The sequence below is a fragment of the Anticarsia gemmatalis genome, chromosome Z, assembly GCF_050436995.1.
Source record: "Anticarsia gemmatalis isolate Benzon Research Colony breed Stoneville strain chromosome Z, ilAntGemm2 primary, whole genome shotgun sequence".
Lineage (NCBI taxonomy): Eukaryota > Metazoa > Arthropoda > Insecta > Lepidoptera > Erebidae > Anticarsia > Anticarsia gemmatalis.
Window position 1 is genome coordinate 14,629,568 of NC_134776.1, and position 144,179 is coordinate 14,773,746.

General features: G+C 36.3%; 3 protein-coding genes across 9 annotated transcripts in view; 2 read left to right on the forward strand and 1 right to left on the reverse strand.

Moving 5' to 3' along the window:
* Nucleotides 1–7,116: 7,116 nt before the first annotated feature.
* Nucleotides 7,117–25,390, forward strand: Neurl4 (neuralized E3 ubiquitin protein ligase 4). Its single transcript, XM_076134601.1, has 31 exons — nt 7,117–7,593; nt 7,835–7,936; nt 9,910–10,023; nt 10,110–10,271; nt 10,593–10,728; nt 10,809–10,875; nt 11,340–11,472; nt 11,760–11,915; nt 12,288–12,428; nt 12,597–12,684; nt 12,854–12,956; nt 13,044–13,220; nt 13,428–13,518; nt 13,645–13,762; nt 13,894–14,002; nt 14,322–14,515; nt 15,074–15,259; nt 15,645–15,769; nt 16,020–16,132; nt 16,510–16,642; nt 17,342–17,483; nt 17,776–17,954; nt 18,431–18,530; nt 18,909–19,490; nt 19,574–19,656; nt 20,766–20,918; nt 21,327–21,512; nt 21,598–22,591; nt 22,702–22,873; nt 23,138–23,197; nt 23,279–25,390. The coding sequence occupies exons 1-31, from the start codon at nt 7,441–7,443 to the stop codon at nt 23,379–23,381; spliced, it is 5,355 nt and encodes a 1,784-aa protein (XP_075990716.1). The 5' UTR covers nt 7,117–7,440; the 3' UTR covers nt 23,382–25,390.
* A 1,455-nt stretch (nt 25,391–26,845) lies between these two features.
* On the reverse strand, nt 26,846–61,552 carry Nep2 (M13 family metallopeptidase neprilysin 2). Of its 3 annotated transcripts, none has more exons than XM_076134604.1 (17): nt 61,467–61,552; nt 51,209–51,259; nt 40,394–40,530; nt 36,190–36,309; nt 35,499–35,744; nt 33,590–33,801; nt 33,146–33,322; nt 32,515–32,600; nt 32,138–32,243; nt 31,511–31,695; nt 31,023–31,112; nt 29,907–30,057; nt 29,221–29,389; nt 28,701–28,819; nt 28,361–28,492; nt 28,128–28,268; nt 26,846–27,904 (listed from the first exon to the last, which is right to left on the reverse strand). In XM_076134604.1, exons 2-17 carry the CDS (start codon nt 51,223–51,225, stop codon nt 27,704–27,706), a joined length of 2,289 nt encoding a protein of 762 aa, XP_075990719.1. In that variant the 5' UTR covers nt 51,226–51,259; nt 61,467–61,552; the 3' UTR covers nt 26,846–27,703. The 3 variants fall into 3 exon arrangements, with proteins under 3 accessions (XP_075990719.1, XP_075990718.1, XP_075990717.1); XM_076134603.1 differs by having other exon boundaries at nt 61,185–61,532; XM_076134602.1 differs by lacking the exon at nt 61,467–61,552 and adding an exon at nt 51,412–51,530.
* Nucleotides 61,553–92,718: 31,166 nt separating this feature from the next.
* The window catches only part of pico (ras-associated and pleckstrin homology domains-containing protein pico), a 58,156-nt gene continuing 6,695 nt past the window's right edge, over nt 92,719–144,179 (forward strand). Inside the window, exons 1-10 of one of the 5 annotated variants that reach the window (XM_076134341.1) lie at nt 92,719–92,978; nt 121,285–121,331; nt 138,925–139,020; nt 142,304–142,493; nt 142,576–142,718; nt 142,802–142,891; nt 142,974–143,208; nt 143,298–143,447; nt 143,763–143,954; nt 144,094–144,179. The exon at nt 144,094–144,179 is cut by the window's right edge and continues 162 nt beyond it. In XM_076134341.1, the coding sequence (XP_075990456.1) occupies nt 138,925–139,020; nt 142,304–142,493; nt 142,576–142,718; nt 142,802–142,891; nt 142,974–143,208; nt 143,298–143,447; nt 143,763–143,954; nt 144,094–144,179 (1,182 nt within the window). In that variant the 5' untranslated portion in view covers nt 92,719–92,978; nt 121,285–121,331. Of the gene's footprint in view, nt 92,979–121,284; nt 121,332–132,965; nt 133,271–138,924; nt 139,021–140,638; nt 141,711–142,303; nt 142,494–142,575; nt 142,719–142,801; nt 142,892–142,973; nt 143,209–143,297; nt 143,448–143,762; nt 143,955–144,093 lie in introns of those variants that run through there. The other 4 variants (XM_076134343.1, XM_076134342.1, XM_076134344.1 and 1 more) reach the window with 4 other exon arrangements.

Below are 144,179 nucleotides of genomic sequence, written 5' to 3' on the forward strand. Positions count from 1 at the left end.
TGATAAAAATACACATAGTCACATTTATTGTAAAATTAAACGGAAGAAGTAACAAAAGGTTCGTATGTGTACGTATATAGGTATATACATGTGCTGCCGTCATCTTTAATGATTTTCGAAACATTAACGACAACAACTTCAAGGTAAATCTGCTACTTATACATACAAGAAGCACTTGAAAAGTATCAAAAGAACGCCACGTATTTTAATAAATTCAGTATCAATAAAAATTCCTTTCATCTCTGCAACGTTTATATCAGACTATCGGAAAACAGCTTATGGCGAACTTATTACACCTTCAAGTATCATTCAGGTAATACTTATTATATTTTATTTTCCACGAGTATTTCGTTAAATAACGTTGGTCTAGTTACATTTTAATTAGTGTCGTGAAATTATAGTTTATACGTTCTCGCTTTACAAGACTTGGTTTTTTAACATGTTGGTATAACTCTGTGTGAGATTAGATACGTACGAATTTGTTTATAAAAAGAGACGGTAGATATTTTCCGAACAGTGCCACATGAATTGTAAATGAAACAAAACAAATTCGGCAGGCGGCAGATATACTGGGATCGGCACGAGCGAAACCTTTGACTTTTGTAGATACAAATGTTTCCTTAGAATACAACGGATACTAATACGTAAGTACAACACAATAAATAAGGTATCCTAACCTTTAATTTTCAATCGCGTTTAAGACCTGTTGCATTATAATATTATGTGTACAAGTCGTGAGAGTTTAAAAAAAAATACTCAGTAAGTAAGTATGTTTTGAAGACCTTTATTTCCTATGTTTGCGAACAGTTACCGCTAGAATGAAAGATACATAGGTACATAAAATCACGCCTTATCCCCAAAGGAGTTTATCGAGAGCGAGACTAATGAACAGAATTGCTAAGAATCCTGCAAACGTCTTAAAAATTACGAGAGGCAATGAAAAAATATAATACTTAAGATACTTTTCAAATATAGTTGTAAGCATTCGTGCATTGGCCTGTTATGGATTTGGAAATAAAACTATAATTATCAAAATACGCAGTTTTTTTCGACACGCTCCCATGTGTCTCGCTTATGTAATGTGTAAAAATCATCAACAAAATCACTTCGTACAGTTGATTGGCGTATGATGACAGGTAATGATTGAATTTCGGCCACTGGGTGACTGGGCGTCCTATTGTAGTTCCAATTATAAGTACATATACGACCTCGTTGGGACAAGCGAAAGTTGTTGCCTGAAGTGTAATTGAGTTTTTGTTCGTACACCTCAAACCTAGGAACGGAATCAGTACTCAGTAGGTTTATTTTAGGTACAGTGTAGAATTGAAAAGATACAGAATAAACAAGGGGGTGGACTTAAAGGTCTATCTTTACCTTATTTAAAAAAAACTAGTGAAAAACTGTTTCTAAATGGTTGCTCAGCAATAATTGCTACTTAAGTCTTGTATTTTTTTATTACTTTTACATGTGTTACTAACAGAATTCGGTAAAAGGCAGGTTTCCCATCAAACTAGCCAAAATAAAAATAAACCGTGTACCTTACTAGTGTGGCATACAAATTCTACACTGTTTGTTTTCGACAAAGAAATAAAGGATTCTGTAAACGATTAAAAAAATTTAACCATGTACCTATTTACCTAAATTAGTTAAAAGTCAGACGTTAACACGAGAAATAAAAGTAATGAAAGCTAATTATGATAGAGTGCATCTTATGTAGTTAGAGCGTCTATAGACTCTATAGCGACGTCCAGTATCACATTATAGCTTCGATTGCAAAGCGACTAGTTTTCAATATAAAAACGATGAGAAACTCCCTTTGTGCTTCGAAACAAAGCGAATAGATGAGATTATTTCCCGCAGTATTTATTAAAGAAAAGAAGGTATTTCAGTAGTGTAAATACTGGGCTGTTGTCGACTTCACTCGCGTGGAACATTTATATACCACAGTGCGCCCTCGGGATGTGCTCGCGTTATTCGAGATGAGAAATATGTGCATTGTGTTGACAAATCTAGGACATCCGAATCAGTCCAGCTGACAAAGTTACTATGAAAAACGTTGCATGTTTTATTAGTTGTCATATGGCTGTAGGTGAGCACTACTTATAAGTTTACTTGCATAATATCTCGCCTTTTTATTTTTTTAAGTTTACCTAATGGTACAAAATAATTCATGTGTTTTGAGGTACATATGAAATTAGGTCACGAATTAAAACGGTGGCCTATATACCAAAATCACAGATTTGTTGATATAGTACGGGCCGAAAATTAAGCACTCAACAATGTAGCGCGTCATTCACTAAAACTACACGGCGTCCATTTTCGCTAAAAGCGTTGTATAATTACGTTATACAAATTCAAACATCAGGAGTAAACATTTTTGATATCGGTGTAGAAAAAATGAAATCATATATCAAAAGAATACATCGAATGTGTATGATTATGGTTCAGAAATAACCGAAACGGTCTGATTACATATGGCAGTTTCGCGAAAATGAAACAAAACACTCAATGAAACTACTAGTTTGTTTTCCTATGACGCCAACAAACTAACGACTAGCTGTCATAACTGAATGCATATTTTAGCACGTAATTTGTACCTTTGCACCGCAAAGAATGGCAGGCGTAGGCGCCGGCGACGGTGACGTAGCAAAGGCGTAGCACCGTCTACGACGTTCACTTGATGATTGTTTATTCATTGATCTACTGTTTATTCGAAAAGTTCTGAAAATATCACAATGACCTTAGTTCTTTTGTAAACACTATTAGGATATAAATACCGCGGTGCACCCTTTGTTACTTTTTTTTTGTAAGAAGAAGCCAATGATTGTTTCGTATAATAAAGTTTTAAGTATAACTATCGAGTATATTCGAGAAATTGGACAGCTCGAATTTGGGGTACATCTTTTAGGTGTAGCCAGTACTTAAATTATATTTTTTTATAATAAGCAGCCCATCGTTTGCTTGATCAGATTTCTGTCAAACAAATAAAAAACCTGTTTCTAACTACTGGACGTTAATGGGTTACAAATGTGGATTAACTACTTTGAAAATAATGATTTGCTGCATGATTGGTGCATTGGAAAGGTGCAGGTATCCCCAAGCTGATCAAATATTAGTGTGACCCAATAAAACCGGAGCCGCCCTGTACCTTGGTTTCTGCTACGTAAATAGTATTATGTGTAACAATATATAATTGAAATAATAACCGATGTTTGAACTGATTGAGCGTGGCTGTGCTAATGCATTGTACATTAACAAAGTACCTATTCTATCATAATTATGTGGTTTTCTGTGGCGTGCCATTAATTTTGTTATTTTAAAACATGATTGCTTTTTATATGGGTTAAATATATGGTGACATAAATAGAAAGTATGTAGTTTGATTTGATTTGAGAATGGCGCATAATTTTCGTTTTTTCCTGTCTATCCGCATTCTTTTATACATACACCTATGAACTTTTATTATAACAAATTATTGCAACCAATACTATATAATTGCAAATAACAATTTATCTGAAAATATTAAAGAAAAAGCCATTGCATGGGTTTGCACACTCGTTAAGATGTAATTTAAGTCGAGACCAAAATGATATTTTGTTCTTAACTAAATGAAGTTGTGGTTTGTAGAAAAATATGTAGATCATAATTAATTATACTAGCTGACATGAAATGCTCTGCAATAATAGAGATAGATAAAGCTTTTGAGTGAAGCCGCGGTGCGCCGAATACACCTCAGTCTACATAGGTCTCTTGACATCACAAAGACTTTAATTGTGTTCTGCGTTTTCATTTTATATTTCCAGCTGTTTCTTGCCTTTTATTTCTGCAGGAAGTTTAATTACGGACCTCCTGCCGGGTGTGCCATCTCTGACTATAAATCTGCATATTAAGAATAAGTACCTATACGTATTCTTCATCTGTTAGTGTGTTATATTACTTTTGCCTTAGTAATTATCTATACTAATATTATAAAGCTGAAGAGTTTGTTTGTTTGTTTGTTTGAACGCGCTAATCTCAGGAACTACTGGTCCGATTTGAAAAATTCTTTCAGTGTTAGATAGCCTATTTATCGAGGAATGCTATAGGCTTAAGGCTATATAACATCACGCTACAGTCATTAGGAGTGGAGTAGCAACGAAAATTGTTACAAAAACGGGGAAAATTTTGACCCATTCTCTTAAGTGACGCAAGCGAAGTTGCGCGGGTCAGCTAGTTTGTGATAAGCGTTATATGGGCTAAGCAGGGGCAGTTGTATACCTCCTACCCCGAAATACTTTTACTCTTGTTTAAGAGTGCTGCATCTGAGATGCTAAAAGTAATCTCGTGTCCGCAAAATATATTGATGCTTATGGCTGGACAAGTAAATAATCAACAAGAGTAGTGAACACATTGCACGTGTCTATCTTTTTTCTGGCGTACGTATAATGGGGCGTCGCGTCGTATAATAATAACAAAAAAATGGGGTTTAGTTTACTCAGGAGGCAAGCAGTTTCATTTTTAGCGAAGTTCAGTAGTCTTCCTAGCTCATATTTAACTTTTGTTTGTCTTACGTTATTTTTAACTGTAGGTAGGTACTTTTTTTGTTCATATTAGGTCGGGGAAAGTCTTTTCGCATTATAGTATGTATGAACTTGTAATAAAATCTCTTTGGCTTCAAGAATCACAAATGAGTACACGGTTCATTAGGTTTCTTTCAGTGAGCTCGTGAGGTACCAAAATATCGAGCTTTTTTGTGTAGAGAAAATATTTTATTACAAGTTCATACAAACTATAATGCGAAAAGACTTTTTCCCGACCTAATATGATAGTTATGAAAATAATAATAGTGTAGTTTGGTAGCACAGCTACTAAAAAAAGCAACGTTTGGTAAGTATGGATGATTTTACGTACAGATTTAAGATATGAGGGTAAAAGCGACTTTGTCCGCGTGAAAAGATTTCCCGTGAAAAAGAGTATCAAAGTGTACCAAAAAGTATCAAGAGTAACAAACATACATACATCCGTCGTCACAAATTTTCGCATTTATGATATTTGTACGAAGAAGGATTAGAAGGGTATAATATACTTATTTTGAATTCTCTCTTTACGTCTTACTTGACCGCTAGGTTATTCTCAAGAAAATTTTAACCGGACTTACGTATCCTGTATATGACTCATGAAACGTCTCTCAGTCTTTACTTTAAACTGTTATGTTTGCACTTTTCCGTCGACACATTTTTGTTTTTAGATTATAATGCCTGTAACAGATAAAAAAAGATGCAGAAAGGCAGAAGTCATTTGTTTTGTAACATTATGCAGAACATTACGGTAACTTTGAAACTATACCTACCAGAGCACTACATGCGTGCAAAGGGAAAGGTGGGAACCATATTCTGTTTTCCATGGCGGGAACTGCTGAAAAGCTAACTAATTCGGATGTAGATACCAAGACTATTTTTATTGTATTAGTTGAATAAGATTCATAAAGGAAAATACACTAGTGAAGATTTTTTTAAACACATAATTGCACGAGTTTTGTCTTAAACTAATCGACTAGTAAGTTAATATATGAGGTCCTCTTTGTTTTCAAACCACGTCGTCTCAGGTTATTTATCGATAAACCAAAAGATTTAGTAAATCGTCCACCTTTTCCTAGCCTTGTTCCCAACTAGGTGAAGGCCGACATCTAGACTAACCGGATTAAGCTAAATATCAGGTTTTACCGAAGTTACTGCAATTAGAGCTTTGGAGAGGTAAAACGATTATTAGGGGCTCGTTTTTTTCGTTGTAAAAATCTTTATGCAAGAAATTATTTTGAGTCTTTTCCTGATGATGTGCGGAAAGTTAAATACGATTTGCTACAACTCTTTTTTATTTACCTACTTAATAAATAAATTTAACCCATTAATGTCCCATTGCTGGGCAAGGGTCTCCTCCCGTAATGAGGGAGGGGTTAGGCCTTGAATCCACCACGCTGGCCAAGTGCGGGTTGGGGACTTTGCCTGCCCTCAATAAATGTTTTAAACAAATTTTAGGCATGCAAGGTTTCCTCACGATGTTTTCCTTCACCGTTGGAGCATGTGATAATTATTTCTAATACACACATAACTTCGAAAAGTCATTGGTGTGGTGCCTCGCGTTCGAACCTGCGACCACGTGCGTGGGAGGTGTGAACTTATACCACTCGGTTATCACGGCTATTTACCTACTTATTAAAGGAAAATTCGCATAAAATGTGTTGTTTACGCTTCAAATTAAGCGTTCAAACGGCAGGTTTGTTCGTACACAATTATCATCTACAGGGTGGGACAAATAATTTTGAAATCACCTCAAAAATACCTAAGTATTGTATAGGAATCCATAACAGTAGATGCCATGTACCTACTTTGTTTTAATATCTATGTATAACCTTCCATCAAGCCATCATATGGGGACAACCACTTTACTAACTAAACGATTCAAAATTTCAAAAGCATACGGGGTTCGACTCAGGTCCTAGGACTATCTCGTACTTAGTTAAAATTATGTTCAAGCAAGACTTGAGTTCTTATAGATTTAATTCTACTCATCTACTGACAAAGAAATGGCATTCTTACTAGATAATAAATTATATAGGTAGGTATTATATTATTTTTTTCCTGTGATGAGTATTTGACATAATATTTATTTAGGCCTGAATAATTTTTTTAGATATTCGCCAGATATCGTGTGTAGCTACAGCCAAGTCTGCAAAGTGGCCTAAGTTCGATGAATTCAGTTCACGTTGCCGCGCCGTCGAAAACTTTCAATTGCTAACAAAGTTCCAGTAATGTACAGTCAGAGCCATCTATGAATCTCTTGGGTAAAATTTGCAATCTATCAGCTGCAGTCAGCTGTCACTTTTAAACTGTCACAACTGTCGTACTTAAGTTCGTTCTGAAATGAACTAAGGGGTAACCAAAAATTATCAGTCGTAGTTTTTGTTAATGCAATGTCTAATTTTAAATAAAAAGATTTTTAATAAAAATATGTGGAGGCTGTTTTTGAAGACATAATTTTAGTTATGAAAATATATTTAACAAATATCTTACCTTATCCCAAAACACTGGTGTTCAGATTGGGTTTTAAAAAATCGTACCATGCCGAGCAAGCGAAAATCAATGATATTTGTATTGTTACTTTTCCCGTACTGCTGATTATGTTTTCCACCTAACTGTAATAATGAGTGAGATGCAAAGTATTTTTCGTTTTAAAAATATAATTTCAATATGTAGTGCGGCTGAGTGTATATGTGTGAACGAACAGTCATCAAACTAATTAAACGCCTAATGGGTGCTAAATTTTTCGTAATATTCGTGTTAATAATGTGAATAATATGTAGGCACGAAAGAGCAGGATTTTAAAACATGAAATGATGTTTAAAAGGATTGTAAATTTTATTTTATGCTGTGCGTGTAGTTATAGTAGAGACATTTGCAAACAATGAGGTTTCATAGAAGGTGCGGCGACCGGGTCACATTGTTGAATGAAAACTCTACAGCTGTAAGAAATTTCGTAGAATTCAACCACGGCTTAATCCTAAGCTGCGAGCCTTTGAAGGATGATGTTATATTTGAGGTGTGCATAGATAGGAAGGTGAGACAAAGACATGGCAAAAATCAATACATTTTGTAGGGTTTATTGAACTCTGTACAGTCAAATATTTCATATTTTATAATTATTAATATATACCTATGTAAATAATAAAGCAATTAAGATTAATAATTTAAGTAATTAGTTATAAATAGAACAAAATACTATAATAAGAGAACAAAGAAAATATTAAATAAAGCAATATTACCTGTATGTGCTATAAAGAAAAAAAAATTATGTATAGGTCAACGTTTGGAATGGCAGTCTGGAGATTGGTGTTACAACCTTAGATCCTGAATTTGTGGAGCTTCCCGCGACAGCTACTAAGCTTCGGAATACAGCATGGGTTAGTGTATTGTACAATTCTGTTTAAGCTAAGGCCCTAAGTAGATACAATGTTTATTAGTGTTTTGGCATCATGATGTATATGTTGAATGCTGAAATAGTTTCCGAACAAAACTTGTTATGTGTATCAATCTTTAGATATCGTAATAGGTCTACGAGTTGACTTATTGGTAACCACTACTTTTAATAATGTAATAAGACTCATGGTTAAAAGTGTGAACGCTGCAAGTGTTGGATATAACTTTCAGCATTGTAAACATTGAAATGTGAAATCAAAGTAGGGCGGGAGATGGGTGAGCATAACTTATAATATTCAGTTCTACTATGAATTTTAGTAACAACAGATCAGCCAATTGGAATATGCCTTTCATTTTTTCAAAAAAATTAAATGAACATTTATACTAACCACACCCATTTATCTGGCATTATATTGCATTGCAAATAACTCAGTATTGAAAAAGCTTTGGAAAAGCAGAGACTTAGAAAAGCTTTGCAGTAATCTACACCACACTAAATCAAACACCATACAAACATACATACAAAAATCATAGCTTTCTCCTCTATAGGGGGGAGGCAGAAACAAAAGAAACATAAATTTTGTCTCCTGTTATCAATAAACACAAGTGCAATGTCTATACAATGCCATTTGTTTCACTGGGAGTGTATTTCAAGCAGTATGTAACAAGTATGTAAACAGTATGTAATTGTGACAAGATTATAAATACTTTGACTGGTCAGTTTGGACTTAGTGCTTAAAGATGCTGATGATTGTAATTCATCACAATCTACTGAAGTGCAGTTTGGACAAAGTGTGCTAAGTGTGACATTAATAGGGAGTTCCTAGTGGCAGCAAAGTGTTTATGTGAATGGAAATGAAAAAAAAACTCAAAGAAAAGAAAGACATTACCTACCTAGCTACTTAAATTGTATCTTCTAATTAGAATGATCAATTTGAGTATTGCTGTAGTAATAAGTGCATCATAAAGTTTCCGTGGTCCCCAAACTAGGCAAGTCTGTAAAGTTCGGTCAAAAACAGTTTATTCTATGGGATACCTCCAACACTACAAGATCAGGAAGACTACTACTTACTATGGTCACTAAACCTTTGGGATATCAAATCTATTTTTAAATACTACTCGTTATGCCAATGCAATTGAAAAAATAAGATTTTAAGTGATAAGGAGCAATATTACATGGGACTAACATTGTAAATGGTACATACATTCATGAAATCACAGCTTTTTGTCATAAGAATAGGCAGAGAAGAAGGAAAAGCAAATAATAATAGTGATTATAAATGAGTGATTGGTGGTTTTGATTAACTAAAAAGTAGGAGATAATGTGCTCGTAATGTATTATGGCATAGCCATCCTGCTTCATCACAAGCGAAGAAGCAAGCCAGTAACTTAAAATTTGTGAAATTAAAACTAAAAACTTAGTAATTGCTATTGGGCTTAAAATTTTGTTATTTTTACGTTGTAGGGCTATTGCATTCAAAATTAGCCAAGTTAGTATCTAAATCAGACTAAAATTGGCTCTATCTGCTATCTGTTAATTTGACCACACTATCCAGTTTAAGAACCTTAGTGTGATAGTGAAAGTGACAGTGCAATTACCACAGTTCAAGAACCTTAGTGTTTTAGTGAATACCATAGTGCAATCACCCAGTTCTTATTTCACAACTCTCTGCATTCAACTATCTTCATAAAGTGTCAGTCACATGTTAGGCCACCCTTAGATACATTATTGTATTGCACATTTCTATGCACAAAGGAATTAATCATCATTTAGTATCTTAACTGTCAAAAATATTAAACAATACTAAAATTAGTCAGCAAAATGACATATTGTGCATTAATTACAATTTATAATCTAGGAGTGGCCTTTTCTTTCTTTTCTTTTCTTTTTTAGTAATCTTTATTTCTTGCATTAAGTTTTTGGGGGGTAAAATTCTTAAGCATATAAACCTTACAGATTATGTCAGGGAGCTCGATTGTGAAAGATGGGGTCACTCTGGTCAACTCTTACGGACCAGAGCTGGATACCCTGCGGGAAGGCGACTGCGTCGGTGTGATGAGAACCAGCAAGGTATGACTGAAGTGCACTTATAGTGTAATTTGAAGATTATATTCAAAGAAATTGCTGTATTCAATATAATTTTGTCTTTTTAACAGGGAGAGCTTATGTTCTATGTGAACAGTCGATGTCTCGGTATCGCAGCGAGGGATATGCCTCCGAGATTATTTGCAGTGATAGATTTGTACGGACAATGTGTCCAGGTTTCTATTATGCGTTCAACTGAAATGCGACCAATCATGGAAACCAGTTTGGATCAGGTTATTTGTTAACTAATACTAGTTGTTATACCATTGCCTGCTAGTAATTGAGAATGCATTATACAAAATTAATGCAAATTACTGAAATTACAATGCTTGTAGCCAGTTTCATTTCATTTAAAACAGGCCAAGTTGGCTTATTGGCAGGATTTTGGCACGTAGCAAAATACACTTAATTCTAACACAACAGCTGTAACTAACAATCAGATAAGCTGATCAGCGTTTATTATTAATTGGTGGAAACGAGCTGTTGCTATTCAGATTATATTTGCATTTATTTTGGGTCATGGACATTCTTAATGATGATATTGTACATTGTAGATCGAAGAAGATCCAAATAATGATGATACTCTAACATCAAGCGAGATGGAAGTAGCTGGGCTTCCACCTGAGCCTTATCCAAAAGATACCAGAAACGTTTACATTCCAATGACTTCAGAGGGAGCTTGCGCACTAGGTAATACATTTTTGGCCATTTTAAGTATGACAAGGTGTTTACATAGGAATAGTTGACTAAAACATATGTTTTCCTCACAGTTGTACAAGACCGTCTGCGATTCCATCCGAGATGTGGAATCTTGGTGAAGCTGTCTGCTAATAACAAGTGAGTAGATTGAAAACCTGAATGTCTTTGTGTCTAGGGCATTGTCCTATAAGTGCATCGAACGCGACGTGATACGACAAATGCTATCAAATATAGAAACGTCTAGCCTTGTATATTTGCGTTCTTTTAGCGTGGAGACGTGAAGGCTCTTTGCATTTTTAAATGAGTTCATAAAAAGGTGGTGTTTACTATGTTAAATTTAATTCAGATTTGATTAGAAGTTTTGAGATATCCCAAAAATGCGTAACTTTGTAAATTGATCATATAAACATGGTCATCTTTGTGTCGTGGTTCTATTAAAAGTGACATTTTGCTTTTAAGCCGGAATTTTCTATAAAAAAATAATGATTAGGTACGTCGCGTTGAACTAGTCAAACATTTTAGTTGATTGGCGATGCGATACTTGACTGAGATTAAGATTAGGGCACACAAGCATTTTACAATGTGCGTAATTTTGGGTGCAGATCAGCCGAAAGGGCTCGTCCGTTAGACGATTATAACAACGGGGTGGTGATGACCCATCGTCCGCTTTACGACAACGAGCTCTTCGAGATACGAATCGACAGACTTGTCGACAAATGGAGCGGCAGTATAGAGGTAATACTGACACTAGTGTTATAGCTTAGTTTTATTTTGTCTACAGCAGGGTTTCTGGTAGTTTATGAAGTTCTACTCAATGAAAAATGTATTCGTTACAACATAAGAATTTAGAGGAGCAGCACAACATAATATACTTTTCTAATTTCGGTTTCTTATTTTGCAAATATTGGATTACAATTTATTCAGCTTTCAAGCATTACAAATTAGCTTTCGTGTCATTTCATGAACACAAGTTAATAATGCTTTTAAAAAATCAACTCGAATCTCTGAATGTTGTAAAACAGGTGGGTGTGACAACACACAATCCAGCCAACATTCGATTCCCCTCAACCATGACCAACATGGACTCTGGCACTATCATGATGTCTGGATGCAAAGTGCTCCTCAACGGGCACGGCACTTGCATGGAGTACGGCAACTTCAATCTAGACGAGCTCAGAGTAAGTCTTCATGAATCATTGTTGACTGTTTTCAATTCTAGAATAAGTATTAAGAATTCAAGTTAGGTGCAATTTATTTTGACATTTACCTATTATTATTCATAGTATGTGATGTGTCCTCACAGAATGTTAGGGTTTAGGGAGAACTTGGAGATAAATGGCAATGAACAGGGTTGATTGGTATAAACGCTGCAAGTTTACGCTTACTATTGTGTATAAATATACTGCTAATGATAATGATTATGTAATTTTTTCTCCTAAACAAGTAAATATTTGATCAATTCTGCGGACTTTATTTATCCCTTCTTAGATATGAATGCCTTTTATTATGTTAACAAAAAAAATGGTATTACAACCTAGCTGTATTTTTAGGAGGGTGATACGGTCGGCATGATGAGGAAAAGTAACGGCAAGTTACACTACTTCATCAACGGGGTCGACCAGGGTGTGGCTACAGATAAGGTGGATCAGCAGGTCTGGGGGGTCGTCGACCTCTACGGCATGACTGTCAAAGTACGTCATTGAAAAAACAACTGACATTTACGCAAAAGAAAAAAATATGACACTTGTGTTATATTTTGTTCAAGTTTCTTCTTCAGGACAAAAGGCTTTATAAATATTATTGCTGTTCTTTAAAGTGGCTTGTTATATTATTTTGTGGTAATGTGGCTGTGTTTGCAGGTGTCAATAGTAGATCCTTGCGAGGACATTGACAGCAACATCAACAATCCACCACTGCTGGTAGCCTCACCCGAAGTACCAGCAACTAGTAAGATTTCATTATTTACACAATCAATTAATTTAAATTCATGCTATTGTATTATTGCTGTGTTCTAATCAATTTTCTTCCATTTAAGGTTGAATTAACAGGTGATGTAATTAGTTATAAATAACTTACTTGTTTTCTGAATTCCAAATTAATTTGTGAATATTTCCAGGGAGATGTATACCAAGAATAGATGAAGATAGCCTTTTATTTCATACGCTGCGTGATTCGAATGTTATTATTATTAATGATGGTAAGACTGCTCATAGGCCTAAGTGAGTACTTACTTTATTTCAGAGGTCAAACTGTGATAAAGTTTGTATTTCACTATCACCGGAAGGGAAATTCTTTTAATTTTCCAGTGCTTTCAAATACTTCAACAACGGGATCGTAATGACCAACCGCACTCTAAAGACCAACGAATTGTTCCAAGTGCGACTCGATCTCGTTATTCCGAAGTGGGCTGGAAGCATTGAAATTGGGGTCACGCAGCATTCTTCTAATGATATACAATTTCCATTCAAAATGAGCAATGCAAAGTAAGTATACTGATGATCTACTTCTTTAATTTATACTTGTCTATACGCACCAAATTCTTGTTAAAGACATGTCCAAAAATGTCCTCCACTTGTGTATTTAATCTGCTTAAAGTGCCTATTAATGAAATGAGAATAATTTATTTACTTATAGTTTTTTTTTAATCTTGTATTAATCAAACTTATTCATTCTTTTCTGTTTGTAAACAGATCCGGTACCTGGGCCGTTACCGGAGAAGACGTTATTCGGGATGGTACCATCGTCATCCCGCAATATGTGAGAAACTTAAATCGACTTGTGGTAAGCTCCACTCCATTATATATGTACTTCTAAATGTGCTCACTTATTAAGTACTGCTGGTGCAAATATACATATAAATCTTGTTTTTTATGTTATATTTATGTGTTGTATGCTATTGTTTCGTAGGAAGGAGACACCGTGGGAGTGATGCGCAAAGATCTCGGCATTCTGCATTTTTTTGTGAATGGCGCGGATCAGGGGCCAGCGGCATTCAATGTGCCTGAACATGTGTTCGGAATCATTGGTACATAATCCATTTTCACACAAGCTTTTTATACTTTTGGACTTTCAAAATGAGACAATATTTTAATATAATTGCTAGCTTTTGAATTGAGTCTTGTTTTGTCGTTATGTAATTAATCGTAATTTGAACAGATTTATACGGACGAGCCGCACAAGCAACTATCGTGGATACATATACACCACCGCCTCTGTATTCGCCGGAATCGCCACTCTCTACTGAATCAAATGCCACGATATTTCCGTAAGTAACCCCTACATTTGTTCGTAAAATAAGCCCATGTCTTTCTTCTTTTTTTTAAAGGGCCCCGCTGAAAACCAGCGTCAAGCAATTATTGTGCTTGACATTAGCTGGTATAGGTACCTTTTTGGTACAGCCGTGAGACACATCTTCAACCATTTTATATCGTGTTGTAGTTACTATGTATCTTTCTTGTGTGTCTCTGTGCTGTTTTTACGAAATAAACTTTCTTTTTTTAAGTGTTTTCCGTTGTTTATTTGATAAATAATAAAGTTAAAACAAGTTATGTTGTGGGTTGATAAATGAGTTGTTGTTTTTTTAGTGAGATGTGTTTTCATCGCGTGCACGGTCGCAACGCACGTCTGAGTCGCAACAGACTGACCGCTTGGCGCGCCACTGTTTACTCAGAATTCAACGACGCAGTACTCTTCAGCTCTCGACCACTGCGAGAATGCGACATGTTTGAACTCAGAATTGACAAAATGGTCGACTGCTGGATCGGCAGCCTCGAGATCGGTATTTATTTGAAATACTTTACTAATCATGATATCATTCATATTTCATTCATTTTTAGGAGTACCTGTCCAACGTTAAGGAAAGAAAATAAAAATTAAACGTTCTAATTACTATAATGGTTAATTTTGTAATATGTTCACGAGTATAAAGTAGAAGAGAAGGTCCCTTGTATAAAACTTTACAATAATCAGTGCACTTTTGTCGTCCAGACCTTTTGTGAAGTTGTTAGTCTTGTGCCGTCCTTCCCGTTGCAGTCGTCAAACGTAAAACTTTAAAAGCTCGTACACTATCGAGTTCAAGTTATTGCAGACACTTAAATGAAACCGTTATAGAAAATATCTACCTGTTTAATACCCTAAGTATCTTAAATGAAATATAAACTAAATATCATATAAATATCAATAAAATAAATGCTAAATAAACTTAAAATTCTTTAGAATCACAGAATAAATGTTGTATCTAGGTACTCACATCATTTCATGTTGCATGTTTTATCTTATACGAAACTTGTTAGTTTTTCAAATCAGTATGGGAAATAATTGTTTATTTTAATACCAGGGGTGACTGCCATACGACCAGATGATTTAGAAGCCAGTGGGGGCGTGGGTGCTATAGCAGGCACCGCTACGGATCTGAATTGGGACACTTATATACTAAGTGGGGCTGCTATGATGAAAGATGGGGAGTGCGTGAGGAGCGGATACCCTTTGGATTTAGACACGCTTACTGTTGGCAGCCGAGTTGGTAAGTAAAGATAACAGAACTTTAACTTAATCAGCCAAAAATTGCGGGCGACGACGTCAAATACTTCAAATTATTTTATTATTCACTTTAGTAGGGAAGTTACTGTAAATATTCTTCTTGTCTTACTAATAAACGTCATGTACACTCGTCCCTTTCAAACAATTTTGAAATTGTATATGACAAAATACAACTAGTCAGAGCTTACGCTACGTTTATTAGTAAAACAGTTCAGGTTTTGAGTGCCGAGAAAGAAAAAACTAACTGCAATTTTTTTTACTATATCGTAAAATAATATGATCATAAAAAATTGGCATAGGATATATTATTGTATTTATGCTTATGTTTTTAGTTATTCCCTTTGTGACTATAAATGTGTGTTCAATAGGTATGATGTGGCACGCGGACCGTAGTCTGCACTATTATCTGGATGGAATGGACATGGGCAAGGCTTGGTATGTGCCCCATCTCAACATTTACGCCGTTGTGGACTTGTACGGACAATGTACACAGGTAATGTTTGTTCTTACTAAATATATCTACTAGTACAGTCTTAATACAAGTGTAAGCTCTGATTAGGTACACAGTTTCAAAATGAATTGAAAGTGACAAAACACTACATATCCAAGCTTATACGATTTTCATAACTAATTCGGACGATGTTTACTTTCGCCTTTTTTTCAAATTTTAATAAATAATTTCGCCATATTATGACAAATTTTATGATGTGTGAAGGAAAACTTATCATATACTTTTGTTTTAGGTAACAATCCTGCAAAACGAGGAGAGAGCTTTCAATTACAATGGTTGCACAAATTCTGATAACTCAATGTTGAGTAACTCAAGGGCTCTGTCATCGCCACCTCCACCATATTGGTAATTACATGTTTTTACACATACATACTTAACATCATGCCTATCATACCTGAAAGAATAGTCAGAGGTGTATTATCCACACTTTGCCATTCGCAATGTAAGTCCCATGAATTAATCCCAAATGATACTGGGCTACTATCTAAAAATATGAGCCAAGTAACAAAGGCAGTCAGTTTTTATCGTAGACTAGCCTCCCGAGCGGCTCAGCCGGTGTGGTATTTAACCTGCTTCGAGGTTATTCCAAAATATATAGTGCTCCTATACACTTCTTAAGGGATCTTCATAACAAATTTCACCTTTCTACGCTCAGTAGTTTCGGCTATGGGTTAGTTATGTTTATCAGTCTTCAGTTTTTATCGTATATTTGTATATTGTAGGAGTTTTTCTGAATACTGTGGCGACAACATCTGCCTGATGCATGAGTACTCGGTCGCTAAACGACTGACGACTGATCCTATGGCCAGTCTTGTATTCAGCTCAGCTCACCTCGCGATTGGAGAGATATTTGAGGTATGTACTCTACTTTTATACAATATAAATAAAGAATTTAAAAGTAAAATGTGTGTCTTATTATTTACACTTTTTAGCAAGCGTCCAGACTAGATGTATTGTTCGGTTTTATAGGTTATTAACGTTCAACTGCTTTTCGGAATCTGAAATACGTGTTTATATATTTCAAGCGAAAATCTAAAATTTGAAGTTTCATGTTTCTAGCTCATAAAATGACGAACTTCTATCCCCTAGTTTACCCCATTAGATGAAGATTACCAAAAAACACTTTCTTAGAAGATACCTACACCGCAAAAGGCAACGCTTGTCAAAATTTCATGATTCTAACTTCTATAGTTTAGACTGCAATGATTTTCTGTCAGTAAATCAGTCAACCAGGACAAATCATTTTATCCTACCTACCTATTGGTATTAACAATTAAACGTATCCGTTTATTGTTGTTGAACGAATCTAGCTTTAAAATGTATGAATAACGAAATCTTGCGTTATTATGTTATTAAAATTGGTAAATATTGCATAACTCATAGTTTTCATTTACGCGAATGACAACGTGTCAGTGTGTGTTAATTCCACGAAAAATAATAATAAAACTGTAGTGTAACTACAGTATAATAATAATAAAACAAGTGTAATGATTGTTTTTGTTTAACAAATCAAGTTCTCTAACTATAAGGTTTATGGAAATACAACGTTTTCAGGTGAAAATAACGGAGTGTAAATCAGGCTATGCTGGTACATTTCGTATGGGCATTACAGACATCAATATATTAAACGCTCATGTTAATCGAAGTCTGCCGCCCTCAGTATCGTGTCTTCCACACTTCACAGCATATATTGATGGTAACAAATATACTTTTATTCATTAATTTCGTCGTAAACAAAGTCTAACGTAGGGAACAATTGATATTTCTTTCGATGTCCAATGCTTGTATTTTCTTGCTTGAAGTATGACGTTTTCACAACGGCCATTTTTACGTCGCGTATTTTTTAGCATTACTACAGTAGTAGTACAGTAGACAGAATTTTTCTATGTAGTCTTGTGTTGCAATGGTGTATCGAAAACAAAAAACGGCCGTTGTGTTACCGCTCTTTATCGTTCGGTAAAATATTTACGATTGTTATTATATTTTAGGGAGGTTCATGAAATATTCGCAACCCGGTACTCGTGAACAAGAGATACTATCATTCGTACCGTCGTTAGAGTGGCTTCGGCCTGGAGACCGCGTTGGTTTGAAAAAGACAACAGATTCACGAGTACTCGTCTACTACAACTCGGAACAATTGGAAGTTGCTTTCGAGAACGTACCAGATGTAAGTGAACATAATTTTTCTACTAAGATTGCTCTACAGCCTTAAATTCTTCTTCTTATCGGATAGTTAGTGGTTAACCTAGTGTCAAAGTGCCTTTGACGTATCTTAACGAATGTTGTCTTAATAAACAACAACCGGTACCGACATTTTACGTGCCCTCCGAAGCACGGAGACGCCCAGTTCAAATACTACAAATCGGGCACCCATCTATGGAATGACCGCACCAAGATTTGCTTAATTTTTTGTATATAAAAAGTGGACATTGACAATCTTAAACAAAATTTACTAATAAAGTGGAGGCTTGTTTTACAACAAAAGCTGTAGTTACTAACACATTTAATGCCACTTTGTCTTTGTTATTCTACAACCAAACTACGAAAGATATGTCAACATTTTGAAAAACGTCCTAATTTTTAGGCGCTGTAGGCTCGGAGAAAGTTTACTTATACCTAAATTGGTTAAATTTATTATTTCAGAAAGTGTACGTAGTCATGGAGATGTACGGCAACGTGACTAAAATACAAGCTGTGAATCAAGGCAACACAGCCGCTTCAGCGGGCTTCTTGCAACAGACGAGTTAGTATATTTACTTATCTTTTCTTGCAAAATTAATCTAAAATTATACGAATACTACTATACTATTTTATGTTTTGGTGACAATTTTAGAGCTTTAGATTCCATAAAATTTGCAATTAATTGATTAATGAATTGTTGAATCATTGTAATCCACGGTTGACTAATTGTTAAAATACTTAGTTTAAATTGAATTATCATTCGCAATTTCTTACTTAGGTATTTAATGTACCTAAATAAGAAGTAAGCCTACAAAAACAGTTTAAAATAGTTATGCTGCAACCATTTAGTCATCAATGTCATATGTAAATTAGCTTTGAAAATCTTTCGTCATCACAGATGTATATCTAAACTTAAGTCTATTCCATTAACTTGTTTCAGTTCCAAATGGTGGTTACACGAAGGGCCTCCAGCCGAACAACGTGTACCATGAGAACATAGACGGTTTATTTGAAGCAAACTTGGCTAACTTGGCTAATTTGTACGCTATTAGTGGTGAGTCGGTCGACGGGAGTATCGACGGCTTAGCTCCAGAACGCTCGATCGAGCCGAGTGCGGAGTCGAGTGTGGACCCGAGTGACGGGCCGAGTGCTGCACCCAGTGCTGAGCCGAGCGCTGCTCCTAGTGCTGAACCTGGGGACCGGAGTGTACCGAGTTCTTCTCCCAGTCCTACATCTAGTCCGGTGCCGAGCGCAGACCCTAGCGCGCCTCCCACCGCTCCACCTAGCGCACCACCAAGCGCTCCTCCCAGCGCACCTCCTAGTGCACCGCCTAGCGCAGAGCCTCCAATGGAGCCAGGCGAGGAACCCACTCGAGGGACTGACGCCGCAAAGAACGGCGAGGGCAGTGCCACAGAAAAGGTAGAAGGCGGCGAGTCTGCCGTTGAAATTCGTCGCCGTCGTAATAACCTTCCGTATACTTTCTACTACATACACGGCGATAATATACGTCTGTGCAGTTCAGGTAAGGATTACCCCAACTTATTGGCTTATTGTTCTGACTAATTTTGACTTGAGTATTGTATTATTTTCTTGTAATTGTTTTAGATACGGTCGCTGTACGCTACAGAGGTTATAAAGAAGGATTAGCAGTCCTGAGTCAACCAGTTCGCCGAGGACATAACTTTCGGGTAGGTGATATTTATATGCTCAGCGTTTATTAATCAAAACTTAGTTATTTATCGGCTGGCGTTAACTTATATCGTTGGTTTCTTTAAAAGAAAGAAATATACATAAACGGTACTTTATTGTACTAATTTGTTTTTATCTGTGCTGTGCTTTTATACTTGCTGGCGGTCTAAGATTGCAACGCGATAGTCTTGTTTATAGCAATAGTTATATTGATTGTGAGCTGGCGTAAAATACCGAAATGTAATAATAGTTTCATAATGATCTCTATCCATTTCAAAATTATGTTTAATCGACTTAAAACCGGGAGGTTGGTATATAATAAACCTTATAAATTGATTTTGAAAGAATTAATTTAACTTTCACTATAATTTATTTTAAAAATCCTATGTGCCAAAATTGTGGACATTAAATTTAATCAAAATAAAACGCTGTGCTGTCACGTTGATGCGCCAAAGCCATATTATGCAAACAAGCAATTTAAATATCATATTATCAGGTTTATGCGAATGTACGTTTGTTATTCACTTACAATAGACTATGTACAGCATACATTGTTATTCACATCATAGAGTTTTTCACATTTTTATCACAATAGTCTATCTGAAATCTAAGACTGAAAAATCTACATAATGTTGACATTGTACAATGTCAACATTATGTAGATTTTTCAGTATTCAAACCGACCTTTTAATCTCTTTATTTGTGAAAAAGAAAACATGTTTTCAAATAGCTAACATTACATTTGAATAGTATAAAAGTTAGGTACAACCTCGCCTATTTTTCTTTACCATAACAATGGGATTATATATTACATACATAAAGGCACGCCTTTTTCCCATAGAAGTAGGTAAAGACTAAAAACGCCATCAGTATATATATATTATTATAATTACGTAACAACAAAAAAATAAAATATCACCTCTGCGCGGATTTGAACAATTTTTTTGTTGACTAACATTTTATTAGGATATCTTCAAAAACGTATGCTGAAATATTTTCCTGATTGTCACAAATAGAATTAAGGTTCCATTGCTATTGAATTTATTGCAAAAAGTAAAAAGAAAATAAAAATTCCAATTTATTCAATATGGATATTTGTTTGTTACAGTTCCGTGTGGACAAACTGGACTACGATTGGTGCGGCACGGCCGGCATCGGCGCCGTCGGCGTGCTGCCCGTAGAGCTGCCGATGAGCGGCATACATCTCGACCCGCCCTGCTGGATACTAACCAGCGATCTACTCAACGATAATGGAGTTTTTGTGAGTAATTTCTACTTTATGTACCCTCTTATTCATTATAATATATGCAGTTATGAAAGACTTATAAAGTGTTTTGTTTCTTTCACTTCTTAGCGAAATGAAACAGAGAAAACATATTATAGTAGCTTTTTGACTAAAATAGGTTTATAGTGTGTTTATGAATAAGAGGGTTTGAGTTAATAAAACGCTCTCAAATAAAAAGTCTTCTCGAATTACGTTCTTTAAATTACTTCTTTTAAGTTGTAGAACTACAAAAATATCGTATAGTTTTGTATATAAAAAATGGTGACTATGATATGGGCCGTTATGCTATGGTTTTTCGGGAGCGTTTCGTTTACATCACCTGCATAAATAAAATGTTTTTACTTTGTTTTATGTCTAGTTATTAAGTCACTTTGTATTTTGCAGACGATCTCCAATTTGGGTTTGGCTCTGGACGAGCTGCAGGAGCAATCAGTCCTCACTATTCACTTTCGCTTCAATAGTGAACTAGTGCTGGAAATAGATGGCAAGATCGTCGGCGCCATTGCCGTCGTGCCGCGACGATACAGCCATATCTTCCCTACCATTGATCTTTACGGCAGGATCGCTCAAGTACGTCATTTCCCTGGAGTATTATTACCCATATTAAATGATAGCGTTTTATCTTTGTCACTAACGACCTATGCTATAATTTTAGGTATCAGTATTATTGCACCCCCACGTCGTTACCAGCGGAGCTTCACTTGATCTACCGATAATCACCGAAAATCTTTGTGAAGACGAGCTCGCTGAACAAGAGCACTTCGACGTCGACACCGTCCCCGGACCGAGCGTCGAGGACCCTCACCCCGTGCTCGAACTCAATCGCCCCAAGAAAAAACCAAAGGCTTATAGCCAGGATAATCTCATCGAGGAGCATCTACCTCCAATTATCATCGAAGCCGGCCCTAGCACCCAGCCTGATCCAATACCAGTACCAATAGCAGTGCCAGAAACTAGCGGCACCAGTGCAAATGAGGGCAAAAATAAAGATATCAAGTGCCGCAAAGTATATCCAAGCCGCACTTCACTGCACCATAGTCTTATATTGTCCGATAACAACTTGCCAGCCGATAATAACGAAATGGTTAATCGATGCATTCAGAAGAGCCATTCCACTCACAGCTTCTGTCAGGTGTCTGATGACAACGAGCCGAAAGGAATGCGTCACACGTTCAGCGTGGGCTCGCGGGTCGGTGACGACTGCGACGGCGCTGTGCACGAGCAGTTTTGTGACACCAACATCCGTCACAATGACCGCTACCCTGAGGCTAATGACGTCGATAACCTAGATAATGAGCTGATGGACGGCTTGACTATGGAGCCCGGCAACTTGCCCGATTTGACTGAAGAGCAGTCGTCCTCGATCGATGAATCTACTCGGCGAGATGACTTTTGGTCAGATTCTCTGTCAGTTGAAAATTTGCATTACTTAAACCGTATTCTATGCTTGGATCAGGAGGGCTTCGAAGGACAGAGCCTGGAGTCAGAGTGGGAGGCTTCAGGGGAAGGCTGCGAGCACTTGCACTTGGTGCTTAAGTATTGGCATTTTTTAGTGCAGCCGTACCCGGAGCTGAGGCAGGCGGTGTCGTGGGGCCAAGTGCGCTGCTACTGCACTAATTGTCAGCCTGATGCCGTACCACCTCTAGCGGGTGAGTAAAGTTTAAACGACTAATATTTACTTCAAATGATAATATCAAAATATTGTGTTTAATTTCATATTTGATGACATTATATGATAAATTGAATTGTTTTTGTTCAGGGTGGGTGCGTATAGAGCGCATAGACGGCGTGGGTGCGGCTCAGCGCGCGTTCTGGCACGTGGTGCGCTCGACGCTGGGCTCGGCGCAGGTGGCGGGCGGCGAGCGCGGCACCGCACGCCGTCCTCGCTCGCTCACCGGAGCGCCCTGCACATCGCCCACACTTGCTGACATGTACGTATCCATACATATAATTACGCGTTTTCAAGTACGAAATATGATTGAAAAACATTCTTATAAATTTTATGAAATTGCCCGATTATGTATTATTTACTCGTGATATTTTCCACACAAAGTCAGCCTAATAACGCAAACGTAATGATATTATAAAATCATATGTTACATACTCGTACATTACGTCAAATCTCGTAAAATTATTAAACGGAATACAGAGTTTGTTGTTTGATTGTTATCATTACAATATCCTTTTTATTTCAGATGGTTTGATGAGGAGGGTAAGCCGCACCACACCGTGCTGGCTATTGAGATCGATGTCGAGTATGTATTCACAATTAACGATCTTTTTTTATTTCACTTACATTCGATAGTATATATTAATACATTGTATTTCTTTTACAGGGGCTCCGAGGCCGAGAACGACCGTCTTCTAGCATTCCTGATTTACTTGAAACAACACGTGAGTTTCGCCGACGAAGATCACCCACCAAGTCTTGATGAATAAACTTAAAATTTAAAATTTTATCTTTCGGAGCACCGCGAATGTATTTATTATAGATAAAACATAAAGTATCAAGACAGGTATATATTCCGCGGTGCTGAAACTGTGTATCGATACTATTTCTCTATCGAATAGTGACACAGGTTGGTTGTCTTTAAGTATTAATATTATATTAGCAATTATGTATAGTATACAATGATAGTAACAAAACTGTAAGTTACGCAGGTCATGGTGCAGTGTGTTTTGATCTCCAAGTCCAGTATTGTCTCGTTTGTATTGATTTTTATACATTGATCGAGTAAAAGTTTAATATTAGAGTGCTGACTGAGTGTTATATGATTGAAAGAGAAATCCTGACTCGAGATCAAATAGGAGCGGGATTGACTCTGGTGCTTGTATGTGGTGTGTAGCCGCCGTCACTGTAGGATAGAAACCTTTCATCTACACGATATGACTGTCGGTATGAACGTCTCACTCGGCGACCGTGCCTTTGAGAAATTTGTAAACGAACAAAATTTTATAATTTGCTTATATTAGATACTTGAAAAATCCTGAGGACAAGGTCCTCAGTGTTATTTGGAAGTTGTGACAATAAATCAATTTATAAAGTTGGTTGTGGTGAACCGAGACACTGGATGTCTCGACTATATTTAAAGACCTTCCCATTGATCATGAATTCCATTGTTATCGAAGTAACGTAACGAACTGCGTATTGTGCAGTTAGGCTTTATTGTAAATAAGGCGCGGTATTACGCGGTAAAAAAATATTAAGTAAAGAATATTGATATTATTAGATTTTGGCCAAATCGAGCCCTCGTGGTGTGTGGATCAGGACGCACTTGTCACTTTGAGATCAGAACACACTGCACCGCCTTTACTAGTCACTTAAAACTAATTTAATGCGTCATCAGATTAATCCTCCACAGGCTATGTAAAGTATAAGTTTTTGAAGTCTTAAGCACATTTATTTCGTGATCTCAAATATTATGCGTACTCTTTATTTATTGACATTTTGCGATTCAGTAGTATTAAATAATAATTTGATATAGTATATATTACGGCTAGGCGGAAGTAAGGATCCGGGTGGTTCCACTGGTGTGTGATGAGGAGTGAGCCGTTAGATGGTGGGCTTTAGTAAGGATGTATTCACAGTAGTGTTGCGCAATGTCGGGAACAGAGTAGCTTTCGGGTGCTGTTTAATTATACGTATATGAGACGGTAGTTAGGTTCACATTAGGAAAGAGCACGCGGACGCTGTGAATGGGCCCTTATTATTTTATACTGTGACAATGTTTCAAGATTTATATTTGCATGATTTCATTAACCACGTTTTAGTAGATGAAGGATGCATTTACGGTATATTCCCAGTTTAAACAAAAAAATATTATAAAATTAATCGATTGTTGTATTATGGTGTAAAATCGGTGTCAGTAGAAACTCTACATTATTTTTTGTTCGTTTTCCTGTATCATATCTTGATGCAACTACAGTATTTTCTGTTCGTTTTCCTCAATCTTACCTCGATGCAACTATCACTATTTTTTTATTAATTTGTCTTTTGGTTATTTCTCGTGGTGTGTAGTCACCTCGGACTATACAAGTTTCCTTCATGTCTGATGTTCCTTTTCATGAAATCTTCCAAAACGAAATACCTCTATGTACACGATGCAGCTATTTATACTAAGTTTATTGTCTACAACCATTTATTTTCCTAGCTATAATAAGATTCATGTTATTAATAGGTAGCTGGCGACAATGATCGCACAACTGTTGAAATAATAGTTAATAAATATTTACTTGGAATGTTGTCAAATATTATATTGCTTAATCAATAGAATTAGGAAATGTGTCCGACCCTTCGATGCTTTGACCATCAGACCATCGACTGGGCTCAGTATTCCACTTTAAAGATTCATATTTATGTCATTTAGTTTTACGTGTCAACAATCAATGCATGTGTAGTTTATTGTATGAATTATTTTCTGGACAAATAAACGATCGTCATAAACAAATCCTTTGTTTATTTTCAAGTAGACAAATATTAGAATTGTACTGCCCGTTTTACCACTTATTTGACTATCCTGAAGATAAACTATAACAATAAATGTATATATGAACTTACCTATTACTAACGACTATGTATGCAGAAGCGGTAAAACTGGCCGGTAGTATGCCTTTATATTATAGACACATACACACCATAAGTAGCTACATAAAACGACCTTTATCATTGTAGTATACAGTACTATACAGTATGTTCCCTCATGGTCGTGCCATTTAGAGGTCACTTGGGGGCCACGAGTCAGTCCTCGTAATTTGACTCAAAGCATAGTTTAATTTTTTTACCATTTGAGAGCTAATTGTTATGACCGCCTTTGCAAGGAACACCACATGTGTTCATCCTAAGGGCTTGTACACACTGAGCCGGCAGGAACATGGCTTGCCGGCGTCATTTGTTTCTTGCGTTCAAGCGGTAATGCTGTGTATCCACAGCGTTGTGCGGCTTATGCCGGGCGCATTGCCGCCGGCTCGTGTGTTGTAGCCATAAGACTTTAAATTGGATGTCAGCTAAATTAGGGCGGCGGCAATTGCAGCACGATGAACAATCAGAACCTAATCAGGACTTTGTGTCTACAAATCTGTAGGAATTGAAATTACAAGTGTCGCCGCCGCATAGCTGTCTGTCACCCAGTTTAAGGTCTAAAGCCAGGGATACATTAGAGGGCAAATGCCTCGCGACAAGTATCGCAAGCAGTATCGAGTAAGGCGGTGCGACGTTGTCGGACTACGGACACGCTTACTTTTGCTCGCAGACATAATTTACTATGACGAATTACGTGATCAGTAGCGCGAATGTTTACATTTGGTACGAGTCGGTCGAGTATCGAATTTTTGACATTAAGAATGCACTGCCAAAATAGTCCGTACGACGCCCGTCAGAGGCGCTGATCAGATTTTCATACAAAATTTCTCGATGACAGGTCGGTTGTAGTAGAGAATCGAGCTACAGATTATGTCGCGCGGCTTCTTTTGACATGTCGTAGGTGCAATCTCGCGTGACATTTCTTCCAACAATGTATCCGTGGCGTAATATATTAGGTACTTACTACTCATGATATATCTCAACATTTTACAAAAACATACTCATGCCAATAACAGTTTCTATTTTATTGCATGATGTTGCGTAATTACATTAACATTCTTTAACAATCTTCCGTTATTTAGCCAGGAAACAATTCAATTGAATTCTGATACTTTTAACTTTCATTAGATGTTTCTGTGATTGAAGAGTTACGATATAACTATAACTACTGTAATCAATTGCAACGCAGTAATAACAAGGTAGTCGTGTGACAATAGTGAATTATGTCGATTATAGGATGAGCATACCTTGTACTCTAGTATCACAATAATATGTTAGTACATCAACCATCTACTCATGAATACACTTAAATGAAAAGCAGCCATTGATAAAAATGATCTTATATTGGTGTTTTCAATGATTTACAACAATACGATTGTATCCAAAAATGTTACTAACTAGGTACTTAAATTAAATTATCACTGTTCGTTTCATAGTCACGTCAAGTGAGATTCGATACAGTATTAGTACATTTAATACACTAGTAGCCGCAGTGACAGTTCCTACTCTTAATATAATAATACAATCAAACAATTCTAAATACTTATTAATAATATAAATTGGGTGGTTTCGGGGAGGTGCCCTGTGACTGCGGCTTTGAATAAATATGAAAGACTAATTGTAACAATTCAACCCTTAAGTTTAATTGCAGACTTTATGTGAAGATCAAAAAATGTGTCTATTCCGACTTATAACGTGTATATATTATATAGAACTAATACATATTTTACCCGTCAAAAAACTAATTTTCTCGTGCTCAGTCTAAAATCTCACCAAAATATTTGAGTATAGCGTGTGATTGAAAAGTATAAAATTATCTATAAACTTAATTCAGCTATTCTATTTACAAGTTAACAACATCGAAATATCAGGTGACATCTAAACATTCAACATAACACCCACAATGTTGCACGAACCGCAGGTGCGTCGACTGCTCCCGCCGAGCTACACTATCGTGAACCAAATCGATTAGATAAATTGCGATAAACACTTCTAATACGCCATTACAACGTCACTAAGTACAAAAGTGTTACATTAATACTGAGGGGCATAAACGTGTACGGTGCGGGTAGTTGTAGGGTAGCTTCGTCAGGAAGGGGTGGTAGACTAGTCGGTGCGACGACCGTGCACCGACGAGTACATCGTCTTAGCGTTCCGGAAATAGGCAAAAAAGTAGTTCGCACTACCAAACTTTGCACTTGTTGACGGGGTTCATGGGCGAGCCGACCGGGCACTTGAAGTCGGCCGCGAACTCCTCCATGTTGGACATGGGGCCGATGACGCGGAAGCGGCCGGGAGCGTGGAAGCCGGTCGTGATGCGCAGCTTGATCGCCTCGTTGCGGTACACCGCGCACCATGTGTTCGCCGCGCTCAACCAGAACAGCTGCGAACCGATCACATATTGTTATTATCCAATCGACGCTTTGCTTTCTAACTTAACTTACCGCGTAGTTCTGAGGTAATGTTACCCAATACTTATGTAAATAAGTTGGCAATCCTGCGGAAACACACGTAATAAAGGTAATTGGTTACTACCTGTATTTAAGTTTTAAGCCGGTTTATATCAACTTGATCGTGTTCAACAGAATGTTTATATAAAATCTTACCTGTTTGGGTGTGTACTTCTCGAGTCCGGGCAGGCGTGCCTCTTCACCGTGTCTGTTCGTCCAGGCCTGGTAGGCATAGTAAGCCTCCTTGATTCCACCGTTGTCAGCAATATTCTCACCCTGGGTGTTTACTCCATTCAGCTGTAAGAAACATATTACATTTAGATAATACTGTTCAGTGTTCATAAGAAGAAAATATTATTTGATCATAGGTATATTAGAGTCAATCCTACCTTCAGGCCCACTTCGTTGACAGTGTAGTTCGAGTATTGGTCGATGATACACTTAGCCTTCTCAAGGTACTTCTGTTTGGTTGTCTCCTGCCACCAGTCGACCAAGTTGCCGTTCCTGTCGAATTGGCGACCCTGCAAAATAGTACAGCGTGAATAAAGAGTGGCAAACAACAAGTCAAGGATGGAAGTAAAGTCTCTTCTCGAATAAAACCCAATTATTTCAATGTTGTTGGTCAGTAGGATGAGGTCGAAGCGAATGAAGCTTATTTGTCTACTAATTCACTTACTGAACAAATACATGAGAAAATGAGAAAAAGTTTAAATTGGAATAAGATATTACCTGGTCATCAAAACCGTGTGTGATTTCGTGGCCGATGACGAATCCGATGGCACCGTAGTTCATGTACGCGGGACGTTTAGCGGAGAAGAATGCACCTTGCAGGATACCGGCCGGGAACTCTGATTGGCGACAAGTAAAAACATTAGATCCATAAGTAAAATAAAAGTACTTGAATATAAAAAATACTAGTAATCCGCCTTTTTTACTTAAGTTAACATTTACAGACTATTTATTTACATAAAGCTGTAATAACTTTTAAACTTTCGCGTTGCATGATTAATATTCTTGTTTATCTTGAGTCAGCTCGCGATAACGGCGAGTGCAACCTACGCCGAAACGTTAATTATTTCAAGTTAAAACGCGTATTCGTTAAATTCCCATATCCTATTATAAGTAGAGTTGTGTTAGCATAAAAACAAATAATCATAAAGCTATTATCCCAAATCAGTAATCCGCTCAAAAAATACAAGTAAACATTCATAGCAATGGGTGTCGTAAAATCCGTTTAAAGTAAACTTACGAATGCTGTTTTCGATAGACGAGTAGAAAGCGTTGACGATGGCGGGACGTCCGTGTGTGACCCAGTCGGTCTTGTTGACGGGCTCCCTCAGCTTGCCGAACAGGTACTCAGTGCCGAACAGCGTCAGGTTCAATACTGACTCCATCAGTTTGTCCGATGACATCTCCAACTATACACGAATATTGTTCATTAGATATGTGTATTTTGAATAAATATAATTTAGTAAGTCCCCTCTCTAACTAAAAATATATTTCATTAGCTACTCAGATATGCTTATCTTGAATATACATAATTTAGCTAAGTAAAGTCCCCAACCCGCACTTGGCCAGCGTGGTAGCCTAATCTCTCCTTCGTTTGGGAGGAGACCCTTGTCCTGCAGTGGACCAGTAAGGGGTTAAAGAAAAAACAGTACTACACAAATACTATCTAACTTAAAGGTACTTTTTGCTATTTCGAATTATCAAAGCACGATTCCTTTATTTATTCGTTTCGTGGTCATCTCAATCATGATTTTTTAAGCACGTTAAAATTTAATATTACACTTACTATAAAACCTACACTACACAATTTAGAAGAGTGTGCTAATGAACTTTATAACAATGTTTTTTTATACTTTTGGAAGTATATTATGGCTTATAATAAAATGAACTGCAAAGAGAATGATCTTTTATTGTTCCTAAACTCACCCCAGAGTAGAAGTTCGTCAGTTTGTCGTTGTCAAGCATTTCGCTGGGGTAAGCAATGTGTGACGCCATGGAGTCGGCCTTCTCGAGAGCTGCTTGGCGGGTCTTCTCGTCCATCCAGTCTACCTCCGTCAAAGTGTTGCGGAACTGATGTCTAAGGAACAACACTGGTATTAAAACTATATCGGAATAGGTACTACCTTTAGAATGAGTATTACTTAGATATTAAATTTTTCTATGGTTATAGCGTAGATAGACACTGTCATACTTATAATCGTCGTGTAAGATCCAATTAGTTATACGGTGTAGGTATTATTTTCACTCTTATGTAGTTTCAAAATTAATTAAAAGTGACAAAAGAGCACAGGCAAAACTAATCAGAGATACAGAAAGTACACAGCTACTCATTACATATTGTATAAGACATCGTAAAGTCAGTTCAATGGTGTCTTGTTTCTCTTACAACGAAAGTTACTATAAACTATTGTTGCTATCAAAGTTATTTAGTAACAGGGAAAACAAATCAACTATGAATATAATAGACTATTGTGTACGTGTTACCGTAAAATTGAAAGATTTGTTAGAACAAGATTACGAATAAAAACTTAAGTGTGACGTATTTGAGAATATTGGACACCGTTTTTGTTGTAAATGGAAGTTATAACTAAAAAATATTTTTATGTACCTACTAAGACGGATTAAGAGAACATAAACATCGATAAAAAATTAAACGATTTTTCATCGATAATGTTTGACTTGGACAAACAACTATCTGAAGGATTGGCGTGAGACAGCCAATAGCTGCCTTTATTACACACACTCAATCGCGCATGAAACAACAATCGCGCGTGAAAGAGTGCGCGTTTTAAGGGTATGCAAGAGGAATGGAAAGACCACGCGATGCGCTGATCAGTCGTGCGTGCGAAGAGACCACAGGCTTTCCCACGCGAATTCCTGTAGGCTCCTAAGAGCGCGATAGAGTGTGTGTGTAAATCTGGCTAGACAGAAACCGGTGGAAGATTTTGGGAGAGATCTTTGCCCAACAATAAATCAGTACAAGTTAATAAAAAAATGCTTATTATAACTTTTAGAAGTATAGTTAGTTTGTCGTGGTTATACCTGATGTCGTTGACCATTTCCAACGCATTGGCTTTGGAGTTCTCGTTGAAATATTTCCTGATGTAAAGGGCTCCGACCGCGATCGACATACTGCAACAAAAATATGCGTTATAGTTTATTCTTCTTATCTAAGACAAAAGTGTACAGTCTACAGTCACTATATTTATACGAAGGACTTTACAAATACAGAATTTATTTGCACAGAGATCACACTAACATCTGAAATGGGAAATCCGTGAAGCAGTCAATCCTGCCTATTCATAATTTGTGTTATTAACCTATAGTCACATCGAGTTTCCAGCAGGGAAGTACCTCTTTTATTTGGTCTTAAAGAAAACTACTGGCTCTTCCCCACTTGCTTCTTTAGCTTCAACCACATTTATAAATGTCGCCACGTAGTCAGTCAAGTTATATTTAAATGTAGTTCAGTATTCATTTTCAGTATATTTAAATGTTTTAGGTAAGGTTGCAGGTTGGTATGTAGTTACCTAACACTGGTGGTGTCAGCGCACTCCTTCCACCTGCTCTCCCGCTCAGTCTTGCCGGAGAGTGCGGTGACGTAAGCCAGCTGGCGGCGCCTGAGGTTGTCGGTCAGGTACGACACGGACGCTCCAGCAACGCGCCACATCACGTAGTTAGCTTGAACGCGTTTCGGTGTAGTCTCTAACAAGTTCTATACGAAATACAAGGTTACGTTAAAGGTTTTTATTACTGTTTTATTAAGGTATAAACTATTAGTAAGTGAGATAACTATATTTTTTGTATTTGGTTTTTGAGCATATGTTCTATTCAGCAAGTCTGACATTCGAGTGATGTACAAAAATCGTATCGTAAGTGAATCTAGAAGTTTTTAGATATTAAGATCGCTGTAAATTAATAATATGATATTCTATGCTATGGTTCTAATAAAAGAAGAAAGAAATAGATATAATTTCTACTGAATTACCTATTATAGAAGTTATGTCTACTATATTTATCGTAAAAAAAGCCACGATCAATCAGATTTATGAAAATCGCAGCTTAGATCAACAACACACATTGAAACTATGGACCGCGATTATTAAGGCTCTAGATTTTCACATTAAAATAAGAACCTAGTGTTAATCAGAACTCACCTCAAGATCCGTGATGTATTTAGGTACGCTTACGATAGCAACTTCATCTTCTCCAACAGTTATATGAGGAGCGAGCAGTCGGTTGATGTAGACCAACCACGGGATCCTGTTGCAAAACGCGTCATTACGTTGAGAAATAAATAAACATAAATATTACGACCATCAATCAAACAACACAAACCACATAAGCTGTTTTGCGGTCTGCCACGTGAATCGTAATTACTTATTAAATTGTTCATCAAAATTACCCAGATTACGGTTTTTTCATAGCATAATTGTATTTAAATCTTGTAAAAAACCAGTCTTGTAAAAAATACTTATTCTAGTGATTTTACTCGTCGTTAGCAAGGTATGAAGTTACGAAGCCCAATACTCACTTGGGGAACTTCTGTTGCAGCTCAGCGATTGTCATCGGGTTGTAGAGGCTGGTGGCGTTACGACGTTTTTCAAGTGGCAAGGAAATCTGTTACAATACGTCACATGTTAATGTTAAAATAAATACTGTTTATTTTGGAGGCGACAGTCATGACTCATAACTTTTTTGTTAATTTCAGTACGACCCTATTGAAATTAACGCTAATGTTGACTGAAATGTCTCCGACGCTTTTCGATTGACATGTTCAACCAAGGCGCCAACTCAATTAGGTCAAATACGACAAATATCTTAGGCCTTGGACGACACTTTTAATGGTCGAAGGGACAATCTACATAAAATCGTTCATAGAACATAATTGTTTCTTTTAACAAAGTAAACGAAGCTCGTAAAAATCTCTTCTATACGGCCTCATAAAGCTTCTATTGTTTTACCGTTCATTCTTTATGAATGGCCCTCATTGTAAAGCAAAACAATTCAATTGACTATAAGTAAACGTTTGGTGCAATTTGAAAGTACTAGATAGCTACATTACCTACTGCAAGTCTAATCAATTCGTAATATCCTAGAAGCAAAAAAACGTGACCGTAATAGCTATAACTTCTATTACGAAATCATTTCGTATCAGTACTTACATTGGCAAGTTTCATTTCAAACTGCAGAGATTCCTTCAGTTCAGTCTCAGCGCGCGTGCGGTCAGCTCCGAGCAGGACGGCGATGTCAACCATGTACTCATAGTAGGCTTGCACCAGTTTATCACTAAAGCCACGGTTCAGGTACTCTCGGCTCAAACCTAACGACGCCTGGTCCAGCTGTTAGAAAACATTTACTTAGCGCATACGTCTTTGTAACAACCATTTGTACATTCGCACGATAAAGAGCTTTTCGCAGAGCCAATAATTCGCAGTAAGAAGGTAAGTAACTTTAAGTATAAGCACATGAGTGCTTCCACGGAGTGGTTAACGAGCTATAATAAGAAATAAATCTATGTTACTGTGAGGTCGGCCGACCGAATCGATACATAATACCCTAACATTAAAGACCTAAGTAGTTAGCTAGCTGAAGCTTAAAGTTCTTACATCGATGATGCGCTTTGTGGAGTTTTTGACGTCAACGCTGATGGAGAAATCGAGGAAGTAGTCGACAGAGTAGCCGGCGGCGCGGAACTTGTACACGGACTGTTCCCAGGAGAAGGACTTCTCGTCCCAGGAGTCACCGTCGAGGACCGGCCAGCCGCCCAGGCGACGCAACATGTCCAGCAGGGGCTGAGTGCCGCGGGCCTCTATCGCACCTGCTCACACAATTAATATGATTAGTATTAAGTTTAATTTTCAGCGTGGTTACGTATAAGACCCGGAGCTAGTGTTCGGCTTGCCCGAACACTAGCTCCGGGTCGTTAATATTTATGTAGCGCCTTGCCTTCTACTTTTGGTATTACGTGCAGGACAGGCTGTAGGATTAAAATTATGTTTTTCCTGTTTATATTCATATCAGATCCATTCAAAGAATGAAAAGTGTAGAACGTAACTAATAGGTAAATTTCCAATAATTTAAATCGATTCAAAGATTCGACCAATTTTAATAAAACGACCGTTAAAATGTTATAAAAAGGGGCCTACTTATTTTATGACATAACAACACAGAACCGAATTAAAAACAGTTCTACTTAGTGTGATTTACGTAACGGCTACTTAAAATTTTGGGTGATCCTGCGTTGATTATTACGTTTTAAGTTCGAAACGTCGACTTTCAGTCTGTTCATCAATCACTTACGTCATTACGTCACTCAGATTGTGTAAATAGCGGATGCAACATAGCTTAGTTCGCTTTCACTCACATTTTGACGTTACAACAGGTTTCAGCAGTAGTTAAATAATAATTGTCGTAATTAGTCTTATCGCCCTGTACCTAATAGGTGGCACTTTACACGCTATGCTGTAATAAAAACTATTCTGTTTGTCTCCAAGCAATGATTAACTTTTTTCAACCCAGTAAAAGCTACATTCTGACATGTGATTATAAGGCAAAGTATTTCGCTACTAAAGTGTAGCCAGTCCTCAAAATTATGACTCTACGAAAAATCATACTCACATCCTAAAATGCCTATTGGTCAAGAAAAACATAAAGATGTGACATTGAATTGTCTGAGACATCTTCAAATTGTTCTTGAAGGTATGCCAATCCTACAACCTTCAGCTGGCTGTAGTGGGCTTAATAAGGTTTAACAAATCTCAATCAGCTACAATTAGTAAGTTATCTGTGTTCATCAATTTAAAAATTCTGGCATCCTTCGTGAATTTCATGTCGTGGAAAATTACAGGGAAGTTTGTTACTGTAAATAGGCAGTAAAGGTTCGTACGTAGATTACTGGGTAATATAATTGCAGTAAGCGTGGATCAAATTGCTTTTTACTATCCGGTTTTATACGCAGGGTAACCCGTTATTACTCTATAGAAAGCCATTAGAACAAGATCAAAACATAAACAAATAATCATAAAGAACCGTAATCTTTTTTATCAAGAACATATTTTACTAAGATGGAGGCATTATGTACAAAAATGAAAAAACAATCGCCTAACTCACCAACTGTTTACCGAGAGTGAATTAAGTTTGTTTATTTTACCTCCCAATTTGCGGCTATCTCGCTGGGACTTACCCAAAGTCTGTTGTTTTTATGCGAAAGAAGTTTGATCAAGTTGGAAATTATTTTGAAATAAATTTGCGGAAGTTTTAAGTGAAACCATACAGAATAACTAGTTATGGCGAGTGCGAGTGATATGAGGTGATCGACGTCGCATAATATATCATTAAAAGTTGACTGCAACAGTGCCGACGTGTTGTCTGTTGTTTGCGCGTCAAAATGAACGTGTTGTGTATTCACCTGATCTATAACATCATTTACGTATTCATGAATTTACTTTTTTACGGTAATTTAGGTTATGTATATGTGTATGTGTATCCGCTTTGAACATATTTTAAATTACTTACTTCGGTTCATGCAGGCTTGGTACAAGGTCTTGGCGAGGACAAACGGTTTCGGCTCATTGTCAACTATGGGTTCGTCCAGCAAAGCACGAATTTGTTCCTGAAGCTGGTCCGTGATGATGGAGAAAGTGTTGACTGATGTCTTGTCATCAGGTATGCGAGTGCTCTTCACGAATGAACCGCAAGCGAAGTCATAAAAGTCATCGCACGGATCCACCTTCTCATCCATGTTTAGAAGAAGTTTTGACGCTACAATATTAACAAACAACTTAGTTAAGGGTGCTTCCCGATATGCCGCGTGGCCACAGCGCTGCAGGTGCGCGACAGCCACGCGGCATATTTGAAGGCGTAAATCCTAATTAAATAAGTAGGTACTCCTGTGAGATCGATGGGTAGCAAACTATCTATGTCAATTCTGCCGTACACTTTGGGGCTGGTATGTGCAGAATATAGACACACGGCCTTCGGGCCCCGACTTATTGATTAGGTCTGTATTTGTAGTGATCGTAAAAATACTTATTTCAAATAATAAATGACCTTGTGTTTGTGCTCACGATCGTTTTCAGGTTAATTGGCTCAATTGATACTGACCACAATAATATGAATTAAATATTTACAGCTACAATTCAAGGTAGTATTATTAATACTAGTGAAAACGTGTTGAAAGTGTAGAGTAGTATATAATAGTATATACCTGTGTGGATACATCCGGGTGAGTTGCACATGTCCACGGTAGAGTCCCCGGCGTCTCCTCGGGCCACGACTGCCGGCGGCATGGATGAAGAAAGTCTCAGTTCACTAGTCTGTGGCATGTCTAAAACGCAGATACAACACAAATGCTGAATGAATGAATGACCGTGAAAATAATGATGCAAATGAAAAAACACAAAAGGCTTTATGAATAAATCATTACTGTAAAGCAGATAGGATAGTATATATTAAATAGATGAGCCCCAATGACTTGTTGTATTGGAACAAACAGGATATGCAATTATCGTACTGTCAACAATAATAGCTAATGCTGAGAATGCACTCAAATTGTAAATTACATCGTCGCGTGCTGCGATAGATATTATGATTGGGGTATCGATCGATCATAGTGCAAACTCATATAGGTAATATTATCAAACTACTCATACACTACATTGTAGACAGTCCTGGATTCATATTTAAGTTGATAATTGGCAACATTTTGCACTGTAAAGGAGCTGCCGTCGACCTCATAAATATCAAATGATCAAGTATTAACTAAATTGGTGCCATTAGTTCATAAGTTCAGGGAACGCTGGGACAAACGAACTGTAATATTAAATCAATTATAGGCCAAGCAATTATATCGATTCACATAATGTCTGCTTAAAAATGTATGTGTTTCCGTTCGTAATGTCCGCTGCATTGTGTGATTGCATTATAAGATAACGGCAAGCTTTTAGCATAAAATATATGTGTATTTCTACGTAACCAGAGATTAAGATACTCTTATTTTATAATCATAAGTCATCTAAGCACTTCATAAAACAAAATGTGTTAATAACGTAACAGTAATTTTCCTAACCATTAATTTCTATTATGCTCTTATGCAGCTTACGATTTGACGTCAAGATTAATTGCAAGAAGAACAAACTATTAGCGATGTTTATCTCACAGTAACCGCAGTTATATTATTTTGATAGCACCTGCTTGTGTTGTTTGCCGTCGTGTTTTATTCACTTTTTATATTATTACTGGACTTTGTATTTCGGAGTCTAGTTATTCAATACTTGCTTAACATAAGACACTGCACACGGATGCGATAATTTAAATTCAAATCTTTAATCTCTAGTAAGAAAATGATATGTTTTATTGGAAAGACTCGTAGCCAGATTAATGGATGAAATTTTATTGAAACGGTCATGGAGTTGGAAACACGTCTAAAAATACCAACGTTTACAGTCTTATTTGAAATGTTTACGGCTGAATAATACTACTACTACTAATTGTTACTACTTTACCACAATTTTCTTTGGTCGTATTTCATAGAAAACTTTAATAGAAAATGTTTCTCGCCTTCATAGATTTCTGTTCGAATACAGGTGTATTCTGTGAAATGAGTGACATCCCGTGATTTCGGTTCGATTAACCGTGTTTCCGGTGAATAGCGCATGTCTTTGTCAGAACTCAATAAAGTAGGAATTATTGGAAAAATATTTCTCGCCTTTTTACTGTGTTTAGCCGGACAACACATAAAACGATTTTTGCAATCACACTTACGTATGTAAGTTGTTATGAGATTTCGTGTAACATAAACATTTCTGATATGACCTGCTGTTATTGACCTAGTTTTATATTTTGAACTTGGCCTCATTGCCTTATTTTTCAGTTTCTCGAGAAAATAAAAAATACCTAATAAATTGACTGACTAATATCCTCGTGACACGAGAACCTGGAATTCACTGGCACCGCCGCCAACGCCTAATGTATGATAACTGTTAATGCAATTGTAACGGAACCTGGAAAATACACGCGTCCATTCAAAATTCGTCTCATTGTTTTGATGTTATCATATTAGTTTTAATACTCGCGGAGGAGGAACGTTTCAGATTTTTCCTTCACAGACAACTACGTGATCTGATTAACTTATTATTTGTGTGGAGAGGTTTTTTGAGAAGCGTTTTCCGCTTCAAATAGCTGAATCATATTTCCTTCGAATTCACAATCGAGATTAATAACAGGTAAATTCTAAGTATGTTATTAGTTGATTACGCATGTTATCTATGTAGTATGTACTATCCTTATTCTCTATAAATATTTGTAGAATACGGTAATTGATTGAGAAGTATATAAATCGACTCGATTTTATCGATCATTAAGAAAAAATATGAACACATAAATACGCTTTATGTAAGCACTTAAAAATAAATACCGCTAACTTGACAAAGTAGCAATAATGAAATGGAGATACGGCAAGGATAAAGTTTATTGCTCCGCTCAGAGTTGCAAATTGTAGCAAAAAACGCGTAGATCGATATTTGTCATTATAAGCTTCTATTGTTGGTCTTTCTCAATCGCGCTTACCCAATTTTGTGTGAAAACTGACCTCTGTCAGCAATGTATTGTAATTTTGTTATTATTTGGTGTAATGTCAAGCTGGGTGAGTGCGTGCGTCGGAGCGTGGCCCGCGCTGTGCTGCCGCTGTGCCGTGCGTTTCAACACACGGCGACGTGATCTAATGTTTTGTAATTGTTACAGACACCGGCAGCGGCTATTTACTACTAAATACTAGCTTACTCAGTTTACAAAATGTCCTTCTTATTTAGTCGCTATGCGTAAAGATTTCTGATATTTTGAATGATTTGCGGAGTGACGTGAATCGATATTGTCGTCCGACTGACCATTCCGCCTGATTGAGAACTGACTGAAATATATTGAGATTAGAATAAAACTAAGTACATAATTAATAAGGCATGTCCGGCGGTCACGAGACTAATACATTCACTTGTGTTGCCATGGAGCCCGGGTCCCGACCTCCCTTCAAACCGGTCGGCTGGTCTTCAACAATGTGTTTTATGCTTTTTCTTTATTTTTACTTTTTTAACTTATAAAAAGTAATCGATGATGACCAAACTAACAATTTATTCTAAAAAGCAGTATCAAATCTTAGTATCAATTTGTTGAGAAATAAAAAGTCACTTATTTCACGTGACAGATGAGTATATTGCGGTTTTTATTGTAAGTACCTAGCTACTAAAGTTTTTTTTAGGTTTGCTCCATCAAATATTATTGGTATTCGATCGTAAAACTTCAAATAATCTGTAGGTATATTCGATCATTGTTTGGCCGTACTATTCACACACGAAGTAAGTTAAAGAAAGCATCGAAGCAAAGTGACGGTGGCGCCGTGATGCAGTAAGACGGAACTTGACGGGAGGCGCCTGTTCCGTTTCATCTAATGCCGGAAATTTGAGTGAAACGACCGAGAAATAACACAGAACAACTCACCGCGGTGAACATCTAACGTAGCGGCCGAATAAATACACGTTATGACTTTTATACACCACCTTAATGGAACGAGAAAAGACCAACAACTCCCGAGAAACAATTACATATAAACACGATTTACTCACTCTGCAAGATACCTCGCATAACGTCAAACAGTAATAAAATTTTCTGACATTCGTAAACAATTTGTAATAAAGACTGTATGAAATATACCCCGCATATTGTAACAACAATAATATGTTGTTGTGTGCCTCTGCTTACATCATTCGCATTGTGCCTGCAACCACATTTTATAAAGAACAAAGACTGAATTTTCTCTAATTACATATTCCATCGACATCGTCACTTGAATTGCGAATGTAAACATTTCGTTTATGTTGGCCCACCGATGATTGCTTCACATAAACACGGATTTCTATATAACGTTATGGTAGTAATCTCGTTACAGGGTTGTCACTAGTTGTCTGATTTCCTATGTCAGAGATTAGGTCATGAACAAAACAACTCTACGAATTCTTAAAGTTTGAAACAAACACGAAAAAACACCTCAATAAGTTATTCGCTCGTCGTAAATTATACTACGTGTCCTGAATGCCGTTGTGTGACCTCCTTAAACCCCTAAAACTAGGACACCTGACAACAATAGAGCCTTCTGAGCACGTGCATATCTAATAAAAAGTCATCCCTGATTACGTTCCCTTTGCACTATGCACAAACAGACTGACTAATTAACTCCACTAACATTGTGAAGTTCGAGGAAACTCCTTCCTAGTACATGTTACGATGTTACGAGTAGAATAACTAATAATGTGAACGAGTAATTTTCTATGAAAGAAAAGAGGAGAAATGTTAATAGCTGTAAAATAAAATAAAAGATGAATGGAGTGGATGCGGGTGTTAGTAGCGGGATGAAGGTTTACCGGTGACGTCGGCGGAGGTCTTGAGCAGGAGCGTGGACACGAAGGCGGCCAGGAAGGCGATGGCCAACACCGAGGCCACGCCGGCCGCCAGCATCAACCGCTTCTCCAGCTTCGTCCGCTGCCCCCAGAACGAAGGTCTGAAACAACATTCATATTAGTACATCTGATACTCTACTAGTCTAAACTTCAATTGTTTTTTATATATTTATACATTTATATTTTCTTCTTTATTACATTCAGTTCGAATATAATCCAAATCGAAAGACAATAATGTTACGAGTACCTACATATCTTTTTTTGGACAGCACATGCCATATATTCTGACGCACTGTTATACGAAATGTTACATTTGTAGCGAAATAAACGTTAACGTAATATTATGCAGTTTTATAGTAGATATATAATATAAAGTATTATACAATATTTATGACTCATACAAGTTGTGAAAGTAAAAAAGCATAAAATGTTTTATCCTAGAAATGTTGAAATGCTTATTGTATACGCTGAATTCTTTGTATTTTTTTTCCTTAAAATACGTTAATATAAAATAAATGTGCATGTATGTATCGTCGTAAATATATTCCTGGTTTCAATTTACTTAGAATAATATGAGAGCTTCATTGTTGCTGGCTATAAAACATAAATTATGTGTAAAATATTTTATTACCTAAATTAACCAGAGCTAAGTCAAAAATGAAAATAAAAAATGAGAGTGGTTGTTCTTTGAGGGAGAAAATTGCCTCCAAATTTTCAATTTGTTTTGGTAACCCAATTTTCGTGTAACCGTAATTTTCCTTGGTGCTAAACGAAAAGAAGTCGCGAGGGATCCCTACTTGATTCTCTCTTGTGATCTTATGGGGATTTAAAGAAAACTCCTTCAAACTTTTGTCCGTAAAACGACTTAAAATTGTTTAGAAGGAAAACGTCTTTCTGTAACAAGTTTTGTTATTTTTTCTTTTAGTCGTTGTTCTGACATTGATACTCCCGAGAAACGACTAGAAATAAACATTGAGAATTTGTCTGCAAAAAGTATAATTAACGTACCTGCACAATACAATGTGTATGTTACCTACTTTGATTTTTACAGACATTCAAAATATGTATTTGGTTGTAAAACTTTTAAAATTTCTAGAGCGTAGAGTGGTGGTCAGTGATCTTAATAAGAGTATGTGGTGCGTTGTTGGTCGTGTGTGGAAAAGTTAAGTGACACCAACTAATGTACGGGGCGGGGACGTCCTGTGTTTAATTATATTATTGAAAATGCATATCTTCATGCTACATTTTTTTTTGTTTGCTAGTAAAGTGAATCAAATTTCAACTCAAGAGACGCGTTTCGTTTCTTTTTCATGATTTGGCCTTCGACGATTCACTTAAAAAATACACAATTTAGAATGCAGTGGAAAACGTTAACAGACTTTTACTTAGTACCTACATTTATTAATTACGAATCGATTTAATTAACTTATAAATTGGCATATTTAAATCTAGAAGTCGGAGTAATTTCTACATTGATTGTGCCACATATCGATTTGAATAACTTACAGATTCTTTCAATTTATTTTGTAAAAAAGTGAATTAGTGTAAAAGCCTAAGCGCTAACAAGAGCTTACTCGACGTTTATTAGTTACACAGTAATTGTTTAAGATCGACTGTGCCGTCGCATTGAATAGTGACTGAGGTAGATGGAGAGCAGGTGCGATTCTGCTGAAACTAGGAAGTGTTAGATCAATTACCTCTTCAGACAATAAATCAATGCCAATCAGAAAATACGTGCTATTCACGAGTTCCTGGTAACATTTACATGAAAAACTTTCTTTCTTAATACCTTCTGCCCACTCCGTCAGTATGGAAAGACTTTCCGAGATCTGTTGTTTGTTTTTTGAATAACAAGAGCCCGACCAGGAACAGTGTAGTTTTAAACAGAGGTATATGAATCAATTGGCTATATCAAAGACTTTAAGTTGTCCATATTTGTATAAAAATGATACATTTAGAATCTTACGAGTTCCATTTATTAGTTAGAATGAAATTGTATTTAGTTAGTGGCTATTATAACAATGGCATAAAGCATGCCTTTTTAATACTTCTGATACGAAATTCATTTTAAAGATATACAACCTTGGCCAGCTCAGTAGCATACAATGCCACTTAAATAACTAGGATGCTCTATATTTATTAATGCAATTTTGTCAGACATAACATGGTAATTTATCTCGAAATTTCATAATAACGTTGGACGGAATCAGTATGAAGCTAGACAGTTTTCCTGGAAAATTGTGTTTGTATATTATGAGCTGATTATATAAACTGAATGTCATGAAGTAATAATCTGGAAAAACTATATTTATCAATATATTAAACAAAAAATTGTCCCAAACATGTTATAAGGCCAGTTACGTGGGAAACACGCGTGCAGTCACTTTTTAAATTCTAGTTTTGGTATAAAATAATAAATGATTATGAGTAATTGCCGTAAGTAAGTAGTAAATAGGTACAACGTGGTTGTAAAATTACCTTAAATTTACAAACAGTCGTTATTTATTTTCATTGATAGAAACTCGCAAAATGTTTAGTGTGTACCTATTTGTGCTTTCTGTCTTCAAAATTATTGGTTTCGTTATTTTGCGGCTAGTATGATGTCAATTGTTTTCTTTCTCTGGGATATCCCCTTTTCTCGCGTGCATCTTACATACTTCGATAACGAGTTCAATGCACTGAAATAATTTATATTATTAATTTATACATTTAAATATAGAATTTAATCGATGTTATTGTGCAAGAGACTACCTCATATTTAATCTTTTACAAACGTGATAACTAATTGAGAAATATCTCTCACTCACTGATATTTTTTAGAATAATTTTTTTTAATCGCTTCCTTTTGCTCCAGTCTCATAAAGTTATACTGAGACGGACCCCAATAGAGTAACGAAAAGAAAAAACAAAATATAAGCATGTCAGTATTGTCAGTTTTAATCGTTATAATGGTGTTGCGTAGCGAAATTTCCACTTGATTTAGCTTGTTTTAAATATTATCAAGTTCGTGTGACCGAACTGTGGGACAATAACGTTCGATGAGTAGGCTTCACTGACCGTTTTGTCCACGTGAAGTCCATCGATGGTTCTTTGTGACGTGTCGATAACATCTAGATTGATTTAGTGACGGCATCCAACGTACGTGCCGTAAAGACACGCTTCTCTACATTTTAAGATTGAGATTAAGAAAAACAATGACTTATCTGGATATTACTAATGAGCATTTTTAATTGCCACAAGGTATATGTTTGCACGTGTCCAATTAATAAACCCGACTTAACGTATCCAATATAAAATTTGAGGTACCTATTTAACTTATTATCTTTGATTATGCTCGCTATTACTATAATTATATTCGTAAATATACCTACAATAACAATACGGTGATGTCATAAGTGCTTCTTCTTCATGGATTGTTTCCTTAAATAATGACCAACAGAATAGGTTCAAAAAATAACTTGTAACAATCGCTTTTATACGAAGTAATTTCCAGTAACCTAAATTTTATTTTTGTAGTTTTACTTTTAAGTAACAAGCCATTTTTTCAGCTGAGCGAATTTCAGATAAAAACTTTTTGTATTAAACTTTTTAATGCTCAACTGTATCACCCAAATAGTTAATTGGAAATAATGTCGACATCTCTTGAGTAACCTGCGGTCTGTTCAATAACAGTTTGTGCCCACCGGTGGTTAGCTGTTTCCTTTACGTAAACTTGAGTGTATTTAAGTAATATTACCATGAATATCTCGCGGTCGTTTTGAGCTATTAATTATGTTTATTTGCGACTATGGGTAAATATAATAATGAAGATGTTTCATAATGGGTTTTACGCGTTCCTTTATATACCACAGAATTGGTATTAGGTATTATGAATTCGTGACCATTAGACCAATGGTGTAAACAATTATTTTAATATTGTTTTGTCCGGCGCGAAGCACCGAAAAATGTCTTTGGATGACATCCAAATCTCAGTGGCAAACAATTTGTTAGCTATAAAATAAGAATTTTAAAGATCGCAGATATGCGCATTACATAGTTTGTGGGTAGGTAGGTATGGAACAATGTTTATCTACAGTTTAAATCTGCGGCCCTAATATGCGCACAATACAGACGGTTTTTATCGAGGTCGTTAGAAGAAACGTAAATTAACAGTATAAATAACCTTTAGATGCCGGTAAAAACCGACAACGGTGCCCCCGCCTTACTTCATTAGCCAATAAAGTGAATTATATCACTCCGAGTCTTTTCGCGCTGCCTTCTCTCACCAGAGTTGGAAAAAACATCGCTGAAATGTATCTGTAATTTTGTACATTTGTTTCTAATCGAGGCTGTTTCTAATAATTTCCTATTGTTTGTATGTTACAATAATGTGAGTACAGTTTACCCACACAATGATTAGAGATCGATTAAAGCACGTGGATTATTACTGTAATGACGAGTAGACACAGTTATTAGTTCTCAGTGTAATTGTTATTAAAAAAGCAACACTAGTAAATAATTTAACCGTATGTTGGACTATATTCTCATCTATTGTGGAGTCACTCGGTTATTATCTAGTTACGTGTGGAATTGAGAACAGCTTGTTGCTACCACTTGACACGAAAATTGTTGAAAAGAGTCCTTTTGTGGCAAGAAAAAATGAGGTACTGTCTATAAATTACATTGTATATGTTTCTAGTACTTATTTCTAGTATTAATTGTTTATGTGCACACATATAAAATTTCCTGATCGTAATGTTAGTACCAATAGAAAATTTTTCATCATCATCATTGGCCTGCGTACATCTACTGCAGATGATTAAATTGGCGTCAGGTAGAATTAGTGCACTTTCGTTCGTGGCTCAGAAAGCCTAAGATAAGCTTTAAGAAGGTACCAATACAAGAAAACGTTCGTCGTATTGTATCGAAAGATTATATTTTGATTACGCTGAAATCCACTACATTCATAACGACATCACAGCCAAACTTAAAAATAAAACGAATACAGCCAGAACTACGTATAACTTTATAACTACACTCGTATGAAAAGTATTTCAAAGTCAGTATCGTAAAACCTGAGCTCACCTACATGAGGTGTTCAATACAATAAAGAGTGAGAATGTGGTACAAACTCTTTTGTTACTTACGTAGGTAGAGGCTGGCAAGGCCAGAATATTTATTTAGATCAAAGCTTAAAAACAATCTTAATATATTTTTTTTTTTCTTAAAAAAGACAACTCCCGCACTAAGAATTGCTCTTGTGTCGCGGGGACTTTTACAAACATACAAACAACGGACACAAAGCACAACCAGACCCGAAACAATTATTTGTGGATCGCACAAATAATTGTCCCGTGTGGGAATCGAACCCACGACCTCCCGTTGCAGTGGTTTCGGCGTGGCGACCTAAACCACTGCGCCGGAGGCAGTCAAATAATAAAAAATATTATTTATTTTATTCATTACTGTCTCACTGCAGGAGATGCGTCTCCTCCCAGAACGAGAGAGGGCTTTATTAGGCTTATGTAAACCACGCTACCCAAGTGCGAGTTGAGGACTATGCATGCTTTCAAGAAATGTGTTAAAGAACAAGGCGTGCAAGTTTATATCCCGATATTTTACTGTACAAATTAGTTTAAATAAAATGCAGTATGCAGTAACATAATTTGTTATTGTATGTGTTCAAAATAAGAAGAAAACAATCGCAAGTTTACGATTCATAAAAGCGCGTTTTAAAAATCTCCCCACAAATAAACTAACAAGATTAGCACGATAAGACTGAATCGTTAAAACGTTGAGATAATTACTTTAGATGATTATTTGACATATTACCTTTTATTTTTGAGAAAACTGGATACCACGTAAGGGTAATTAATAAGAAGGGGCAAAAACATCATTGAGTCCAAGCTTTACTTAAGGGTAACGCACAAATTGGTCACTACATAATACATATTTGAACATTCCTTATAAGTCTGAGCCACTGATTTCATTTTCTTAAATAAATTATTAAGACTAAATGTGTCTGCTACAGATTTTCAACTATGTCCATTCCATCAAAATCGGTTTAGTATTTTAGTGCCAAAAGCATAACTGACAGCACCTACCTAAGATAGATTGAGTACTCAATTCATGTAATTTGTAGGGATTTGTCTGACTAAGCGATGAGAACGAAAAAGACTCTTTGTCATGATAAAATAATAATCTATGCTTAATATTTTGTTTTTCTTATTCTATTAGCATATTACGAAATTAAAATATAGGAAATATGACATAATATATCCTTTATTCTATGTATTATTAATAGCTTAACTAAGTTAGTTGCCCACAATGGAGAATGAAAAATAAAAATGGTGTGCAGCATACACCTCGCTCTTTTCCTGAGTGGCTCGAGTTCAGTAGGTCACTCTCGGGTAAGAGGAGTTCTTTATAATCATATTATGTGTCCGTCCCGTGTAAACATCATGGCAATTAGCCATAACACGAGGGAGTAGGAACTGGCCGCTGCCGCCACCGCCCTCTGTCGGGACTAACATGGATGATCTAATTATACCGGTAATAAGTTAATTACGTAAACTCTTCATCCCCGATATTGCTAATACGTTATCCTGGCCGGCGTGCCCGTGACATTGGGATTACCGCGCGCCCGTGAAAGTTCGTTAAGCTAGAATCTACTTTATATTGCCACTGTTTACTTTACTAAAGGCGATCGGGAATTCAACTAACGTAGAGTCTTCTATGTAGTACGTAGTAGTAATAACAGGTAGTTCCCAATGTTGATAAATCATTATACACGAAACATTGTTCATGTACGTCGTGATGACTGAAGGCTACATCGTCAATTATTGCAAAGGACTTGAGAAAATCTTCGTATGGGAACATAAACATGTTTCATTGTCTCGCTATCAATACAATTATTGCCCATAAATATTTCCCTGCGCCTCGCTCCGTGTTTAATCTGTCATTACACGACAACAAATAATTGAAATGTAAACAACACTCGAAGTATCGGGGTTTTTTCCCATAATTGAGCATAAAATGCTTAGAGAACGACTCGAGGAAATTAAACAGAGAGACAATTAATTACCTGACTGTAGGACTATCTATACTTATAGATTAAGTAGACAGGTTAATTGCCACAGTTTCGTCGTCGGTAATAATTTACGTTGACTCCTCACTCACCAAATAAAATATGGTTGTTGTTTGTTCAGAAGAAATGATTAGTTTTATTGGAAGTTATAAGAGCGCGAGCGGTGCGAATGTATCGGACAAGTATCGGAGGTATTAGCCGTAGGATGCGTGCCTCGGCCTCGGCTATCTACAGCGGGAGTAACAACCTGTGTTGCACCTCTCATCAGACTGTCATCCGCCATAGTTGTTATGCAACTAACAGCCTCCGACTCATTGGATACTATTGAATTTTTTCTGCGACTCGTAGACCGGTTTGACAAGTTCATTGTCATCGATGAGGTCAACAAACCTTTTTGACCGTCTTAATAGAAGCGAAACTGGGCTTCTGTCAAGGTAAATTAATGCGATCACTCTTACTTTTAGTTACAGACGGCAACATTGAAGGTTTTCGTTTCAATACAGTGTCGTTTGTTCAGAGTGCAACAATACGAATGACACCATAAAGCACGTGACGCGCAATGGAACCGCTTTCTCGGTGGCATTCATTGCGCGAAACTAATTCAACATTAACACAATAACTTGAAGTGAAAGGACTAAACAAATAAATGATAGTGACATGTGATCATGTGAGCATACACGAGCGTAACGGTGCCGGCAGGAGCGGCTCGAGCGGTGCCGGGCCCAGGACGATTGTATGGAGATCGACCGTTACTTGCCGATGCATGAGTTCAACAGTTGAATGAACTACAAGATTGATTTGAGGATAGGCGCTGTAAATGTTACGCAGCGTAATTGTCTTCAAGTTTATATTAGCCATTTATAATAATTATGGGCAGGTGGTAGTCAAGGTGAAACGAGCATCGTGAGACTTTGCATACGCATTACTTAATATAAAAACAACTCACTATGAATAAGTGTTTCCCATTTATCTCTACATATCCGCTAACTTAAGTGTTTAAGTTAGGAATTATCGTTTATTTACAAGTACCTAACTGAAGAGTAACAACCTGCTAAATTTTATACTATTTGACATTGAAACTAACTCAAATCCCTTAAATAAAGTATAAATAATTATTTTATACAGGAAACTCGTAATCACTGTTGTTGTTGTTATCATACTAGGAGAATTGTTATCTGTCTATTTTTGATAAAATATGCATGACAAAAGATTTTTACCTAAACAATAACAGCTTAAGTAAAATATATGAATGACTAAGTGAAAAAGGAATCAAACCTAGCGATATCCATACTTATGGCAATAAGAGACTCGATACCATCACTATGTCACAAACTGGTGGACAGTGAAATTTAATTCCTTCATAAATTTCATTTTGTCGATAAAATAAAAGTACCTTTTATTAATTATTCAACAGATCAAATAAGAAACATTTTCACGAGTTTAAATGGATGTTTTCACATAGCTACCTGCTCATATATTTTATACGCACAGATACAAATGATGGCCGTATTGTCTGATTTTCCTCCCAAACAATGAGTCGATATGATCATAAATATATAAATTCCGTCATCTCTTTATTAATCTGCATTTATACGTACAGGCTTTGTTCAAGTGTGAATAAAACTGCAAGCGAGCGAACAAAATTGTTTAAACGCTCGTTTCAGTGATGCGAGCCTGTTACATAACTACGCTTCCTGTCAGACCGGTTCCAACGACGAGCTTTACTTGCTGGCCGCTGCTATCTCTCGTTCTTTCACCTTCAGTATAATTGTTTATTTGATTATTTTCTAAAATATCAAAGGAAAACTACCGCAGGTGAGTTTCGTGACGCAAATCGTGTTTAATTTTCTCATATTGTCCATTATCGTGGCTGACATTGCGCGGAGGAGTCCGTAGACTCATTGTACACATGCACGTTCACATGGCAGGCTGTGTGTTTACATGCAAGGCCGTGACGATGCTACCACTGCAATTGCCCTTTTACGGTTACAACGAACAATACTGATACTCTAATAATAGGATTATTACTCAATAGCCTTGTTTTCGTTTACTCGTTGCCATTAAACGCCGAACCTATTTTATTTGGCATTGGAAAACGTACAGGTACTAAATATGTATAAGATTACTTCATAGTACTTTCTACTCTAGACATAGTTGCCAATTATGAAACAAGATGCTTTGAATGCCTCGGTACAGAAAACAGGACTACTTACGAACCAAAGGCTGTTGAGAGTAAAATGTACAACATATTATAACGGAGAACTTCTAAAGGCGCAAGATGAATGAAAGCGTCTCAGTTTGGAAACAGGAAACGTTTTCGCGCTACAAAAATTTCAATTACCAGAGCTACGTGAATTTTATTAATAAGTATTGAAATTAGGTGCCGAACATGGAGTTCATAAATGGCAATAACAATGACGTAAAGACACTCAAGTTTGTCAGCACTTGGAATAAATAGGTGCTAATGATTTTGTCATGAAGCTTTAAATCAATAGCGCTGTACGAATTGATGCGGGAGACTAGATAAAGTTAAAATCGCATACAATCAGCGAACTTCGTAACTGTTCGTTGGTAAATTAGTAGGTGATGTGCAGCCATGTTATCGTTGTCTTGTAATTATCATTACGTTGTTACTGTGTGAATACTCGGCTAAATTAGTTAAATACTACACGATAGTGAATAATGCGGCTCCGAACTGAGTTAATGAGTCTAATCTTATTACGACACAACTCGTAATGGATGTGGACTTTGTTTAAGATCAAGCCAGTTTGTTTACCTTGTTTCAATGCACATTGTTACTCCCCATATTATTTAAATATTATCTATTTCCTGCTCCGAGTATTATGTCTTCTTTGAACTGATAAACGTTTATAAATATATTATGGCATTTTAGTACTTCGCAGGACCCTGGGTTTGGTTGTTCTCAAAGAGTTTATCAATAGTTATACTTAATTATATTGACAATTAGAACTGCAAAAGGTTTAGACACGCCAAATAGAAGCCGGCTATCACTTGATGTAATCAACGTCTAACACAGCACACTGTTTAACTACGAAAAATATTTGGAAGTTTTGTCATGTCATTTAGGTAGGTATGAAAATACACAGAGTGAGAGGAGCCGCGGGCACGTCTATTAAATGTATAAATTGTGGGAATTCTAAGATAAGTGGTGAGTTCTCGTAAGACAGCAATATTTAATAGCTAATTTACATATTATTATCATGTTGTACCGTAGTTTTAAGACAGGATTAAACATCTATAATTTATAATGCGGCACGCAGCGACGTGCTTCCACGAGACGTGGAAAATAATCACTGTACACGCACTCACCTACTAACTTTAAAACTGATAATAGAAAATAAACAAAGAAAATATGAAGTCTGAAACGTGCTCTCAGAAATGTTCTTTTAATTCTTTGTAGCGTCTGATTAATCCAACGTCTTATTAAATAGTAGCAGTGTAATTTCCGGGTAATGCAGGCGATACCTATTCATTTTGGCGCCACGTGCCTCGCTCAGAACATTTTAATGATCACTGCTGTAGATGAGTGCGTGTAGGAGATTAACTGCTAATTTATGAACACCAGTGTTGTTCCACTTTATTACGCAATAGCAATCTTGTTTTACGTTAGAACCGATTACTAACATTTTCAAAGTTACCTTCGTTATAAGTTACGAATAAACAGTTACAAGTATAAAGTTGCGGGTACTTACTTGACGTTGTTCCTCATGTCGTAGTTTGTTGTGATGTATCCTGCGTCCCCACTGAAATAGAAAACAATTCTATTTATCTGTTTCAGTTATTTGATAAACATCTAACACTGATAAGCGCTAATGTTCTCAACACAAGTAAATAAAATATTGTGAAAGCGTATCTATGGATAATAAATGAAGTCGGTAGGGTAGTGAGTACGAACAGTGTATCATTGTAAGAGTCATGTTTCTCGGTCATTGTCGGCGGCAATCAGGGTGCGATATCCACTAATTATTTTATTTGAGACAATAGTGGCGCGGAACACGTTAGACACGCCGCGGCGGCCGTCGTGTCACTACTGTCGCTTGGCTATTAATGTTGTTCTGGAACAGGTGTTCCTAACCTTCGCCGTCGATTCATTTCGTGAACGAAAAATATATTTTATCAATAGCGCATGTCTTTTTCGAAGTGAGAGAAATCCTCAGAGCGGGGGGCGCGAACACTCGACTGTCGTAAGGAAATGCGACGACTGAGTACATAAAACATGATGAGCCGGTGACAATGTTTAATATCAGTATTAAGGTGATACTAAATGAGATGTTTCCTACTTTACTTGGTAACACGTAGCGGTGTGATGTGTAACGTCAACGGTTATAATTTATAAAGTGTGGATAGATAGTGAGTGGACAAGGTGCAGCCAGTCCTGCACCGTTTCTCTCACGCGATCCACTTGCTAAGTGTAGTGACACAATTATCAGACTATGTTACGATAATGCTCGATAGATCGGAAACGTTTGCAACTGGGTTGAAAAGTAGATCAGGATAATCAACTCTATTTATGTATTCTGTCTTGTAAGTGGAGTCTGGAAATTATGTTAGAAATACCAAGGGGTTGACGACCCATGTGGTGAAGGGGTGTTTTTTGTAATGTAGCATCAATGTCGCTCGATTTCCTATTATCAGGTTCTAGAAAGACAAATTCAGAACATTACTAGCTGACCCGGCAAACGTTGCATTGCCATATAAATTTAAAAAAAAGTGTCACTGAGGGGTGAAAAATAGATGTTGGCCGATTCTCATAAATACCGGATAAGCACAAAAAATTTCATCAAAATCGGTCAAGCCGTTTCGGAGGAGTATGGCAACGAAAACTGTGACGCGAGAATTTTATATATTAGAACTGTTACTGCACCGGCAACCGTTAACAGATACAAATAATGTATTACTTATCTTAGTTTTTATTGTGTCATTAAAGTAAATAAAATTACATTACTATAGTTTGAAATGAACAGAGTTAGCATTAAGAAATTAAGAGCTAAATTAAAAGCAAAAGCACTAAAACAATTGTAAACCCGTGCATAGCTATTAGCAAAAGGTCATGTCAGATCGTTATATTCAACTTACAGTTAGAAACTAGTTAAATAAAATAGTAATTTATGAACATAGCCAGTCATAAACACGCTGACATGTAAGCACATACTATCTACTGAACGCTTTAACATTTATGCAAAGTAAACTCCATTATGGCCGACAGTTTTCTCCCACTATGTTACTTATCGATTCATAATGCATTAAGATTTTCCTAGCGATATTATGCCACTCGTATGAAAGGTGTTTATGATCAGAAGCGACGGTGTTTATACCTGCCACTGAGGTTTTGTGTCAATGTAATGATATCTAGTTTACAACCTAGATAAACAGTGGGTAGAAACATCATTCCTGACGAAACCGATGAGTAAGCCAGTAATAAAACTACAAGTAAATTAGTTTCACCCTCCATCGGGTAGGATGCGCACAATTTGGTAGAGAAACATCGTCGGCACACCACTCGACACCTCCTGAATTAGGCAAATCAGCGAGTTTCATCAAATCAAAACTTGCTAACTAACAACATAAGTTATTAACGCTGGGTGTACACAGTTGCTTACTTGATAATTAACTTGACTAAGCTCACTTGTGCAAGTGTGTATAGTGTGTACAGTGGTCTACAATTTACGAGTACGTTTATAACAAATTACGCGTAACATGTTTTTGTAGAAGAAGCAACGTTATTGTTGTTAACTGACCGAGATGTGTGTGATAAATGATGGGCAATTACTCTAGAAATGCTCTACTATGTCGTTGTAAAAACAGCCGCTGAGAAATTACTATAATGTAGGAACATTTATAAACAAATCTGCGGGAGACAATACTGTGGAAACTGTGTAAACAAGGTGTTTAGTGGACAATTATACGTGCTCCGTGGTAATCTAATGTGTGTTAGCTAAAGTTCTTATCACCCAGACGTCATCAGGTTACGTCGTAAAAAATAAATAGAAACTGTCAATACGAGAGTAGTTTGTAGTTGTAGCGGGCGATAAGATCGCGATTTCGCTGCATCCAGTACTAGTCGCTGTAGTCTGTACTACATGAACTAGTGATGACGACGAGGTAACTTTATAACTTTCCCGTCGCTATTTGATTGTAACATATCAATATCAGATAGACCGAGAACTTTTGCACCGACGGAAAAGTTTTGAGCTTCATAACACCCGGATTTAATATGGTAAACTATCCTAGATCCGAAATGTGCGCTGTATCTACATTCGTACAACAACTCATTAAAACTAATTAATTTACAGCATATTTGGACAGTAGATATTACGTTTCATGTTCATGACTGAAATAATTATACGAATAAAATATGTACGAGAAGGAGAGATCTCGCTAAACGTTATGCTTGATTAACTAATGTCACTATGATGAAGGATAATTGCTTAGCGACATATTGTCAGGTGCACACAAGTGAAACTTATAATATAAGAATATTAAATGTACGACAAAAATTGAGCTGTAGAATACTTTGTTCACTAAATATACTCGAAAACGATTATGAATACAATGTACTATAAAGTTATAGTGAAATACATACTACTATATAAAAACTTCGATTTATAACGGATATGTAACATTGTCAAAAGAACAAATGCGTCAAACAAATAATAGGAAATTCCCAAACACAACAATTTTTTGTCGATTCGTCGGTAGATAGTCGTATTTCGTCGAAGTCTTGCCTATATATTAAAAGTCTACTTTGTTAATAATCATGTAGCAGCTATTATAATTCAAGCTAAAAGTAAAGTTAACATTTTCCCAAAAAAATGTAATCAACGCTACCTAATTATCCTTTGGTTTCTACATTACCGACATTTGTATATAAAATATTGTAAAAACTAATATGCTATAAAAAGAAAACGGTTTTAAATGACATTATTTTCGCTGTAAATTACCTAACACGTGTTGAGTTGATCACTATTGTATGGATTGAATTTTAAATCCTCATTGAAATGAAAACCTAGATCGGTCTTATGTATGTCTTGAATCAGAAGTGCGTAAATCAATAGATCATATGTAATATCGTTCAATTGGACCAGATGGCCGCAATCTGAATTGTGAGTGACGTATTCAAACAATCGACCGACCAACAACTACCTTTCGGTAATACTATTGAAGGCATTTAGATTGTTTAGCGAAAGAAAATTGCTTATTGTTTTACCACTTTACTAGTACGTGTTAAATTGTTAAATGTTTCACGTGTAAAGTTGCGGTGAAATTAATTGCATTGTTTTCCAGTTCAAGAACAGCGCAATTAATATCATGAACGTTTAGAAGGAGACTTCTTATAGTAAATCGTTTAGTGCATGACACACCAGGTCGGTTCGTCTGCATGATTTTATTACATCATACAGTTTCTCTTTCCTAAACCCGAGATCGTTACGAGCTCTCTCTTTAGTGGTCTGGTAACACGCAAAACGGCAATAAGATCGAACCTGGGCTTACGTGGATGCAGTGTATGATAGCATTATGCGCCATGCGTAATATAAGTAAGTAAGTATCTAAGTACGTAAGCACCGGCCAGTACTGCGCATCATAACTTGCACTAATAGACCAGACATGTGGCATAATTGTTTATATTAATGGGATTAACGTTTTAATTCAAATCACTATCTATTAAATAGTCGATTAAAGGAAATTATTAATAATATTATGCAAGCCTAAGGTACTATTGCATAGGGTCTAACTGCGACGTGCAACTATAGTTGCATACAAATTCCATGTATTATATTATTTATATTTTACGCATATTCTATAAAGCATGCAGTTACTCGTCTAGGGTTGATTTTGGCCTTAAGGCGTAGCGTAGCTATTATGTGCTTTAAACGGTATAGCAGGAACGTTCGTGGTTGTCGAGAAAAAACCATATAAGCATAATTACGACAAAAGCCTTGTCGTTGTGGTCACAAGGCAAATATTTACAAAAAATGTTAAATTAAATATTCGGTATTGAGGTGGTTCGGAATCAAGATAAAAGTCGCATACATAACCTTAAAATGAATGGAAATTAAGTCAGTGTTTTTATCGGAATATTTCTTAGCTATTGAGGCGTAATGTATAAAAGTTTTGAAGTATTTTGAGGTCAAATAAAAAAGAAATGGGAAATTCGGAATTTATTTCACAAGTTGCGTAGCTAATTCAACTTTATAAAAGTGTAGTAAGTAGGTGCGCAAAGGGAGAGATGGCAGTCGGCTTCGGGCGGCTTCGGGCGGCTCTGGGAGCGCGGTACCCGTGAAAACAACAAGTCGCCCGCCCCCAGGACCCCCGCTAATTCACTGCTCCTCGTCGTTATGTCCATACAAACGTCCTATACATCTCTGAAACGCGTACAGCGTATAATGCATTCCGAAGGTGATGCTTTATAGGACACGGATGCTTTTACTACCGGCGTCAAATTTACGATGCCGGGATGGATTACTACTCTCTGAAAATATTGACATTTTACGAGATATTAGTCCAAGTTAGCGATGACGAAGACGATTTAAGAGATACATGTAGTCATTTATTATTCATATATACAAGGACGCGTTTTACTCTCCTCAAGTGGCGAAATATAATAAACGTCAATAATATTTTATAGCTATCGGTGCCAACATCGCATCTAATTTTGCCTTGAGATTATTATTATTCAATTGTTGATATTTGAAAGCTTCGTAGCATTCAAATATCTACAATGGAAGCTACGAACTGCGTAGGGTTACAATAAAATTGTAATAAACGGTTACCATTTAACACGTGTTAGGCAACTGGACTAATTATTGTTGAATAATAGCTATAGTGGAAAACAGGAAACGCACTATAGTTTCCCGCGAACATTTAACAAGAATATTCCCCACATGAATATTTATTCAGGTAAGGAATGCTTAATGTAATTTCGGTCTGCTACTGTCAAATTATCACTTTGCAGTATGCAAGCATTCTGCTTTAAATAATTAATATGCTTCCTTTAGATTGTTCATCTTTGATATAAAAGCCTATGATTTATTTAAAATTTTAAAGTTCACGTGACCGGTGCGATCGCTTACATTGCGTATAACTTTAAAATTCCAAACTTCGATATGAAAAATGCCAAGAGCTAAGATATTTGTAAAATATTTTATCATAATATTACATAACGAGATAGTTTCGAGGTTACATGATGGACCTTCTTTTTAGGGTTCCTTGGTTCTCAATTTTGTTTCAACATTTCGGTTTGTATGTCAAAGGTATTTTACGCAGATTGTTGGTAGATAGTAAATAATTAAACTCCGCGCTATTGTGAATATATTTACATACGAAAATATATAATTCCTACAATTATATAAAATAACATCTACATATTCAACGATTATGTTTTTTATTCGCGCTCTTTCGCGGGTTATTGTAAACAGCTCTTTGGCTTCGAAAAACATTGGACTGGGTTTTTAATTATTATTTCGGTATAACGAACAGTAGTTTTAAGGTCTACAAATAGGTCAATGACCACATATTGTGTGCTGTTTTCATGAATAATCAGATGGTTTTCATATGAACGTTTAGTTAATATAACGGAACCACTGCCTTCCCCTTATTTTCACACGCACTCAGAGTCTGTTTTTTTTTAATATTCAAGTTCATGCTTCTAAGAGTTCTTAATTAAATAAAAGAGCGTACATTTTTCTTTTTGATGTTTAATTAACACATTTCTAAAGCTTTTTTAAACTGATAAATTATGGATAACTGCGTTGCATCTTTGTTAGAGAATAAAAATGTTTCTTTTCAAGCGTCTATGCCCGCATAGACTTTTTTGTAGCCTAGATAGATATTTCCTCAAAATATATACCTATTTTATTTACTAACGTACCGAATTTTATGAGAATTGTCTTATACATTATGGTGCGAAATTAAATAGACAGTTACTTTTGAATTTATACTATTATCAGGAAATACAAATTTAACACCGTTGGTCTCTTTTGGTTTTCCTCGACTGTGTTGGTTTAATGTAACCAATATTATATAAACATATCATGTAATATATTTTTGGTTCCTTATTACTACGTTTGTCATTATGGTCGGATTATTAACAAATTAAAGCGCCAGAAATGAATTAAATTTATATTTTTTAACAATTATGTAGTATGTTATTCAAAGACTGTAAGTAATCACCGAAGAATCGGTACAAAAAGTTTCAATAATAATATAAATAACATTTTATAAGTAGTATTACTAGTATTACTTGTGTGTTATTTGATATCAAGCTAATATTCGACATTATTATACCTCATAACCGAAACTTGAGTTAGCCAGTCGAACTTCCTTCATAGGTCAAGCCTGAACATTACAAAGTGAACTAACTTCATCAGATAGGTAAGGCTAAGTCGACGGATTTACATTGTATGCACAACTATCTCTTAGACGGGGCTCCGAACCACTTTTGACTGTGAGACTCTGTTAAGAACCAATAGTTAGCCAGCGAGTCGCTATCGACTTCGGTTGGCTATCGGCTGATCTATCGGCTGGCAACAAAATCATATCTTTCAAAAAACTTGTAAAGGATTTACCTATGTCACCAAGATTCTTTGCTCCTACCATATTAATTTATTTTAATCCATAGATTGTTGCTAAGTCGCAGTTCTTTGATATTCTCCTTATTTAAAGCGCGATTCTGTGCAATCAGTCCCATTGAGTATCGTGAGTTTGCCATTTATAACATACTGAAAAAATAGTTAATAGGCGCCGATCACAGTCTGTCACAAAATATATCGATAGGTAGCCAGCTATCCATAGTCGATAGTGGTAGAGAACTGCGCTACTGAAGCTATAGTATGTAAACTATGTAAAGCTTAAGAGAAAAAATATTATATTGTATTCAAACATCCAGTATTGTACAAGCGATAACTATCTATCTTTAGTTTGTAATCGCGCACAGTATATTGAACTTGTCACAGAAATAAGTCGGTTTATATTACCATAATAAAGTGACCGCTATTGTAACAGTACCTGTGTGAATCATAATATTATTTAATGAAATTGTATGTGCAGACAATTAGACTCGTCGCCCCACTAATAAAACATTATCATACTAATTAATACACTGATATACTTGTCAAGCTGTTATATTTGCTATAAAATAACCGTATAATAATATATTATGTTATTTATGTAACGTTGCTTGATAAAAAAGGATAGATTTAATATTAAATCATAAAGTTAGTTGTGAAAGGCATATAGAACAGATTATCATAATTTTAATCACTGTAATAGTTAGGTCAACGACCTATGTACTAACAACCTTCATTATACGCAGTAGCAACAAACTAATTAAAATATAATCAAAATAAATATTAGGCTACTGTGCAAGAATTGCTAAATGTAATCGTCTAAACTTACTTAATACGAAATATTACTGCTTCTAATTGTGTCTTAAATCTAGACTCGACTCTACATCAATATGTGAATTTTTTTTACAAGAATGTGGCAATTATAATCACTAATCAATTTGCTATCTACTTGAAAAAAGAAAGATTTAACAACGAAAATATTATGAAGTATAACCAAACCTTCAAACAGTCTACACGCAGGCACAGCTAAAGGCGACACATTCGTATCTCAAGTTGGTAATCATACTACTGAAGTGGGATCTCGCGCTAAACTCAGTTACGCTTTGAATGAACTCGTCAGATCAGTTAACCGTATTTAAGACGGCTTAACCCACAAGGCTTAGCACTAATAGAGTGCTGTCTGAGTCTTACTGTTCTACCAGTTGATGCCAAAACAACGCTGCGAGAATTACAGAGCCCGCTTCAGACTTAAGTGCATAATACAGTTATGAGTGTTCCCGTCACTCACTGTCCGAACTCTCGTAAAACAATCATACATATTAATTTCCAGTTTTACCTACTACCTCACAATGACGCCCACCCACACAGCGCTCATGAAAGCAATTTCTACGTGTTCAATTCACTAATGATCTGCCAAAAATCATATCGATTTGCGGGTATTTAAATTATTAATCGGTTAAGCACCTCCCTACGTACTTTTAAATTTATGTATGTATAATATTGTAGATAGGTACTCAAAATGAATCGATGTTACAACAATTTAACACTATAGTCCAATGTTCGAATACCGTGAAGGACGATATATAATTGTCCATTTAATGATTAAAATATTAATGTGCGGATATGCCTTGTTGCTGTAATGTCCACGATGCTCTTATTAACATTCATATTTTGTAATCTGCGTGTTAATGACGAGCGAATAACTGGAATTACGGATAAAAGCTTCGTGATGTGAAAAACACAGAAAATTTAAATACGAACAAAAAGTAAAGTCTACAATATCTGACAATGGAGAGTAACTCGTTGTTCATAAAATGTTTTAAATATTCACTTATCCATTCTCTGACCAAAATAATGAAATTAAATTCTGTTCGGACAACGATTTATTTTTAAAAACCTGAAAGAGGATGAATAAATAGATAGTGAATTTGCGAATAAAATCTCAAATCGAAAAAATCGCACCGTTTATAAATATTCTCATAACTATTAAAACAAGTAATACGTAAACAAAAGTATCGTAAAACAATCCAAAACCATAATGGGTTCACGCGTTCATTAAAACTTTAATCGTAAATTAATAATAAATATGTACTTTCCATTTTAATAACAACAGTTTCAATTAAAATAAACTGAAATGAACTAACGGAGAACAATTCGTTTTTGTAGATAGCCTACCCACTTTTAAAACCCATTGAACCAACTCGATTGATATTGCAAATTATTTTGGTTGGAAAAGCTATTATATTATTAAAACTTCGCGTGTAAAAGTTACCGTGGTGCAAAATAAAAAAATAATAAAACAATAATTATGACAAGTCACAAAACTACAGCTGACGCGAAAGATGAAAAACTAAATATAAGATATTTTATTGTCACCATGCATTAAATAAAGAACTGTGGGTATCACCTCAAATTAATACCTATCTATAAAACAAGCATACCAGAATAATATTTTAATAAATTTGCATCGTATTTGATTACATTTCTTTGGTCATTTCACTTGTGTAAAGTTGATAACCTTCCTGGAATTCAAAATTCTGAACACCAAAGAAAAATAATTAGTTATTGGACTTTTCAAGTGAATCTATTGTTTCACTTGACGAGTATTTTTAACTTCACGGTCTGAATTATATCAGTTAAGTATATAAGAGAAACGTCACAATGCTGTATTGTATCATGAATTATTACAAGTAACACATATTGTCATTCTATATATCCATTTTGTCACAAAATAATACAATGAAATATGGAAGAAATCTATCAAGTAACCACAAAACACTTGTTGCGGAACAGTAACAAGAACGTTTACTTATTAGTTATTTGATTTCATACACATTGTCACATCGGCTTATCAAAATTTACGTTCACCAATTGTTTTCTTGTGAAGACGTAACACTAGCAACATTAATTGATGAATTTAAGTGGTTTTAAACTCGTCTATTTTGTAACTATCCGTTCACGGAGGCACCGGAGCAATTATACGATTAATTTGAGGTGTTGTTATAAATGAAATAAAATCGCATATCGCAAAGCACAAACACAACATGAGCGACAAAACTAGGAGACGAAGAAGGTATTTAGAAGTATTTAGTGTGAGACTCACCTCATTGAACCGGGTTAACGTTGTTGTGTTGTGGTTGCGATAAGTTACGCGGGCTGCATGCGGCGACGACGGCAATGTTAGTTAGGAGCGTGGGCGCGAGCGCGGCCGTTGCGAGCGACGGACAGACGAAGAGTCGCGGCCGGCGGCGTGAGCGTATGCCCTCCGTGTCGTGAGTGTTGTGACTGCGCGTCAGCCAGGAACACCACCGCTAATTAGGAAGGCGCTTTACGGCTCGCGTCTTCGACGAGTACTCGGTTTAGGAGGTCGTTTACGGGCGCTCACCTGAGTCGTCGTGAGATCTGTGCTCGAGTCGGCCGCTGCTGCGCTGTCGACCGCGGTGCGACTGAGTCGCGCGCCCACCACACATTCACTTTATATATTACCCCTTCTCAGAGGACTCGCTAATATTTTTCTTTTCTGTGAAATACCTGCGGGTCCTGGATACCGTTGACCCGTGACGACCACGCCATGCGCAGCGCCATCCGGGTGCTAAAACATTGTCTTCGAATTCACAGGTCAAGTTCTCTCACCGTGCTAAATAAGTTTTGTACCTATTGTACTGTGGAAAAGAATACACGTACTATTTGTAAATACTGCGGTTAGTGTCTATAAATTAATTATTTATTCAAGGGCTATTCAGACAAGTTAAGGTAAAACAAACTAAGTAAGTAAGTTATTTCCTCGACGGGCTGAGCAGAATCCCAAACCGTGTTAACATAACTCTTCACAAAGGTATACTCGATGCATAATTTAAATGTGATCTGTTGTAGGCTGAGTGTGGAACTTTTTTGCTTATCCTCCTCTTACTAAAAATATTCAAATCTACGAGTCCTCGATACGACATAACTACACGTTTCTTTGAAATACATATATTTGTTACAGATATGTGCCGAAATCAACAAAAATGCATATTTACTGGTAAATATGCGAAGTTTCGAAACGGGGAATATTTTATCGTGTTGCTAGTTAGTGAGAGTTTTTCTGAAATTCCATAATTTATTTTGTAAACAGATGGAACGAAGGTTCGCATTGAGTGGTTGTCCGATGACGCATGTGGTGCATACAAGGGTTTTTGTGGTCGCCCCTCGACGTCCCCGCGACTGCCATTGAACTGAACGTTGCAGGTTCGATTTTCAAACAGAAAAATATGTTATATACTTAAAATACGTAGTTTATGGTATGGTTGTACATTCCAGTTATGATTTCATTATACAAACGTGTCTTTAAGTTATAAATAAGGCTTCCCAGGCTGATCTTAACTGCTCAATAACTACCAAATAGTATAATGCTTGAACTTAAGCATTTACTACGATAGAAGCAATTTATTTTACTACATTATACTTAACAGATTTTAGTAAAAACCTATTTCACTAAAATTTATTATATTCGCAATATTATGCAGCTTGTAAAATTTTGGTAGCAGCAATATTATCAGATAACTTGAATTCTTCCTCAATTCAATATTGAGCAGTGACATCCAAATATCTTTAAAAACGTTCATGTCACCGGCTTTTATTTATGATGTAAGCCCTTGTTCGCTGCACATTCACCTTGAGATGCATTATATAAGGATTTAATATCACATGTGTTCGTGCAAGCATTTTAAAATATAATAATAATGCTTTCCTTTAACTTTGTTATTAAATAACTGGCTTCTCACAGCGGCTTTGTCCGTCTGAAAAGACATCAAAGATATGAGATTCTTTGTATTAAAGGTATCCTTCGTTAGATGGGTTGTTAATTATCTGTAGTGCAATTCTCTACTACTGTCGACTATCGACAACCGTCTAGCTATAGAGAAATTTTTCGTTTTTGTATTAAAATCTGATCAGCGCCTCTAGCCGGCGTCATACTTAGCAGGAACAATTTTCAGTCCATTTTAAGTGTCAGACTCTCGATACTCGGTAAACCAAATAACATCAAAATTAGCTCAGTATTTTGAGAGCGATTATTTAACAAAAAAATATCAAGATTTTCACACTTATAATATACCAGTCTACATGTACGATAAGGCATAGATTCGAAGATTTACTTAACAAAGGGGACCTAAAATGTGTAGCACAAAAGTGCGGTTTCCTACCACTATTGGCTATCGACAACCGAGCAGCTATTGAAGAATTGTGTATGAAAAACCGATCGGCACTCATAGCGTATACCGCAAAAACTATTTTTGCTGCAGTAAAATTAAATAGTGCTTCAAAATATAAGTATTTGTGTGATAGTACCCAATATATCGCTACAGCCGAAACTATACCTTGATAAGTGTTATTATTAACTATTGTTTTCAGTCCCGTTAGTAAATAAGAACACGATGACGCCCCTATCATCAAAAATGTTATAAAGCAGTATCGCAGTATCTCATTAGCACTCCAAGTGACTATTTGCAACTCGCAAATTACGGAAAATCAGCGTTTAGTTAAGCTTTATAAATGTCTTCATTTCCATAAACAATTTTGTGAAACAAGGCCATTAGGGGGATTTTTACTACGGGCCACCTTAATTCTTCTTAATAAGCACTTTACAGGGTATACAATTATTCCTCCGAATATAAATTTATAATAAATGCTTTCTCATGTTTATCACGAAAAGTAACATTATAGTACAAAATTTTTTAAATACGATTTGAAAAATCAAAATCCGTTTCTTAGTTCAAAGCCTATTTCGACGTTTTCGACAGTCTCCATACATCATGTGTCAAAAACGTCAAAATTTTTCTTCGTCTAAAGTCTGTGTTTGGAAAAGTTAGCCCCAAGTATTTTAAAACAATACGAGTTCTATTCGACGTCTCCAAAATTAGTAAAACAGATTTCTCACAAAATATTTTCGTTTACAAATAAATTTGCCAATGAGAGAGGCAAATATCAATACGTATCAGGTTTCAATAACTCAATTAAATAGAACTGTTTCGGTTTCGGAGTATCAAAAGATATCTGTTACTAAAATTGGATAACACTGCTTGAATGAAATTAAATTTGAAATCAGTACGCAATAAGTAAAATAAATGAGATAAGTTATATTAACTCTAACACATTTCAAATACTGTAACAGAATATCTATTACACTATGTTGTGTAAACCCTTCGTGTAGTTGAATAATGAGTACGGCGCTCGTAGTACAATGGTACCTACGTTCATAGAAATCTACTTTTATTACGAAAGTACGTAAACTTTGTTAGCATGCAGAGGCAATCTCTGGAACAAATCTGATTCTAAAAAATCTTTTAGTAATAAAAGGCATTGCTGAAAAAGGAGAACGTTTGTTTCTGGAATCGTCTGACATTCCCTGAAAAATCATTTCTTGCAGTACTAAATAAAAGTTGGCTTAATTGATAACCTGTAAAAGTATTTGTTGTTTGTTCTGAGAGCAATCAAAGAAAGAAATAAAAAAACGGATTAGCAAACCATGTTTACTATTAAGAGAGCGAGATATAATCCAAACACGTGATTTATATAAAATAAACGAATTTAAAACTTGAGAACTGTTTACAAATATGGACATTGGTCTGGCCTAGAATGGTAGGAATCTGTAGCATTGAGTTAGTTTATATTTATATTTGTTTAAGACTCCGAGAAGCGGAGTGAAAGTGTTCGTATTACTCGTCACATACGTTTGCCAGCTGAATTGACATAGTGTGGTGAGAATCCAATTAAATGTCGCCTTCGCACTTGTTGTCCAATCTCAGAATCATTCAGACCTACTAAACCAGATATCTCTATTGTAGTTTTATTCCTTACGTGGCAGTTGTTCGGCTTATTATAACATTTCTGTTACATAATATGTGTCTTTTTTTCTTTTGTGGTTTGTGATCAAAATAAAGACTACACACAGACTGTTTACGAGGATCTTGTAAGTGTAAAGATTTTTGAAGCCTCTTGAGATAGTTGTTAAAATATTTAAAGCAGTAAGTTGAAGTAAACAGCTGCTATGTTGTACCATGGAGGTAGATAGGTCTTCACTGTGGTCCAAAGTACCATTGCTATGTAAATACCAATTATGATTGTCGTCATTAAAATACACCATAATCATGGTTATTGATGGTAGTTTTTCTAAGAAATCTTAGTAAAGAAGGAAATAGGTGAGGTGAGGAAAAAGGAGTTCTCTTAATCTTTGTGACGTCGCGTTAGAATTGGAAACGTGTATCCGTTTTGTGATTGGGTATTAAGCAACGCCCACGCCGACTAAGATGTCGGAAATGGGATGCAAGGATGCAACCGTTATCGGAATAATATTGCGCACAACACTTTCTACTGCTGCTGTATTGCTGTTGATACAATTTAATATTTCAATCGAATCCTTTCGTATTTCCTCCTTGTTTATTTTCAACTATGGCTCCGGCGCCGAGATATTGATAAATATCTGATGCTTTTCTGCCATATTTTTAAGAAAAAATAGACCATTGTCCGTGTACCATTTTCGTTACTCCATTTTTTTCATATTACAGATACTGGCAAATGTGTTCTAGCAAAATTAACATTTGTCTAGTACCACAAGTCCAGCTTCAGGTTCGGTTTTATATAGGTATGTACAACCACTGCATGCGATTTTTTACGTGCCCTCCGAGCACAAAGACGTTTAGCTGAAGTACCCTGGCACGTACTGTACCTTGTCTAATTAAACCGGTTGTCGAGCTTAGATTAATCATAAATGTATAACTAAAATATTATTTCCTATTATTTTATAATTTTCCCGTCAAATCATTTTAGAGTCATATTTCTAAGTAATGCCAAATATCCTTGACATTTACTAAAAACACGTAAATCCACAATTTATTTCATGTGACTGTTACCTTTGATTTCTAAAATAATTATTGATCTATGTTTTCGTGTGTTTGAGGTCCATCGTGAGAGAACACAAGAATTACTGACTCAATTACCAGTGGGCTTATCACCTATCTCAGTTGACAATTAGTGTACGTCAAATTGACGGTCACTATTCAGTACATTGCTGCTTTGACAAACGTGTTAATTACTATATTCTACGGGAGAAAACAATGTACAGAAATGGCTTTCAAATAGTTGTCGACTGAGATACGTGATAGCTACTCAGGACCGAAGCAACGTCACTAGCCCTTGATACAAGACACCAAAGAATATTGGCTTCCACCAAAACTAATAGTCACTCGTGCACTAAAGTTTGGTATTTAAGGGCACAAATAGATAAAAATCTAAATATTTCAACAAGTTAGTTTCAAGTCACGGTACCTCGTTGAATCAATAACCCCATAACTCATAACATGCATCTGCAATTTAATAGAAACGACTCCACATCTTAGTTCTGTTACTCACTGTAGCGAAGACAATTGCATGTGACACACAGCTCCTTCACACTGCACTTGCGTTTTACAAGCGTTGACGTTTTATCGACGTTTTTCCAGCGTGGTGACTGCCAGGATAGCTGGTTACTACTTGGCTTTGTCATCATTCCGATATACTTATAGAAAGTTGCCGTACTAACAGCATAGTAAAGAGCCTTAGATAATGGTCAAGGTTCGCGGCTGGCGCAGGTATAAAAAACCAAAATTTTACAAATGATTGTTTCGCAGGCTTATCCAGCCGATGGTGATTGATACAGTTACTTTAATTTAGATTTAAGAAGTATTAATAATTTATAATTGAGATAAAACTTATTCTACACTTTTGAACCAATTGCTATAATACTACGATATTGCGATGCCCTGATAAACCAATCATAAATAACAAAACTATAAATACAATTAGACTTTCCTCGTTTAATAATAATACTAACACCCAACTATTTATATACAAATATGTATCTACCTACGCAGTTACTGAAATATCTGAAAATTGCTATATACGTTTCAGAGTTCCACATTCTATTTTAGCAGCCGGAAATGGTCGAGAATTACTAAAATCCTACAGATGCCATGCCGTTCATAGGTATTTTGTGTTTATTATCTACACTAGAGCCTGCCTGCGACTCTGGCCTTGTGAAAAACCTCTCCATACTTATCTTGGGAATACCAGGATAAAAATTAGCATATTATGCGTCATTATAGGTCTTCAGCTACCTACGTACCAAATTTCATCGTAATCGGTTTTTAGTATTTGCGAAAGAGTAACAAACATCCATACATACTTACTCACAAACTTTCGCATTTTTAACAAGCAGGGTTAGTTTGGGGGCTTTTGGACATAACACAAACATGTAAGTCTCATCATACCATTAACACTATCAACTATGATCTATACCTACTTCGTATTCATATTAACCTAACATACATACCTTAAAAAGTTATAAAAATCAAGCAAAAAATCAAGGCAAATTGTAACTACGTCATTCAAAAAAGCAATTTATTATTGCAATGACGTAGACACGTGCATTTTCCTCTTCCAAATTGAAGATGACTTAGTGAAGACGTATTAAGGATTTAAGGCTGATGACGTCAGAAGTAAGTATATAATGTAAATAACCGTGACGTCATGTGACGTATCATTGAGTCACGATTGGCCATTTATGTAAAGAAATACATGTCCTATATTTTAAAATTATCTACCATACAGACTTTAAAGGAAGGGACATAAACCCCAAAGAAAAGCAATCATAAGGAATATGTGCTACTGTTTATACTTCAAAGTAATTTTACAATCACTGCGTTTTGTTTGTTGACCAATAGTAGAAATTGAATTGATATTTTTATATAAAAAGGATGATTGAAAATGCGACAGTGTAGAGCGCAATTCTGTATAATCCGTACTGTCGAGTATCGAAAATTTGACATTTAGAATGTACTGCCAAAGTTGTTCCTACGACGCCTGTTAGATGCGCTGATCAGATTTTCATACAAAATTTCTCGATGACAAGCCGGTAGTCGTTAGCAGTAAAGAATCGAGCCAATAGAATGTCATCATTATTTCTAAAATTGAGTGTACGAGGGATCCCAAAAGCTTTCGATCCAAAATCATAAAAATCTACTTAGTTTTGTGGTCTGTATACCTAAGGTTTATTCGGCAATTTCTCTTTATATAACCGCATGCTATTAACATGTTGTTATTTAACTCAGTGTGTCACGTTTACTCTAGATTTTTAATTACTTTCTATGTAAAAAATTAGTTTAGATTGATTTATTCGTACGGTCATTTCAATATACATGAATGTGTTTCTCAATATCAAACATTTTAAATGTTTTATTGTTTTTATAGACGGCTATTCTAGCTAAATTGAAAATGTAAAATGTAAATGGTCAAAGTATAATCATTAAACAAGAATTAATCAAATGCATGTTATAATTCCACTATTGCGAACTGAAATAAACGATTAGATGAGCCTCAAAGGCTAGTTTGAATATCAGGATTAAGAATTTAAGATATAATGATTTATTAACTAGGCATTTCTATCAATATTTATATCATTTAACGGCTAGTGGTCAACCTAGTGGCAACGTTGTTCAAGCCGCTAAAAAGACCTTTTAATATGTCCTACCGACTGTTATCATAATTGAAAACGACCGGGAACAATTTTTAACGTATTTCCCGAAGCACGAAAGGCACAGTTTAAACAATAATATTATTAATAATTCCATAGCCTTTACAAGCAACAGGTGCCGTTAAAAACGACAAGGATTATATCCATTAGAACAGCAAAAAAATTGCACTAAAACCACTTTAACCTTCCCTATTTCGTTTCGCTGCAGTGACGCGCACTGGACCAGCTCGATCAGGTTGACTGAACAACAGTTTACACACGACAACTAAACTAGAAAACTGTATAAAACACTTTAGGCTTAGTTCATATTTTGCTTCACAAAGTTCAAATGACGATCGCTCCAGCTGCTACTCAATTAATCAGCTAACTATAGTCCGACAACTGCATAGATTAGAGGGCCTTGAAACCATACAAGATTTAGAATTTACATAGTCTTTCACCTGCAGACTTATGCAGCTTTTCAGTTTGTTACGTCTACCTTTTTGTACTGAAACTTATGCCTCAATTATTTTTTTTATTAGCCTGTACTGTCCCATTCTTGGCCATAGGTCTCCAAAATCCTTCAACGGTTTCTGTCATTGGTCAATCTTAATTATACTATAGATAAATGCATTCTTAGGCTCTCTACTAAGTTGTTGGAGTACAGTTCAAATAGTTAATTACGAGACCGATTCAATCAATCGACTGCTGATTCAACAGCACTTCGGTGAATTTTCCTCGACTGCCGCCACGTTTTGATTAGCTATCTTGTTATAAGACGCCCTACTGTTGCCTCGCTAATCATATAAGTATATAAATAACCAAAAGAAACAGTAGCGCGATTCTTTACCACCTATCGGCTGGCTATCACAAAATGTTGTATGACAATCGATTCAGCGCCTCTAGTGGGCGTTGTAGAAACTATTTTGTCAGCACATTTTAAATGTCAAACTCTCGATACTCGATGGTTCCAATTTTAAAGAATCGTGCTACAGGTTAACGAACGGTTTTCTTACATCTGCGGAGGTCAAAAAACTTGTTCAAAGACAACAAAAGCTGTTCTTCCGGTTCGTTCAGTAGCTCCTAATTGAATATTACAGGGACCGTTACATATACTCTATGTCCCAAACTCGATACCACTAGACAAACATATGGAGGAGAAAAGTTTTAAAACTTTTTAGTAAGGTGAGATAAAATACTTACTGCCTTATTAATAACCGTCATGTTAAAACTGTAATCAGTGTGATAAAGACAAAACACTATAGATTACTATTAAAGTGTTTTGTCTTTATCACTCATATATACAATTTTAAAATAAAAAAAGTGACAAAATACTGTATAACTAATCAGCTTATACGACGCGTATTAGTAAGGCACTTAGCATTTATTGTTTTCCAGTGAACTATGACCAAACATTGTATCAGTTGGCGTTTTCAATAAACTACCTCCAGTAATCTGAATAATTAATCCCTCTAATAAATAAAAGTGTTTGTTGCAATCCCATACAGAAACGGCTGTAAGTAATTAGTTATAGCGTAATCACTTAGCTATGCAATAATGTGCAAGGACTCACGAGAGTCTCTTGATACCAAGTTGTTATTGAACTAATGTGCCACGTGCTACATACCCCTAAGGGCCGATATTTCCATCGCCAGATAAATTTATTCCGACACGTTTGTGTTCTGACATATAATGTAGAAAAAACTGGCAAATAGACTTATTTATTAGTCGAATGCAGATATGAGTAAGGCAGCGGGAAAATAATATCAAAAGTACAAATATCATTAACGGGTATGAACTAAACTATTAATGATTATCAAATACTAGCTGACCCGCGCAACTTCGCTTGCGTCACATAAGAGAGAATGGGTCAACATTTTCCCCGTTTTTTAATCACTTTTTATTGCTACTCTGCTCCTATTGGTCGTAGCGTAATGATATGTAGCCTATATCCTTCATCGATAAATGGACTATCTAACACTGAAAGAATTTTTCAAATCGGACCAGTAGTTCCTGAGATTAGCGCGTTCAAACAAACAAACAAACAAACAAACTCTTCAGCTTTATAATATTAGTATAGATTATACAAACTTATCAGTAGCGCGATTCTGTACAACTGTCGACGATCGACAACCGGCTAGCTATCGAGAAATTTTATATGTAGATCTCATCAACGCCTTTAGCGGGCACCGTAGGAGCTATTTTGCAGTATATCCTAAATGTCAATCGCTCGATACTCGATACTACGGATTGTTGAGAATCGCGCGACAGTTCTATTTTCAGCTTTCGCTTCTGCCACATTACTTTTCGATAGAAGTTGCAGATGTTAATTTATCTGGTCAAGCAAGCCACTAATGCGTCTGTCTATTAATTAATATGTAAATAAACAACATCAGCATATAATATAGAGCGTGCCTCGATAATGATCCTTGATTTATGGTTATAATGTGACTCCGTCTACCTATAAACACGGTTCAGTTCCGGTTTTAGAAAGTGTATTTATTTTTTAAAACAACCTTATTTTTGTATATTTATAAAATAAACAAGTTGAAACGCAAAAGTAATAATGAAAGTTAATATAACCTGTTTTACAAATATCAGAGCAAAATAAATGTAGATTTTTAAATCTACTTAATTATTTTTTAGGTTATTTTTATAATTCTTAAGTGACAGCCGAGTGGTATAAACACGTGAGATAATAAAAGCACGTTTAAGTATTCGCCTCCCACGCATATGGCTCAAAACCTGAAGGCCTACTGTTTCTTTGACCCGTAGTTTTACTACAATTTTTATGTTTGATAACTATGTTGGGTCTGTATTCCCGTCAATTACATTTTTTGTTAAAGATTTAGATGACACACAAACTTATTCGAACTACGCTTGGTAATAAACTAAATCATGGTATGAATAATAATATAATCCATGATTGTGTAGTTCCGTTTTATGGAGTTATAGAAGGCCTCCCGAGATACACCATTCCGTCACTTTTCCAAGTTGTTGTGGTTATTAGAAAATACTATCACTTGCTAAAGCATTGAAAGGAAACCGTGGAAGCTATCTAAGGAGTTCAAGGATTAGGTACAAAGTCCTTGGTCCGCTCTTGCCCGGCTTGGTGGAATCAAAGCCTAAAATTCTCTCTATCAGCATGAGTCCCATTCGCGGCTGTGGTACAGTAACGACCAAAATATTATAATTGGTTATTTTGCAAGAAAGATTTTTGAACGTACTACGGTCGCACAATAGATTCGCAATAGAAACAGAATTACGCAATATTTGCAATACAATTACCTATACGAGTATTCTTATGTTAGGCAAGGTTACGCATTGTTAAAACGACACTTTCTTTTTTATTAATTTATTAACCTTTCATATGAAAAGGTACATTAAATTATGTCCTCTATAAATGAAGTTACTATTGTGCAACATAAACCTAGCTTAAACTAACTTATTATTTAAGTCTTTTTTTTAAACTCGTTAGTGTCCTACTGACGGCCAAGGGTCTCCTTCTGAATGAGGGAGGAGCTAGGCCTTGAGTACACCACGCTGGCCAAGTACGAGTTGCGGACTTTCCACGTTATATTATTTGTAATAATTATTTGTTAACCACTTTAAATAATTACTTACATATTTGACTTAACAATACCCATAGAGCTCCGATAACTAATAGGTTCCTTTGAACTGATTATAACATAATAATATAAACAATTTGGTATCGGTAGACAAAAGTCGTAAGTTTGATGGGACATTTGTCCTCGAACAAATGTATTTACTAGATAGTAGTAACCTATCTATTATGAGTATACAACAGACTAGACTTACAATTTATATCGTAAGTATCTGACAGCAAAACTTGACTACTATCTATCTACAATAACGATAAATCTGACATGTGTAAGGACTAGTTTTACAGCCTGTGGATAAGTCTCGGTTAATCTATCCCATAAAGAGAGTAGCAGCACTGTCATTATTCCAAAAACTATCATAATTCTCTTTGATTATCTAACTGATATTTATTCAGAAGTAGATGAAACCGAATTCTTTAAGAACAGCCAGTCATTTATACATAGAATAGTGACCCATTTTCCGAGATAAAACGATGAAATAGGTACTTTTTTCTCGTATCGAATATCCACAGCTGTCACACCGGACCCCTTAATAAGATGAAAATAACTTTTTCCTTAATAAATCAGTGCGCAGTCAACAAGGCATTATCCTTACAGTTGATTATTTATTAACTATTATTTTCCTGTTGCTACGTCTATTGTTTCGTCTATATTTGTACAATTAGATATGTATTACATTTCATTAACGTAATTGCTGAATAGACTGTCGGTTACTGAAGGATTATTACTTATGCACCTTACCTATACACAAATTGTAACGAATACGTTTTCCATTTTAATCTCTTTCTCATCTTAAACGTAACGTTACACCTTTTCCTAAACCTTGATAACTCGTCTAATTTATTTATTATTTTACTAGCTGACCCGTGCGGCTCTGCTCGCGTGAATTTCGTACTGTTGCTTATTCGTTTGAGCACACGAATTGCGAAGCACTACCTACACACCTACACATAAAAATGCTAACAACTCTTTTGTCATCTAATGGTTATTTACGAAAGGGACCCGAAGAGCACACAATGTGACACAGGCTCAGGCAGGCCTGATTTCCTGTGGTTACCTTCTTTTCCGCTCTCGTCTGTATCCGTACCAGTTTACAGTGTAAAATATAATACCTTATTATAGACTGACCATTGCTTACCCGTCTGGATTCAGAATATTATTATAGGTACAGACAGACCTATCTGTGCCGCAGCTCTTCACACGCGTAATAATGTAGGTATACTTGCGTTGATACGTCCGAAACCGCGTAACCCGTAATTATTTTTTATATATCATCCGTCGTTTATTTTTTAAAACTTACCACATAGTCTGTTTCATAGCTATCCAATTTATTTCCTTAATGCAACCAATTAATTTGGTTACGTGTTACGAACTACAACGTCATCTGTTAGTTGCGGCGAACAACGACAACAAACGAAATTACTCGGTTTGCCATCTAGGATATCCCGACCGCACCGGAACCACGTAAACCAACATTTTTGTGTAATATATCATACAACATTTATGTTTGAAAATCTTATAAATGTATAGCCTGTTTTAAAGGTATTTTTTTTTACTATAAAGCAATCAAAATAAATTAATTAGGAAAAACATGCTGTGTTGCTGACCATAACGCCATCTATTGGTTGGTGCTAACAACAGGTATCGATACGGCAGGCACCGCGTTAAGGCCCAGCGCAGACAGACCGGAATAATCCTCGCGCGGTCTCGAGCATTTTCTTTACGGCTCGCGGATGCTCGAGCATGCTCGCGACTGCTCGAGCCTGCGCGAGGAAAACTTTCTAGGTTACCATTCTACATTAAACAGCCAGTTTTTCGTGAAAGTTCGTCAACAATAGTGGACTGGGCCATGATTATAATTGCTCGTTTGGCTGGAGAAGAATAAAAATGACGTTTTCCCTCTTTAAACTCAGTAACAACATTGAAATTTTTCGTACGATGCCGGCGGCGACGCGTGGCCGCGCGGGGATAACCGCGCATCCTCGAGGACGCGCGAGCATTTTTTGTCAGGTTCAAGCAATTATGCACTTTATAGTAATAATTTTAAAATTGATTTTCAAGTGCGTTAAAAAAATCCTCTCCGCTGCGCTCCTCTCGGTCTGCGCTGACCCTTAACCATATATATGCGAATGTTGTGAAATGAATTGCAATGCCATCTATGGTCTCTTTAGGGAAACGCAGGTTCAAACGATTTCTGAGCATTTCTCAAAATATTTGACCATACTCTCAAAAATAGTCTAAAAATAAAATTCATATATATTGGACATATTACGCTAAATATAGGTAGCTTAAACTATTCAAATTCTGAATTTGTGATTGATTTTCTGTTTTAGAGATGTTTTATATAAAAAAACTGTAAAATATTAGTTAAGGGTAAAATAAAAGTTCTTTTTTTGTTACTTGGAAATCAGTGTAGAATCATAAAAACTCACTCAAATTGTTTTATGTTTTTATATATTTCTATGTAGATTATAACATTATAACATGTTGAGAAAAGAAAAATTGTGAATAATGTAATACAATATTTTTTATTGGCACTACATCTGCTTTTTTGTTACCATTAACACTTTCTACTCACAAAGTTTTGTTTTTCTATTAAACTGAAAAGGAAGAATGCTATATTTCTTATTTATTATAAAATATCTGTCATAAAGTTAATTTTAAACCATTACTTATTGTCTTTATATTTAAAATAATAACAATATTTAACATAATTATCAGCTTTATTTAGGGACAGTAACAAAAACAGAAGCTTCGGTAACAAAATTGGAAATGTTAGGCTTAGCATACACATACTTGACATTATCATAAAATGGAAATGAAAAGTAGTAAAAATCAATACAAAATTAAAAAAAAAATTACGAATGTTTTAAACATTCCAAAAATAAAAGGTTCATCAAATGAACTAAAGGAAACAAATAAAAACTTGTGCCTACTTATTTATCACCTTATTTTTAACAATACATTACAATCAATTAAAAATCCATTCGAAAAATAAAGTAGGTACTTTAGTGCTACGGTCAGCCGATTCTACCCAGCAACCGTTTTTATTTTGTAATATTTATATAGATATATATATTACATATTAGTACAATACATTTATTGTAGTAGTATGTAATCGGCATTATCAAGTTTGGTGCTCGTTTGAAAATGATGCCCTATTCATGTTAGATCCTATGTAACAATTTTCAAATTAAGCAATATCATTGTAACTTTAGAAAGAGAAAGCAATATTATGCTATAGGAGTTAAAAATAAACCTACAACAAAATTTTTATGAGATGTGTACTTGGCTTTATAAAATCCTTTTTTGTTACCCCGCGTTCCGATTATACGTTACCACGCGAAAGTAACAAACACAGAAGTAACGAAATGAAGGTTTTAGATATTCAAAAAATAAAATTTCCGTTAAATTCTAACAGTTGAAACAAGTATTTTGCATCAAAATGTAGTGCATAAAACTAACTGTTAACCAATTTTAACAAAATATTAAATCACTATGAACTTACCTTGACACAACGTAACAAATCCTGGAAAGAATTTGTGGCAGTGCAGTGTGAAGTGTCTGGTCGCGGTTGTTGTTGACTCCAAAATGTAATTTCAACAATATCGCGAAGTTAAATATCATCTAAGGTGTTGCCACGAGTAAAAACACTAAATAATTTAACACCTTTTGAAAAAAATCGATACGATAATCGGTAACAAAATCTGAATTTTGTTTCGGAACTTTTTATGGGACAATATTAGTTTTGAAATAAAATAAACAAGTATAGCATGTTTTACAATAAACTCAATATTACATGAATTTTAATACATTAATCAGTGTTTTAGGATTAAAATATATATCTAGGTTCTTAGAATTTTATGAAATTATATGAATTCGAAATCACTGCGGTCACCATGGGACAAACTGTTTTCCATACTACGAGAATTTTGATATTTTAGATTATTACATTTTAAAATTAACTAATCAATTTGTACGCTATTTTGATATTTTGTCTGATAATTTAATAATATTGATGAAGTAATGACAATCGAATATATTAGTTGTAATATCATATTAAAAAAATAATCAAAAACAAAAACATGGGACATTGTGATAGTGGATGTGGTCAAAAAAATTGAGAATTGCTCATCTACGTATTTTATTAAATTTTCTAAAAAACTATGAAATTTTATGCGATAAAAAGTATCCCAATACTTATTCTATGCATATAACAAATGTCAGTGCATTCTATCCGGTAGTTTTTACGTGATAGCGTAACATACAGACGGAGGACAGACAGACAGACAGACAGACAGACAGACAGAAAAGAAAATTATAAATTGCAGATTCGGTATCAGTATCCGTTACTAAACATCCCCCATTGGTTTTTTTTAAATATATTCAATGTACAGAATTGACCTCTCTACAGATTTATTATAAGTATAGATGGACATAATTATTATTCCCTTAGTTTTTGCTTGAAAAGATCCTATTTCAACATCTTGCATAAAAGGTGTATCTATAATACACTTTATTATCAATTCATTTCCTCTATTCACAATTTCGTCAACGTTAGTCTTTCGTTTTTTTATTATATTCTCAACTCATGAGTATCCTACTGCTGGGTATATTGGTCTCTTACCGAACGAAGGAGAGAGGAGTTAAGCCTTGAGACCACCACTTTGGCCAACTGCGTACTGGCGACTATTATTACATTATTATTGAAAGAAAAACTGAATTACAAAGTAAAATCAGCTTATAAAGTTATGTAAAATAACAATAACTTGAACTTGAACAGGATCAAAACATGAGGAACACGTTGAACTGAATAGAAAACACGTCGCGATATTTTCCCTAGAATCAGATGTAAACGATAATAGCTTGGTGCTATAAAAGTATCTTTTCAAGGGCATTTCATACATTTTCCTCGAGTTTCTTTCATAACGGCAAAGCTTAGTGCATAGGTGTGTCCTTGTGTAGTAAAAGTGTGTATTTTATATGCAATTTGTTATTATTGTCATATGTTTTCGCCGAACTGTGTTATTTTTTGCTCTTTTGATGTGCTTCTTTCAGTGCATAGTTTAAATTGGATGTATCTTTTCATTTGGTTTGTTTGGTCTTTAGACGACCGACCATGACTAAGTCCCAAAAAGCAAAACCTTACTAAGCTTTTTTGATATTTATTGTAGACTGTTTTATCGCTATAGCAAGTGAAATCTCTAATCTCTGTCTCTTTTTATAATTATAAAACAACGTCACCGTCGCTTCAAAAAACACAGAACGGTATTTCATGCGAATTTCACTAATAACCGTCATTCAATAGGATGATTCATTGAGGTTTTGGGTAAATTAGGTAAAATACGATGCTATGTCGCTAAAGACCACGTACAAACAAATATAGTGACGTCGGATTCGAACCTGAACTAATGCTATGAGTAATCCAACTCTTTGACAGGTTTTGGAGTACGTATGTTCCACGTAAAATTAATGTGAATCTATACTAATATTATAGAGCTGAAGAGCTTGTTTGTCAGTTTGATTGTTTGTTTGTTTGAACGCGCTAATCTCAGGAACTACTAGTCCGATTTGAAAAATTCTTTCAGTGTTAGATAGACCATTTATCGAGGAAGGCTATAGGTTATAAATCATCACGCTACAACCAATAGGAGCAGAGTACCAGTAAAAAGTGTTACGAAAACGGGGAAAATTTTGACCCATTCACTCTTATGTGACGCAAGCGAAGTTGCGCGGGTCAGCTAGTATAGAATATTTTTTACGTATTTATTGCGCATGATCGATTGACGCGGTTGGGATTGTACATAATGTACATATTTCTAAAACGTCACGTCATTTTGTGACGCCAACACACTTCCTTCCCTGAAATATTTTTGTGTTAGCGTTAGGTAATTCCTCAACCTATGACTGACTCACATTATTTAATAATACGTATTTATATACATTGCTTGTTATCTATTACCCAATAAATAACTTTAAAAGCAAACAGGGCAAAGCGGGATTCTAATAAGTTTTTTATTCAAATAATATTAATCTGAAGGAGAAACATGTGTTTGTTATGACCTAGGACCAGTGTTGGGCAAAATTTAGTTTGATTGATGATTGATGATTAAGATTAAATTATTTAATCATGACTAATGAATAATGACTAAAAAAATTCAATCATGAGTCGTGATTGATGATTAATTAGTGTTAGTGTTAGTTATTCAATCATGACTAAAATTTTAATGACTAAAAATAATAGTTAAATAAAACTAAGCTTTTCAAGTCTACGTTCCATGACTGTTGATTTGTTAATCACAGGTTTTTAATTAAAGCTAGTTTTACAACAGAATCAGTTATTTTTTTTTTAATTTACACAGGTACACATTTGCAAAAATAAGTTCGGGCTAATTTAGTTTAAAATAATTTTAATTGCTTTTTAAAACTACGCGTTTTTAAAATCAAATTTTATAAATAATGGAATTATCTTCTTTCAGTCAACTTAAGGTGGTGATCAGTTATAGTTTTATAGATGTGTTCAATTAAACTAAAATTATGTCACCTGAATTATTTTTTTTAGTTTAATCATCATACAAAAATACAATAAATTAGTCATCAGTCATTTAATCATTAAATGATTGATGACTAATTTATTTAATCATGATTATGATTATTATTTTTACTCATGATTAATTCAATCATGACTAAATAATTCATGACTAAATTAGTCATGACTAATCAATTGATTGAAAAAATTAGTTGATTGACCCAACACTGCCTAGGACATAATAATATTAGACGAAATTATATTGTGTCTTTCATTTCTATTTTCTTTCTATGGTATTTTTTTTCAAGTAATATATTAATAAATTTCCTCGAAGGTAAGGTCAGATAAACAGTATTTGTAAACGCAAAATGTTTCAAATTTACGTTTTGTGACTTCTCAAACCGCCCAACGAGAACATGTGGGTACCATTATTAGACCGACAATAGATAGAACACTATAATCTTAAATAGTACTTACAGCTTTCTATAAATGAAAGTCAAGACTATTCATAGTTTTAGAAATCTAGTCCCTTGAAACAATCAAAATCATTTAGCAATACTTCCGTCGCCCGGTCGTCTGCTACACTTTCACGTTTCAGCTGCTGACTTGATTATATACATTAATACTGCCGAAAAAGACGTCTTTTTCAGAGCTCAAGTGGAGCCGGAGTATAAATCAAGAAAAAAATATCCTGCCAATATTATAAATGCGGCAGTTCGTAAGTATTGATGTATATTATTTGTTACTCTCGAAAAAAATATGGATCAAATTTTAATGGAATTTGGTACACTGATATTAGACTATAACCTGAATTGGACACATAGGACTTTTTACCTTTGAAATATAAAATAATACTGCACTGGAATTTATCCGAGGCTCTTCTGTGAAAAAGAATTAGTCTGTTCCCGCTAAGCTCTTTTAGCGAGTTCCGACAAAGTTTAATAAAATCATCCAGATAAAATGACTGTCGCAACAAAGGTTTTTCAGTTAGTTTTACCGTGAACGTTAGAGCGAGAGAGAGTTATGTTATTTAAGGTATCTATTAGAACAACTAATATAATTAAGACTGGCGGGTTTTATTAAACTACTAGCTTCTGCGCGCAACTTCGTCTGCGTGAAAGCATTTCCCGAGGAAAAAGGGTCCTATGGGCCAATTCAGCGGGCTTATCACGTATTTCAGTTGACAACTATTGTGCGTTCAGTTAATGGTCTCTTTTCAGTACATTGCTGTTTTGACGTAACGTGTTAATGACTATAATCTGAGAGAGAAACTAATCTACAAATTGTTTTAGGTTATAAATTAAATAAATATGTATTATGTATTGTTTGTGTAAAAGAGCAACAAACATACATACATCCATCCATCTATACTTGCAAACTTTTGCATTTATAATATTGTAGTAGGGTTAGTGGGATATTCTTAGCATCAAATTAATCGAGAGATAATGTAGGAAATGAAGAGTAATTGCAAGCTTCGAAGTTTGCATTGTATATTAGAGGAATAAGTCGCTGAGAAAAATATCTACCCTACAAAGTTTTCTTACGTATAGCTGTCTCCAGACGACTTGAACACAAATATTTGTTGATGAAAGCAAAATAAACGCAGACATAGGGTTAAGACTATCGGTTGACTCTTCTACCAATCTGGAGATCGAAGCGCAATAGGTCACGCCTTCACTATCTTTTTTGTCTCTATTTCGTTGCTAACACCTGCATCTGCCCATACCCATGTATTAAGCATATACCTGAGGGGCTATCACGTATTTCAGTTGACAACTATTTGAAAGCCGCTATGTAGTACATTGTTTTCTCTCTTAGAACATAGTGATTAACACGTTACGTCAAAGTAACAATGTACTGAATAGTGATAGTGACCATCAATTTGACGTACACTAGTTGTCAACTGAGATCCTGCTGCAATCTGAGTGGAGTGCAGGGTTATGTGGGACTACCCCGCCAGACGGGGACCCACTGAACCACCACGTGACACCGTCACGATCTGCAACACTTTCCTCAATATCGTTTATTATGATGTTGCCGAATTGTTTATGTCTGGCGGCACTTATACACTTTTCATGATATTGACCAACATATCAATCAAACGATACTATTCGAATAAGTAGCAACTATACACTCGATTGTTAAAATTGTAAAAAACCTAAAGAAAAGTACAGGTAATAAGAAGCAGTGAGAAAAATATATTCCTCATTTCATTCAACACTGTAGGAAATAAGTAAGTAGATGTCAGATATAAATCGATGTAATATGTTATTAGAAGGCCATAATCTCTTCACAATGAAACATTATCGATAAAGTTGTCACGATCTCTACAATATAAAATAATAAGTCTATTTCGCACAGATATTAATCTTATCTAAATAAGATGTTTCTGGTAAAATGAGTTGTTGCGAGTAGCAGATTATTTAAAATAATCGGACTAGCCTTTCTTCAAGCTGTTTTGGAGTCGGCTTTAATCTCAGCGCTTTCAGTTTTTACGTGGACCTCTACAACTACTCTACAACCTGGGTTATAACACGTTACCCCTCGGTAAGGTAATGGTTGTCAGACTTGCAAGCTTCTGACTACTGTTAACGACTGTCAAAGTTCTTTAAAAATGATACCCGGGGTCTAAATTTAACATATCTTCCGAAACACGGAAGAATTTGTAATTTTTTTTTAACCCATTACTGTTCCACTTCTGGGCAAGGGCCTTCTTCCAAATGAGGGAGGGGTTAGGCCTTGAGTCAACCATGCTGGCCAAAAGCGGGCTGGGAAATTGGAAATATATGACACAAAATCAATCTAATTAAATAAAACAAAATACTTGCAATACATAATGTGTGGATGACACTTTTATCACTTTGTCCGCCGTTTCTTATTTTTTCGTGTTCAAATACACAACACACAGACACACAGTTCGCACGATCCTATGATACTAAGATACATTATGTTTACAGATAGCTGTTTAGTACCGCAGAGGAAGTTTAGTGAATCAATTTCACTTTCGACTGCGGAAGTATGCGTTTAAACTCGACTTGCATACAATTTTGTTCGATAATGCAGTTTAGGAAAGAAGTTATGAAATCCCCGCAGTACGGTACTTACGTCTTCTTCTTGAAGCGCCCAGTTGCGCTCACCGATCGGTAAATGATCCGTGGGTTAAGCAACCCTTGGCGCGATCATTCGATACATGGGTGTCTGCATAGTGGTATTTGAACTGAGCGTCTCCGTGCTTCGGAGGGCACGTAAAACGTCGGTCTCGGTTGTTGTCAATTAAGATAATAGTCGTTAAGCCACGTCAAAGGCCTTCGAGCCGCTTGAATAACTTTGACACTAGGTTGACCACTAATCTTACGATAAGAAGGTACCTACTTACGTAATATAATTATTAAATATGGGGAAATTCGTAACCACAAATTCACTTGACGAAGAACAGTTGTTATACGGAAAATGTATGTAGGTAGAAAATATGGCTTCCTTCCAGACCTTTAATTATAAGCCTTTTCTTGAAATGAGTAAGTTCCTGTTTTTAATGAATTTTTTGTATACCTACGTCACATTTATTTTAATATGAATTTCGACCAAAGTACATTTATTGTTATACTTATAAGGAAAATCTTAATAGGGGAGTGGGATATTATGCTATAGGATTTTATACTACAATAACGAACATACACACATACATAATATCACGGTTGTTATACCTGAAGGACTAGGCAGATTAGTAATACACTTTCGTCGTTAACAATGTTAGTGTAATGTACTTAATAGTCTGTCTAATGTCTCATACTGCGCGCTTTACCAAACTACGGGCTACTATTGAGTAATATTCTAATATAAATAGAAAAGACCAAAGTACCTTTCCCAAAAATCGAACTCGAAACCTCATGTTCAGCTTTCGGATGCACTACTGTCCGTGCCGCAATGGCAAAGTACATTTAAGAATATCGCTAAACATTTTAGAGCACGATATTACTTACATAATATATTAACGCTTTTCCAGCTTGATTAAAGAGCTAAAAGGAAACAAAATTATTTCCTTTGTTATTTTTATTTCCACACAATAATGTATACAATCAATGATTAGTCACAATGATTGATTCATCAATGGACTTTTGCTTCACGTAATAGGTACAACATATAATATAAGAAATGTTTGTTACATGCCTATTGTTTAAAATTTATTTTCCTTCCTAGCACAATTATTTAAATTTATGCCTACTCAACTTATGCTGATTACGACTCGAGGCGTTCCTAGTCATCGCATTTTGCAGGCAGTAAAAGATTACATTTATAAAATAGACCCTAAGAGACTCGCTTTATTGTTGTTCAGCTCTGTTCGAGGTAGTCCATCTAGAGTACCCGTTCGAATAAGGGCGCGTTCCCACTATGTCGTAACGATTAATTTATCGTTGGACGACTGTCGTCTCTAGCTGTACGCATTATAACGATTGTTTGTCGTCAAAAAATTATATCGTTTTGTGACTGTCGTATCTATCCCCAGGCCGTTCTATCACGATAATCTGTCGTCACTGCAAAAAATGTCGTAGACGACAGTAAGTCGTGTCGTTCTATATGTGAACACCTCCATTTAAGCATAGTGGGAACGTGCCCCAACACCTAACTTTACTCAACTATATATTTGACATGTTCTCTTCATGGACTAGGCTAGGTGGTATTCGAACGGGTGCTCTAGATGGACTACCTCCTCAGTTCGATGGAAGTTCCACTGTTTCTTTTCCTATTCGTCCCACATGGTACTTATACTCTCCCTCCATGCCGTACCTTCGACCTCGTCTTCCTCAACCTCAAATGCCTTCATATCAGCTACACTACTGTCCACGTAGTGTTGTGTGAGTTGGGTCACACTCACATAGGTACGCACTAAAATCGAAAAGAAAGCACCTTGAAGACTTGGTAACCCTTTTTGAAATAAATACGCGGCGAATCGGTATCTTTGGTGTGTAGGCTCCGAACCTGTTGGACCCATCGTAATACATTGCTAGATATATTTCAATGTAGTTGCAGGCAACTGTTATATTTAAACTATAAAAAATATAATTCAGAACTTTGAACTTTGACGTACAATTCTTTAAATATACCACGTTCCTATTTCGCAGCAGTCAGCTTGCACCTCCGGTTCCGGCTTAAGGCCAGCTATATCACTTTCAACCTTAAATTGAGTAGGCCTATCACTAAGACTGTGATTTTGGAACCGGTCGTAAAAAACCGATCGCTATTATTATAGCCAAGCCAATAAGCCTCAAGAGGTCACTTGAGGGTAAGGCTCTAAACAAAAATTTACATAAAAAGTGAATTACTGTAAAATAAATTAAAAGGTTGTTAAACATACGTCTTAATACTGTAGATCTTACTTAGCACTTAATATATATATTTACTAACAAACTGATGGCCTATGGTAACTGCTTTCTATAAGATTTCACGCACGAGATACAAAGTTTGAATACAAGATAGGTGATTTAAATTTTCCGTTATTATTAGAAATATAGTGACGCGTTTTGGAACCTGTTTTTTAATCGCTCTTAAAGCTCTGACGTTGCTTAGGTCGAAGTGAATTCGAAGAAACGTTGTTTGTTTATATCCTTATGTTGTTAAATCTGTAGTCTAAAATTAAATATGGTGCAATGGTGGGCGTGGTTACGTTACCAAACTATTGCATTGCACCCGTCATGAAAAAAAGTAGCAACTAGCTTGCCAATGCCGGAAACCTAGTAACATCTATAGCATCAGTCTTGCGCTAGGAAGTAATGAAAATAAAATGATGGTAGTTATAATAATATGCATTAAGCCTCTCTTTACGCAAAGAAAAAGAAGAATACATATATTTGCGACATATTGAAAAAAAGGTCATGGGCAATAGTCCTGTAGAGGTGTGTGCATGTGAATGAAGCAAGGTAGATTTTTGGTTTCTGCTTATAGGACAACGGCGTGATTTTATGTCAGTCTATAAGTATGTATGTACAGAAATATGCTAAAGACGTGGTACATAGAGGCAGTGACATTATAATAACACGAACTAAAAGTACGAGTATTATACTGTAGTATTGTTGCTAGTGTCAGGTATTCGAACTGTGTCGCTTCAGAGAGCACGCAAAATCGACACTTCCTGCTATTTTATTTAAAGCGAGCCGTGAGTCAACCTCATTAACTCATGGATAACCACTACGAGTATTACATGGTCTAGCCAAAAAAGTAGACTTTCGTAATACCTAACTTGAGTGGTAGTGCAAGATTTGTAAGACTAAAGATTGAAATGTTTGATTTAGGGCTTCAACAGACGTTAGAATATTTATTGGGGGTGGTTCGATAAGTTTAATTAAGTTTAATGGTACTAAGTTACTATTGTTGACGAGAACTTAGTCGTGTAGGTATTGTTTAAAATCATGATTTGTAGTTTTTTTGTGACTCCCATATGAAATTGTAAATTCGATTCTGCAACCAGCGTGACTTTACAAGAGCTTCTAGTATCAGAAATGAAGACAGATATACCCCCAATCGAACACATACAAACTCTCGAAATTAAGATATTAGTATTTACAAATCAACTTTTCTATTAAACTTTTCTCGCTGACCTTCTCACGAGTTCATGAGTCAATAATTTCAAGCCACGTGTTTTAGACAAACATTCAACCAGTTTTGTGTGATGAGCTGCCTGCCTGCCTCGCTTAAACGAAACCAATGTCAAGTGCGGACTCAAGCGATAATCATCATCGCAGATGTAATGTTGTCCACTCTCGTATCTCGTATACTATTGCACTTGCAATGACAATCAAGCCTAATTTTCTTGTTAACACTGCTTCAGTTAAATAGGACTTTGTAAACTAACACCTGTCAGTTCCTTATTAATTCTATTTTATGTACACAACACAATCTAAACTCAGTTTTACGTGTTTTAGTTAAATAAGTAAGTGGCACGTGTACTACATTAATAAAGAGGTCAACCTCGCTGTAGACCAATACAACGGGCGTTTGGTTCGTTTTTCTACTCCCCGAACAATTGTTTCAAGTGTTAATTTGTGTCCGTGATTTAATTGCTTCTACAATTCTCAGTAAAACAAGAATCGTCCCTAGCGCGAGGGAAAACCATCATTTCGTAGCCTCTACAGTGGCTATTATAAGAAGATGTAGAGGCGGAAGTATTCAGATATCAGGAGTTAAATGCTCACGTGAAATATTTCTGAGAGTAAATTTTTCCGCATTATATGTTGGTAAACTCTCGCAGTGGGAAGTATGGACAGCGATTCAGAATAATCTCTACTGTAATTTTATACAAAAGATAACAAAAACAACTTATTGAAATGAGATAACCGTGTTTGAAACGTGTTGAATACTTACTGACAACGAATGAAAATAAACGAGCGACACAGTTATACGCTATACAACACAATAAAAATGTGGATACAGGTAGAATGGAATCCAATACGTACTCGCGAGATTGAAAACCCGAGAGTCGGAAATTAAAACGACGTCTTCTAACAATTTCTGTTACAGTGCGGTGGGCACACAGCCATCCTTGTCGCCATCAGCATAGTAAACTCAAGTAAAGGTCATTGTGCACGGCGCCTTGTGCATGCCAATGAACACACATGCCATTTCCGCAAAACACTTCCACTGGCGCGCATCCTATTTTACTAGCATCGCTACTACCTACACCATAATAATAGGATGCGTTGCGTTTACATTTTCCTTTTTTACGTTGCGTGTTCGTATGGTCTGTACTGCGCCTTTCATTTGCATTTGATGCAATTGCGTCGTTCTCGTGTCTACTCACTGAGCTGTCACCATCGGTGAGCAACTATAGCGATAGATTTTTTGTTTGTGAGGTGATACCAGATACGGTCGAGAGCAATCAATGGCTTCACTTCAAAGTCATTGCTTTTGAATATCCAGTATTATTTTTTTTCTTATATGCATTATATTTTACTCTGCTAACTAACCTATATCATGTTCCTTATCTTTGGTTATGATAGTCGTCTTCTGATTATTACTGCGTTGGGGTAAATCCAAGTAAACCAAAAGATGGGTTTGTCCAAACGCCTAGATAATTCTTGTAAATATCTGCACCCGCTCAAAAGCGTGACGTTGTACATTCAACTTACGTGTATATTTTAGGAAACAATCGTCATCGCGTAATATAATGTTGCATTTCATTTCGGGTGACAATTTGTGTTGACTGCTGACTCATTTTAAGAATAATAAGTAGCTGTAAATGGTTGTCATACCGCAAATGGACAGCGGAATTCTTTCTTTTATGTAAGGCTTGTCTCAGACGATAAAAATATTGTTTTGTTCACATCGTAGCAAAATCCAGACAATCGGACCGACCCAAACCGGTGAGCCGTAAGTATCTCATAATATGTTAATATATCGAGCAATCAAACTATTGTGTATTGTGGTGTCTCGTGGTGTTAGTGCAAAACCATACTGACATTATAAATGAAAAAGCAAACATGTTTCGGTTATTTTGCCACGATTTAGCTATTGTGAGGTGTCAGAATGAATACCTAAAAGATGGAATCTTGAGAGCCGGATAAAGTTATGTTTAAAGCGCATTTACCGAAAGCACAGCAGTCGAGAATCCATAGAATTTGAAGGAGTATATATAAGTATTATACAGTTTAGGCGTGAGTGGAATTTTTAGAGAGTGGATCGTCGTGTGTTATGCGCTTAAGTGCGTTGTCCTCCAGTGATATTACAAGATAACACCTACGCTTTATTGTGATCCCATAGGCGGGGAGCCATTGTGCGGCGCTCCGGTGACTTCGACTCGGAACTTTTTATGGATACTCCTATAGATATGTATCTAAATAACAGTTATTATCGGTAACTGTGACACAGCTGTAAATATGCGACTTCATGAGTTTGTCCGCAGACAATATGCCTCAAAACCTAAAAACACCAAAATTAAAGCCGTGAATTTGTTTTTGTATGAACCTGTCAAGTAAGTGTTCCGCTTACTTACAATTACTTGTTAGGCCTACGATATAAGCTAGCGGTTAAAAATAGAATACATACTGCTACTTTCGGTCTACGGCTCTATCTGAAAACTCGGGCATTGCTTCACGATCCATTAGTAGTTCAGTGCCAGGGTGCTTCAAATGACATAGCACCATAATCATTCTGACAGCTTCAGGCTTAATTAAGTGCTAAATGTCTCTAGGGTCAACAAATATGAGTCACGGATATTTTGCCACTGGGACTAATGGTCGCAAAATCGGCATAAGTCCGTACCAAAACAGAATTTCTTGGTAGATTCTGCTTAGAATCTGCGGACGAATTCGAATTCCTAGCGGACGAATCAGTACCTAGAAGCGTCTTATGTAGTAAGAGAGTTAGTCCAAGGTTTTCGCTTCTTGGTTAGACTGACTGACTGTATGAAGGTAAACAAAGACACCATAATCTTCAAATAGCCTCACCACAAAATCACATGTGTTGATTGTCTTCCACCACAGGTAATACACCATAATAATAACCATGCTTGATGACAATGTGACTTAATAACACATAAATACAAAATAATATGGAACCGATTTCAGTGACCGTGCGTAATCGTTAACGACCATCACAAATGAATTGAAGAATATTGTTATGAAAAACATTTAACTGATAATCTAAACGAGATTGCACAGATGAAATTGTTCTAATTTATGCACTATTTCTTACTTCACTTGTTGAAAAATTATTTATAGCTAGAGTGCAAAAGCAACATCAATAATGTTATAAAACCTTTTTTTTATTCCAGAGTATTAACTCTCATACATACGTTTCAAATCCATGACATTATGCCAAGATCCTTACTTGTATTATAAATGTAAAATTGTCTTCGTTTATTTGTCTTTCTTTTACGTGAAACCGGCAGAACCAAATGGGATCAAAATTACACTATAAATAAGATTACATCTCGGGAAAGGACATGGGTTACTTTAATCCTCGGGCGGAACGGCTAACATTGCCTTATATTCTTACATTACATAAATATACACAACACTTAGCATAATTAGAGTATATATAACAAAACAGCATATTCAGATTGATATTCAGATACTTTTTTGCTTGAAATAGAAGTTTCTAGAAGCCCAAACTGAGTAAAGAAGTTGTCCTAACGTTTTATTGTATGGATGAATCGCGACAAAAAGATACGATTGTCAAGCAAGTGACGTTGATATAGAATATTGGTCAAGTTGAGGTTATGCAACATTAAGTAAGGTGTAATAAGCAAGTAATAGTGATTGTTGTCACCGCGGCAGATGCAAAAAACTGACACAAAATCACGACAGAAATGTTGCCGCGATATACTTTTCTACATTGTTACCTGCAGCCAATTATATTCAACTTATCTTTACTAATAGTAACAGTTGCAGAGGCTGTTTGTATGTTTAAACTTGTTATGTAAGTGGTAAATCTCGGGTACTGGTTCAATTCTTAAGTCGTGTTAGTAAGGAGCTGCATTATTACGTTAGCCAGAAATTGGGCGAGTCACAATGCGAAGGAATAAATTATTAGAAGTTTGTTCATGTACTGCTAGAAACTTAATGTTTTGAGCAGTTTGATATTTCCATTAAAGTCAATGAGTAACTGGTAGAAATTCATAGATAGAAATGAAAATGGTCACCTATGGTACAAGAATCATGAAATTTTTTGATTAAACATCGTAGAACTTATCGCCTAGTAGCTAAGAAAAAGCATTGATCAACGATTAGTTTTCGTTATAGAAAACTCAGTCGTGTTAGAAACGTAGAAAGCGTTTGTCTAAACCTTTTTTATATAACAAACAATAGTGCAACGGCTTTGATCTGCAGATAATGCTATTTACAAGGTCCAATGTCTGATAAAGAACGATATTATAAACCATGACGATGACTGAATAACTGTAAAATACGAGTATTTGTTACAAATTTTAATGAACAATGGGTGTTTTATACTCGTATTTCCATAAATAACGGGCAATTAATTCGACTTTACCCAAAGTTATGGTACCAGCTATGTCAGATTTTGGTAAAACCTTAGCGTTAATTCTCCAAACTTAGTTCAGTCACAAGCATCATCATTGTCTTCACCTTATCCCACGTCACGTAGGGGCGGTACAGCATATTTTACTAGTATAACTATGCTGCAAGGAGATTTGATAGATTTTTTGCAAGTTTTGCAACTGGCTCTATCATTGAGCATTCTTCAAATAACCAGAAATGTTGAGGGGAAATGAGGACATTTAGGATATAGCCAGTAGTGGGACTTTGGGACACTGCAACTGTAGAGGGAAAGTTGGTAAAGGCTACAGTGAGTCGGGGAGGTGGGGATTGTATGCCTGAAGGTCTCAATTCTATGATCACACTGATCCATAAGTAAAGACATCCCAGAACCATTAGGGTAAGTAATAAGCATTGAACCTTATTGCCAAAAAAATTGTAGTTTTATCATTGCAACATCGTAATTTTGTTCAACTTTCCAGTTAAATTAGTGAGCAATGCTTGACATGGGCCTTAAGGAAAAATATTTATTTGGGCCTCCTCTGACGTCATTAAGACTGCCTTTATCTAAAATATGGCGACTGTAAAAAAAATTGCAAGTTAAGTCTTGATCAGGGTCAGTTATCTCTTTAAATTGAGTTTGATAATATTTATAGATTTAGGAAGCTGCTTAACGGTCCTTTGCCATTGTCCTATCTATCCACTATTGCTTACTGTTACTTCGATTTCTATAGCCCATTTAAGGTTGGCAAATCCTACCAAAATCATTTAAAGATCATCCTTAACATAAACATTCAGTAAAAAATAGCCAAGTCTCGATGGGAATGCTAGTTTTTCTATATAAAAATTAAATCTTAGACAATGTTGAGCCAAGTCTAAGGTATCTTGCTGCAATTTTTTCTATGTAAATATCTAAGCTAGCAATCTATCTGTAATCTTTGATTGAACATTGTAAATGGCCGTTTATCGTGTTTACCGTAGACCAATGTTTACACATTATTGTTTTCCATCCTTTAAATTACGTAGGTCTGTACTGGTTAAAGTTGACTTAAATCGGAGTGCAATTGAGTTTATTGTACATCAATGACAAGTGGTCATAAAACCTTGTGTCTATCGTTTTTTTAAGAGACCTAAGTCAAGATCAAATGGATAAGTTTTTGCTGTCGATAATTGTTTTGCTGCAAGTACCTGTGTTTAATGCATATTATTATTATTGTATAGAGAAACAGATCGTTGACGCAAGCCAGGGTAGGGTTACAAATAAAAATTTAAACCCACTAATGTGCTGGGCGGCCATGGAATTGGCAAAGGTCTCAAGGAAGGCCTGCAACTAGATGGTCGGACGACATTGTTAAATGTGTAGGGCCGAAATGGATGAGACAAGCGGAGGACCGTATAAAGTGGCGTGCTGAGGGGGAGGCCTATACTCAATAGTGGGTAGAAACGGGCAGATTAGATAGATAGATAGAATGTGCTGGGTAAGTGTCTCCTCCCGTAATGAGAGAGGGCTTAGGCCTTGAGTCCACCACGCTGGTTAACTGCGGGTTGGGGACTTTGAATACCTTCAAGAACTGTCCTAAAGATCTTTCAAGCATGCAAGGTTGCATCACGATGTATTCCTGGAACAAGCGATAATTATTACTAATACACACATAACTTCAAATAGTCACTGGTGTGTGCCTCGGGTTGGAACTTTCAACCACTTGCAAGGGAGGTGCCAACTTATACCATCTGGCTATCACTGCTCTCAACAAATATCTGACAAAAAATATGGACTATGGTTATGTTTGTAACTTTACGATGCATGCAATATCAAGTCGTAAAGGTCTTCGGCTTCTAGCAAGTCTATGTTTCATTCACTAGTACATAGTGTGTCGAAGGGCCTTGTGAAGACTGGCAAGAAAAACACATAACAACAACAATCTATTGCCGCACAAGTTCAATCTACGAAGTTGGGGAGACTTATTGCCGTTCTTGATTAGGCATTAAAGTCAACGGTAATGAAGAATCATTACCTCACCGTTAAAACCAATCAAAGTCACAAAAACAAAGTTATGTTCTCTTGTTTTGATTATTGGGGTGGTATTTATGAAGAGCCTGACTCCAACATAGTTTGGAAAAAAGGCTAAGCTGATATTTGTGAAAAGCCTGCAGCTCGTAATAGGTTCTGCAAATTTTGGCCATAACTAACTAATTCAGATTGGGGTCGATTTTCCAGGTCCAGGGCAAGTAAGGAAACTTTTATGTAACTGCTGCGTTCAGTTGTCTACTATGTAAAGGTAATGATAAAGTTAAGGAAAGCGAGTATCTATTACGAAAGGAAGCTGGTAATATATTCGCCATCCAGTCTCTTAAAATGCATGTCGTCCTGGTCCGAAAGCTCACCAAACATGCCGTTAATTGGTATTTGGTACAGATAGTCCACGGCTCCTAATTGAAAAAGAAGAGTGAGAGAGCTGGTCAATTGTATGGCTAAGAAGAGATGTAAAACACAAACTGTGCTATATTACTCATAGGTATAGATTATGAAGAAGTCGTTCTCAAAGTTAAGAGCATCATATATTTATTTTCTAAGACCACAAACTTGTTAAGTGTGTTTTCACATCTATTTACGTATTTATATCCTTATATTGGGGCCGACTTCTAGTTCCATGTATTCTAACCAGATTATTATAAGCCAGTACTTTGATACCTTGGCAATACTAACGGCACCTATGGCACAATCTTAGAAAAAATATTTGGTGCTGCTAAAAAATATTACTTTAACGGACAAAAAGTGAACTACTTGACATCTCTTTATGTTAAAAACTTCTTCAGATGTTAACTAGATGGCGCTAGTTTACGTTGTGATTTGTGTTAATGCAATGCTTGCTCACTAGATGGCAATGTTAAGAGTTTCTAATGCGCAGCTATGACATCGTACCAAATGTGTGGTATACAAACTCACGCTTCCGCCTACACTCGGTAAGCGAGTTTAGGTATCGTAGTGCTATGATACCAGCGGCGGAGTCACGGTACGGACGTACACTCTGAACGAATCGCTCTTCTCCCGAGTTGATTTATCGACGGAATGTGCACGCTGTGCCGACACGGCTAACACACTTCGTGAACATTTTGAAAGTGAAAATAATATTTAAGACACTATTGTTATTGTAATTAATAATGTTATTTGATTTGTGCTAAAAGACTGGACTTGTTATGAACATTCTTGGAGCGTGATATCTGGAAATTGGTGAGTGTACTTTGTTATATTTGTTGTTGTGATAAGCTGTGTCTAATTATTTATTATTTAAGTATTGGCCTCATTTGCCGATCTAGTTAAGTACTAAATGCCGGGTGGAGATGTTCCTAAATTAAATGTAACAACAGGCACCGGCTAACTGGCAACGACTGTTTAATTTAGGCGCCCTAAGTTCGTAAACCTATTTTACGTAGTACCTTCACTCTGAACAAAATATTTCTTGCAGATTTTTTGATGATTGCTCTTCAGAAATTAATAAATTGACGATGATATAATGTTATTAAACTAATAAGAGTATACTTAGTTAAAATTTTATAAACAGTTCTTGACGGTAAAGTGAGTACCGCGTTTAATATTGCCTTAACGAGTATCGAGTCGGTATTTACGAAGTAATTATTAATCTGTGTCGTGTTCCGCATAAGGAGACATTAGCAGAGGTAGTAGTCAGTTGCCGGTAACTTATTAGATGTGTCGCAACTTGGGAGAACTCTATAACGGGCAGATCATTTAGATAATTACACATATTATCTGCGGCAGATAATCGCACGTATTACAGCAGCTCCTCGCTAAGTAATTTGTTAATTTGCTATGCCTTGTTCCTGCTTTGCTTTCCTGTTTCTTATCTGTGAAAAATGTATTTTTGTATATCTGTCTTTAAACTATGTACATTTGTTTATACTCTGTACCTACTTCAATATCATGAAACCGAAAAGCTTCGGTAATATTGACGGAATCGATATCGACAAACAATGTTTTTTGACTAACTACGAAAAGTTCCCAATATAAGGGACACGACACCCTCGACTAGGACTAAGTACAATATTATCCAATCACATTTTAATTATTCCCAAGGTGTGTTAGTTATTCAAATGATATTCTCGCCACTCTCTAAGCGTTGGTGTTCCGGGGGAGGGTACCTACTGGTTATAAAATCAGTGACACGAAAATTAACGAGGTTCGTTTAGGTTCAAAGCAGGATACGGGAGTGACCGGCGGAATACATGAAAATGGAATCATTTAAGACTGCGCAAAAGGCGTCCACTGGCTAAGTAGAACATTTGGTCGGTTATGAATAAAACAGCTGTGAAAACCGAGATGGCGCAATGCTCCTCTTATACAGTTCATGTACCTAGTCAGGCCGCGTGACCAATTGACAGGCACGCCACATGGATCAACTTAAAACACTCGGAGCTCTGAACACTTCAACAAATTGTTTTGATTGCATAACTATGTTGATGAAGAACAGACTCTGAACTCTGCAATCTACATTACATTGTAGAATTATGTGTATCGACAGCGACTTGTCATTCTAGGTATTCAGTTGTGACTAAGTAGTTACTTACACGCTAGGTTCGTTTACCTGTTCGCTATTTTCTCCGACTGTCGCTGAAAATATTGCTGAAACTGAGACAATAGATGACACAGATAATACACGCGGCATTGTTACTTGTATTTCTAAGGATTTAATACATATACCGAGTCTAATATAAGGATAAAAATAAAGATTACCTAACTAGCGTTTACCGTTCTATTTGGTAGCCACAAACTACATTTGAACGTTTATTACGTCTCCGACAATTATCGATTTCTTAGTCCATCGATTTGTTATGGGTTGTTTGCACGGTTTTATATTGTTTATTACAAATTGCAACAGACAGAGAAGAATCCAAAATTATCTATTCAATCACGAAAAGTTTGATTATGCAAGAGTTTATAAACTCGTAACTTTACCACTAAAACTATGACAACTTCGAACTTTCGTTCCTGGCTCCCTGGCGTGAAGAACATGACCTTTTCCTGTTTTTAAATATACCTATTTACACAATTAGTAATATGAAAGCATACATTCGAAGAAACCAATATCCAATTAATAAAGTAAAGAATAAGTTGCCTAGGCTCAATTACGTCGGTATAATTAAGAGATAAAAGAGATAAAAATCGCTGCAAATGCAGGAAAACATTTTTCAACCAACTCGTACACGAGTGTCTTGGACTTTCTGTTTTCTTTATTTTATTTTCATCATCCGTTAATTAAAGTACGTGTACACAGCATCTAGGTTCTAGATGCTATAAAAACATAATCAGATTTTCCCAGAAAATCGGATCCAAAAGTTTCAGACTCTTTTCATGAACATTTTCTCCTTGAAAAACGACGTCCGAAAATGTAATATCATTGCAAGTAGCTGCAAAAGCAAATCTGCCTCTTGCGTCAAAGAAAATCTTTTTCACTTCAAAAAATATTTCAAGTCGGTGCAAAAATGCTCCAAGTATTTTCCCTCTAATTGGTAAAGGAACTAAGAAGGATTGAATTTTACTAAAGAATATTCAATCTATAAGAAAATTGCGATGGCGACGGTGACTTCCGTCACTAATAAAATAAAAAGCTTACGCCTTATGAAAAATCTCGGTGAATTCTCTTAAAATAGTTAGACTTAAAAAATAAATGTTCGTAAGAATTTGTAGAATAACTTTTCTATCTCTTTTATGTAAAGTATGAGAAACCACAGTCATGAGGCTGATCTTATCTTTGATATAGTTTTATAATAAAAGAGATAATATTACCTATGTCTCATAATCATATAACTTACCAAAGGCAGTCTCCAAAAGGTGTCAATAACACAATCTTATTGGAAATGAAAGCAATTATATTTGAGTACATTTAATTCCATCCCAATAATTTTTCAGCAGAAGAATTTCTTGAAGGTTTGATAAGAGTAAATAAATAAGAAAAAATACAGTCTAATATCCAAATGGTATTCATCAAACTAATTTCTTTTCGTCACTCAAGACTAAAAAGTCCTTCGCTGTCCTATTCATTCATGAAAAGCACTCCACAATTGTAAAATGACGAATGAATGTTAATAAATAAAAGCTACTTGAAAACTGAAAAGGAGTAATTTCCGTATTAAAATTACGACTGTTCAATGTAAATAATCATAGCAATAAGTACTGTTTTTAGTAACGTTTATTTTTTGACTAGCTGACCCGTACAACTTCGCTTGCGTCACATATGAGAGCCTTGATTTTTCCCGTTTTTGTAACATTTTTCACTGGTGCTCTGCTCCTATTGGTCGAAGCGTGATGATATAACCTATAGCCTTCCTCGATAAATGGGCTATCTAACACTGAAAGAATTTTTCAAATCGGACCAGTAGTTACTGAGATTAGCGCGTTCAAACAAACAATCAAACAAACAAACTCTTCAGCTTTATAATATTAGTATAGATGAAAAAATGTAAGCCTGTGTTCGGTAAACGTAATAATATAGTAACACGTACGTTTACCGCGTTTTGCGGTATGTCCCATAATTGGTGACGTTTTCATTTAATTTGCCGGACCGCAGACATGTCGTCAGATTCACGATTGATCATTATTTATATTGATGGGAACAAGTCCCGATGTAAAATTAAATTGGTTTACTTTTTGCGTTGTTAGCGGTTATTGTCGTTTAACTCTTCCTTGCGAGCTTTTGAATTTCTCTTTATAGCTGCTTCGTTAACAACAGCTGGGTCCGATGTTCTACGAGAGCGTTTCAGCTAAAAAATACTCTGTTTTTTTTCTTTCTTTACTTTTATACTCTCATTTTAACAGTCACCTAGCTATTCGCGAACAAGGGACATTACAGTACAGTAAAATACGTTTTTTGAAGCTATCGGGTTCATAACATCATCATTTAATTTTATTAATTCTTAAGATTTATACCCAAAGAAGAAAATACATAAATACTTGCCCGTATACATGATATGATCTGATCATCATTACATCTGTCGTAAACATAGCCCAGTACATAATATCCACAAATGCTCAGAATTGCTGCGTAATTAGTTTATCGATATTGACCACAAGCAGCCAAGACGGTCTATATCAACATAACACGAGTACTGAGTAGATAACCAATATCTCCATCCAATTTCACAGTGCTATAGTTATGAATGAAACATCGAGGTAATAACTGGCTAACTAAATCAAACGCCAGGCCGCAGGGTAAATCGCCATTGATTCGATTCATTAGTAACAGTTGATGCGCTTAATTTGAACGTTCGTGAGTAAATACGATACACAATTTCAGTCAAACATGGACTTAACGTGATACACACAGATATTTCGCTTGTCACAATATAGCGCATAACCGCAATTTCGTGCTCGGAGCGTTAATTTTCCAATTCCGCAAATTTGTGGTAAAACGTAATTATCCATTGTCTGAAACAGATCAATAATGCGGAACAAAATGCAATGTTGTTATTATTACGGTTGTCCGTGAAATGCCATGTGTGATATTCAATATTGTATCTGCAACTCGATACGAACCGCGGCGGTCGCTACGACACTCGTCGTCGATTTATATCCTTTATTTTATATTTTTCTTATGTCCTAGGAACAGAACACGTGCCTATCATACCGTTTAATCCAAGAGATGATCTGCTTTCCTTGGAAAACTTTGAAGAAAATTACAAAATCTACTTACGTAATATTAAGTGCTCTTTTTATCAAAGCTAACGCTAGACGAACGACATGAATTTTTAATGCGTCTGCTCAGGACAAAGTCTAAATATCAAATCTAAATTCACAAGGTCTCTGTAAATATGCTCCATGTTGCTCAATATCTATTTGCCCCGCTCTCGCATTGCATTTTGCATAAAATATTCCTAGTTTAAAGTCTGGTATACTTTCTCAAGACAAGGCGTATAAGGCGCACTGATTCGATTTAGTGTGACACGTTAAGGAAATTGCTATAGACTCACACGCTCGGCTCGGCGCGGCGTCGTAAAATGAACATCATCACTATGAAGTTATCTTCAACCAAGCAGGAATCTTTTTAATATAAACTGTGGCATAATATCAAGCTTTAAGCGCAGAAAAGATTATGTTACGAGCTTTAAGTTATCTCGAGAATACGCAAGTTTGTGCAATTTTTTTTCTGTTTTTAACGTAACTGACATCGTATAATTAAATAACTATACCTTAGCCCTCCCAGAAGACGGGAGAGGAGAGAATGTGGGAAAGCTTCTATAGAAATAAATATGAATCAGCTGCAGCGAAAGAAATGCAATTTTCCACAAAGTTGTGTAAAAACTAGCATTTGAACGTATTAAGGGATTATTCTCACAGAAGGCGAGACGGGCTGCGTGGCCCGCGGCTCTGGCACGGTAACGGGCTGAGCCTTCAATGCAAAAAGGCACATAATACTACTCACACAAGTAAATGTACTGTCTAGAACATTTTCATAGCGAGTAGCGGGTGTACATTCGTTGATAAAGTTAGGATTGTGTTCAAATGCTATAGAGATTGGAGATGCATTGTGATGCCTCAGCTTCCCCTCGTCTCACTTGCTTCCTCACTTGTTGGTTCTGTATTTCCTCCATCCCTTCGATTTCCTTTACAATATCGCACCTAGTTATTGACTAGTTGCATCTCAAAGATTACATTGTGCTTGGGATTATTTTCGCTTCAAAAATCCCTTACTTTTTTGGCTTAAAATTGGAGGTAAAATTAAGGTCTTCATAAATCAGATAATAGAGCCAATACCTACGAAAGTCATGTCCTATCGTGCGACTCTACATTTTATATCTAAACAATATGAAACGTTGATGAGCTTTTGATAACTTAATACTATACCTACTCACTGATACTCACATTTATTTTACTGCCTAGTAGGTACATTTATTTTGTTAAAACGCTCCAAGTACATTGAGTGACTTGACGGCTACGGATCTAAGATCAAACATAGTAAATATTCTCTTATCCCAAAATACAAACACCGTCTATTTTCCCTTAATTAATATGGATTACTAAAATTCGAACTATTGTTGAAGTTTAATTAACTACGGACATACCTCACCATCAAATGAAAGCGTCGGTTGGTGTTAAAACAGGGCTGTGTTGTCAGAATACAATTTGATTACAGCTGACAGTCGGATGAGTCACTGCCCTGCCCGCTGCGGTGCGGCGCGAGGGTGCGCCAACACGCTCCTGTCGCACTGCATTACCAGCCCAAAACAAATACTTACATCATTTTAACTACAACCTAATTCTACAGTGACGCACCAACTAGTTCCCTAAACATAAAGTAAAACTTCCTTACTGTCTACCTGTAGCATGCAGCGTCATTTTCCGCCAACTTACCAGACGATCCCAAGGTCTACATCTATTATATAATTAAAATTTTGCCAATCATATCTCTCGTAGAAACATTGTGAGTGAAACAAGGTCGATCCGTCGGAGCCGGCGAGCTTGGTACTGCTTTTGCCTAATTGTGAGTTACATTAGTTAGGCATACCTAATATACATAATAGAAATCCGCTGTAAGACGTTCATTCACCTCGAGGGAGATGGTCGGGTGCGGCGGGGTGTGCGCCAGGGTCGAGAGGCGCGGGGGCTGCGGGCGGGGGCGGGGGGCACGACTCGGTCCCAGTATATGGCACCGAACCACGCGACGAGCTTCCGTTCGCCGCCGCCCTGCTATGCCTCCGACCGATTAGATTGGAGTAGATCTATGTCCGCAGGAAAAACCAGTCATACGTCACGAGGGATGGCACACGCACAATACGTCACTTAGCCAAACTTACAATTTTTTACGTTAATCGTTCGTCGTTTGTCTGAAGCTGACCCTCTACTTTCCCATCTCGTTTTAATCATTAGTTGGTAAAAGTGCAATCCCAATAGCTGTACCTGATGCGTGACTATAGAAAACGAAAAAGTAGTTACATAATTAATGCCAGAACACTAGCAGCTGCCAGGACCGAAATATAAAAGTTTGTTTTTTGCTCGTGTATAGTTTGTTTTGCAACTTTCCGTTTTAGTTCCGAGAGTGCTTTCTATCGTAATAGGTTTAACAGTACACTTAGTGATGTGGCATGACAGCGGCGCCTCGCTTATCGATAGCCGAACAATAAAAGGTCAACCCTTGACCCAAGTGTCGACAATCGGAGCAATGCGTCCGCGCACTGTTCGCCGGAAATATTCCATTAAATGAGAGTTAAAACGTCACCGACGATGATGGATCACTAACTTTGCCGTCATACCGAACACAAGCAGTTAATTTCCGCCGTCATGTTACCATGCAAATAAATAAACTGTATCTAACATAGCGGGTTAAGTGTAGAGATAAGCGGGGCTGAGTCGATGAGCCCGCGCTCCGGCCGCGCCGTAACCGCGCCGCGCCGCTCCGTACGGCCCGCGCCGGTAGTCATGCGACGATTCATCACTGTGATTTAGGTAAGCCACTCGCTCATTATTCATATTGTAATAACTAAATATAGAGCACTCAAATATGTAAGCAGCGTCGGAATGACATAGATTATGGGGCTATGATTTGTGTGTTTTGTTTTGTTTTAAGCTCCAAGATGAGCAATAGGCATTTTGAAACGATATTACTTAGGTCACTACTTATATTTTGAGCCTCGACGAATCTGATTGTTTAAGACCTCATTTGGTGTTTTTATCGTAAAGTTTGACCTTTTTGACTACTACATTCCTAAGAAAGTTTTGAAATCTGCGCTGAAAATATTTTCAATATCGTCGATCGAAAATTGTAAGTGTGCGGGAAAATGGTATTAGGATGTTCAAATTTTCGTGCAAATATTTTTTACGACTTTCGACGTGACTTATAGAAACAGTCGTGTCTATATCAACTTATTTATTATTTTGGTGATAAAGTCCGATCTTTTGAAAATTTAAAACGCTAATATGTAGAGTTCTATCATGATTATTTTTCCCTCACCAATGAAATTCCTGAAGGTCGTCCAAGGTCACCAGTTGTGTCCGGAAAAATCGATGCTGTGCGAAAATTTATTATGCATTTTCGTTTCCTGATACATCAATAGATCGATACAATCCTATACATTATTTCCACTCTTAGATATAAAATATTTGGAGAGAACATTTCCGTTTAGAAGTTTTTTTCTAAATGAGCCAATTTTTTTTCTACAATAATTCGCAAAGGTACTCGCGCCGATTAGTGCGAACAAATGCTTGAAAATTCTATCGTTTTGCTTCAAAATACATGTATCAAATCGTGACAGACCACAGATTTAGGATCTATGCGCAAGAGTCGAAAAGAAGACGTCAGTCGACTTTATGGATGCATTAAGATGAACCAAATCCAGAAAAAGATTTTCGCACTCGAAGCACTTCAAAACAAATAGTCCCCTGATTTTTTATAAAAACTTTGTCACGGCCCAAAATGTCTTTAGAAAAATGGAGAATGGTTAATTCTTATTGATTTACAATCAAAAGTTTACCGAAAGACTGGTTTAAAATATGGAAAAACCACAAAATCCTACAGGTCGAGTGCCATAATGACAACGCCCGCCCTAACGCATCTTGTTAAACAACCGGCTGTTATGTGCACGGAAATAATCGAATAAATTAGTTTCTCGCCATACACTACAGTTTAACATCAAATGACTTTATTAAGTTCCAAAACGTCAAGAATAAATAGCATTAATCTTGATATTTCATCGGCACAAGAAACAGGTAATGCTTTTAAACACCCTGTTTTTGAGGGGTCTTCGGGAAAGAAAAAAAAATATTAAAAAAATATTTCGATCAGATAAAAATCTATCTAGATCATGCATAAGAATACCCGAGAACACGATAAAGTAGTTTTCACTCACATATTTACCGTTTTTCATAGTTAGGCTCAAAATATAAGTAGTGGCCCACGTATTAGGAGTATAAAAAACTGACGCTACTTTTAGAACAGACATAAACAATCCACATCAAAAGCGCAGGATATTTCATTCTGTGGAAAGCACTCGGTAGCTTATTTATAGAACTCGATTAAATGTGTAATAAAGTTAGAAGTGCGGAAAATCGAGGAAAACGTCGTCAGCGCGGAACAGTTCAGCGCTTTTTAGTTTCCGTCGTGCAGCCGAGTGCAGTGCAATGTACGTAAGCGAGAGTTCCCGCAGTGCAGCCAGCCACGGCCAGGGTACGTGTGGTACAACGACGACACAACGACACAACACGTAGCCTTATCGTCGCCGTGAGGCATGTTGGTTGCCGGAAGCGACTTCCGCCGCCGCGCGAACCTCGTGAGGCCATGACTCACGCGCCGCTAGCCCTACACATACTCTGAGATCAATAGATCGCGTGCACTCGATCAAAACAATACTTAGTTAATGACGATTTCTTTGAAGAGCAATAACCTCATTAAGTAACGAATAGGAAAAGTGTTTGACAAGACAACGATATATTAGACTCGCGATCGAATCACAAGATTTTTTGAAAATCCTTTCAATTGATTCCACCACTTCCATGTATAGATGTGAAGTACATAAAGTAGAAACTCGTTTCAATAGTATGGACATGGCCGCGCAAAAAATTCAATAAATGCCTTGTGAGCCCCTATCTTTATGCGGAAGTTCCCAGAAGATGTTGTATTTTTATAGGGAACTATTTATAGAGCGTGGCGCGCTCTCGCAATACGCCTCATGTGCTGAGAATGTATGGCGTTTGCTTTGTCACTCGCTCATTTAGTCCTTTTACGAAGTACCCACCAACTGATGCATCGAACAAAAACAACATTCAGGCGTCCAAGTTAATTTTCACGTTTAATTTGTTGTGTTCCTCGTAATAATTGTAGATTAAGTACCCTGTCAAACAAGGTAGTACAAGTTTGCTAAAGTAATCGAGATTATCTATTACTTCGAGCAAATATCCTGACGAAACTGCCCACAAGTAGAAAGTATGTATTTACAATCGTGTTTTGTAAATGATTAGATAGCTTATTAAGTATAGTGAGGCTTGATCGTAGCCTATACGGTTGCGTAATTATTTAATGCAGTGAGCAAGCTCGGATTCGCTAGCTTTTAAGCAATAGGTAGGAAAGTATGAATTAAATTAAGTGTAATAATGAGTGCAGTGGCAGTCGGCCGCGTGCTCAAGGGCGTCGACCGTGGAATGGGGCCAGTCAGATATTCCATGTAGAAGATAACACTGTCTATTTGGAGCCTATATTTACTTAAACTGTTAACGAGGCACACAAGCCACAGAAGACGGTAGCGCACCAAAGTTATCAGCAACCAAAGGAAAAATTACTTAAAGAACGTAATTGAAATCACAAACTACACGTAATTATTGTAGAAGAATGTTCTGGAAGATATTGTTAGTTCGTAGTTGAACTAATGTAGTTGTGTGCAATGAATTGATAAGCAAAAGATTTCCTTTCTGAACTAACGTATAGTACGAACATATGGCGGGTTGTTTATTTATAGTGACGCGACGCCGGCACATGAGTAGTTAGTGGTTATTGTGTCAAACTTAGATGGCACGATGTGCATGTTTTACAATTTTACTAATAGCGTTATATTGTTATCTAGACGTACTCCGTGATTAGGTACATTCTCTGTGCTATTACAGTATTTTGAAAAATTCATGATTAAGTTTTATAACAGAATGCGTAATATAGACATAGTTATTCCAAGAAATAATATTTTGGTGACTCTCTCAATCTACTTATTACAGAAATTCTTACTTTTCTTAAAGCAAAAATGTCTCTTTCAACGGCAAAATATTAAACACAACGACTGAGAAAAAGTTTATAAACAAGAGCTAAGTAAAGAGAACGAATATAAAAGATAATATTTTTCTCAAACAGTGCAGAGGTGGTCGAGATAAGACATTTCATCCCACGGTTTCAGGAATATCACGCCGACAAGCAATGACACCGGGCGTCAGACCGAGACTGAATAAAAATAAATGTACTTTCAAATTAACTTCATGTTTCAATGCTCCTAAACAAAGAAATATAAACAGAAGTAAATAAGATACGGGAATATTTGTTGATATATTTGTTATTAATTAACGGAAATCAATTACATTACATTAGAGATAAGAATCGCTTATTGATGGACTACAAAATAGTTTGTATATGATAAATGGACACGCTTCTTCAATAAATTAGGCTATCTTTGATATGTGAGACTTGTGAGACTTCAAGATTGCGCTTAGACCCGTCTAAGAGTCTAGCTCAGTGCTCATATCACTCATTAACTCCTACATATGACAATATGACACGTATGTTTTCATAAACGTTTTTTTTATCCTCACCCTACCCCTGTTTTCTGAGTACATTAAGCGGTAGTTTATCTATTCAATAGCGTTTTTTATATGAGTTTAAACGCTATTTAATAGATAAACTACCGCTAAATGAACTTCAGAAACCGGGGTTAAGTGTCCCATTACCTCAGTTTTTAATAAAGACCCAAAACAATTTACCGCCAAACTGAATATGTGAAAGAGTATCATTGTACTACTTCTATTGTTACATCGTATTTGCATTTTTTTGCACCTGCAAAACCGGAACTGAAATTGGCACGTACAAAACCGATATCGATTTAAATTTGATTGAAACAGTATCAATATCGTTTTACTTCGGGAACTGGTTATGAAGTCCAATGAAAGGGGTCGACTAGCGCAAAGTGAGCGTGTGTTTCGCAATAGTCTACGGAGTACTAATGTCGGAAGTCTGTCAGGTTATAATGAAAGTTACTTATTTACCATGCCGAGAGCCTTATTAGCCGGCCTGTAATGAGGGAGTGCCGTTAATCGGTAGGATATTGATCGTACTGTTTATGGACGACAGTGTGTATAAAAATAAAATTAGTTAGAGGTAGCTAGATTGATAAAGGTAACTTTATTTTTAAGCCAGGTCGAGTTAATCACCGATTTAGTTCAAAATCCGATTTTGCTAACTGGCTCTAAGTTTAAAGTTGCCTCTGTAGCATGTGGATCTTGATAGTTTAGATAATATTAAGCAAGGAGTAGGTAAAGTTATCAAGCAACTGTTGCATAAGTGCTTTAGTGCTAATTAACTTAAGTTTAATGCCTATCTGGCTTGGGAACTACATATCTAGCTGTTTAGTTAGTCGACTTTATCGCCATTACAATTTCCATTCCATTTAATAATTATTAACTTCAAAGAAATAATAGTCGTAATTAAAAGGCTTCTACTGCGAAAGTACTAGCTATAATTGAAAATCTATAACTGCGACAATCATAACCCAACTAGCACACAAGCTGCTTATACAGTCGTTATACAGCCTGATAGTTGCATAAGAGTCGTTCAAATGCTGTACAATTCTCTATAAGTTGTATACTAGCTATTTAAAAAACCCTTTAACAGCTAGGCGGGACAGTAGCCGTTTAGTAGGAAACTAATGACTTATAGTGATATATGAGCATGTAATTGCATCGCTAGACAGCCTAGGGAAGTATAACTGAGTTAATGGAATCTTCTATAACACCGTTAACTGTATAAGGGGACTTTAGGAGATAAAGGAGTTTAAACGGAGTTATGCGTTGCGCTTATAGCGCTCAAGAGCGTAAATAAGCTTTTTGTAATGCCTTAGGTTCTATAACAGATTTTTTTAGGGCTAGTGTATTACTCATCTATAAAAGAGTTGCGTAGGTCTTTAATAGCGCCTTGAGCGTTATATCAGATATTTATATGGCTTCTGTACGGCAAATAGATGTATAAGGTATCATTCGAAACATTTTTACAGCCATGGGGATTACAGAATTATGTTAAGCACCTAAAGCGCTATAACCGAGTAATATACCTTTATACTAAAGCTTAAAATTATTATCATAATATATTTAGGTGCAGTGGTGGTTCAGTCTGTCAACTGTTTTTAAAGAAAAAATAAAATAAAATAAAATAAAATAAAATAAAATAAAATAAAATAAAATAAAATAAAATAAAATAAAATAAAATAAAATAAAATAAAATAAAATAAAATAAAATAAAATAAAATAAAATAAAATAAAATAAAATAAAATAAAATAAAATAAAATAAAATAAAATAAAATAAAATAAAATAAAATAAAATAAAATAAAATAAAATAAAATAAAATAAAATAAAATAAAATAAAATAAAATAAAATAAAATAAAATAAAATAAAATAAAATAAAATAAAATAAAATAAAATAAAATAAAATAAAATAAAATAAAATAAAATAAAATAAAATAAAAATAAAAAAGATTTTCAAACTATTTTAATATTCAACGACTGACCCCTAAAAGTACGAGTAAAATGCTGGTGTGCGACCAAAACAGTTAATTATTGAAGCACTCCTATGCCACAACTGCAAAACCTTGAGGTCTACAACAGCAAACACTAGAGCCTTTGTACAGCTTAAGGCGCTAGAGCAGATGTAACCAACTCTGAGAGCTGCTTGATCGAGACGCCATTATAGCATTTGGTAAACATATTTTTTGAGGTTATTACGATCTTTTGAAGATCATATAAATCTATAGCCTGGTAACGTTAACATAATTAAAATCATTTTTTTATTACCTATAACCCTAATTAAATTATCTGTAACCCTCAAAGTCTTATTTATGTTCAAAATACAATTTCCAAATCCACATATCTATATAATTTTTGCACTTAAAACTGAATATTTTGAGGGCGCATGAAAATATTGACGATAATATACATATATATTGACAGCAAACTTGAACTCGCACTTTCATATCACGTACACAAAGAAATAAAAGCGATAGACTACTTGTTATTTTAATAATCCAATCCGTAAAAATAAAATGTCTCCTCATTTGTCACTGATGATTCATTTTAAAAAAATATATTTAGTTTACACCATAATAAACCGACTATATTACTAATTTAGAGCGTTAGCATTTATAACCGTTACACAGTAGCGCTAAAATAAGGTAAAGGTGGTATAATCGCGCTGCAAGAGCTTTTTCGAACGCTCGTGGCGCTAACCACCTCTGTACAACAGCTGGTAAGCGCCACAAAGCTGCGAAAAAGCTCTTGTAGCGCGATTATACCACCTTCATCTTATTTTAGCGCTCCTGTATTACTACTATACTACGTACTATTAAAATTACTATTTACGACCACTGTAGATCCAATTTAGAGCTATAAGCTGGACAGTATGGGCCTATTTGACGCTACAAGAGATCTGTAGCCGCTTATAGAACCACTATACTCCTTACTAAGGAGCCTAAGGCGTTATAAAAATCCTTTAACCGGCCATTGTACAGCTTGTTATAGCGCTTGTGTGCTAGTTGGGAAGTGTTAATAAATTATCAGCAATTAATTACAGAAAAGTTTCAAGCTGAAACGAAAGGCGATAAAATATGTATAAATGAGAATGATAACTGTTTTAACTATGAGGGCAATTAATTAAATAATGGATCTTTTGTTGGCAACGTTGAATGCTTCTTTCCATTTAAATTATATTGAATACCTCGTTAATACAATAAAATGATACAAAATGGAATGCAGAAGCATTGGTGTTTATTTATCGGCTGGTTGAATATGCCATTGTGATCGAATATAACAAAGTGATATTCCTTTTGTAATTGATACGCTGTTGGTGTCTTTATAAACTTCGACACTTAAATATTAATTGATAATTGACTGTGCTTAAGAAAATTTTAAATGAATTGATGTGCAAGAAATACTTTAATCTGCCTGAATTATATTCGGGTGTTACTTAAGCAGTTCTTTTCGAAAAGAAATGTACAATCTTGGAACAAGGCAAAAGTGATTTTTACATTGACTATCTATTCACGCAGTTCATGTAATCGGCGGCTTTGGAAATTTTCGTCTTAGCCTAAGTTAACCATGTTCTGATCAAATTTTATAACAATGCAATGGTATTTCGTATTTACACGATTGTTTTTTGTGTTGCACACACAGTATCACACACGGACTAATATTTTGTATATAAACTAGAGCGACAACAGTTTCGGGAATAGTCAAGTCCCAGCAGTCACACAACTACACTAACAAGATAATAACCCTGTGAAGTGATGTAATAATTAAGAAATTAGCGTTATATAATAATTGGAAGTTAAAAAAAGAAAGAAATTGCGTTGTTGGACACAGGCATTGAATCGCTGCCGGCAGCTGAACAGACAATAAGTGATGTAATTGCACACAAATCACCATTGTTTGTCGAAACGCCTTTAATTTAACAATTACAAAGTAAACAAAAATACTCGCAATATTGTGAGGTATTGCGCAACATACAAATAGGAAATTTATCACTGAAGCTTTCTCTTAGGTAATGTTTCGTGTTATGTCAATAGAGTTCAATCATTAAACTTTTGTTTATTGACAGCCACAGATTATTCATCCAAGTATCTGTTGCTCAAACAATCGACATCTACAACTGCTAGCAAGTCAGCCACCGATCTGTGTCGTTCAGTTAATAACTATCAAAGAACATAACCATAAAATGTATATGAGGCGCCAACAAACTTGTAACACTTATTCGGTTTTGAGGTAAAAACTATTGATGTAATTGCATAATATATTTCAAAGAACTATAAAAACCGTGCAATTAACATAAAGCACTCTTATTTATTTAGGTTCAATCGTTAATAAATAATAAAGTGCATTTATTCTATAAAGCGAATGTAACTCGTTTATCTTTTATGGATCAAACTGTGTAACAGCGGGGAGAGCTAATCAATGCGTAGAACAAATAGAAGCTCTTTCCATAATTATTCATAGATCTGTAAATAACCGAGTTTATGTAAATGTAAACATACATTGTTACATTACTTTTTCTTCGAAAACATGATCGAAGCGTTCGCTCATGATATATTTGTGAAGAGGTAGTGTGGGCAGTATAGTCGGTACGGTGCAGCGGCGTGGGAGGACCCGCTCCTCACGGAGGGTGACGGAGGCGCCAGTCGTCTGCGGGCTTTGACTTAGGACGACTGCCCACGGAGAGTTAGCTTCATAGACGTGCATTCGTCTGTATACGTTTGCTGTACGGCTGGTAGATGCATACAAAGCAATCAAATGGAGCGTCAAACGTCAATGTCTCACTTGCTTGCAAACTTCACGGCGCCATCGACAGATTCATAGATCTGTATGCCAGCAACAAGCAGTTCCCGTCGAGCGTGTAATAAAGCTACGTCTCCGTGGACAGCCGGCCTTAACAGAAAGTTAAGCGAGAATAAGCGCCGCCCGTTCAATTATTTATATGGTCTGAGCACACTATATGTACGTATGTACACAATCGAACATTTGACATTGAGTAAAGATGCACTGCCTACGTTAACTGTGCTAGAATTTCTCAATACTTTATTAATAAACTGGTTTTGGTATTGCAGAAGTCAAACGGTAGATAATTCTGTCTTGTTAAATACATATTTGGTACGTCTTTTGATGACAATAGCCTTAAAGGCGACATTGTTAGTAAAGTACAAGTAACCAATATTGGGAGCTTATCCTGCTGAAATCAATAATACAGTAAAATGCTCAATTCTTAAGAATTCCTTAACATATTCTCGTCTAATCGGTTATTGTTTAGATAAACGAACGAGTACGACAGTATACAATTTAACTGCCATTTCAAATACATACTTTAGGATACCACAACCATAGACAAACCGCCAAATTCTTTTTCTTAGAAACAGAAACAAAGAGCCTCATCAATACAACTTTGTTAAAACATCTACAGTAACAGTTACACATACCGTCAAGATATACAATTCTTATGTAATACTTATCTACTATATATTAACATCGATAAGCGTCAATTACACCCTGAACTCTTCATAGAAATACTTAGTATCATCCGGAACAGAGCTGGTTAAAGATAAAATATGGAAACTATTTGAAACACATGCTATTTATAGGAGCCCCACAGTGTCAGTTTTATATCTATGTTAACATTAAGTGTATGTATTTTAAATATCGGTCACGCTTGAAAGAATACGCCACATCTGCCGACATGATTCAATGAACAGCGATCTTAAATAAGGATTTAAAATTTGACTGTATTGTTGATTATATTTGACTAGCTGACTACTCCGCTCATTTTGGTCGTAGCGTGATGATATATACCTATAGCCTTCCTCGATAAATGGGCTATCTAACACTGAAAGAATTTTTCAAATCGGACCAGAAATTCCTGAGATTAGCGCGTTCAAACAAACAAACAAACAAACAAACTCTTCAGCTTTATTATATTAGTATAGATTATATTGTATCAATACGCTTATAGAAACACAATTAGTTTGTAGTAGATTCTAAGTTTCTGTAGTCCAACAACTTAGTAAAGAGGCTTATGTGCAAGGTTCATGTATGGCAGAGGTATACAATATTCAGAAATGAAAGCGTGAATGACCTGAAGGCTAATGCAGCTGACGGTGGCCTGTTTAATGCGACTACTTTATTTAAGAAAAAACACTGATACACACATAATATCACGCTCTTTTCGCATGGGGTTAGGCAGAGACAAAAGAACACCACTTGATACGATACTTACAAACTTCCTTTTACTAAAACTGTAATTATCAATTATAATCTAAATAAATCATCTATGACAAGACTTTCTACTAAGTTGTCGAACTATGGATGAGGGGATCACTAACTATTCGACTCAATTAGCAAATAGCTATCGGCAATATCTATTGAGTAGTCAAAACACTACTTAAAGTAAATCCCAAGCTAAAGTTTCAGTACGAAATAACACAGGCTGCGTCGCGATATTATCTTATTTAATAGATACATATATAAAATTAGGCCTTCCCATACGGTTACTCAAAGACGAGAGAACGTTGGATCCTAACAAACTTAATTTACTTCATTCACATCCATACATTGTCATTTTATGGTAAATCTATACTAATATTATAAAGCTGAAGAGTTTGTTTGTTTGTTTGTTTGAACGCGCTAATCTCAGGAACTACTGGCCCGATTTAAAAATTCTTTCAGTGTTAGATAGCCCATTTATCGAGGAAGGCTATAGGCTATATAACATCACGCTACGGTCATTAGGAGCGGAGTAGCAACGAAAAATGTTACAAAAACGGGGAAAATTTTGACCCATTCTCTTAGGTGACGCAAGCGAAGTTGCGCGGGTCAGCTAGTAATAAATACAGTTATCCAAAACCAAAGTCAAAATCTTAAACTTTATTCAATTACAAATAACATCGATTTTATAGCAAGAAATTTTTCATAAAAAGCACCAAAATTTACGCGTTACATTTATTTAAGGGTATTAGACCGTTAAATGAGATAAAGCCTAAAACAGGCCAACGTTACACGTACGCGTATATAACGTATTTACTCATGTGGTCGGTGGGCTGTAAATCAGCGGCGCACAGTTTGCAAACATGCTCTATCACGGTCCCATCATAGTACGTTATTCTTACGCGTTGTTCATTATCTATCATGTAATATGTTATGTAGATTACATAGATTAACTCATTTAACAACTAGTTTTGCCTTGATCTTCAACGTTGATATCTTGCTGATATCTTTACTGCTATTATAAAGAGACTTTTTACGTTTTGGTATTTTAATTTAGCTAGTGGACTGATTTGATGATCTGTTATCATTTAAAGCTGCATAAAAGAGATAGGCTACATACAAATAAGTATGTATTTTGTATTAAGTATCTACATTTACGTATTAGTACTTGCAAGCTAGTTAAGCCCAGCAAAGCCGCTTATTGCCTAACACAATTACACAATGGCTGGTTAATTCATCATAATAGTCTTGGTCGATAGTTCCCCATAGTAACTGGCTGATTTCCAAGCTTTTCTCTCAAAATATGATGTTCAGGGTAGTTTAGTATTAGGAATCACGAATCAGCTAAAAGGCTATGCAGCATTTGGGTGTTTATATTTCACTAGCTGACTCGCGCAACTTCGCTTGCGTCACATAAGAGAGAATAGGTCAAAATTTTACCCGTTTTTGTAACACTTCGGTACTCTGCTCCTATTGGTCGTAGCGTGACGATATATAGCCTATAGCTCTCCTCGATAAATGGGCTATCTATACCCGAAATAATTTTTCAAATCGATCAAGTAGTTCCTGAGATTAGCGCGTTCAAACAAACAAACCAACACTTCAGCTTTATAATATTAGTATAGATTAGAATAGATTCGTTGTTTGTCTAAATAAGAAATAAAAAGAGGCAGATAGAAAGGATGACTATCCGATTAGTTGAAAGAAACCTGCATAATCTATGAGATCAAAAACATAATCTATGTCGTTGACAATAATCGTTGTTCACAATATTTTGTTCTAGCGATCCGTGTGGGAGGTCTCGTGCTAAGCCGTTGTCGTTTATGGCCTGATGTAATATCAATTTACACGTACATTAAATTTATAATCAACATGCAACAAAAGAAGTATCGTAGCAAATATAGAAGACTATAAAAATATCAATATTTGTTAGTACCTATTGATACAAATATTCTAGTAGGTACCTAATTGGTGGTATTGTTCTACAGATTTGTTTCAGTAATCGCTCCCACTTAAAAGTTCTAAAAATAGCGGGCAATTACGAATGACGGCAAAGATAAAGAAAACATGCAAGCTTAAATACATAGGAGTCGTCAAAGTTTTGCTTTGTTATACTAATAGTTTGTCGTAAAACCAAAGAATAAGTTTTTGTTTCAGAAGAAATGAACGCGTAAAACCACAACATAACACAAAATTTCTCAAGTTTGGGACGTTTAAATACCACCAATTTGTAATACTAGTGGGACTTGGTGCAAGACTGTTGCAGTGTACTGAACTAAGGCGAGGATGGAAATATATATTCATTATAATGTAGTATCGATATAATAATATGTGACCGATATTCAGGCAGTAGGTGTACATTGTATCATCAGAATCTCAAATATCGGCCTCTTTAAATTCGCACGGCCTCGATTTCCGTACACGGCACAGCTTTATAACACTACAGATGAAAACATCGATATATTATGATAACAATACTGGCATAACGTTATGGGACATTGGAGTATTGTTTATTTTTCTGATACGCGTATCTACCTACTCACGGCAATGATATGCCAACTTTATTTGCATTAACGATATACGAGTACTTACGTCGTTTATTTATTGTATTGCTCGCTACTTCGACATATAAAGCTAAACAAAGTTGGTAAATGATATATAGCTACATACTTAATACAGTAGCATTATTTTGTGATTCATTTTAGAGAGCTATATGAAGAAATGTTAGTAATATTGACGCAATTATCGGATGTTGACACTTAACATACCTCGTAAGTAGCTATTACTAACATTTCCATTCCTGCAAGTTTCTATGCAGCAATTACATACGACTATATCCATTACAATTTACACCACCCATTTAAAGCATTTACTTATACAGTAAAGTAAACAGGTGCGAGTAAAAACATTTTAGCTAATGCCCAATAAGATCACCTTCAAACTCTGACAGGTAAAGATTAGCAAAGCATTTAGTATTTTTTTATACAACCGACGAAAAAACACCGTTCAGCTGTCCTCCAACAGATGTCTGTAATCAAAAGAGTGGATTTCATAAAAAATATTGCTTAAGTGCGACCATTTTTAAAGGAAAATAAAACTGTGGTACTTATAAGATATTGTTTATATGTAGTTGTAAAACTGTATACTGTCAGAGATGTTGAACGAGTCAGCAGGTGGTTTGAGCAGTCTGCGGATGTCACACGATCCTGTTACTTTATATCGGAAGAATATAAATTTAGATACGTTGTGGCGGGACGCGGGCGCGGTCGGGGCGCGCTCCTTTATAACAACTAATGTTTTAATGACGATGCGTTGCATTCCCCACACGTGCTACACTCCTGGGACATCCTTCCGGTGGTTTCGGCGCCTAACAATCGCTCAAAACGTGCCTAGACTAGTACAAATCGCATCAATCTATAACGACACTGTCACATATGTCCCAACTTGCTGGAAGACGGAAACAAATACTCACACGTCTACTTACCTTGTACAAACATTGTAAGGAGTTGCACTTTAAGACAGCGCTATAAAAATGTGCATGTCTGCATAAGTTTTATAGCAATAAGAGTGGTTGTATTGGTGTGCGTGAGTGGTACGGAGCACTTATTTGCGTGTGAAGTGCGTGCGCCGGCGCCTGTACGCACAGTGGCGACATCAGTTTTTACTTTATGTTAATAATCGCGAACGCCCGCTCTCAATTGAATCAGCGAGCTAGTATTTGTTACAAGGACGACACACACGAAATAATCGTACGACTACTTTAATTATGTACTGAGAGGTTCATCTGAACACACCTCGGTGGTAATTGTGGTACGGGAAACGTTGCATGTCTGCCTACAGTCGTAGTAATACCACCTCGTGAAGTGAACTACGATCTCTACGACTTTACATAAGGAACGTGCCACGAAGTCTTGATGCTCGTTTTCTACATAGATATACTATCAGATCATGCAATAGGTATATTTATTAAGTAATTCTTATTTTTGTATGTAACTTAGTGGTTACATGACAATTTAATGTGACGTGTCTTGTTTTGTTGAGACATAAAAATGCGTTGGCTGTTAAATACTGCTCGTGTTATTTTATCTTTTTTGAGGGACTATACACCCAACCATACAAAGAAAACGTTAATGAGGTTCTTTTCATAACAGCTTTATAATAAAATATTTTTTTTGAAATTCTTATAAGCTATTGAGTACACTTAAGACTAATTAGGAAAAATAAAAAACGTTTTGTAAGAAGCTTATATCATTGTTTGTTGTTAGAAAAAATGCTTAATTATTTTCCTTCATAAATCAATAAAAGAAATAAAGAGAGGATTATTTATTGACTTATTGTTTAGACAAAATGAGAATATATTAAAATCTTGAGTAAGTAACTTGAAGGAGAAACTATATAAGTGTTCGTATGAGATTGATTAGTGCACACAGTTGATATTGTATCATTCGCAGAATCAGTCGTTCAATTGTTCGCAATGATCTGCCGACGACGCAGTCTACTAGATGCTCTGATAAATAAATTGGTTACATTTGTCACAACACGTCTAAACATTCAGACGAAACAGGTAAGAACTAAAACAGGCCCGTTACGACACCGATGCCGTCATTATTATTCGCAATGAATGATACAAAATGTATAAATATAACAAATGCCTTAATAGTTCTAGGAACAATTGTTGTCGAGGTAACTAATGTTGTTTTACTTGACTTAAATATAAACGGCAAAGTCGTGTGCTCTAGAAGGTTAGTCGTGGTTATCATTTCCAAGAATTATTATCGTGAGAGTCTATGTCCTTTGCAAACACATGCATCTTGCTCTACAATCATAACATGAGTCGGGAGTGATCGTATGACGATCTGCTTTGTTTTATACTGCAGACAAACATACAGGTATTTGAAGCAAATCCTCGTAAAATAATACAAATAAATTACATATCTGGAGGGAAAAATCCTTTTTGTACTAAATGTCGGAAATAAAATCTTAATTTTAACTTTTGCACCTTGTTTTATGTCATAAGGTCATAGGGTAAGTTCGCCCTATCGCGTCCATCACCTAAATCGCGTCCATTTTTCGAACCTGCCTATAAAAATACTTGCAAATAAATGTAATATCACACTGATGAACGTGAATGTTATTACTGTCAATATTTTAATGTGTACGAAGTACGTACACATAGACAAAAGCTCCGAGTGCCTATTTAATCTGAGTAAAAAAAAAGATTAAGTTTGGTTGTTCAACAACGGAGTGCGGACGAGTGGGATTTTAGTAAAAAAATAGTGTGCAGCGGCGCATTTGACGGTAAGTCTCTTTATGTTTTATGTGAAATTGAGGATACATAGATGTTTCGAGACATGAATCATAGCAAAAACTAATTATATTAATTACTAATTTACTTTTTTTTATCTATTTAATAGTTAAAACAGGGTGGACGCGAAGTGCTACACTGAATTTATTAAACTACCACTTTGCGTCCACGATGGACGCGAACTCGTCCATTTACGTTTTAGTTAGTTGTTTATTTTTAAGTGATTAAAATATTAAAATAAATTGGGTTTTCGTTCATTTTTTAATTAAAATTACACAATTGTAATACCCAATTTGCGTCCACATATTAAGATTGTAGAAAAAGTACCAATGATAGATCGAACACGTGGACGCAAACTATTCCTATAGGCTATATAATCTTGTAACAAATCGCGTCCGTTTTTATTAAATAATCGCTCTATTTTTTGTAAAATACTGATATCAGGATAAATATAAATATTTTATTTTATTCAGTATTTTAAATCTAGTAGGTCCAATAAAATGTTTTCTGTGATTATTTTTTCTGTTTAAGATGAGTTCTTTAGAGTCAAACAAGAAGAAGGAAAAGAAAACTAATACAGAAGAAGATTTTAAGTAAGCGCTAAGCGACATTCGAGAGAAAAAGAAATCTGTAAGACAAATGTGTAAAGATTATGGAATTCCCAAGACCACAATATTGGATAAAATCAGTGGGCGTTGACCAGATGGAGTAAAGAAACCGGGATCAGAACCAACGCTAAATGTAGATGGTGAAAAAAAGGTAGTTGAATGGCTTCTCAACATATCCAAATGTGGATTCCCAGTGAAAAAACAGGAATTATTGGATACTGTTCAGAAAATCATTCGAGACGGGGAGATTTAAAATAAATTCAAAGATGACCGCCCAGGTCAAAGTGGATTGAAATTTTTTTGGCCAGAATTATAGAAATATCTCTTAAGAATGCGGAGGGCATTAATAAAGCTAGAGCCCAAGGAACAGAAGAATCAATCAGATTGTGGTTTAGAAAACTTAAATAATATTTGGAAAGTATGAATCAGAAAGATATTTTAAGTGATCCAAAAATAATTTTCAATGGAGACGAAAGCGGTTTTGCTTTCTGTCCAAAAACAGGAAAAGTTTTACGTCCAAGAGATTTTTTTAACAATTATTTTCTTAAATAAATAAATTAATAAAATCTAGTGTTTTTTTTATATTTCCTTTATAATATCACCCCCTCATACCTTTTCTAAGCTGGTGGACGCGAAATAGTCCCAGGGTGGACGCAATTTGGATTTTGTGGACGCAAAGTAGGTGAAATGCCTAATTCTGTGGTTTGCCTTTTCTTAAAAAAAACTCATGATATTACAAACGAAACTGAAAGTTAATATTAAATTAGACTATATAGTCACCACATTACATACATTTTTTCATTGAAACTAGTGCTGCAACATTTTTATTTTCTCCTTCAAACTTGCTAACTGCACTAAATGGACGCGAACAGGCGAAATGACCCTACTTAAACTTAATATTACTAAATTCACAACAATCTTTGTATATTGACTTTAGACAATATTTTACATAAAATTTTACATAAAAGTATTTCATAATAGGCCGTCGCGGCATGAGAATGTAGAGTCGATCCGCTTAGAATTTTAAAGGACGCAAATATGATAAAACTCTCCATATAAAGTATTTTTTTAAGTGACCTTAAGCTTACTGTTATAATAATATTACTACGTATACTCTATATACTAACAGACTCCGATAGCCTTTGACAGCAACGTTAGAACTCGTTATAATCATTGTTTCATTTCAATGACAAAACACAATCGGTGACATAATACGGAACTGATAAAGAGGCTTGCTATTAAATCATAATTTTTTAACTAAACTTCTACAATATTTATGCATAGCTCTTCATATTCGAGTACTTAATCGTTCTTCAAATTAAAAACCATATTACGTTGAAAACTCAAAGAAAAACACATGCAGGCCATAAATTTAAAAAAACGGGGAGTACTTTATGCGTCGTAATATTCCTATACCTGTTCGTTTTTTAAATAAAAAAACGGTTTGCACGAACGTGTGTATCTCAAAGAAATTGAAAAAAAAACGAGTTATCAGTGGCGGTATCTGGGCCGTGCGCAGTACTGATGCAAATAAAGGTGTGAACAGAATTCTATATTGCGATTTGTGGTATAGCCCGCGCCATGTTTTATTATTACTCTTCATAATGTTATGGCTAGGGGTTATTGCGTACTTTATCGCCTTAATTCTAGCGTTATCGGTGTTTTTATAAGCAGCCTGTTATGATATTAGGGTGGAAGTAGGTCATCCTGGGGAATACTTTGTAATATATCTCGTACTTCCACTTTTTTGATAACTTCAAGAGTACATTAATATTCTAGTCTATACTTGGCGTAAACTAATTTCGTTTGATGCCTCGAATGTCTAAAAAGAAAAAGTAGAGTACCTATCATGAACTAAATTAATATTAAAACATACGACATAATAAGAACAGATAGTTAGAAACGTTGATTGCAAAATAATAAGGTGTAGTAATTACAATAATTCTAGCGGTAACTGCAAAACTCAGTATTATTATAATACAATAAGGCTAATTAGAAATAATTTTCGCAGATAATGATATAAGTAGATTATAGATTTTTTTGACAATCTGTTTCATTACTATATAAATATAAGTCTCCTGTAATTTAATATCTGTCTTGCAGACCATCTATCTTGTCGCCCAGGCAGAAAAAATATGTATTGTCGCCATTGACTACCTGGCTACCTACAATAAATCTGAAAAATAAATAAATATGCATATTTTATGATGTAATTTCTAAGTGTTACTCTAAATCAAAAGATGATCTCAAAACTGGATCTAGTTAGTCCGTTCAACCGTTAGAGTTTTCGCAACAGGGTGGGCGGTTGTGGTCACCTACGCATTTTCCAGTTTCGTGATTATAAAACATAGGACTAAATACCTATTATACATAGGGCTATAGGTAGATAATGTCTTATGATGCAAGTAACTCCTACGTGGAGGTGTCAATACCCGATAGCGCTGTTTTCTATCAGCGGATATACGGCTAGCGGTATGATTTCCCAAGCTCTCACGCGTTGTGCCACGGATTTGAAGATAAATAAATTAGTGTTTAATGAATTTCCATTGATCTTTATGAAAAGAGTGTTTTTTTTTGCTGCTGTATGCTGTATAAGGATTATAGTTATCGAAACCATAGAAATGTAATTGTATAGTCCTTTTTGAAATATAAGTATGTCTGTATATACATTGTTTCAAAGATTGCACGTGTCACTCACGTACGGATATTTAAGAAGAGACCAATCTTAAACAATCCGACAACGAAGTAGATTGTATTACAATATTTGAGTCGCGTACGTTTAAGTTTTAACTTTTAATAAATTCCTTTTCTATGTAAAGTTAAGTTACATTGTAATTTTTTCATAAATCATAGATTCCTCGGTGTACCTTCTCCGAAGTTGTGTTGTTTCACAGACATTTTAGAATCTCTGTTGTTTTTTAATGGCTGATTCATTCAGAGAATCCGATTGATGTTCGGAATTTAAATTTATAAAAAAAAATAACAAGGAGCATTGGTAATATACTCACGTTTCTGAACTTTTTGGTCTGGACCTTTAACATAAGTAGGTCAAGAGCCTTACGATTTTATTTACTTGTAACTAGTTTGTTTGTTGTGTGGTGGTCGTGGGCTCTACCGAAATGTCCTCAGCGTCCGTGACACTCCGCCTCTATTGTTTGATATCTCAGTAACGACCCACGCTCACGAATATCGTAACATTCAGTTATAGTGGGCGCTCACACTCATATTTGGTAGTTTTTAACCTTAAAAATGTACTTTTAATACTTTCTAGAAATGTAAGTGTCGTTGGCCGTTTTAAAACACCTTTTTGATCATAAATTATCTTGTCTTTAGAATCGAAAGCTAGGGCTTTCAAACTACACGGTCTTTATATGAGTTACAGTTTTGATTTTTATTGCATAGTATTTACAAAGATACACAGAGAGCTTTCTAACCTATGTTACCTATGCCTTAATTAAAAGTACTTTCCAATATTCCAAGTTTAAAGTGCCTCGAAAAAATCTAACTTAACCTGAACCGATTATGATAAATTTTACAGGTCTATTCTTCTTAAGCATTTTCAAACTAAGGTTCTACTTAAATTTGCTCTCAACTTGTACATAGGTATATCTTGCTTCGGAATTTAGATGTCGATAGTAGAATTAACAGGTCTTTAATATTTTGTAAGTGGTGTCGCAAGTGGGTAGGCAGAGAATTTATGTAGAATACGAAGATTAGCGCGGGCGCAGGTTGTGTAGGCCTGGCATTTCCGTTTTGTAAAACGACCTCGCCTCTATTGTAGGTTTGATACATGAGATTTAACGCAACACAGGATACAAGTATTTTTGTTCGCATCAGTAAATTAATATATCAAACGGATATCCATATCACATACCGGCTGCTTTTGACTTTTAGCCTAAACATTGCGATAAACTTTTTATCTCTAATGTTTTTGCAAGTGTTTTTTGGCGTCTACTAAAAAAAGCTTGACAAAACTGATAAGCTGAGAATTGTAAATAAATATCTACTATATTACTATAGTTATTTCACACGAAGCCTCGTGATTCCTTTGTGAATCCACAACGAACATAAATATGGAGACATGTCGAGTTATATTGTATTTAATAGTATTTGTGCAGTCCACCTTGATGTTTCCTACACCAGATCAAAAAACTGGTCAGACGCTCGGGATGTTTGTGCAGCTTCCCTTAATGGCAATCTCCACTTGTCTTACCATGACGGCGCCTGTGTCCGTGGCTCCGCGCTGCACACTCACTCCGATTTAATTTTATTTTATTCTACACTTTGATCGTATCTCCGTATATTATTTTCCATGTGAATTGCACATACTTGTATGTTTTCATTTTGAAGTGCTCGTAGTTAGTTGCGCTTACGGTAAACTAATTGTGGGTTAAACATCAACATTTCGTAGATGGGTGGCCTCTTAGTGTTATTTGATCTGAACATCTCCGTGCTTAAAAAAGCACGTAAGAAGTCGGTACCAGTTGTTAATAGAGATAGCAGTTATTAAGCCATGTCAAACACCTATTATATTATTATGCATTAGAAAACTTTGACACTTTGTTAAACATTTAAAAATTTAGATGGAGAACATTTCTGTACATCAGAGGCATACAATAGTAACTCCATTTTTTGAAAATATGCTTCTTGCACCATTGAAATCGCAAAAACCAGTTTCCACTTAATATTATACGACATTAAATCCTATTACATCTATGAAAAGAAACATCCAATGTACATAACATAAAATTCATTAATGTCTAACTGGGTATTGGGTAAAGTACCTCAAAAGGTCATAATACTATTTACTTCTAAGCTTTTTTGTTTTATAAGTTAATGTTGAGTTACCTCTGAGGTACAGATTTTAAATTAATCATAACACCAAGAAGTCTCTTTACTTAACTAACATAAGTATTCGACATAAGTATACTGGCAGTCGATATTTTAATAAACTTCAAAGTTTATTTTATTACTTTTAAAGCACGGCGAAATGAGGTTATTATCATTTATAGTATTTCACAGTGCGGACCACCACTTGTTACATCGCAAAACAACGCGCTCTCCTTTACTACTTACTGTCCGTATTTGCAACATTGTATGAAGATTATAATTAAATGTTTCTTTTTGTTTGCAGATCTTACATATTAGGATGCAGCTTCGATGATCGTCTAAAAGAAGCGGGTGAGTAGTTTTCATTTATACAAGTAGGAAATAAATACTGAATAACAGATACACATAATTGAATATAAGTAATCAAGTAATTACCACTTGTTCTAACGGCGAAGGAAAACATAGTGTCGAAACATCGCATAGGTTTTTGAGAGTTCTTTAACAAAGCTACGCACAGGCAATTCTTGACGATACGCAAAGATTTCTCGGCGTAGTGGATTCTAGGTCCTACCCCCTCACTCAATCCGGGAGAAGACCCTAGCCCAGAAGTGGGACAGCAATTGGTTAGAATTTGTATATTGCTTCTATCATTCTAATGTTACAAAACTTATAAGACAGCGCGTTGTTGATATTTGTCCAGAATGTAGGGAGCACGGTGTCACATAAAAACAAAGCTGTAATAGTTAATTAGTATCGTTTAAGTATCGACAGTTAGAATGCACAGGTGAACGAAGGTGCCAGATAGCACCTCACTTGTCACACGTGCACTCGACAAATAACGGATGTATCCTCGTTCTTAATTAATATTCATCAAATAAACTCGAGAAAGTCCTGTTAGCGCGTTTCCACCGGTTATTTGAAAGTCCAATTACGGCACAGGCTTCAGTGCTTTTAGTGCGCATCGTGAATCGGGATTGAATACAAAGCTATTAGGGTGTAGCGAGGTGTGGTCGTCACTCGCCGGAGGGACAGCTGCTGCCTGCGAGCCTCCCCTCAAAGCGATGAGTCTGGTGGCTCAATTTAACCCTGAGTGCTCACTAATTCCATGGGCTCCACTCGCCAGTAAAACATTTTGATGAATCGACACGTCGGACATGCGACTTCCATTTTTGCGTTGGAATTTTTGCAATTTGATCCTTATATTTGCGTCAGTCGCTGCATGTGAGTTTGTCACGTTGCCTCTGCCACGTATGCAGCTCGACATTCTACGAACTAACATTCTTAGATTGAATTACACAAAACATTTCTAGCTATGTGAATGTAATTGGAATCTAGTGATATGTATCCGATCAATAACAAAGTGGAAAACATGTTCCATATGCATGATGTAAGTAATTAAACAGTCCGTAGAAATTAAAAGTTATTGAACAATATTAATGAGCGCTTTGTCCATATAAATAGAAACTTGCAAGCTGTAACCTTCACCGCGTACATAAAGTATAGTGTAGTATTATATCAATGATAATAATGGTATAAAGATCAAGTTCCAAGGAGTAATGCAACCAGTGCTATGCAGTTATGATATAAACGTTCAATACATTAGATACAGAACGCAGCCAATCACGGGCCTCTGTCATAATTATATCTAGCGCCGCTCGTCAACATGGTAAACATAATAAAGCAATGATGTCAACACTACACAAGTACACACTATACATATGTATGTATCATAACTACAAACACACTCTCCTTGACTGTGTACTTGCGGTCTCCAGTCTCCACTGTAGGTACCTACTCCGATGCTCTTGTTGTCTATATTTATAGGCAATTTATTATAAATAAACAATTAAATAACGAATATTATTAGACACAAGTTACTGATACCATGTTTGAATTGCCTATTATTTGACATAAGTTTAGCTAATTGGCGTTAATATACACATTTGTATGCCTAATAACATATATTAAGAGGAGCACACATACCAATTTAAATATGTCAAGTAGATTCATAAATGTCTTAAATGTTTGTCTAGCAATGTTTGATTTTTCTCTTCTGTTTTTTCAAGTATCGCTTAGGCCGACTAACGCGCATGAGCGACGAAATTAACATAGTCATTAATGTCGAGACATATATTTGCTTTCTATAATGTGTTGGAAGTTTTAGTCACGAGCGGCGGGAACTGAACAGATATGTCATGCGTCGCTGTATGCTTAACTGTGCACCGACGCAACACTCGTTTGCATCTTACTGCATTTAGTCGCCTAACGGTGCATTGCCCTTTTTGGGATCGATCGTCCATTTGATTTACTATCTTTCCAACATTTACGTCTACTACCTTATGAGTGTAAATGTGTAATGCGCCGTCACTCTACCGGCTCTGCCGCCCAACCGAGAATAACAGATTTAGTGGTGTGCGACTTCGTCAAATACTATTCATCACCGATGAATGGTGTGCTGATACAACAATCGGATTTAATTCCGCTTAATAATATGCAAACGAAGCGAGCTCACCGGGGCGAGCGGCGACCCGGACGTGCTGGCCATCATTGTCTTGCAATAAAGGAGTCACTCCGTCAAACAATTTGGTGCGTTATGCAAACAGAGGGGAGAAACTGTTTCAGTGAGAGCTCCGCCATCCGGTCTAAATATAACCGGGCGGAGACAGCTGGCGGCGCGGGGGTGCGGGGCGCGGCGCAGGACGTCGACCCGACCAACCCAGACCTTGTGCGCATTGCCGGAAGGAACGATGCCACCGAATTCGCACCATTGTCCTGCTTTGTACATTGTCTTTGTGCTCATTCAATCTAACCTCTGCTCTAGAAGACGCGCCGCCACTCCGATGACGCTCGTTATCTAAACGACCACGTCTTGAGTGGGAACAATTCGTTCCCGACCTCGATTCCCTATTATATAACACGAAATTGACAGGATTCGTAGCGCCGTAGGAAGTGAATTCGCTTGGCACGCCACATCTGACCAGGATAGAGCAATTTAAAACAATATGCGCAAATACGCGGCAGAGGTCCGGTCAGCGCTCACTAGAGGCACTAGAACGTGGCGAGGTATCGCTGCCCGCCTCCCGCTATGGGCACACGGGTTATTGTGCACTGTGCCTACACGCCAAAAACGTTCAACTCGTTAACACTCGATTACGTGCACATGACGTTACAAAATCCATTTGCAGGTCAATAGCACCGTTAGTTGAAGGTCTTGGCCGCTAGCCGCCGAGCGCCGTCTCTTCCCACTCTTACTTCGACACCCACCCTCAACCTCTCTCCTTTATCCACGTGAATACTAACGCTTACATTCACGTCAAACCTCTGAGCCCTTCTATGACCTCGAATCAAACTGTGTGACTTTATTCGATTGTTCACTTTATATTTAGTTACACTAACTTTAAGGGTTATCACCCTATGCGCGATAAATAGAACTCTCTCACACACCTTCTTACTAAAGGTTTCTTATGAACATTATTTTATATTAAACAGTATTTTATAAACATTAAGTAAAAGTTTGCGAATTAGTGTCGAAGAGCTTTTAGACTGGCGGTATTTTTTAGAAACCCAAATAACCCAAGACTATATAACTTCAGAAAAATCGTTTTAGAACCACCGGTACAGAACAAAGGTATTGATTGGGAGGACAATATGCGAGTTCGTTGAAATCCGCTGCAAGAGCTTCACAGATGGTGGTATTCGTGCTTAATTGTTCCTGTATTCAACCACCGACGATATCTAGTTACACTAATATAATTTGATTCCGTCATCTACAACTGTAACTGCGTATAGTCCGACAAATCAGTCGGAATTAGTAGCCCGTGTTCATTCTGGTTTAATGTTCCATATACTTGCACATAATTAGATCTCAGGGCATTGTTATTCTCGGACCGAATCAATCTGGAATGCGTTACATGCACACGTTATGTAGTAAATGAATATGCAGTAGGTAAGTCATAGGTATTCAATGTCGCTTATTAAGTACATAAGTACCATGTGGCGCAAGGCACGGTTTGTACTAAGTATTTACTTAACTGCGTGCGTTATGCAAGGGGAATGTTGAACGTTTCCCTTCATCAACTGTGCGTAAATTATAGGAGAACGCACGGCTCCCGTAATACGTTTAAACGCCAATATAATTCTTCAATCACTTGATGCCAGGCGTTTCAAATTAAATTTCCACTTTCTAAATGTTGTATCCCATTCTAAACATCTAACAATAACATTTCCTTTTAAGTAGTTTAGGGGATAAAGTAGGGGTAAAGGTTGTCTCAATATAGTTTGTATACTGTATAGAAAACCAAGAATTATCTAAATACAATATTTTATCGGTCATGTATTATGCTCAAATGTCTACTGGACTACAGCGATTTACAGAAAACTTTTTCAATATTTTCCTAAAGAATAATGTTACCATGCTTTGTACCACGTATGTTAACAGGTAGTAAGAAATACGAGTGGAGACAAGCTGGTTCAGCGGTGAGCGTATGAGCGTGCACTTCCATGCGGTTAAACGTGTTGTCTATAGATCGCAATCGTTCATGCCGCTCAGGTTGCTATCGTGTCGCCTACGTGCCCGTAACTCGTTTCTTTGCCACACAACCATTACACCGACGTCTGGCCTCGCCAAATTAGAAAATTCTTGCGAAATATACGTAAATGTAAATCTCACTGTATGCATTTTTGGGTTTAAATTTATATATATTTCAAACTTTTTGTCTCAAATACATTTTATGCAATCTAGGTACTCTCTCTACGAGTTTCTAGTATCTTATTTCCTGTACTACAATAAATTATCTACGGCTGAAATAATTAATTGAAAATAATAAATACAAACTTTAAACGGACATTCAAAACTTATCTGTTTACGTACTCTTAATCAGACTACAGTTTTGCCAGTGAACACTTTATCCCCAAGTTCGTCCGATGGATTGGAAAACCTTTTCAAACTTATAACTTGTTTAAATTTAATTCGCTCGAAAAGATCTCGCTGAAGGGAATACGTAGCAAACATCGGTTTCCACTCAGAGAATAATACAGTTGAGCACCGTCTCTCGGACATCGTCTCGTCATTTAATTAGCGTTACGAGTTCAGCCAGATGGATCGTGAATCAATCTAAGAAATCAGATCGGCAGATCTCGACTGGCCGAGCGGTTTTATTGTGAGAAAAGCGAATTTTCCGAGTTGCAGTGGCAGGTGGTGCAGCCGGCGGCACCGATCAATACCCCACCGAGCCCTCCCTCGCCGTCCCCCTCCGCCGCGCCACCCCGCCACCCTCGCTCGTTGCACCAACCACCTACAATAACAGGGGGAAATAAAAATATCACTAGAATTTAGCACGTGTCTTCTGTCTCTTGAATTTTTTTTTTCGAGCTTTGCAAGCGTCTTCCGTTCGATTTCTAGCGTAAAGCTATGGAGATTTGATATCGGATTTCCATACTTTGTTCCAGTTTCTTCTATTATTATTATTAAAAAATAATATTAAAGTATGGAAACATCTACAAAATACTTATTATAAGTCGTATTAATAAATTAGTAGATTTATACATCACAAGCAACGGTTCATAGACATTTGTTTTTTACCGTTTTTAATTTTATAATATAATTATTTACATATGTACTTATTTTATTTTTATAATTATTTTCATTTCTCCATATTTTCTGCAAAGACATTCACGGACGCCCTTACTCCTTTGAAATTACAGAAAGTAACAGTAGGAAACAGTTGTCTTCTATCGGCTAAGGTCTCTTTGCAACAAATATTTATCAACGCAATATGAAACACTGGCTTCAAAAAAGAACAATATCTTTTTACTAACGTATTAAAAACGGTTTAAAAAATATGTTCATATTTTTGTAATAAATAAAAAATATACTATTGGTGCTGTTCAACCGTTAATATAATTTGAATCAGAATTTCATTAATTGTTAACAAAAAATAAAAAAATCCAATTAAGTGCATATTTTCGAACTGATATTGAAACATTCATCTGTGTTCAAGTGCGTTACGCGAGACTGGGTTCATATCTCGTTTGTTTGGTATGTTTTATCCATATTCGTATTATTTGTGGTACATTCAGCAGTATAAACTTATATTTGTATGTACTTGTATGATATGACTGTGTCCGCCGTCTGTGTTTACGAGCCCCATAAGCCCAGAGGCAATAAACACGAAATCAACCCCTGAAATTACGTAACATTTTTTTCAGAGATTACCATACACGTTTGCGTTGCTTGAGTTCACATAAATAATACGTGTAATTCTATTATAATGACATCTCTTTGTTTACAATTTTATTTACTAATTCCGTCCTGAGAATCTACCAAAAAATAAGGCAACGTTAATATGACGGTACTTTGAAAATTTAAGTCTATTTGTCAACTCGTTCGCTTCCAACAAATACTCTAGCAAGCTTGAATGGGCCGTCTGAAGTATTTGATAAATATATAAAAGTCTGTAAAACTCCTTCAATAGCTGGCTGAAATGATAGGTCGGTAATAGTTTAAAGTGCATGTGCAAGTGGTCTACAAACAGGGCACCGCAGGAGGGGTCAGGATCGATGTTCATCATTTAGTTAAATAATTTGTTGGTTCACCTCCCTTAAAATGGGGGAAAATAATGTTAGACTCGCCGCTGCAGGCACTTCATGCGCTAAGCTCATCGTGCACTATAATAGTCTCTATTGACTGAATTACGCGTAGTTACCTACAATACGAATTTCGTTAGCTTCGACCGAAGTAGATGCAATATTTTGAGCGTTTTAGTGTCAGACCATTTAGCACGGCCCGTTTATATTAATTATTGAGCGCAACGCACGTATATGAGTCATATAACGATCGTGCAACTTGCTGTACGCTCAATGTGAACGGTAAACAAACAATGAAGGATTTCCTACGGACTGGCTAGATATTGTAGAGTCAATAATGCTCTTAGTGAGTCTATCTGCGGTGACTGCGCCGTGGTAGATAACTGGCCAATTTAATTTGAAATTGCTACAGGATCTCGTTTACACTGAAATAAACTTAGAGCTAGGTGCATGTGCGTGGTGTCGTGCGGCGCGCGGCGCGCCGTGCGGCGGCGTGCGGCGCGCACACGTGGGGAGATTACAGCGACTGTGGAACAGGAAGCAATAGCGGATGATCTTACTATCCTGAATTCACACACGAGTTCATCTAAAATAGAAACAGAGCGAGTGTGCTCGTGAAAGCGAAAACAGACCCGATTATGCTCACTTAAATATAACGAGAATTATAAGTTTATCATTGTAACAATGAAAGTCCTCCTGAGCGTACCACGCACTGTAATAAGTACTGATACTGAGTGGAGTGCGTGGTGTTGGGGCGCGAACAGTGGCCAGTCGTAGCGGGTGGCTTAAGCTCGCGTGCTCGTATGAATTGTTCTGTACTAATAGCCTCAAATGGCTCGTTACGCTCGCAACTCGCTCCTCGGAGGAATTCATTTTAATTAAGACCCCACTCTCCCCGAGTTATGAAATTCCTTGTTATTCAGTGCTCCGACATTATAAAATATGTCGTCGCAGAAGCGATAAATACTCGATTGCTTAATACTATGCCGCTGCTATTTGCACGGGCTTTCCCGATCTGTACCGGTTTATTGAATGAAAATTATTTTAACTAGAAATCGTGCTCTATCACAAATCAAGTTTCAATCTACGTATTCCTTTCTATTTCTATAATGAACGGAGTATAATTAGGTACATTATTTATAATGACCAAACGGGTAGGTAATATCATTTTCGACTAATAATCTAAAATGATTGAATTGTTGATTCAAAACTCATAGGCGATCAAAGAAATGAAAATTGCTGAAGAACAATAGTAAAGTGCTCGACGAGCCATGATCATAAAAAGAAACAATAAATTTTATCTTTGGATGTGATATTGAGTAGTGAGTTCCTATAGATATGAGCGCCATTGCTCCATAGAGCGGAGCGGAATCGTTCAGTGTTCCCACTCGGACGTGGGTTACATTAGCATCGCACACTTAACTTGGTGGCGTTTGACTGCGACTTAAGCCTAAAATCCCTGCTCTCCAGACTTGGGTTTCCGCCACATCAGTGTTCACTTGTAAGTAGGCGTCTGTTCTGCTACACGTTGTGTCGAGCGCGGTAAGGGCAGAGGCGTTACTGAAGTGTCTAAAATATGCGTCGTCACGCGCACAACACGGCCCAAGCTTTCGCACCTACATCACACTATGGACACGGGCCCATTGTCTCGCAACATTAATGACTAGTAAACCGCGTGTTATATTCAAATAAATTGTTGCGATAATAAATACTTACAAGAACGCCTTTATTCTGAAACATTCGAGTGTTGTACCGGCGCGCCACGTTATCGAGGGGTGACGCAATCACGCGACTAATTTCTCAGTTCACATTTCCCTTTTATGTTCCGTGTTATTTGGATGATAGTTTAGAAAAGCAAGTATAAATTAGCAGTGTTGATTATTTTAGTGTTGGTAGTGGTGTATAAGTGTAGTTGAGGCCAACGTCCGTGTAGTATCGTCAGCACGGCGCCGCAGTTTGATGCGGGCAGCGCCACGCGCGGCTCTGCGCCAGAGAGGGGAGACTATGTTAATAGTCGCCTCAACAGACTGGAATTTGCTCTATATTTGGGCAGGGCGAGCACCACAAGTACCGACCGTCTTTAAACTCGCACCTCTACCTGACTGACTTAACTACGCTTCGCACGTATCATTTAAGATGTAGGGGCTTTATTTGTTGTTCATAGTACAGGGTCACCGTATTACTATGTTACCCAAAGGACTCTATCAACATGTTGTCAATGCAACCAACCAAAAGTAAATAATTATTTATCATGGAAACTAATAGAGCATTCAAGTGAGCACCAGTAAAATCGTAGAGCTTAACATTTAAAGCACCACTTTCGATGTGAACATGATGAAGTAGCAAGTTGAAACTTACAAGTAGAACTAAATAGAACTATTTCGGAGGCAGTAAAACGTAGCGTTGCGCCAATGCATGACGAGGTATGCAGCCCATACGCGATGTTTGGTGTTTACATTCTATGCAGTTTACGGGTTTAACCGAAGCATTTTTACGACTTGAACACACATTTTATCGGAAAAGAGTTGGCCGCGAGCGGTGGTTATATTTCACACATATTACACCAGTACTTTTAACATGAAACAGTTTTTTGCTGTCGTAAATGTCTCAATTACGAAATTGCTATGAACATGTCTACAAGCCTCCTACAGAACGATAGTCGATGACTTTATAAAGTGTTCTTGACCGAAAACCTTACGGCCGTCATTACGCCGATATCATAACTGCAATCTCGGCTGAATGGTTTTTTGATTTATTAAAGAGTTTGATTTATAATTAACGGTACGGAGACTACTGACCTTTACTTTTATGTTCGCTTTTATAATAACTGATACGACAGAATGCTCATAACGCGTTGATGGGATATTATATAAGAGTTTTGACATTGGTAATCAAATCTCGGCATAGGTAGCGGCTCTACGTGACAGCCATATCAATGTTCACTTGACGCAGGCAATAGGAATATATCAGCATAATATGAGTGTTATTATTTTACAATAACATAACACTAGCTCTAAACGGACTAGGATTTGAATTTCACTGTTGTTGCAAGTTGCAGTGTTTTGCAGCGGCCACACGCAAGTGTAACTGTAAACATTACCTACTGAATGTTGAAGTACCGACGTAGATAACGTAAGCAAATTCTTTCTCGTTTATTCTAGTAACTGTGTAATATAAGTCGTTACTAACTACTCTATTATTAATATAATAAAATGTACATAGAATCGTTTTGATATTACATTACGGAGAAGTAATTTAATTGCAATCAGATCCCGAGATTCTGAGGCAACGTTGCAGTTAGTTGTCAAACTCCAAACTCCCGTTCAATATCATGAGTTGTAAAAAGTGTTTTGATATGAACATTACAGACTGACATGCACATGTGTATATTAAAAACCAATAATTTCATTAGAAACTTTAGGTTTTTATTGCGAATCTTTTTAGAATATACCCACATAATAATGTTCTTTCTCACCCACAGTTTTACTCGATCGAGTCGTAAGTCGTAGTCATAGCTCGATCTAGTCACCTTCTATACGATAGTTCCCTTCAAGTTATGGGTTTTGCGGTCCACACATTGATATTTACTTACTCGAGTAAAACTATCGAGCACTATGATTCCCACATTTCTTGAATTAAACACTCGGCACAGTTAATTTTACAGTCGCGGTATTCATAAACTTTTCAGACAGGTTGTAAAACGTTTGCTCGTCGGCAGGGTGCAGTCATTCATAGTTGGAATCAATGTTAAAGTTACGCTTACTACATGAACGTAACGTAAGTACATAGGTATAAAACATCGCGTAGTGTGCGTATTGATCGAATCTCCGGCGTACAACGTATCACCGTAGTTCACCGTCCACGTGTGAACGGCCAGATGAATATAAAAAAACCAATTTACGTTTTTATTAAAACCTTTATTCGTTTTAATTGATTCCGTAGCGAAAATAAAGGACGTTAAATCGATGCGAATAATATTTAATATACATACTATTACATTTACCTGATAATTAAAACATATATGTACTTACTTACCTAGTTACACGTTATTTAACTGCCCCTTTGCTAGGCACGGTGTCTTATTAGAACTTGTTTGGTTAGATCGTCATAACGCTGATCAACGATTATTTAAACTCTTTAAAAAAACTCAATTCAGAAGATTCGCTTATAAAAACAGAAAAAAAAAACATATGCAAAAATGTCCTGCAATTGTTTTTCGCAACAACGGCAAATTGATTACGCATCCCTGCCGTGATTTACATATGAAAAGTGCTTGAAAGTATCGTAATTGCTTCGTAATTATTATCGAAGCATTGGTTAATTGAATAAAGCGGCAGACACGGCGTATAATTGTGGGCACATCAGTGTGAAATTTTGGGCTCATTTAATTTGCTAATTGGGATGCGATGATTGCGGTGCACTACAACCTGTTCACGTGTAACTATTGCTGTTTAAATTAAGTTTGATTTATAATTACTAAGATCAACATTTCATATTGAATAGAGTTACTCATTTACAGTCAAAGTATGTCTAATTGTTCACGAAATGTAAGTGATCCTTAAATCTGCTCAACTGAGATAAATATTTTTTTTTAGTTACAATACTTTCTTTTTCCGGAAATTAGGCATCAACTTGTTAGAAATATAAAAATTGTTGCAAATCTTTTTTTATCAACGTTGAACTATTAAACGACTTAATTCTTCTAAGATTTTATTCTAATTAGCTGCCTGTATTGCAATGTTGCCTTTCACACATAACTCTCGAAGTCCAATTAGTAGTTATTTTAATTACTGACTGATTTAAGTCACGCCGAGTACAGCGCTAAGACGAGAGACGATGCGGATGAATACGTTACAAATTCACGATACGATACACAATTATCGCGATTCGCAGTTCTGCACACTGTTATTTATCATAACGTATTTTCGTAATATTTGTTTATACGACGCTCAACTAATCCGGTTCTACTAACAATGATTTGGATGTGATATGATTCACGCTATGAACCAGCTTTTCGGCGGAAGAACAGTCATCGGCTCAATGCTGTTGAAGTAAACAAGGTGAGATCGATACACGTTTTGGCCATCGCTATTTATAAAACTAATAAGAACATTATACCACCGGTCGCTCACGGACTAAATAGCTTTTTGAGTGTTTCACCGCCCCGTCTAATCGGACCGTGCGCTCTGAACCACGCTCGGCTTGCCTGTGAAGAACAATAGGCGTGTATTCATAGTGTGCAATGATAACTGATAAGCGACGTGACCCACAACTCGTTTCTGCGAAGAATTTCTTACTTTTCCATATAGCGTGGTGCGTGTGATACGGTGACGTAACTCTCGTTTTTAATATAATGATGATGGTAGCGTCGCGGCCTCATAGCGTATTCATTCAGTACCTAGTGCTCGGTGGACACATACAGCCTATAATGCAATATCGTTTGTGTATCGCACTTTGGACTGCAAGCTTGTTTGTGCGGGCGATTGTGAGCGAAACGAATTGCACTACGGTCCGCGTTTATTGTTCGAGATATTATTGTGCAGCGGCCGGCGCGACTAAGTGCAACGTTCAAGAAATTGGATTGTATTGTTTGTTGACTTGAAAACTTTTTCCGCCTACCAGCCGTGTCGAGGACTTTCCTGTGACATAACCGTACTGGCGTACAACACTAACAGCAGCGACACACACTCGTCCATGTTGACAAGGTAATATAATTGTATTGACAAACTGCGCAACACTTTACAGCCTTCAAACACTACAAATACAATTGGTACAAAAATGACTAACTTAGTTTAAGGTCGAGATTTTTTGGACGATCTATTTTTAGACAGACACGTCACAAAGTTAAACTAAGTACTTATCTATTTAATTATTTTGCTCATTACCGAAGTACTCCCTCAGTCACTTTCTGTGGATTGTTCTTTAATCAGTTAGCACTTCATGGACACACATTCATGGACACTAAACAAACTAAATTGTTCAAGATTTGTCGCAATCTTACCTTTAAACTAAATAAACTATAAAGTTTTTTTTATCGGTCGTAACTTTAAAATTTTGTGGTTTCATACATTCTGATTGACTAACATCATTCTGGTTTTCTTTAAGTGAATTCGGGGTTTATTTAAATTTATCAAAATGCATATTATACACAATTAGATATTTGACATAATATTATTAATGTTGTATGGTGTAGAGATTTCCGGCAGTCGTGATCCCGTGGTTACAGGCACTCTGCACTGTTATATAATAGACATCACAGCTGTTCGTTACATTTTGAAATGACGCAGCTGCGGGGTAACTCAACATAATTAAATCTACCTATTTCCTTGTTTTCACAATCATTATTATTGATTACAACCGAGCTTAGCTACAGGAATTATGACCTATTGTTCCATGTCCTGGCATTATCATAGAAAATACTATTTCATGGTTATGATTAAGCTGATCGAAGGCTAAAAATAGTTCTTGCAGAAATGCTATTAATGTAAATGTTCAAATAACATATCTAAGGCGCGTCCTGCAGTTATAATTTATATGATAACTAGCTGACCCGCGCAACTTCGCTTGCGTCACATGAGAGAGAATGGGTCATAATTTTCCCCGTTTTTGTAACAATTTTCGTTGCTAATCCGCTCCTATTGGCCGAAGCGTGATGTTATATAGCTTACAGCCTTCCTCGGTAAATGGTCAATACAAAAATATTTTTTCAATTCGAGCCAGTAGTTCCTGAGATTAGCGCGTTCAAACAAACTCAGCTTTTATTTGTATAGATAAGAGAACCTCGTAGCTAAGTAACAACCGTGTGCATCCATCTCTAAGGTTAAGCTACGCTTGCCGAGGTTGTTCCGAGGATGGGTGACCATATACTATAATATAATACTCATAACTACTTAAAAGAATATACAATTAAACTAACACGAAATTCTACCAAATACCACTAAATGGGTATAATATTAACATTAAATACGAAAATAATGTAGTTAAAACTACTTAAAAGAATATACAAACAAATTTATTATAACTAACACGAAATATTTAGTGGAAACTATTTCAAACTAATATCAATTCGAAAGAGTATAACCTCAACTGATTAGAATAACGTAAGTAGCATAATAATCAAATTTCGGTTAAAAATCTCCAAAGCGTAGGCTTACCCAGCTAAGACATAAAACGTAATGATAGTGCGATTTAATATTGCCAGTAGCGCCATCTAGTGAAAGCGCCAGTGCAACCGCAAAGCGGTGGAGCGGTTTCTTCCGATTGTCGCTGTTTTCCGTGGGAATTAGATATTTTCCCGGAGTAAAAAGTAGCCTATGTCCTTTCTCGGATATCAAAGTATCTCCATACCAAATTTCACGCAAATTCGTTCAATAGTTTAGGCGTGATTGAGTAGCAGACAGACAGACAGACAGACAGACAGACAGACAGACAGACAGACAGAGTTACTTTCGCATTTATAATATTAGTATGGATGATTAACGACATGAATTTTGACATTTAAATTTATTTCAAATCATATGAGTTAAACACATTATATTATTAAGATTGGACGCATCAGGCGCTATGTGTCACAGATGCAAAATTGTTTATAGGTTAAGTAAGTGATATGTGAATTCGTTTCCAATATCGACATGGGAAATTCACATTCAACTTGACTTACTAAACATTTTCTTTAAACATGTGCACTCGTGTATAAAGTTATTTGTAAATAAATACACAGACGTGGTATTCGTACGTGCGTATACATAATCGTGTATCGGCGTGTTTGTAGCCCGCATCACTGTTATTGACGGGCGCGCACTCAGAATTGACGCACTTAATTTATCTTAACAACTGCTACACTTTCCCCTAACTATATGGGACTATATATTTTAGGAGAAAGTTCGCTCAATACATTATGTTTATGCTCTGACCGCAGCAGATTGTATAGCAAACTCGCAAACCAATAATTTGCTATTAGAAGCTATATTTATATGTTATTATATTATAATAATCACTTTCAGTGTCGCTATTAATTGCGTATTGATGGGTGTGTATTGAACTAGCAATTTGATTATTTAATACATACGTTTTCGTGGGCTTAACTGTTGATTATATTACAAAAGACCGATCCTATGTATAACATTTGCAAATTTGCTTCTGAGCTAAAAGAAAAAAGCACTCTAAGCTCTAAGAAACTAAAACCAACTGAGTATCGTACTGAAAGAAATTTAGTTTTTCTCTATTTCAATGAATACCAAACTTCTACATTAAAAATCGTGGTGTTAAAACTTTCTTAAGGTAAATAAGTTTTGAGGTCTGCGTACATTCAGAGAGCATGGCGGCTAACAAAGGAAGCGAACCTCTTTATGATCTGTCTTAAACATATAATTATTTGTATGTAACTGTACATTTTCTGCGGTAAAGCAATTGATTGGTTTGTATTCTGTCATATTTGTAGCGGATATTACAAACCACACTCCACGCGCACAGATTGTCTCCTCGCCCGAGGACCGCATGCACGCCTCCAAATTGAGATGGGTTACAGATTCGATTTCCGGGTGGGGTGAAGCGATGCTCGAAGCTATTAGGGTAGCGGCAGACTCACACGGAGGAGGGAGCATTCGACACAACCTGTGCCTAACTCGATTGTGGTTCTGATACCCCTTTTGGTGTGGCCACTATGTTGTTGCATGTTATTGGTAATTCAAGTGTACACTAACCTAATATCAGACCCCTAAATTCGATTTGGAGCCGCTTGGACTGAAGAGTAGAAGTTCAGTAAGTGAAAGTGAAGAGGTGAGGGGTGTTATAAGTTTGACGTGTTTGCCTGTGTGTCTGTCTGTCTGTGGCATCATCAGTCCCGAACGGATGCAGCGATTAACATTTAGTATTTTTTTTTGTATTAACGGCGACTTATGTGCGAGTGTTCTTAGACATGTTTGTTGAAAATCGGTTGAGCCGTTTAATAGTTTTAGGGGTGAAAGTGGGGAGATTAACCGAATGTCTGCAAATATACTCAGTTTCTTTTTATTATTTTTTACATTTAAAAGGGAAATTAATCCTCGCAGGTCCTCATATACACCCTCCAGTACTAAGACTGCTATTATTTTTTATATGCTATTATTGCATAAGACGTTACATCAATCGGACTTTCCTTCCCGGTTATGGAAGTTGTGATAACAAAAACATAATGCCCAGCGCAGCGGTCGAGCCGTGCCCATCGCACGCCCTACTTACCGTACTATGCTGCTCTTATTATTAACTAGCTTTGGAGTACTTTGGACAAAGCTTTGCAACGGTACACAACCTTCGGCTTCAGTTCGCTCTCAGTTGAGAACACGGTATCACCAAGCTTAGTTATTTTACCACGGGATTTAAACATTACTTATACAGTAATTATGCATAGACCCACAAGCGTTCTTACATATTATTATATGTTGTCCTTCTACCTTTACATACAATAGGTACCTCAAATATATTTTTGATATAGGTACAGTATACAGATGAATCAGTAATATCGAAAATTGAATAAGGCACCAAAAGCCGCAAAGTTTAACTTTACCTTCTTATGACTTCTTCACAATTTGTGTGACTACCTTTTTTGTTTGACAGACAAATGACTACCATTCGTTACGCAATCAACTCGTGACATTGCATCAATATAATTATAACTAAATAAAATAAGAAAACAGAATGATCACGACGCGACCCGATAATGCAAAAGTTGCATGTCGCGATGGTGACGATTATGACGCCAACAAATATTTTTTGTGCTCTCTTTTAAGCGAATTGGGGAAAAAACCCTATGTTTACGACAGCCGAGTTTCATCATTATAGCACTACTCGATGATATTTTAATAACATACAACTCAAAATTGCAAATGGACAGTGAATAAGGTTATAATTGTGGGAGGAGGATAGCACGACTAATTCATTGTGTGCGACAAGGATGCAAGTATAATAAAGACTATGGGTATAACGATGGTTTTCATTAAAAGTGCCACACGCGAATATGCCATGATCCTATATCCTTTTATTCTAAAACCGTTGGTATAAATGTTTGGCAAATTTTATCAAAATCCATTCCCACTTTATTGTATGAAAGAGTGGTAAAAAATCCTGACAAAATTTTCGCATTTATCGTTCTACCTAATAATAATACTGTTTTAACAAAATGTAAAAGCCTTGCATTCAAATATTATTATGTAGGTTAGCTCTATATTATGACAGCTGCTTATTCTGTATCCTAGATCTCTGTTCAAAATAAAAAAGGACATCTTACTTTACCTATGCTTCAAGTTATCAACCATTAGTTGTTTATAAAGGACAATCTCATAGTGCTTACTCAGTCTTGAAAAATACACTAGTCCCGTAATTTTCATACACATAAAAAGACTAAGTATATGAAAAGTTTATCGTTACAAAGAACAGCTTGGGGCCTGATTCGCTAAAGTTTTAAAACAATAGAGTACTCAACTGACTACTTAGTACACAGAAGTAAGTTTTCGTGCTCAACTTTAATCCGTTAGCTGTTCAGTATACAGTATACAGACTGTACACGGTGTAACAGGTAACTTCTCCCTGCAACCGACAGATTCCCGGAACAATGTAAAACCCCAACTTATTGTTCCTAAATGGACAAATAACAGCTCTGTTTTAAGTTTTAAGACAGTTAGTAATATAAGTATTTAAGTATTGTGTTTCAAAACTTTTGGATCGTGTAAATTTGTTGGTGTATGTTAGAAGCTTCACTTAAACTTTCATTGATTCAATAATGTTCAAAAATTTGTACTTATTTGTGTGTTATATAGCAGTCGTATAATACAGCAGAAAACGCAACAAAATACGGCCGCGCGAACTGCCTTAAACTAATATTAAAAACGAATTTTACGGTACACAATGCACTTCATCCAATTTGTACAGTTTAAGAAAAAAAAATCAGACTAGCGAGCAGTGTTCGTTAGCAAACACATTCAAAATTAAAAAGTTTGCATCTGCTGACTGACATAATAAAGCGGGTTGTCGTGTGCCTGCCACTCTGCCACTCATGACAATTGACAATTTTGAAACATCTGGCACTCTGTCACTATATGCTTGATGTAGGTACCTACAGAGTCCACCGCTGTCGTAGACACTCATGTTAGCCACTAACTCGCTGAACAAAAACTAAAAATAAACTTTTATTTGAGACCTAAGTTTAAGTAATCGATTTAGGTACTAAAATAGTGAAGTGAAAACTTTTGACACAAAAGTTTTAAAGTGGGCTTTCACGCCCGATTCGGGGCTTGCACTTTTATACATGTAGATGTGTAAGTATATCTTAGGCAAACTACAATAATATTAAAGCACTTAGTGATATGTGTCTGTTCTGTTTCAGATGGCGCTGGTAGAGGAAGCAGGCGCGGGCGCCGCTGCCGACGACCCCGAGGCCTTACTCAACGAGTGGCTCGGCGAACTGACTGTACTTACCGCGGTATACAATATACATATTATGCTGCAATGCTGTTACTTGCACACCTCACCACCTACATACGTCTGATATTTATCATTAACGCCCTTTCAGATAACGCCACGTTGCCTAACATTTTAAGCACGCTAATCTTTATCGAGCCGTTAATAGTGGCATCTGGAAACCGATTCGTATACTTACTTAGTCGAAACATATACCTTAATTAGATAATTAAATAAATAAAAAGGAAAAGGTAGAGTTTATAAAGGGATGATTGATGCTGGACCACAAATGGAACACGTGTGTGTTGCAGCCGGCGCGGGCGCGGCGCGGTCGAGGCGCGGGTGCGCGGGCGAGCACACCGCGCCGCGTGGGACAGGTGCGCTGCCACATGCGCTTTTACCAAGATTTTGCATTGGTCCAGCGCCTTGTGCCCCGTGTTAACATCTCGAATACGAAGCAATACTTACACGCGATAACTTGATTTTCAACAGACCTTTAACTGGTTCTTTATTAACCTTTTCATGACATGATTACTGTTGCTTTCTGCCACACTTATTAATACAGCATCCCCATTTAATCTCGTCTTTCGTTAGTCTTTTGATGCTAATTAAACGACCCATTTTGATAAAATCGTCAGATGACTGAATATAGTTTTAATTCATATCCTGGCCATTGTAAATTCGGCATAAGAAAATTACCCCCATATAATAATTGCAAAACGCAAATTGAGACTATGGATAAGAGTTAAAAATCGCTTCTTGTAATTGAAAATTTCATCTGAAACATATAAAATAAGTACATGCCTGTTTTGTTTAAGATAAGTTACAAAACTTGCAGAATATTAAGAATGTTGAAGCCATTGTTAAGGCTCTGTTCAACACCAAGTAATTATAGCATTCTTATCACGTTTCGTTTAACTCTGGACAAACAAAAATATTGTAAGAGTGAATAATGGTATTCGCATTATTACTGATGATTATCAGCTACAGTAAGGCGGAGATCGATAAAATGTGTATCCCGAACATCTGTCGCGTGTATTGGTCTCCGGCTCTCCGCACGAGCAGGTGTCTCGTACTCAACACCTGTTTCCCATTTTTTGTCCATCTTTTTGGTACGATTTCTAGTAGAGTCCCGTATTGTAAAAAAAGTCATTGCTCATTCAACAACCAGAAGGATAATTATAGAATCTGTTCTAGAATACCATTTAATATTGTCATGCTTGCACCTTTCTGTATGTTATTGTATTAAATTTATGGGCAAATTATTGTAACTGTGATTATTTTCACCAACCTAATGGGTATATAGGTCACATTTATGGTGTAAGTAGGGGGTGCGGTATGAAAGTAGGACAAGAAAAACTAGGTCATCCGACCAATTGTTCCCTCATTGTCACGTGCGGAATAATACCCAAGTCCCAACATCTAAAAATGTTAATGTTAAGTTATTTATAGTCTTAGTTCTAAGTTTGATTGGACTTAGAGTTAATATGTAGGCGTTCGACATTAATATTGATCTAGATTTATATTCAGTTGCACTCAACTTTCTCTCAGTAATACTTGCTTTGTTGTTTTTTATTATACCGTTAACTATTTATTTAGGAGTTATTTTTCGATTAAAAGACTATCGAGAAATACACAAGGTATAGTCGGGTGAATAAGTCCAAATCTGTGTGGCGGAGGCGTGGGGGCGTGTAGGGCAATGTAGGACTGTTCGATGCGGCTGTAGGTGCGGGCGTCGAGCGTCGAGCGGAGCGATAGGCGGAGCGGGGAGCGGAGCGCAAAGCTACGCGGAACCACCGGGCGGCAGGCAAAGCTCAGCGCCCCGCGCTCGAGGGTTATAGCAGAGGGGACTAGCACGCACACTAACGCACGCCGCTCGTCCCGTCATTCTGGAATCAAACAACGTAACGTACCGGGCCCCGCACACGTGCGCAAGTCACAAAACACGGTTGCCGCTTGTCTACTTGCCTCCCCCCTGCGCTGTGCCTGCCTGTGCGACCGGCCGCGGCCGACTCCGCGCTCATGCTTCATTTTGTAATACTACTCACTTCACTTTGCTCTACGCTGCCTAGTTGTGGTCGTGCCCGCGTACGACTTACGCGTTCCGTCTGTTAACTTGGCGAGTGTCCTTTGTTTGATGATTTCTTAAAAAATATATTTCGATGTCTTGCGGGAAAACATTATTTTGGAAGAAGTGAATGGGCGAGGTCAGTACTCCGCGCGAGATATACCTAACTGTAGTGCGGTTTAGTTGTGGTGCAGTTCCGCGCAGGCTCCGTACTGTGGAAGTGTGGAATAACAAAACTCGTTTGCGTACATACCATATTTAAGTGCGCATACTTGCATTTAACTTAATTTAAATTTGTACGAACTGCTGTATTTATAAAATACATCGTTTTAAATGAGAATAGTTGCATACGGTGAAGTGAATGACGCTAGTGCAGTAGAAGCATGGTCGGGTGTCCGCGTGACAAAGCGCCGGCCTTTTGGCACGCTTTGCTAATAGTGTGAAGTGGTGTTCTGTGAGTCATTGCGCGTTGCGATGTAAACGAAATGATGGATGTGCAACTAAACGAATCGAGTAAGTGGCAGCGCGGAGGGTTTCTGTCAACTCTTAACAGAAGTTTTCGACTAGCGAGCGGGAAAACAAGAAGTGTAAATAACTCGCCCACAGAAAATAAAAACATGGAACAAAGTTTCGAAGTGTCATCGGTACGTAATTACTGTGCATTGTTGATTACAATGTTCCACTAATATTTCTTGAGGTTAAATAAAACCACAAACAAGCCTGCGTTGATTGTGGTTTACTGTATTTCCGTAGATGTTACACATATTTACTATAAAATAATATCAGAGAGGCACACACGATCACCACAAATATAACAATAATATAAATAATTTGTAAAAGATAGCTATAATGCGGTTACTACACATAATAAATATTAATTTATAATAGCATAGTAATCACTCAACACAATATAGTTAACAGTGTACAAATATAAACATAGAACTTAGCAAGTTCATTGTTTAAAGACAATGCATTCCCAACTATGTTTTGGGATGTCAACTTGTATGTGCGTGAATAATTAATTTCTAATCAAATAAGGATCTTAATTTATATTCACGGTATCCAGTTGTCACTTATGGCTCGTACTTATTTAAGGCTCAGGATTAGATAAAGACTTCCTGACAAATGTAGTTGTAATTTACGAGGTGTATATGAAATACTAATTAAATATAAGATTCCATTTTTAGCATCAGGTACAAACGAAAATAGTTTACTAGATACATTTGTAATATTCCAGGGTCTGAACACTTCAAATGAAGCGTCAACGGCGTTAAGGCCGCTAGAGATAGTGGCTCCACGCATTGATACATACAGGTTCTCGATGGCAAACCTTGAGGAGACACAGGATGCTGATCTCGATGCTATACTGGGGGAGCTCTGTGCCCTCGACTCGGAGTACGATGAAGAAATATCAAGAGTCTCGTCCGGTAAGAGCAAAAACAATACTTGACCTAACATGTACTTACTTATTGACAGGAAGTGTATTAATAGTACGCAATACGGTTACAGCATTATCAACATCGTCAAAATCACGAGCAGACGGTGTAAGTGTAGGCGAGGTCTCTCAAAGACAAGATAAGGAGTGCAGCGATGGCGCTTCCAGTATCGCGCGCACTGATTCCCCGGACAATGACTCCGCCTTTAGCGATACTGTAAGTGCAATATAAACAAGTACGCTACAGCACAATTTAATAACATATAGAATTTCGTACTTAAAGCGCGTAAATGTTTTCAGGTGTCAATGCTGTCTAGCGAATCTTCTGCTTCGAGCAGCACCAGTACGAAATGCAAAACGTTGAAGCTAAATCTACAGCAAACACAAAAGGTAAACATGTAATCATATCTCTTCATAGATTTTTGTATAAAAAGTTAGAATGTTTGTTAAATTAAGTGTACAATTGTCACAGGACGCGAGTTTCCAACAAAAGGCTGATAAAATAAAATTGGCTTTGGAACGTATGCGCGAGGCGAACATAAAGAAGCTATTCATCAAAGCTTTTTCCATGGATGGATCGTCAAAAAGCCTACTGGTTGACGAAAAAATGACCTGCGGATATGTCGCAAGACTTTTAGCAGACAAGAACCACGTCATTATGGAACCAAAGTGGGCTATAGTGGAACACTTACCTGATCTTCACATGGGTAAATAACTATTATCAAATAATCCACTACATTATAACTAAACATTTCTCTATTGAATCGACTTCCTACAAAGTGTTTTTTTATTACAGAACGCGTATATGAAGACCACGAAATGCTAGTCGATAATTTAATGCTGTGGACAAGAGAATCAAAAAATAAAATTCTGTTTGCTGAACGGACTGACAAAATATCCCTGTTCCAAACACCAGAAAAGTTTCTTCTAACCGAAGATGACAGAGGTAAATAAGAACTACACAAGTTTATTTTTTAACATCGTTAACTATTACATTGTTTTAATGACTCCTTTTTAATTGAAAGATGTGAACAAACATGAGTCTTTCTTACCCCAGTTCGGAGTGTAATATTTATTATAACTCCACGGGCATTTACCTAGCAGATTACCAACCTTCACCGCTATTTAATATTCCTTAACCGAAAATCCTATACATCTGTCCGTTCCGGAAATTGAACCCGGGCTCTCGTTATTAGCAGTCACGTACGCTTTTGCACAAGCAAAGCAGCTGTGTCACTACTAAAGCTCTTTTATTAAATAGGTTGGTCTAGCGAGCACGACGAGCACTCGAGGCAGGTTATCATCGAGGAGTTCTTCGGTCAAAGTGGAGGCACTATCAGCACCATGCCCTCAGTGTCCGGTCATCCTGTGCCACCGATGGAGGGACCTCTTTATCTGAAAAATGATGCCAAAAAGGGATGGAAGAAAATATATTGTGTCTTACGACCTTCCGGTTAGTAGAATTAAGTAAAACGCTGTGTCGTGTGGCCACACTTAATTTAAGCTAATGCGACTTGGCAAATGCGAGTTTGATATTTTGTCGTAAAGACTGATCCTGGTACTTATTTGTGTTTCATTTGTTACTTATTTAGGTCTCTACTACTCGCCGAAGGACAAGGTGAAAACGTTGAAAGAGCTAGTGTGTCTGGCAACGTTTGACACTAACGAAGTTTATATA

Bases quoted from the DNA above. Each gene is read 5' to 3' on its own strand.
- Neurl4 (XM_076134601.1), top strand. From the start codon at position 7,441: ATGAGGTTTCATAGAAGGTGCGGCGACCGGGTCACATTGTTGAATGAA. The intron at 10,272-10,592 runs GTTATTTGTTAA...TGTACATTGTAG, and splicing joins TGGAAACCAGTTTGGATCAG to ATCGAAGAAGATCCAAATAA. The intron at 23,198-23,278 runs GTATGTATTCAC...TTTCTTTTACAG, and splicing joins GCTATTGAGATCGATGTCGA to GGGCTCCGAGGCCGAGAACG.
- Nep2 (XM_076134602.1), bottom strand. From the start codon at position 51,446: ATGACCGAGAAACATGACTCTTACAATGATACACT. The intron at 51,260-51,411 runs GTTCGTACTCAC...TTTCTATTTCAG, and splicing joins GACTCTTACAATGATACACT to TGGGGACGCAGGATACATCA. The intron at 30,058-31,022 runs GTATAACCACGA...GTTGTTCCTTAG, and splicing joins GAAATGGTCAACGACATCAG to ACATCAGTTCCGCAACACTT.